This window comes from Pinus tabuliformis, chromosome 8, assembly GCF_031772625.1.
Source record: "Pinus tabuliformis cultivar Carrire ecotype Pingquan chromosome 8, CPIR1, whole genome shotgun sequence".
In the NCBI taxonomy this organism is placed as follows: domain Eukaryota; kingdom Viridiplantae; phylum Streptophyta; class Pinopsida; order Pinales; family Pinaceae; genus Pinus; species Pinus tabuliformis.
In genome coordinates, this window is record NC_142294.1 from 207,960,355 (window position 1) to 208,104,533 (window position 144,179).

The 144,179-nt window shown below is 38.0% G+C and overlaps 1 protein-coding gene across 3 annotated transcripts; it reads right to left on the minus strand.

The window, feature by feature from the left end:
• Positions 1 to 36,183: 36,183 nt before the first annotated feature.
• On the minus strand, positions 36,184 to 119,499 carry LOC149234869 (uncharacterized). Of its 3 annotated transcripts, none has more exons than XM_089371979.1 (3): positions 116,698 to 119,499; positions 36,465 to 36,632; positions 36,184 to 36,356 (listed from the first exon to the last, which is right to left on the minus strand). In XM_089371979.1, the coding sequence occupies exon 1, from the start codon at positions 119,353 to 119,355 to the stop codon at positions 116,833 to 116,835; it is 2,523 nt and encodes an 840-aa protein (XP_089228105.1). In that variant the 5' UTR covers positions 119,356 to 119,499; the 3' UTR covers positions 36,184 to 36,356; positions 36,465 to 36,632; positions 116,698 to 116,832. The 3 variants fall into 3 exon arrangements, with proteins under 3 accessions (XP_089228105.1, XP_089228106.1, XP_089228104.1); XM_089371980.1 differs by having other exon boundaries at positions 36,184 to 36,351; positions 116,693 to 119,499; XM_089371978.1 differs by having other exon boundaries at positions 116,693 to 119,499.
• Between the last annotated feature and the right edge of the window lie 24,680 nt (positions 119,500 to 144,179).

The window sequence follows — 144,179 nt, forward strand, 5'->3', positions numbered from 1 at the left end:
TATGAGAAAAACCCTAGTCATCTAGAAACCCTAAAATTCCCTCACTACTCTTGACTTCTAGGACTTGTAGGTAATATAGGATGTAATGCAATCCCTAGTGTTGATTAAAGGAAATATGATTTGATTTTTTCTAATTTGAGGATTTGAAAACCCTAGGATTCCATCCTCCATTGTTGCATAGAAACTCTTAATTGACAAATTGATACCATGTTTTCAGTATTATATATTTTTGCTTGGTTGTATTTGTCAATAAGGATTGCATATATAAATATCATAGCTAAATTCAAAGGGAGCATTTTAATGAAGATCTTACAAGGTTTTTAAAAAGGAGAAACTCAAGGTATGTCTAAAGATCATAGGATTTTATAGCTAAACTTCTTCATTAAAAGATACAATCATTTTGAAATTTGTTGTGTATTACTAAATTTCTTATGTTTAGGGTCTTGAATCATAAAGATTCTTGTTAAGGTGATTAATCATTAGATTGAATATACCCTCATTATACTATCTCTTGTCATTTATTCAATTTTGTGAAACCCCAACCTTTAGGGTTCACTGTAAAACCCTAGCCTCTTGATGCTAAGGGTATATCAATGCTAGTAATCCTCTTAGGGTTATTGATAAAATCAAGAACTTATAATAAAAACTTTATCCTTTTGATGTCTTGGGTTTTGATATTGTTATGACAAAATCATAGTCTTTTAGGGTTTGCTATTATTGTCCTAGTTATAAACTGAAAACCTAGATCTTTAAGATTTTGATAAATTAGGGTTTGTTGTTAATAAGTAGAAACCCTAGATTTTAGGGTTTATAAGAAAAACCCTTGTTATAGCTAAAATTAAATCCTAGGAATGAAACCCTAGGTATGTATTCTTCTGCATAATCAAAACCCTAGCTTGATTAAAATTGTTGTATATCTAACTTTGATGTATTGATGATTGTGTCTTGGGTTTACCTAGTAGGTATGAATATTAATGCTAGTGCATCCTAGATATGCGAGTATGCTAACATAATTGTTGATACTCATGCTTTCGTTTGTGAAATCTAGGGTTTGTAACAAAACCCTAGTAGAGATTGATATTGTTTTTGTGATTTTGATAGAATCTAGGGTTTGTTACTAACCCTAGTAAAGTTTAACATAAAAGTATATTGTTGAAACCTTAGATGAATAATATTGTTATTTGATTGAATTGTTGATATCTAAGGCTTTGTGTCTCGAAAATGAAGTCTAGGGTTTATGACAAAACCTTAGCAAGAAGTTAAAGTATAGTATGTAAAAGAATGTAGCCTTCATTGATTATAAACCTAACTAGGTTAAGGGATCTAATGTCCAAAGCTTGAATGTTTTGATGCTTCCATTATAATAATATGACTTTGATATAGTTAAACTTCATGCTTGTATTTTGGTTGTACTTGTTATTAAAGGTTTTGCATGTACATGATCTTCAAGATGTTGAAGATGTTTGATAGTAATGATGAGCATGATGAAGGAATTTATAAATGATGATGATCAAGATGACCTTGATTCCATTAGAAAGAATGAAGCATTGAGAGGTTTAATTTTATTCAATGTTATAAAGGAAAAGAAGTTATTGATCTCTCGAAGTTAAGAGGGAGTTGTTGATGGTGTTGGACCCGCCAATATTCAGGGGATCTCCCCGATGTGAAGTCTCAATTAGACCTCACGTCATTTGGTGTAGGAGTCCCAACAGTGGGTGTTAATTATATGCCGAAGCTGTGAATATGCATAGAGTGATGTACGGTGACATTGGTGAGAGCAAGTGTGTGATCCTGCAAAAAGTCAAGTGTGATGCATGGAAGTTCCAACACAAAAAGGGAAAAATAAATGAGCCCTTTAGAAGGTTGTAATAGTACGCAGCTTGAAAGGAACACACAAGCACAATGATATCACAATATAATATGCGAAATAGTACACAAGTTAACAGTGACAAATTAATACAACAACACACATTCAACAATATTCATACAAATGTAAATGAAATAGTTCATAAGCATAAGAGTAATTTAAATAACATACATTGCAAATACAACAAGAGTAGTCCTACTATATTCACAACATATGCATGAAAGCTTGTTAGGCCTCAGCTTTTATTAAAAGTGAAAGTTACAATCATACATACAACATTGACGAACCACTAGCTCCAATAGTGGAACATGATTTCAACAACACTGGCTCCTCCAAAGATGTATACTCCCTCTACGCTATGGAGAAGCCAAGACTCTCACTAAACTCCCAAGATATTTCTAAGCCTAAGCCTAGCTAAAATCTTGGCTCCCAAAAGCCCTTTACATGAGTTATGAGGTTCTATTTATAACAAGAGGGGATGACTCTTCAACTCCCCTTTGTGATTTTTGGACTACCCTCATGACTCTTCAACTTATTTACAAAATAATTCATTACATTACATTGTGACCCTTCACATTCCAATATTGACACTTGGAATTCCACTTACAAATTAATTACAAATAATATTGCAATTTACACAATACCCACATAAGACAAAATAGGGTAGAGCTAACTAAAAATCCTAACAAGACAAAATACTATGATGCTTGAGTTTGGAGAAACTCTAGCTCAACAACTTCCACTTGATGTTTGTTAGTCATGTAGCGGTGCCAAGCTTGGTACTCTGCAATGACATCCCCAAATTGTGTGATAGTATCTAGTTGGAAGCGGACTCTAGCCTCCATGGAATTCAAGTACAACTACTTGGAACCAATTTCAACTTCCTTCTGAAGTGTGATCAACATTGTCCGCACTTGGACAGGACCGCCAATGTAGTTGTGCATGTTTTCTCTATTCACCTCCAAGTCCTCCTTGGTGGCAATCTATCTCAATTGCTCCAAGTATTGCTCTATATCCTTTTTAACCTAGTTCTTGGGTTTGACTTCAGTGAGTGAGCCAACTGATGGTATCATGTGGGTCTTCACCAAGAAATCCATATTGATGTATATCCATGCATACGAGGCCTGAATGTTACCAATGAACAAGGCAAGTTGTTTGTTATTTTGAATCAACATCCACACTCTTTCTTTCTCTAGCTTTGCATGTGGCTTCATTTTCTTACCCAAGTCAAGTGATGCCCTTTTGTATCGCATTGTCCATTCATGCATGACAGCGATTGCAACTTTCACATTTCTGAGAGTTTTGAAAAAGTATTTACATTGTTGTTGCAAGCCATGCATGCAGACAACTACCTTATGCATGGTAACAAGCTCCTCAAAGAGATTATGCATGGTCTCTCCAAGTGTCGATACTTCATTAAGTATCATTGTCCTCATTTCCTCCAGGTGGACTTGTGCGGAACCTGCGTTCTGAGTTGTTGTGCAGAGTTTTTCAACCTCTTACCTGGCACCCTACAAGTTATTTTCCAATTGCTTATTCTTGACCATCAAACAATGAGTGTTCGACTTCGTTGCACCTGTGAAGGCTAATTTGGCAGACGAAATGGCTTCATTATCTTTCCTGGTGTCGGCCCCAATTACCCTTTCTCTCATAAATAGGATATGCGAGATCATCCGAAAAATGCTTCTTACGCATTTGAACAATCTTCTTCTCGAGTTCATTGTACGACAGATTTTACATGTCCATAACTAGATCATCATCAAGAGGAACAAATCCCCCTTTATCGCCTACAGTTGACTCTGCTATTGGAGGTTGTGGAGACTGAATAATGACCTTTTGTGTGCCATGCATCAGGTCGACATCTTGATTATGTGGCTCCAGTTCTGCCTCCGTGTCATCGATCTCTATCAAATTTTCAATCTGCTAAGAAAGCTCCTGATCTTGCATCTTTCCACCCTCCTCCTCTACTGGTTGTTGGTTATGTTCTTGCTCTTCAACTTGTTTTTGCATTGTTTCTTCTGTTATTGCGTGTTTCATTTCGTCTTATTCCTACTTCTTCTTCTCTTCTTGTTCTTTCTTCTGCTTTTCTTCCTCCAGTCTCCTTTGCTTCTCTTCTTTCTTCCTTTGTTCTACTCTCTGCATCCTTTGTCTCCTCCTTGCCTCAATTGTTAAAGCCTCTTTCATAATAGCTGGATCTACTTTCACCTTGCGGCTTCTTTCTCCCCCTGGATTGTAAGCAACATTTCTCTTTCATTTATCCTGCACGGGGTTTCTCCCTTCTATTGGTACTGATTTTGGAGTTGTTTCCTTCTATGGAGTAACCTGTGAAGTTCCTGCAAAACTGATCTGCTCGTGGGTCTTGGAGGCATTATAGCAATTCTTCCATGGATCCTCCTCCTGCAAATGAAATGTCTCACTGAGCCACTAAAAGTGAATTCTCTCACAGTGGTTCTTACAAATACCATGAGGATCATAAGAATTAAAGTGTCGAGTACCAAATGCAAACTTCTCTATCATCTTTCCTTTGGTATTCACGACTTTCAAGTTCTTTATCTCGTATAATCTAATTTGCATAGGAAGATTTGGCCAAAGTGTTTTCTTCTTCCTATGCAACGCCGCTAACAACCCTATGACGAGATGATATGACACTTCTTGCATGATGAGTTTGTCAATGCCATACCTTGGAAAAACATGCAGCGGATTCTCTCCATCGAACACTCTAAGGAAGGTGCCATCCGGTGAGGCAAACCAATATGTGATCTCTGATATGGCCTCCATTGTTGCAGGGGACATACAAGGTGGTTCTTCCTCAAATATCATCTTGTATAGAGGAATGAAGAAGTGGTCAATTAGCTTCTCCATAACCCCTCGATGGTTGCAATCCAAGACGAGCTTGCAGTGGATGTGCATGGCAGGATCTCGAGGTGACCAAGCCTAGTTCATACCAGGGAATGTGTTATGTGCACAAATTGCATCCAATAAATATGTTGACATATAGAATCTCGCTTTCCCGCCCTTGGGAGGATTCAGGGTGTTACCTACATGGATCTTTAACTGTTGAGCCAACAAATCTGACCAGTTTAGTGGTTTCCCATTGTTCACAACCTGATTCAGAAAGATTTCTCACCCTTTCGGAAAGGTATCTGTGCTCTATTGATCGTGGATTCTGCAAGCTAAGATGATTGGTAGCTGATAGGCCCTCCTGAGAGACCTTGTCTTATATGTGTTGGTGGGTGTCTGTCGAAACTTTGATGGCTCCTTCACCCAACTCTTAACAACATCATTCGTGTCCATATAATTGTTGGTGGCATAAAAGAGTGAATCCATGAGTGTTTCTAGCTCAGGAAAATGATACATACATCAATAATCTGCAGCCAAAAAAGTAGAAAGCCTTCGTCTTCTGACACTACTCAAAGTCATGGTCTTCACATCAATATGTGAGACAATCCAGCTGATGACATATGCACATGGAAGGCTAGATATCTACATGCAACCCTGTGTGGCCCTGATCTCTGAACATTAATGTATACATGTCGGTCCTCTAGATATGCTACGAAGTTATTTGCTGAAAGAGCTTCATTCACTTTAGGCCATGTAAGGTCTGAGTCATTTTCTACATACAGTTGAGTATCTGAGTATACTGGCAAGTTTACGGGCATTTGCTCAACTGCTTCCCCGATACTGCTTTCAGTGGTACCTTTTGAAGCAGTGCTCTTGGGTGCCATGGTAATAGTGACTGCTGGAGAGAAGTGTTCAACAACTGTGGTACCTGTGGGATAGAAAAGGAAATTATGGAAAGTAAACATTATCTTTTTGCAAATGTACCTTCATAGCAAGATCAGGTAGCAAATTGGTGCACTAGTGAGAAAAATTGCGCAATTTTTTCGAGCAAGTGAGGGAGACTAACTGTGGGAACTGCGCATTGCATGGTCCTAGAAGCCAAGGGGCGGCCTGAGGCTTGCGACTGTGCAATGTGCAGTCTAGCCTGGGCAGTGACTGGGAGAGACTGCGCATTGCACAATATCAATGGCCAAGGGGAAGACTGAGCCTTGAAACTGCAATGTGCAGTTGGGCCAGCCTGTAATGCGCATTGCGCAGTCTCAGAGACCAAGCCTCAACTTGAGCTTCTGGATTGTGCAATTCCCAACTCGGCAAGGTGAAAACTGGCCAAGGGAAAGTGCAAATATGCCTAGTGGAAGTGTGGGAAATAAGATCTGCAAGATAATGAAAGTAAAAACATGATTTGGTTAAGTGTGGATGGATCAATGTGAATCAAGTGAACTTGGTCGGCTCTGAGATTTTACTAAAAGTGAAAGTTCCAATCATACATACACCATTGACGAACCACTAGCCCCAATAGTGGAACGTAAAGTCAACAACACCTACTCCTCCAAAGAAGTATACTCCCTCTACGCTACAGATAAGCCAAGGCTCTCACAAAACTCCCAATCTCTTTCTAAGCCTAAGCCTAGCCAAAAGCTTGGATCCCAAAAGTTCGTTACATGATTTATGAGTTTCTATTTATAACAAGAGGGGGTGACTCTTCAACTCCCCTTCGTGACTTTTGGACTACCATCATGACTCTTCAAATTCCTTACAAAATAAATCATTACATTATATCATGACTATTCACATTCCAATATTGACACTTGGAATTCCACTTACAAATTAATTACAAATAATATTACAATTTACACACATACCCACAACACAAAATAGGGTAGAGCCAACTATACATCCTAACAAGACAAAATAACATGATGCTTGAGTTTGGGGAAACTCTAGCTCAACAGCTTCCACTTGTTGTTTGTTAGTCACGTAGCGGTGCCAATTTGGGTACTCTCTGATGACTTCCCTAAACTATGTGACAGTGTCTGGTTGGAAGCAAACTCTAACCTCCATGGCATCCGGATACAGTGACTTGGAGCTAGTTTCAACTTCCTTTTGAAGCATGATCAACATTGTCCACACTTTGACAGGGCCACCAATGTAGTTGTGCATGTTTTGTCTATTCACCTCCAAGTCCTCCTTGGTGGAAATTTGTCTCAGCTGCTCCAAGTATTCCTCTATCTCCTTTCTGACCTGGTTCCTAGGTTTGGCTTCAGTGAGTGAGCCAACTGATGGGATCCTGTGGGTCTTCACCAAGAAATCCAGACTGTTGTATATGTTGGAAATAATACTGATAGGGGGGGCGAATCAGTATTAGCAATTTAACAATATTTCATTTCCATAAACAGATTTATATACGCTACTTCTGTTAATGAAACTTGCATGTATACGCAACTGTGTTTAGAGCAACCAGCGTATACCTTGCAAACTTATAATTTAGTTAGTTGATCTTTAATCTGTGTATCAGAACCATATAACCAGTAATCAGATGCAGTAAACAGAATAGGCAATCACACACATGAACACAAGATATAAGGTGGAAACCCAATGTGGGTGAAAACCACCTGCTGCAATCATCTCTATCTTTCTTTAATAAGAAACTTCTTTTTACAAATTTTGTACTGGTGCAACCTTATACCAGTACGCAGGCTTCTACCTGCAGAAGGCTACAACCTTCTCTCATTCTCCAGCTTTTCCTGGAAGGGAGCTACAACCCCCTTAGCTCTTGTACTAGCTGATGTGTTTACTAGTATGTAGGTGCTGACCTACAGAAGGCTACAACCTTCTCTTTTCTTCCAGGGACCATGTTTCATAAATTTTCAGACTGGATCTATCAATAACATCAATCAAACATCAAATATATCTACATCAACTAATCTCCTTTGTACCAACCAAAACTGAATCAAACAATCACTTTTCTGAATGTTGTAACCAGAATACAGTAACAGTAACCAGAACACTGCAACAGCAAACAGAAGTAGCTAAAACATATTTTATGAGACGTACGCTACTTCAATGTGTTGAAACTGCGTTCATACATTGTTATATGAAGACAAACCTGCGTATACATTGTTTTGAAATGCCGAACCAGCATGTATACACGCCTTTGCTATATTGAACCTGCATACGGATCTGTAAAAGATGATTTAACCTTTACAACTATTCAGACATCAGTTATACTCAGATCATCAGATTTATAGATTATTACATGCGCCAATTATAAAAGATCAAAACAACATAAAGATACTTCTCTTCAAGCCTTAAGATCTGGACCCATCAATAGAACTTATCCTTCTTCAAGCGCTCACGTTTCTCCTTGATTTAGATCCAACTATGCACCATAACCCAATGACCAGTATTCTAGATCTTGATCTTCATTAGATATTCAATCCTTGAGTACCCTTGCCTAATGATCTCCTCCTCTTTTTATAGTCTTAGGCCTTACTCAATACCATTGTCCAAAACCACTTTAGAATCGATACCTTGGACCAAATACCTGGGGTCAACACTTCAGACAAGATACCTTGGACCAATACCATGGGTCAAAATACCAAGGACCAAATACCACGGACCAAAACCAAGTTTTCTAACATGTACATGCTTTTCCTTGCGTGAAAGTGTGTGTATACGCATACGTGCCTTTTGGTCTGCGAACCCGCGTGTATACGCGGTTTGGTCAAGGGGAACCTACGTATACCTCTTTTTCCTTCATTATGTGATCCTGAATTATGATCTGTCATCTGAGTGAGTTGCCATCAAGGACAACACCTGTGTCATAATGCCAAGAATCTCCCCCTTTGGACTTGATGGCAACCCCAAGTCATTCTCCCCCTTTGTCATCAAGGGCAAAGAGTTATGCTCCCCCTGAGTACATGCTGAATTCTCTTATATGCTGAAGTGTGTTGTCCATGCTCCCTCTGACTGTAAGCAAGGTCTGCAAAAAGATGTTATACAAGAAGAACATGACCCTATACATAAATGACCTTCCTATCACCAAAGATTCATGCATACATCCATCTCCCAACCAAGTGGGGATATACCAAGATCGACTCATCCACCCAACCAAGTGGGGATATACCAAGATCGACTCATCCACCCAACCAAGTGGGGATATACCAAAAGTTTATACATGATAAAACAAGAACATTACATCATCCATCTCAGGCATAGTGGGGAAACAAAATAGCTCATATACCAAAAGTTTATACATGATAAAACAAAAACATTACATCATCCATCTCAGGCATAGTGGGGAAACAAAATAGGTCATTACATTACCTTGATAATAAAATATATACATGACATAGAGACAAAATATATAAAACAAGACTATGATAGTCATCAACAACTATCATCAGGGGCATCTGTCAATCACCATCCAGACCAGCAACCACGATCTCCCTCTGTACCTGAATCAAAAACAACTATGAAATTGTACCAAGATCTTCTAAGATAATGCCAACAATGCATTTTTAAAAGTATATGCTCCCCCTAAACCTATGCCAGATGATCACTGTTAGACCCATATCAGACTCTTTTCACCCTGAGTCTGGCCCACTGATATTCTTCAAACCAACAATGCATTTTTAAAAGTATATGCTCCCCCTAAACCTATGCCAGATGATCACTGTTAGACCCATATCAAACTCTTTTCACCCTGAGTCTGGCCCACTGATATTCTTCAAACCAACATATACGCGGCTATATCCACAGCGACCGGCGTATGTACGCAGATACGCTTCATAAAACTCGCGTATAACTATTGTTCTCTGAAACAAGTAAGTGTCAATAGCAAAATGATGCATCAACTACTCCCAACTTCTGTTTGAGGTATTCAAATGTCTCTCTCGGTAGTGGTTTGGTGAATATATCAGCAAAATGTTCCTTGGAGGGAACATACTCCAATTTGACCTTTTGTTCAAGCACTTGTTCCCAGAGAAAATGATATTTGATAGGTATGTGCTTGGTCTTGGAATGCATGACTGGATTCTTTCAAATACTAATTGCACTTGTATTGTCACATAGAATGGAGATGGGTGGAGTACATGTGATCTGAATGTCTTGCAATGTTTGCATCATCCAAAGGACTTATGTGCAACAAGATGCAACAGCCACATATTCTGCTTCAGCTGTAGATAATGCAATTGAACTTTGTTTCTTGCTTAACCAAGACACTAATCTGGAACCCATATAGAATGCTCCACCACTAGTGTTTTTTCTGTCATCCACGCTTCCTGCCCAATCTGCATCTGTATATGCATAAAGTGTAAGATCTGTGTCTCTAGGATACCATAAACCAAAGTTTTGTGTTCCTTGAAGATATTTGAAAATCCATTTGACTGCCTGAAGGTGTGATTCCTTTGGATTTGCTTGGAACCTTCCAACTATTCCCACTGCATGCATGATGTCTGGTCGGGTACCTGTTAGATAAAGTAGACTACCAATCATGAATCTGCAGATTGGTTGATGTACAACTATTGATTCATCATTTGAGCTGAGGCTGCATCCTGTTACCATAGGGGTACACACTGGTTTAGAATCTTCCATGCCATATTTCTTCAATATCTACTTGAGGTACTTGGTTTGTGATAGAAAAATACCATCTTTATTTTGTTGAACTTGTAAACCAAGAAAATATGTGAGCTCACCAAGCAGGGACATTTCAAATTCTTTCTGCATTACCAAAGCAAATTTTTGACTCATGGCTTCTTCATTGCTACCAAAAATGATATCACCAACATACACAACAAGAATTAGCAATTTATCGTTGTCAATTTTTATATATAAATTACTATCAGCTGATCCTTTTGAAAAACCTTGTTGATGAAGGTATTTGTCAAGACGATAATACCAGGGCCTTGGAGCTTGTTTTAGACCATAGAGAGCCTTTCTGAGTCTGCATACAAGTTTTGGATCATTTCCAAGGATGAATATGTTTGGTTGCTCAATATATACTTCTTCTAGGTCTCCCTTAAGAAAGGCATATTTCACATCCATTTGATATACTTTGAACTTCTGAAAGCTAGAAAGAGCAAGGAACATTCTTATGGCTTCAAGTCTAGCAACATGTGCAAAGTCTATACCTTCTTGTTGAGCATACCCTTTACAAACAAGTTTGGCCTTGTTTCTAATAACTTCTCCATTTTCATTCAGCTTTTTTTTGAATATCCATTTAGTTCCTATGACATTCTTATCATTAGGTCTAGGAACCAATTCCTAGTGTTATTCTTTTCAATCTGCTCAAGTTCTTCATTCATGTCCTTGACCCAACATTCATCTTTGCATGCTTCATTTATATTTTGTAGTTCGACGAAGGAAAGCAATGCTAGATAGCTTGAAGCTTCTGTAATACTTCTTCTTGTCTGCACACCTACCTCTTTCTGCCCCAAAATTTGAGTCTCTGGATGATTCTTCTGAACATACCTGGATGGAGTCTTTTTTTCTACCCTTATCTATTCTTATGGCACCTCATTGGTTTCTTATTCAGAATTAGTCTGATTTGATGTAGAAGGATATTCCTCATCTTCTTCATAATCTTTGGTTTTTCCCTGCTTTGGATTTTTGCCTGCTTCATCAACCATAACATCAATACTTTCAACAATTTTCCCAAGTCTTTTATTATAACACTTATATCCTTTACTTCGGGAAGAGTAACCAAGGAGAATTCCTTCATCTGCTCTAGGTTCAAACTTGCTAAGTTTTTCATCGGTCCTTTTAATGTAACATTTGCTTCCAAAGACTTTGAAGTATTTTATAGTAGGAGCCTTACCATACCAAAGTTCATGTGGAGTTTGAGTGTTGTTTACCCGAACGTTTGTTTTGTTGAGAATAGTGACGACAGGAAATGCAGCTTCATGCCAGAAGGTTGCAGGAGTTCCAGACTCATCTAGCATAGCACGAGCCATTTGTTGAACAGTTTTGTTCATCCTTTCTACTACTCCATTTTGTTGAGGAGTTCTTGCGGTAGATAATTCCCTTCTTATTCCATGTTCTTCACAGAAGTCGAAGAATTCATCCGAGGTAAATTCCCCTCCTCGATCAGACCTGAGGCATTTGATTTTGCAATCTGATTCATTTTCAACCAAGGCTTTGAAGGCTTTGAATTTTTCAAATGCTTTGTCTTTATGCTTTAGAAGTCCAATCCAACACATTCTTATAAAAATTGTCAATGAACAATATCAAATATTCTTCTCCACGAGGTGACTTTTTCCTTGATGGCCCATATAAGTCAGTATGAACAATTTCAAGAGGCTTACTAGTTGATCCTTCATTTTCAGGGAAATGTGTTATGGTTTTCTTACCAAATTGACATGATTTGCATATTGTATTTTCTGGAATGCGGATATCCGGAAGATCACGAACCGCCTAGTATCTGCATGCTTTTCTTATTTGAGGGAAGCTTAGATGCCCCAGTCTTCTGTGCCATAGCCAGTGTTCATCATTTTTGCTTAGATAACATTGTTGTTGTCCTCCCTTGAGTATGTACAAGTTTGGAGTTCTTACATCTTTGATCATTGTTTCTCCTGTATCTAGCTCATGAACAACACATCCATTTGATCGAAATACTACTTCATTTCCTTGATCACACATTTCACTGACACTTAATAGGTTATGCTTTAGACCATCAACATACATAACATTCCTAGCTTTAACCTTTTCTTTTAAGAGAACAGAGCCTTTACCTTTTATGACTGCAAGAGTGTCATTACCAAATGAGACATTCTTTTCCTTTTCTAAGGCATTATATGGCTGAAGTTTTTCTTTATCACCTGTCATGTGTTTCGAGCATCCACTGTCGATATACCACTGATTTTCTTGTCCTTTTGTATACAAGGCTATTCCACATCTTTCTATTTGCGGTTCTTTCTTTCTCCATGTTTTGGGACCCAATGAAGCTTGCTCCTTTTGAGATGTTTGCTGAAATTTACTCCTGCATTCAAAATCATGACTGAAGTTGTTACAGATAGAGCATTCTATTTCATTTTCAAGAGCAGAAAAGTTATTGTAGGTCCTTTTCATGATCCCAGTCACATTCCTTTGATTTCATGCTTCTCTAGTCATGATGGTCTTGTAAGCAACACATTGAGCAGCTTTGTGTCCAAAGTTATGACATGAAAAACATTGGCCATTAAAGAAATTCCTGTGATTATCAAATCTACTGACCTGATGATTGTAGTTTCCATTGACATTCATTCTTGAAGAAAATTGAGACTGATTTACCTGTGGTTGGTTATAGCTTCTGTTCATCCTTGAAGTAGATTGAACCCGATTTACCTGATGATCTGCGTTATGCCCTTGTTGACAATTGTCAACCTGTTCACTTCTCCTTGCTGCATCAAGATAGATTTTGGAGGTTGATGGCTTTTGTGCTTGAGATGCTTCTTCAGTATATCCAAGACCTGTCTTTATCAGAGGAGAACGCTGCACTTTGATAATTTCATCTAAATTTTCTGATCCTTTCGCAAATCTAAGATTGAGAGCTTTTGTTTTCTCAATATCTTTTCTTAGACCCACAATTTCACATTCTAACTTTTCATTGTGTTTTTCCCTTTCAGCAAGTTGGAATGTCAGAGTATCTATAATCATACTCTTTTCTTATAAACAGATTTTAAGTTTAGAAATTTCTTCATAGAGACCATCTTCATCTAAAGCATCCAAGAAATAATCATCTTCAAAAGCCATCAATAGTTTATAATCATTACCATATTCATCTTCATCACTATTTGGTAAACCATCGCTATCTTCATGCGTATAGTAGCTATTCTTACTTACATTTTGTTTTCTATTCCATTTTTCCGGTTCCTTACCTTTATCAAACTTATCTTTATGAGGACATTTGGTTGCATAATAACCGACTCTTCCACAAGCAAAGCATTTGAAAAGTAGTTTACCTCTGAATCTTCCAAAACCTCATTGAAGGTTTTTGACAAAGTTTGCTTCCTCCTCTCCTTCTGAAATGTGTCCCGATTCATTGAGCTCTTCTCTTCCTAAAGCCTTGAATGCAGCTTCTCTCATATCTGATGGACCTCCTTTTCTCATTTCAACAGCAGTTAGGATTCCGTGCAGCAGTGTCATAGTCATACTCTGAAGATCCTGCATTTCTTCTATGGCAGAAACTTTTGATTCAAACTTATAAGATAAGGATCTTAAAACCTTTTCAACTAAAGTAACTTCTTTTATCTATTCACCCAAGTTTTTCATGCGATTAACAATCTCATCTATACGTAGGAAGTAATGAGCTATACTTTCATCATTGTTCATTTTTAGATTTTCATATTGAATTCTGAGAGATTGTAGTTTTGCACATTTTACCTGATTGTCTCCTTCATAGCTTAGAACGATCTTGTCCCATATTTTTTTGGCAGTTTTGAGCTACATAATCTTGACAAATTCTGATTGTGACAGACTCCCCAATAGTGTATTGACAGCTTTGGCATTTGTTTCATACTTCTTTTTACCTGTCGTATCTGTAGGAATTACTGATGGAAATGTATATCCTCCTTCCACGATTTCCCAAACATCTGTTCCAAGAGATTGAAGATAGGCTATGGTTCTTACCTTCCAATAGACGAAGTTGCTCCCATCAAAGATTGGTGGTCTAATGGATCCCTCTCTTTCGTAGCTGCCCATGATGATAGATCTTCCTTCAGCGATCAAGCTTCTTTTGAAGGACCTGCTCTGATACCAATTGTTGGAAATAATACTAAGAGGGGGGGTGAATCAGTGTTAGCAATTTAACAATATTTCATTTCCATAAACAAATTTATATACGCTACTTCTGTTAATGAAACTTGCGTGTATACGCAATTGTGTTTAGAGCAACCAGCGTATACCTTGCAAACTTATAATTTAGTTAGTTGATCTTTAATCTGTGTATCAGAACCATATAACCAGTAATCAGATGCAGTAAACAGAACAGGAAATCACACACATGAACACAAGATATAAGGTGGAAACCCAATGTGGGTGAAAACCACCTGCTGCAATCATCTCTATTTTTCTTTAATAAGAAACTTCTTTTTACAAATTTTGTACTAGTGCAGCCTTATACCAATACGCAGGCTTCTACCTGCAGAAGGCTACAACCTTCTCTTTTCTTCCAAGGACCACGTTTCATAAATTTTTAGACTAGATCCATCAATAACATCAATCAAACATCAAATATATCTGCATCAACCAATCTCCTTTGTACCTACCAAAACTAAATTAAACAATCACTTTTCTGAATGCTGTAACCAGAATGCAGTAACAGTAACCAGAACCCAAAACACTGCAACAGCAAACAGAAGTAGCTAAAACATATTTTATGAGACGTATGCTACTTCAATGTGTCGAACCTGCGTTCATACGTTGTTATATGAAGGCAAACCTGCGTATACGCTGTTTTGAAATGCCGAACCAGCATGTATACGCGCCTTTGCTATACTGAACCTGCGTACAGATCTGTAAAAGATGATTTAACCTTTACAAATATTCAGACATCAGTTATACCCAAATCATCAGATTTACAGATTACAACATGCGCCAATTATAAAAGATCAAAACCACACAAAGATACTTCTCTTCAAGCCTTAAGATCTTGACCCATCAATAGAACTTATCCTTCTTCAAGCACTCAGGTTCCTCCATGATTCAGATCCAGCTATGCACCATAACACAATGACCAGTATTCTAGATCTTGATCTTCATTAGATATTCAATCCTTGAGTACCCTTGCCTAATGATCTCCTCCTCCTTTTATAGCCTTAGGCCTTACTCAATACCATGGTCCAAAACCACTTTAGAATCAATACCTTAGACCAAATACCTGGGGTCAACACTTTAGACAAGATACCTTGGACCAATTCCATGGGTCAAAATACCAAGGACCAAATACCACGGACCAAAACCAAGTTTTCCAACATGTACGCGCTTTTCCTTGCATGAAAGTGTGTGTATACGCATACGCGCCTTTTGGTCTATGAACCCGTGTGTATATGCAGTTTGGTCAAGCGGAATCTGCGTATACCTCTTTTTCCTTCATTTTGTGATCATAAACTGTGATCTTTCATCTGAGTGAGTTGCCATCAAGGACAACACCTGTGTCATAGCGCCAAACCTGTGTCATACTGCCAACAGTGTATTCATGCACACGAGCCCTGAATGTTACCAATTAACGAGGTGATTTGTTTGATGTTTTGAATCAACATCCACACTCTTTCTTTCGCCAACTCTACCTATGGCTTCATTTTCTTACCCAAGTCAAGCGGTGCCCCTTTGTATCGCATTGTCCATTCATCCACGACAGCAATTGCAGCGTGCACATTTCTGAGAGTTTAGCCAAAGTCTTTACATTGTTGTTGCAAGCCACGCATGCTAACAACTGCTTTATGCAAGATAACAAGCTCTTCATAGAGCTTCTACATCTCTCCAAGTGTAAATACTTCATTAAGTATCGTTGTGCTCAGTTCCTCTGGGTGGACTTGTGTTGAAGATGGGTTCTAAGCTGCTGCGCGGAGCTGTTCAACCTCTTGCTTTGCAGCCTACAAGTTCTTTACCAATTTCTTATTCTCCACCATCATACATTGAGTGTTTGGCTTCGTTGCACCTATGAAGGGCAAGTTAGCTAAGGCAATGGCTTCAGGATCTCTCCTAGTGTCGGCCACAATTACCCTTTCTCTCATAAAAGTAGGAGATGTGAGATCATCTGGAAAATGCTTCTTACATGCTTGTACAATCTTCTTCTGGAGTTCATCATATGACAGATTGTATGTGTCCATAATCAGATCATCGTCAAGAGGAACAACTTCCCCTTCCTCGCCTGGAGTTGACTCTACTACTAGAGGTGGTGGAGACTGAATAGTGACCTGTTGTGTGCTAGGCATTAGGTCAACATCTTGATTTTGTGGCTCCGGTTCCGCCTTTGTGTTATCGATCTCTATCAAATTTTCAATTTGTTGAGCAAGCTCCTGATCCCGCATATGTCCACCCTAGTCTACTGGTTGTTGGTTTTGTTCTTGCTCTTCAACTTGTTTCCACATTGTTTCTTCTGCTATTGTGCATTTTCTTTCTTCTTCTTCCTGCTTCTGCTTCTCTTCTTGTTCTTGCTTCTGCTTTTCTTCCTCCAATCTCCTCTCCTTCTCTTTTCTCTTCCTATGTTCAGCGCTCTACATCCTTTGTTTCCTCCTTGTTGATTTATGGTAGCATCAAATGTGCTCTAAGTCTCAAAATTTGCAGGGAGGCTTAGACATATGCATTCTCCAATACCCAGAAATCGTTTTGGCAAATTCCACCCAGAGACTCTTTTATTAAAATAATTAATTATTTTTAATGGAACCCTAAGTCTAAACTTAGGAAATTAAAATAATTAATGGATATTAATCTAAACTGTGGGTGAAACTTCTAGAAAATGGCGGAGATAAAGTCAATATGATCCTAGCCATTGATTAGAATCTAATATGGGTTGTTGATTGATCAACGAGAGGATTATAAGAGGAGGCTTGATGGGCACTTGGAGAACACACCAGAGGAATATACTCACTTACCTGAGTAAGATCGATTTTCTCAATAGTCGAAGTTCGGTAAGAGAAAATCAAATCAGAGGGAGAGTTGCAGGTGAAAAAGGAATAGAGGGCATCAACAAATTTCGAGAGTGCAAGGCAGCAGGGCGCAGAGCAAGAACAGGGTGACGCAGAAAGAGGCAAATCGATGCCGAGCCTGTCTTGGCAGCTAGACGTTGGGCTAGTGTGAGAAGTTCGACGCAGAGGGATGCAGAAGGATTCCGGGGAAGAGGAGTACTTCACTTGGGTTAAAAATTTGTCAAGAAGCTTTTGTAAAATTTCTCACTCATGTTTTGCTGGTTGTAATTTGTACATGAGAATTTGCTGGAGAATAATAAAGAAACCCTCATCTGCTACACCGTTTTTCCAACATTGGCTTTTTCCAGGGACGATTGTCCAAAAATAACTGTCATTGTGATTTTATTTGTGCTAGTATTTTTCCTGACATTTACTTTCTGCAATATTTTAATTGTGAAGGCTGCATTAGAATATATTTCGATATTTGTTGTAAGAACTATGTGAATAACTTATTTATGAGATAATAAACAGAAGAAATAATATTAATCACTGCAGTATGATTTCTATTTAGAAATTCTCACATGGTATCAGAGTTAAAGGAAAGCATAAGGAAGAAGTCAGAAGACCCAGCATTGAAGAAAGAAAGGAATTCGAAATCCCTGCAGGGGCAGTAATTCAAATCTCCAAGGGGCTTGCGCAGTTCAAAGCAAAGAGGATTAGATTTCATGGCAAAACTCTTTGTGAGTGAGTCAACGAAGAGGTAAGTCTTTCCAATCGAAATTTGTCAGCAGTAGAAGGAGCAACACAGAAGAAGACTCAACGAGAGGGGTTGTCTCAGGTGGGACGCAATTTTTTCCTGCAGCAGTTGCTGGGACAGGTTAGCATCATTTAAGAAATTGGCACAATATGGATACTCAAAGGGTCTTAGATTTATCTACTAGATTAGATGAAGAATTCACATGCCTAGCGAATTCAGTGTCAGCATATGTTTGGTACATTGATAGTGGGGCTTCAAATCATATGACTGGAGTACGAGAACATTTCTCGAGCTATCAAGAAGAACAAATTGACTTCCAAATCACTATGGGAAACAGAACGAAATGTACTCCAGTAGGGAGAGGCACCATAGCATTTCATACAGAAGCAGGGACTAGCATCCGAGCCAACAATGTTTTGCATGTGCCAGGATTAGGAATGAACTTGATTTCAGTGTCTCAATTACAAGACAAGGGATACAATGTATACTTCTTGGGAAAGAAAGTATACGTCAAGCATCCAAGCTAGAAGAAGAAAAAGCAAATCGGGTTTCAAAGTAATAAGTTGAATAGATTGCAGCTTGAGTCACCAATGGCACAGATAGGCAACAACTATAATGGTGAGAAGGAGCATTATGGCACACCATGGAGCACTGAGGATGCTCAGAGAAACTGTTACAGGAGTACCAGTCCTAGTAGTGATCATGATGACTTATACAGAGGATATGTACTAAGGAAATACGCTAAAGCATCTTTTTCCAGAAATAACAATAGAGCAGAATGTGTATTAGGATTGATACACTCAGATATCTATGGTCCTATGTCCACAAGAGCTCTTAGTGGTGGTGAATACTTCGTCACCTTTATCGATGATCACTCTAGAAAAACCTAGATCTATTTCTTAAAGACCAAGGATGAGGTATTTGATCGTTTCCAAGAGTTTAAAGCTTTTGTTGAAAATATGACAGGGTAAAAGATAAAGGTATTGCGTTCAAGTAATGGTGGAGAATATAAGGGCAATGACTTCACAGATTTCTACACAAAGGAGAGCATCAAAAGAGCATGGACATCTCCATATAATCTAGAGCATAATGGAGTAGCAGAACAGAAAAATAGAACTATTGTTGGGGCAACCAAAGCTATGTTGTATGACTAGGATCTACCTAGGTATCTATGGGCAAAAGCTTACAACACAACAGTGTATATCTAGAATATAACTCCTCATAGAGCATTGGGGAAGAAAACGCCTGAAGGGGTCTTCACAGGGAAGAAGTTGGAAGTCAATGATCTAAGGATATTCGGAAGCATGGCTTATTGTCACATTCCATACGAGAAGCGCAGTAAACTGGATCAGACTATAGAAAAATGGTATCTTGTAGGATACAGCGAGACCTCAAAGGCATACAAAATCTACATTCCTAGTAGCAGGAAGATTGTAGTGAGACAGGATACAAAGTTCATGGAGGACAGAGCTTTCAGGAAATCTCATGAGATGCCTGCAAAAGATCAGTCAAGAGATGTTTCATTAGTCCAAGAGCAGCAGGGGCAGCAAGGAGGACAAGGAGGAGGACAGACACCTGGATTGAGTATAGTGACCAGTACTAGTATCTCCTCAGAAGGAAGAAATGCAGATAGTTCTAAGCAGATGGAACGACAAGATCAGGAAGAGGAGTTGGTTGAGCCTCCCACCACCAATGGTGGAACTAGCAAAGAAGTACGACAGACACTGAGGGAAGCAGAGGAGTTTGTTGTAGCTCCTAGAACCAAGAAAAGGCGGCGTAGAAAACTTGACAGATACCAGGCATTGGTAGCTCAGGTTGAAGAACCCTCTAGCTTTCAGGAAGTTGTTCAACACCAAGTATGGGTGGACTCTATGGTAGAAGAATATAACTTTATCATGACAAATGATGTCTGGGAAGTAATACCTAGACCAGAAGATAGATCAATTGTAGGATCACGATGGATCTACAAGATCAAGTATGTTGCAGATGGCAGTATAGAGAAGTACAAGGCAAGGTTCGTGGTAAAGGGGTATGCTCAGAAAGAAGGAATAGACTATATATGAAGAGACCTTCGCCTTAGTTTCTCACTACACCTCTATCAGATCCATTATATCCCTAACAACTCAAATGAGATGGGAGATTCACCAGATGGATGTCAAGACAACATTCTTGAATTGAGTGATAGAAGAGGAGGTGTATAAAGAACAACCTGAAGGCTTCAAAACTCATGAGAAGAGAACTCATGTTTGCTAATTAAAGAAAGCCCTATATGGGCTCAAGAAAGCACCCAAAGCATGGTATGGTTGGATTGATAGTTACTTGTAGCAGTTGGGATTTGTCAAGAGTGATGTTGATCCCAATCTCTACTATTTGATGGTAAAGAATGAGCCACTTATTCTAGTATTATATGTAGATGATATGTTCCTAACTGGGTCATCCAGAGTCATACAAGATTGTAAGAAGAATCTTGAAGCTGAATTCAACATGAAGGACATGGGGTTGATGCATTATTTTCTAGGGTTGAAAGTTTGGCAGAAGAATGGGAAGATCTTCCTTAGACAAGGAAGATATGCTACAGAAATTCTGAAGAGATTCAGAATGCAAGATTGTAGACCCATGGCTACTCCCATGATCACCAAATGGAAGAAAATAGATGCGTCAGGAGACAAGGAAGTAGACCCTACCTTGTACAGGAAACTCATTGGGTCGCTCATGTATATGGTCAACACTAGGCTAGACATTTGCTTTGTTATCAACACTCTTAGTTAGTTCATGGTAGAACAAAAAAGGGTGCATTGGGCAGCAGCTAGGCACATTCTTAGGTATGCGCGCGGAACAGTGGAATATGGGTTGAAATACTCCCAAGGGCAGGACGTCAGATTGAATGGGTTCACAGATGCAAATTGGGCAAGGTAGTTTAGTAGACCGAAAAAGTACCTCAGGGTACTACTTCAGTGTTGGATCAAGGATGATATCATGGTGCAGCAGGAAGCAGAAATCGGTAGCTCTGAGCTCAGCAAAAATAGAATATATGGCAGCGAGCATAACCACGAGTGAAGCTATATGGCTCATAAAATTGCTTGTGAGCTTGTTCAGAAAAAGGATGGAGGCAAACAGGGTTTACTGTGATAATCAGAGTTGTATCAAACTCTCTGAGAATCCAGTATTTCATGATCGGTCGAAACAAATAGATATTCAATGTCACTTTATCAGACACTGTGTTCAGCGTGGGGCAGTACAGCTCCAATATGTCCCCATAGGAGAGAAGGTAGTCAATATACTCACAAAGGCTCTCAGAAGAGCTAAGTTCACTCAGTTCAGAGAGCATGGGGTATGGTAGAAAATTCATTTCAGTAGAAGCAGTAGTTTGCAGTGCAAGGACAATTGGTAGTGGCAGTGCCAACAGCAGCATAGATGCAAAAATTCAGAGGGAGTTGCAATACGGATGCAGTGTTGACGGTGGCAGGTCAATAACAGTACAGATGCAGCATTTGCGCAAAGGTTGGTGGACAACATGACAAACATCAGCAGCGTAGAGAGAGATGTTACAGAACATAGTGAATCTTCAACGGGCTGCATTGTTAGAGCACATTCCTCATTAAAAGGGAGTGTTGATTTAAGTCTCAAATTTTACATGGAGGGTTAAACACATGCATTCTCCAATACCCAAAAATCGTTTTGGGAAATTCCATCTGGAGACAATTTTATTAAAATAATTGATTATTTTTAATGGGACCCTAAGTCTAAACTTAGGAAATTAAAATAATTAATGGGTATTAATCTAAACCGCGGGTGAAACTTTTAGAAGGCAGTGAAGATCAAGTCAATATGATCCTAGCCATTGATTAAAATTTAATCTGGATCGTTGATTGATCAACGAGAGGATTATAAGAGGAGGCTTAATGGGCATTTGGAGAACACACTAGAGGCAGATACTTAGTTACCCAAGTAAGATCGATTTTCTCACTGGTCGAAGTTCGGCAAGAGTATCGAATCAGAGGGAGAGTTGCAGGTGAGAAAGGAAGACAGGGCATCAGCATCTTTCAATAGTGCAAGGCAGCAAGACGCAGAGCAAGAATAGGGTGATGCAGAAAGAGGCAGCGCAAAGGCAGATTGACACAGAGCCTGCATGGGCAGCAGAAGGATTCTGGGGAAGAGGAGTACTTCACCTAGGTCAGAAATTTGTCAAGAAGCCTCTATAAAATTTCTCACTCATGTTTTGTTGGTTGTATTTTGTACATGAGAATTTGTTGAAGAATAATAAAGAAACCATCATCTGCTGCACCAATTTTCCCACATTGGATTTTTCCAGGAATGATTGTCCAAAAATAATTGTCATTGTGATTGTATTTGTGCCAGTGTTTTTGCTTAAATTTACTTTCTGCAATATTTTAATTGTGAAGGCCGCAATAGAATATATTTCGATATTTGTTGTAAGAACATAGTGAATAAATTATTTCTGAGATAATAAGTAGAAAAAATAATATTAATCACTGCAGTAGGATTTCTATTTAGAAATTTTCACACTCCTTGCCTCAATTGCTAAAGTCCCTTTCATAATAGTTGGATCCACTTCCGTCTTGCGGCTTCTTTTTGTGCTTGGACTGTGAGCAACCTTTCTCTTTCCTTTATCCTGCACGAGTTTCTCCCTTTTGTTGGTACTGCTTCTGGAGTTGTTGTCCTCTGTGGAGTCACATGTGAAGTTCCAGCAAAATTGGCTGACTCACGGGTCTCGGAGGCATTATAGCAATTCTTCCATGGATCCTCCTCTTGCCAATGAAATGTATCGTTTAGCCACTGGAAGTGAGTTCTCGCACAGTGGTGCTTGCAAATACCATAGGGATCATACAGATTAACATCTCGAGTATCGAATGCAAACTTCTTTATTGCCTTTCCTTCGCTATCCACGACTTTCAAGTTCTTTATCTCATACAATCCAATTTGCATAGGGCCAAGGTGTTTTTTTCTTCCTATGCAACGTTGCTGACAACCCTGTGGTAAGATGATATGTCACTTCTTGCATGACGAGTTTGTCGATGGCATACCTTGGCAAAACATGCGGCAACTTCTCTCCATCGAACACTCTAAGGAAGGTGTCATCTAGTGAGGCAAACCAATCTGCGATCTTTGATATTGCCTCCATTGTTGTAGGCGACATGCAAGGTGGTTCTTCCTCAAAGATCATCTTGTATAGCGGAATGAGGAAGTGGTCAGTTAGCTTCTCCATAACCCCTCGATGGCTGCAATCTGAGAGCAGCTTGCAGTGGATGTGCATGGCAGGATCTCGAGGTGACCAAGCCTAGTTCATACCAGGGAATGTGTTATGTGCACAGATTGCATCCAGTAAATATGCAGACATATAGAATCTCGCTTTCCCGCCCTTGGGAGGATTCAGGGCATTACCTACATGGATCTTTAACTGTTGAGCCAACAAATCTAACCAGTTTAGAGACTTCCCATTGTTCACAACCTGGTTCAGAAAGATTGTCTGCCCTTCTAGAAAGGTCTATGTGCTCTGTTGGCTGTGGATTCTGCAAACTAAGAAGATCAATAGCTAATAGGTCCTCCTAAGAGACCGCGTCTTATATGTGTTGGTGGGTGTTTGTCGAAACTTTGATGCCTCTTTCAACTAGCTCTTAACAACATATTTCGTAACTATATAATTGTTGGTGGCATAGAAGAGTGAATCCATGAGTGTTTTTGGCTCAGGAAAATGGTACATACATCGATAATCTGTTGCCAGAAAAGTAACAAGCTTCAGTCCACCAGCACTACTCAAAGTCATGGTCTTCACATCAATATGTGAAACAATCCAACGAATGACATCTGCACATGGGAAGGTTGGATATCTGCATGCAACCCTGTGTAGCCCTGATCTCTGGACATTAATGTATACTTGTCAGTCCTCTAGATCTATTGTGAAGTCCTTTGCTGAAAAAATTTCATTTACTTTCTTCCATGTAAGATTCGAATCATTTTCTACATACAATTGAGTGTCCGAGTATATTGATGTTTGCTCAACTGTTTCCCCAGTACTGCTTTCAATGGTATCTTTTGCAACTGTTCTCTTTGGTGCCATGGTAACTGTGACTACTAGAGAGAAGTGCTCAACAACAGTGGTACCTGTGGGACAGAAAAGGCACTTATGGCAAGCAAACATTAGCTTTTTGCAAATCTACCTTCATAGCAAGATCGGGCAGCAAATTGTGCACTAGTGAGCAAAAATGTTTTTCTGGGCACGGGGGGGAGACTGACGTGGGAACTGCGCATTGCACAGTCCTAGCAACCGAGGTGCAACCTGAGGCTTGAGACCGTGCAATGCGCAATCCAGCCTATGCAGTGACTGAGAGAGACTGCCCATTGCGCAGTCTCAGTGGCCAAGGGGCACACTGAGCCCTGGAATTGTGCAATGCGTAGTTGGGCCAACATGTATTGTGCACTACGCAGTCTCAAAGGCCAAGCCTCAGCTTGAGTTTTTGATTGCATAATGCCCAGCTGGGCAAGGTGAAAACTAGCCAAGCTAAAGTGCAAATATGCTCGGTGGAAGTGTGGGAAACAAGCAAATATGAAAGATAGTGAAAGCAAAAACATAGATCTAGCTAAATGTGGATGGATCAATATGAATTAAGAGCATACACTTAACAAACGAAAGGAAAAACAAATGTGTGAGGAGAGTCGTCGAAACGGTGATCGCTAGTGTGAAAAACAAGAAAACCAATACGACATTTATGAAAGGCAAACGACAAACTAAAACAAAACTTCCACAAGCTAATACAAGTTAAAGCGCCAGCAACGACGAAGAGAAACAAGCAAAACAACACTCATAGAAGCGAAACAACAAAAAGCAACAGAAAAATGACAAAAGATGTAAAAGCAAAACTCACCCAGAAAAGCGACAACTCCATTGAAGGTTCCTTGATCTCCTCAGGAATGCTAGAGCTCCAAGATTGAATGTACAAATGAGCTCTAGAGGCGCCTATTAAATAGATTTGGGCAGATCGGGGTTTATGACGCACATGCCTAAAATCAAGGAAAAAATGACACCTGGCGGAAATTTCTAAAAATAGGAACTATGCCACCTTTGGGAAACTAATGATGAATCCCTACTTTCTACGGATTGCTTTAGGTTTTTGCCTTTCTGCTTTTTTACTTTTTCGGGAAACTTGCCATGCATACTACCGGGAAAGTTTGCACAATTCTAAGGGACCTTGGCAACTTTATGGCTCGGTGGATTGCACAGTTTCTAAGCTCAAAGAGTGGATTTGCAGTTTCTGACCTTAGTGTTGGATTGCCATCCATGGTTGCGCAGTTTCCAAGCTCAAGGTTGAGATGCCTATCAGGATTGTGCAATTTCCATCATCAAGGCTAGCTTGCCCTCATGGATTGCGCAATTTCTAGAGGCAAGCCCAGAACAGCGGCAAGTTCAAGTCAGAAGGCTAGCTTGTGACTTAAAAATATCAATTAAGTGTGGAAACAAGCAAACACAAGCATAGATAACTAAAAATAATAATAATAATAATCTTGATCAAATCATGAATACTTGACGACAGTCACAGGGAAGCTCGTGTCAATAGAAAGGAAAGTTCCAAAATCAAAGCATAGGCAAAATTTTGGAGGGTGGTTGTAGCCGCTACAACAGAAGCTTAGATAGAAGAAAAGGTACATCTCCCTAGTTGAGAGGGAGGGCATATTGTGACAATCATAATCTCAAAGTAATAATGAAACTACAAATGAATGTTCGTAAAAAGGACTTGAGAAGTACTAAGGTTGTAGTTGGTGCTGCTAAAGAAGTGAGAGAAGAAGAAAACTTATGTCAAATTGTAGTTGGATAACTTATAAGCAGCATCAGGATGATTGAGGACCTCGAAGGTTTGTGTTTACTTGTATATATATTTGAAAGCCTATTATTGATTGGGGTTGTGTTTGGATAGGTAAATCTCTCCATAAGAAGGTTGAACACTTTGGAAGCATACTTGGACAAATGAATATATTTGATTTAGTTTATTAGGTAGAGATGAAACATCTAATGGAAAGATGCTTGGGAGGACATTTGGCCAGCGTATGTGTTGATGTCTAGATCCCGAAGAGGGAGGGTGGTGTTGGTCATGGAACTTTGTCTTTGGATATGCACCTAGATCACTGGGTTGGTTGTAGAGCTTAAAACCCTGATGGTACCTAGATTGGCTAAAGCTTGAGTCCCCTTAGTCTAACCCAAATAGAATACCCTGGTCAGGTATCTAGTCCGCAACACTGAGTGTGCTAGAACTATTCATAGTTCATATCATTTTGAGATCTTCCATGTACTTGTATATGTGTGTAATGATGAATACCTCCCTAGTTAAGATGGAGTGTTGAAGAATGTAACTAGTGTCAATCTTCATAATTGAATTTGAGTCATGTATCTATCAAAAGAAAGAAAAGAAAATTATTTATAAAAGGAAATTTTTTATTGACTTATTAAAGCATGGGTTTCATGCTTGGGTCAATGGTCAATAGGTCAAAGCACCCATTGAGTGCTCTAGGATTTTTTTGTTAAGTCAAAATTAAAATTATTATGTAAGAAACCCTTCTTGGGTTCATGATGTCAAAAAAGGAAATTTATTATGTGATGTCTAACCCTCCATCTATCAAGTCAGCGTCCCTATTATTCATGTCGGCTCAAAGTACAGTGCCAAACCACTATATACACGACCAAATGGAGCAGAAGTTCTAAAGTTTAGAGAGAATTGCAAGGCAGCGAAGTTAGGAAATTCGGATCATCAACAGGACCGAAATGTTGGGTGACTACAGGATCAAGGCATCATATTATTGCAGGACAAAATTGTTACTGCAGAGTAAAGGTCGAATTGCAGAGAGGATTGTATTCATACTTGGTTAGCTTGATGGATGGAGGGGTAAAAGTCTGAGTCAAAAGTCTTGGTTATCTTACTTTGATATGAGTCTACTAAGGAAGAGTTTGGCTGGGTTTTCCCCTCCATAGGGGTTTTGCCTTGGTTGAGTGCCTACATTTGGTGTCTCCTTGTTTTTATGGTTTTGAAATCTGTTTGATGAACAAAGAAATAATAACTATAAAAAAGGAGAACTTAATTAATAAATCACAAACATCTATCATAAGTAAAGAGAAATCAATATAATAGAAGATTTGATTTCATTGCCTAGATTTCTCAACAAATGGGTGCTTGACCTAAAAATAAATTTCCCTTGAGCATGAAACTCATGCCTCGAAAATAACAAAATAAATTTATTTTTCTCTTTACATCAAATACATAAAATCATGATTACATATGTCATTATGAAGACCAAACCTAGTTCCATATTTCAACACTATTCACACTCAAAATATAAGCTCCCAGTTTGCTCAAGTGAATAAACAGGGATCTTTTTACACCATTACTAAGATATCAAAAAACTTAGGATCATTAACAACATCAAACTAAAATATCAAACTTTGAAAGCTTAATGATAGTTGAAACAACCAAATTCATTCACATGAGAAAGAATAATGGTTGGCATCTAAAAAAAATGCAAAGGCCACCAAGTACTAACCACTATGAGGAATAATGAAGCTCAAGTTGGACAAGGAATTAAAAAAGAGCTTGAATCTCAAGGTTTACCAAGTAGTAACCACTCTATGAGGAATAATGAAGCTCAAGTTGGACAAGGAATTAAAAAAGAGCTTGAATCTTAAGGTTTATAAAACTATCGTTGACCCATATATATATATATACAAATTGCTTGAGCAAACTTAGAAAGTGGACCACCTCATTTACAATATATACCATGGCAGTAGATATATACTAGCAATTGTCCCAAAAGGTACAAATAGAGGCCGATAGGATTATTAAATTGGAATTGTTGAATTTTTTTAGAAGAGATATTGGTTCAATCAGCCTGGTTGCCTACACTACCACAACTCTTCCCGGTAAACCCTGACAACGATTCTGCTTTTGTGAAAAATTAAAATTTGCACCAGTAAACGTCACACATATACCTATACAGCTGGATTGTTGATTGATATCTTTGGACGTTGAATAATTTAAGGTAAATCTATTCGCTATTACGCATTTGTGAAAAAATGAAAATTTGCACCAGTAAGCATCACAAATATATACAGTTGGATTGTTGATTCATACCTTTGGACATGCTCGATTAATGAATAATTTAGGGTATAATATATTACGTAAACAAAGGATCAAAGGGGGAAGGGGTGGGGTTTGTGTACTGGATCAAGCCTCTAGGATTCATGGGAGAAACGAAGGAAGAATCCCCGCCCAAAACCTCCTCTGCAATCATCCACTGTACCCTCTCAGTTGGATGAAATTTGTCCCAGTAAACATATTCCTTGGGATCCTTGCAGATTGAGCACCCTGGATCCAACCCACAGCCTACATGGCCATTGTATGGACCATCTCCACAGAAAACCTGTTGACCCACCCCATACCTCCTAGTCTTCGTCATCCAAAATGAGGTCTAGTCTGCAGCACCCTAGGCCGATGGCCTAGGCTGCCCTAGTTCGAGTCCTCCTGCCGACAGAACCCTCATCGCTCTCTTTTTCACATCCCCCCTCAAGTGAGAAAGGATTCATAACCCTATATAATCTTATTAATGAATATTATTATATATAATATTATATTAATATTAAGGTTTAAGCCTATTCATATTACCAAAAATAATTTAAGATAGTCATAAACTAAGCAATATGGGGATTAACAAAAAAAATTAATTAATTAATCTATAAATAAATAAAAATAATTTTTTAGGAAGAAAGCGCAGGAATCTAGCATCTGTTGATACTCCAGCCATCATCTCTATTTAAATTAACAAGTCTTTTTTTTCAATTTCTAAGGCCTCTCTAAATTTACGATAATGAAAATGGTCAATCCTCGCAATGACCTTAGCCTCTTCAATGGAGATGTGATGATTGGTTTTTTCTGCATGCTCTACCAAAGCGGAGGAGCGAGACCTTCCATGGCTGATGTCGACAGCATGTTCACAAACCCTTTGGTTAATGGATTGACCGTCTCACCAATATAAGGAGCTCGACAAGAACAGGGAATGATATAAACACCCTTTTAATCCTTGGGGTTAATCGGGTCCTTAACAAAATGAAGGGAACTTCATATAGTGTTAAGAGGTCTAAAAGAAGAATAAATTTCATGCTTCCTCAAGATCCTAGCAATTTTATCCGTGGTCCCTTGAATAAAGGGAAGATGAACACCGGAAGACCAATCCTTGGGGTCAATCTTACTCTTAGGACCCTTTTCAGCATTTTGAAAAGCCTTAAGACCTTGAGACCTACTATAACCATTCTTATTAAAAACTTCCAGGAGGTCAGTTTTCTCATCTTCAAGGTGATTTTCGTCATCAACTTGCAACGCCCGCCGAAGTAGCTAAGGTGTTGAGAACACCTATCTTTTGAGCAGGAAAATGATGGGAGCTAGCATGGAATTAAATTGAATTTAATTATTTTAGAGATATGTTACAATGTTTAACATTTTGACTTAGTCAAATTAAAATTAAAATATAAAATATAAAATTTTCCAACCCATGGTTTTTCCTTATCATATTTTTAATCTATGGTTTTTTCCCATGGTATTTTTCTCTAATGTGAGTTATTTAAAGGTTAATATTTAAACTAATCTAAATTCATTTTAACTCTACATCTACCAAATGCCAAAAAAAATCAAATCTCTTTTCACTCTTAAAAAATCAATACCTCAAAAAAAAATCCCCCTTAACACATAATAAACTTACAACTAAAAATAAATCTAAACTAATTTTTAAATTTAAAATTTATATTTCAATTAAATTTTAAAAATAAATTAATAATACATTGCATTTAAAAAATAAAAATCCTCAAAAATCTTTGCTTTTCTGAACTTTTTTCTTTGGATCTTTGATTTTTATGATCTTTTTCATGTTTTCTTGATTTTTTTTGCATAGAATCTTTTTTGAGCTTTTGTGCTTTCTTGACTTTCCGTGCTTTCTTGATTTTCCATTGTTTTGTTTTCTGGTTCAAATCAACGGTTGAAAGTGTTTCATCTGATCTAACGGATCAAAGTAAAAGTGTTGACGAAAAGTTGATGCATAGGAAAGGCCTATCGGCCTAATTATACATAATCATGCATAGTTTTATATAGAGTCATGAATAGTTTGTAAAAGGTTGAACATCAAACACAATCTATGTACAACTTAACATGGACATAGGGGTGTGCACTGTTGATACATATTTTTACCCTTTGGAAAGTGGATGGTTGGGTAGATTTGGGTTAAGAAATATCAATGCAACACGTAGAAAAACCCACCCTTTATGTCACATGCAAACTTTCCTTTTTATTTAGACTGGTGTTTGCCAACCACCAGGGGGTGTCCCTATTCTCGCATGAATAGTTCTTCCTATAAATGCGTAAAACAACAAACGGAAAAAAAAAAAACATGCAAAGGTGGTTTTTGGCCAACAACTTAATGGATAAAGAAATTGTAAAATATTGTGTTTGAAGCGGTGGAATTATCTCCAGTGTTAGCTTTTCAAATGAAAATAAAATAAACATGAAGCACTTTATATGGAAAAATTTTAACCAAAGAAAAGGCTCATAAATTTTCCAATATTGCACAAGAAAAACATTAGAATATCGACAAACTCAAAGAGAGTAGATCAAAATTGAGCTTTATTCTGCAAACTCCAGGAGGTTGGTTGCACCAAGAACATTGTTACAAAACCAGGACGTGGTGTTCCTACGCAATAGAATAGAAGCTAGAAGAGAGGAGAAAGAAAACGAGAGTGAAAAGTAATCAATTGTTGACAAAGAAGACCCCACTTGTCCAAGAGCAACCTCATCCTTTTAATCATCAATGAGGTCAAATTACCGACGCAAGACTCTCCCTAAGCCAATGCAATGTAATGTGAGAAGACAGGTGAATTGTCCATGCGTTTGGGTGATGTGGAGGTTTGCTTGAGTGTGACTACAATGCAAGTGAATAAAGCCTAGTTAACTGGAGGGAAAAGTAGAGTAGATAATCCATGCTCCTTATTGACTAGAGAAAAGGTGGAGTGAAGTGAGGATGAAGTGGAGAGAGAGAAACCAATGCACATTAGTCAACTAAGGATAGAGAGAAGTGAAGTAGAAACGCACTAGAGTTAAATTGTTGAAGAACTAGAGTGAGGTGGAGATGGACTAGCCATGTGCATGGGAGAAGAGGAGATGATTTTAGTCCAACTAAAATCAAACTAGAGAGTAAGAATACGGTTCAAACAAACTAGAGCCCAATAATCAGCTGTGACTACTACTGAACTGAAGATATTGAGGACAGGGACAAACTTCACAAACTAGAGCCCAATAATAATCTTCATAACTACATTTTGACTGTGACTATGCAATATATGTTAATAAACAAACACTAGAAGAATACAGTTCAAAAATAGCTTGACATATTTCTCCTATTCAATTCGTTCCAGGGTTAATCCCATGTGAACCCTCGAGCATGTTATATCCTTGCAGGCCCTTATGCCCATTGTATCGTAATATTTGCCATACCAACTTGTACCCAAATAGATAGACCAACAAATGAAAATACAGAGTTTTCAAAAATATATAACATATATTAAATCTAGCATGATATATAGTACAAATAGGCACAAGTAGGAGACAATCTGGGCCCAGGCATATAATGCTAACATCCTTCATAATAAACAATCCCGAGGCAGAATATCTGCCAAGATCTCAAAAAGCTAGAATCGCAGTCCACTTTAAAAAATGTGCAAGAAGCTTCATTATGCTGGCCAATTTGGCTCACCAGGTACCGTTGCCTTGGTCGTGGGCATAGAAGTCAATAAAACTGGTAGCCATGTTTTAACTGGGGATTTCATAATTCATCTTATCTGGCAATGAAATGCTCCACAATTCTGGCTGAATCAAAATGCTATTGAACTAAAAACAGTATACACTACTATAACCTAGAACCTTGTGCAAGCATTGAATTTAAAATATTTCTCTTGTGCATGAATCATCAATGTCTGCTCATAATAATTCATTTCCTAACAGCTTTAGATACTAGAGAATATTTTGTTCATCGAGTGTTCAAAAGCCATGTCCTAATCTCAGTTCATTTTCCAACGCTGATTAATAGTATTGCCAAAACTGAGGGAAAACAAAATGTGAAAACTTACATATTCATTTGCAAGGTTCTATTTGATTCTGGCAACCACAATTTTTTAATTTATCCAATTAAGAAAAATCTCCTGGAAATAGGATCAAACTTTCATAATGAAATTTTCTGATGGTTGCAAAGCTGCCCAAAGTTAAGATCCATGGTTATGTAAAAAGAAGTGAATTCAAAGCTAAGATTGTTGTGGGCACTGGTCTTAAAGATGTACGCCAAATGTGGTAATGTTAGCATTGCCTACAAATTATTTGAAATGTTGTGTCATGGAATGTAGCCATTGGTCATACCCATGAAATTTTGGCATTCTTTTAGGAAATGCAAGTCCAGGGCATGAAACCTAACGCAATCACCATGGTTAGTTCTATGCCATAGTGGCTCTGGAATATGGTAAGCAGATCCACAGTTATGTAATAATAGTGGATTTGACTCTAAAGCTTTTGTAGGAAACAGGCATATAGACATGTATGCCAAATGTTGGCATATATGCATGCTCAATAACTGTTTGACAAGATGTCAACTCAAAATGTTTCATGGAATGCAATGGTTTTGGGATAACTCAAAGTGATTCCTGAAATGCAATGATTTTGGGATATGGAATTCATAGACAAGGCAAGAATATTCTTGCACCTTTTTTCCAAATGCAACAGACATGCATAGAGGCAGATCATATCACCTTCCCTGATGTTTTGACTGTCTGCTCTCATGCAAGGCTAGTAGACAACGGCTAGCAATACTTTGAGTGCATGACAATGGATTATGGCCTTGGACATGATCTGCATTGTTATGCTTGCTTGGTTTCCCTTCTTGTGCATACTAGGCATCTGGATGAAGCACATGACATATATCAAAACACGCCATTAGAGCACAATGTCATTACCAGAAGATATCACCTTGGAATTGTACAAGCCCTTAACTGTTTGGGTTGTCTTTTTGGTCATTCCTTTTATCAGCTATCAACTGATATCATTCTGTCATTAAACTGATTTTGCCAAATAGACAAATTGGTTGGAGTTTCTTTGATAGTTTATCATTAGTTAAAATCTCAGGTGCCCAGAACTTTTTCTCAATCACAGGTTTTACATTTATGTAGCCTATACCTAATCTGAAAGAATAATGTCTTAAGTTGTGCACCACCACAGTAGCAGCAAAGAGGTTTCTGCTATCAACCATGAACCCTTGTTCCAAGTAATCCTTAGCCTACATTTAAATTTCTTCCTCTGCTATTTTTAATAATTTCTAGTTTTGATATGAATCCAAGATTTGCTTTGCCCATTATGTACGAACTTTCATTCCTAGTGGATATTTTACAATAGCCTTTATATGAGCAACCAAAACACCAAGTTTATACTGATCCAATTCACGGATTTAGTATTTTAGATTTGCCACTAGGAATTGCCTTCATCTAGTGGTCTAAAACAAAAAGGAAAATGATCAGATCTCTGTGGCTGTAGTTATCTGATCTACTACTGCACTCTCAAGTATTAAGTATGCTAACTTATCTGCACAAACAACTATAGAACTGATATGGTTGAAAAGACTCCCTACAAACATTGGAAAAAGAGAAGAAATCTTAGTTGTCTGACAACCGTGGCTGGATCAATGTTATCAGATTCGACTAGACTTGGAGAATTACTCACAAAAACTGTATTTTTCAATGTTCCACCAAGATTCCGGGATGGGAAGACGCGGGTGTGGGGAGACGCACAAGGGGGGCGTGTGAGAATACCGTCAAATTTTATTGAAATTTAGGGGGGCCGGGGGGATGTCGGGGTATATAATTTTTTTTCCTTTTTAATATATATATATATATATATATTTCAAATTCATATTCAATAATGAAAGCATAAATAGAATGATACATACATAATTGAATTAAATAATGAAATACATTGATCTATACTCATCATTCTTTCTAATACATACATGATTCATCAATAAACCACGAGATTCAATAATGAAATACTCTGATCCATATTCATTATTCATTATTCACCATTCTAGAATCTACATTGATTTTAAAATTAAATTCATCATTCTAGATTCTAAATTGATTTAAAATTAAAATTCATCATTTATCATTCTAGAATCTAATTAGTACTAAGAAAAATAGGCTGTAATAGATATTGAAATCTAGAGACTGAAATATTAAATTGATATAACTAAAACTCAAAAACAATGCAGTGATGAGTCTAAAAGTCACTCTAAAGTACACAGAGGGCTTGGTGCTCTTGATTAAAAAGACTAACTCCATACCCTTGTACATGACAATATGCAATGGAAACATTGCAATCCATCAAATCCTGAATTCCCGAAAAATTGTTAAGTCTGCTGCATTTTGAGTGAGATCTAAAATTCTATTTTCTCCATATGAAATCCAATGAGGTCGGAACCCACTCTCAAACACCCTGAGTCATTTCATGGTAATGTTAAAAATTTAAGTAAAAGGATGAAAATGAAAGAAATGAAAGAATTTTCATCCTTTTACTTTAAGAATTTAACATTACGATGAATTGCATAGCATTAGTAGGGAAATATGGTCAAATACTAGGTTTTCCCTGTCATAAATCATTGTTTACAAGCCAATTTAAGGGGGGACGCATAGACCATTTTGAGGGGGGACATCCAGGGGTCCCCCTTTTGGGGAGTTGAGGCCCCCACACTGGGGAAACGTCCCCCCCCCCGGTGTCTCCCCGCGTCTCCCCAAAAGGTGGATGTGGGAAACGTTTCCCCAGACGTCCCCCCATCCCGAGTGCGTGGGGTGCACGCACCCGACCCTGGGGGACGTGTCCCCGTGGAACACTGGTATTTTTCATTAATATGAAAGTTTACAGTGTCTATATAATGCAAATTTTCAATAATAACTCACTTTAAAGTACGTAGATGATATTATGTACTACTAAACAATATGGATTCTAAACAGTTGATATGTCTGTTGCCAGTTGGTTCTGTTGTGAAATCAGCTCAGAAATAAAATGAGTTATTTTTTGTTTTGTTTTCCATGTCTCATAGAGTCTAATTAGCTAGTCAAACTCACCAACTAAATCTTAATTGCATTTGACTTGTAAGTCTGAGTCATATTCATGACTCAGAATTGTGAGTATGATATTACGTACTACTAAAATTATGGATTCCACACAGTTGAAATGTCTGTTGCCAGTTGGTTGTCTGTTGTGGAATCAGCTCAGAGAAAAATGAGTTATAACTTATTTTTTGTTCTTTTTCCATGTCTCATGGAATCTAATTAGCTATTCAAACTTACCAACTAAATCTTAATTACATTTTTCTTGTAAGTATGACTTAGGGCTGAGTTAGAATCCAAGGAGCTGACTTGAGCCAGCCTGAAAAAGCAGTGTAAAACATGGGACTCGACTTCGACATGGAAGAGTCCAGTATCACTGGTTTGCATCACTGTCATTAAAAATGCTGATTATCCCGTGCAAAGCATATAGACATCCGACATCATTTTGTGAAAGAAAAATTGGTCAACAATGACGTAGGTTTTTATTTTGATCTTTAGAGCAAATGATAGCAGAACACAGAACTATGCTAAACTGCACCAAGCAGTGCCTCGTACCAGAATATAAGTTTCAAGGAAGTAGGAATAAAATAAATGGATACAAACTAAGTGGAAGTGTTAGAGGTGTAATCGAGCATCCACTCCAACAGGCCATATACTCATGTAAATAGGACATCCACATAGGTTTTCCCTCCTCCCTTTGCATTGTGTTATTTTTCCCAAGTGCATATAACATGCAGCAACTCCAGCATATTGAAAATAATGTATACATATTATTATGTCCACTGTTATAATCTCCAAGTAGGATACGCTGCTAAAATCCAGAAAACCCCAATTTTCAGCAGCCTAATGTGATACTCCTCATTTGTCACAAAATCCCCGCCAGCTTGTTGCAGTCAGATGCAGTCAAACACAACAGCTGATAATAACCATGTATGTTTCACAATAATAAGCAAAATGAATGCATGCTTCATGGGTACCTAATCACTGTCTATATTCTGAGAAACAAATGCCTTCAAATTTTGTTGTTTACACATTTTGGTTTGTGTAATCTGAAAGTCACACCATATGAGCTTATTCCTCAAACACTTCATTATGGATTCTGCTCTACAAAAGGATCAAACGACTTGCATGAGAACTTGATAGAAACACGAACTAATATAAAAAAATGTCAAATATAGGTAATATGTTTGCACACAGATTAAAGATCCGTACCCGATGTGATGGCAGTAGGCTTATGAATTGACTGGCTGCTGTCACTGCGTATTTAGCTGCAACTTCTGTAAATATGCCAGATTTGCTTTCTTCATGAGAACCTTCTGCACTGGGGTCAGCGACCAATGCTCTTATAGCTACAAAGAGCTTACCCTCGCACAGACAAATCTGTGAAAAATAACCACCCTTACCATATCAGAAGATGTTATGTACCAATTAATCAATTTAGGTTTTAGTGCCCTTTAAAGCAAGACATGAGCTAGTGGTTTAACAGATTAGTTGCATGTCTTGCTTGAGGTCTACTATGAGCCATATTCTCAGCTATTGAAGGCTATTGTAATCAAACCTAGTGGTGCCAAGTGATAAATAAATAATTATTTTACCAAAAAAGTGGAAAGGCCTTAATTACCCTTGCAACTACTGCACTCTCCATGTTAAAAAAAGTAACATTAAATTTTTCATGAAGAAAACTTTTATAAGCAGCATTCACCACAAAAACTTTGACACTGCAACGTCTCTCCACTCTCACAATTCTTGGCTCACCAGAGAGACATGTCGAGGTCACACAAATCTAACTTCCCATTCTCTTGTTTACACCATGCCAATTAAAAATAAAAAACAGTACATTTCTTTTAAGGCTATGTTGCAGGAAACACATGACTCCTACCCCCTTCCCCACCCCAAGTATCAGTCGTGTTTCCATATCAAAACCACGCCAATTAAAAATAAAAAACAGTACATTTCTTTAAAGGCTATGTAACAGGAAACACATGCCTACCCACCCTACCCAAAGTATCGTCGTGTTTCCATATCAAAATGCTGAAACGCACTTGAAATGTGTTTCAGTCCATATGAAACATGTTTCACGTGTTTTGTAAGAGCTGAAATGTGTTTCAAGCACATTTCCAAAAAAAATGTCTAATTTTGTCTTAATTTAATTGTTGGGACCCACAATTTTGGTTTTAATGCCTAATTAGAAGTTAATTATGAATTCATGAGACTTTTAGAAACCTCTGAGACGAAATTTGTCTTTAAAAGAGGGTTTCACTCTCATTTTGCACCAAATATGTTGGCAATTAAAGGTAATGTTAAATTCTTAAAGTAAACATTTACTTCAATTTTTAGCATTGCCATAAATTGTTTCAAGAAGTTTGAGAGCAGTTCCAACTTCATTGGAATTTATATGGAGGAAGTAGAGTTTCATATCCCATTCAAAATTCAATAGACTTAACAACAAATGTCAGGATTGGTAGGATTGCAACATTTTCATCGGATTCTATCACATACGAAGGTATGGGATTGCCATTTAGTCGAGAGCAACAAGCCCTTTATGTACCTTGATGTTGTTGGTATTGATTGTTGAACTCCTCTATCATGGCCTCAGAAAAAATGTATTCTTCACTCAAACCATAATTGTTGATTCAGAGTGTTAAATTTTTTCTACCATATTTTAAAGTTTGGATTAGGCAGTTTCATCCTAAGTTGCTTGGAAGGGGGAGCGGAAGTGGAAGCAAGAGCCGGTAGCAACAATTTCAGAAGCTTCCAAGTCGGGAGCAAATCGGGAGTGAATTTTATATAATCTATATTTTTATATATTTTGATGCATATATGTCAACAAAAGCATGTAGAATGATGAATTAGTTATATAAAACATAAAAATAAAAATTAAACAAAAAAAAAATAGATTAAACCATATAACATCAATCATCTAATATTATAATCTTCATCAACCACAAGTCCACAAATACAAGTTCTCATTTATATAGCAATGAGCAAGTAAGGGTGCACCTAACCAAAATAACATTGAGTGCAATCCATCTTTGAACCGAAAATACATCAACAGACAGGGTCTAGATGGCCTCTAGCATCCAAAAAAATCATGCTACAACAAATACCTACATATCATCAAAATCCTTGCCTATGTTGGGACCTTGTCGTTAATATCACCCTCTAAGCATTCACATTTTTAGTAGGGTCATGATAGAGGAATTTGACAACCAATGTCACTAACATCAAGGCACATATAGGGCTTGGTGCTCTTGATTAAATACGAATTCCATACCCTAGTACATGACAAAGCCAATGGAAACATTGCAATCCCCCTGTTGACCACTGAAGTGTACCCAAAGATTTTTGAGGACTCTATGCCGAAGGATGTATCAAAAGCTTCATGTACCATCAGAGAACATCATATCACCGAAGTTTTTCAACTCTACTTCTTCTTCTCATCTTCTCTTGTTGTACTCAAATTCCACAAGCCTTATGGGGATGATGTGCAGTGATGCTAGTATGATGAGTTTGAGTCATGTAATATGCCTAGATAACTTGGGACCTTGTTATCGAGTGAGTTTACTCTGGGAGGTTTTTTTCACTTAGTTAATTATTATATCGTTACGGGGACTTAATAATTATTTGAAATTTTTCCTCCAAGAATAACCCCAAACTCAGAGTACAGCTTGAAGGTGAGGCCTTGGGTGAGTCCTATTGTCTAAGAGTGATTGTATATTACCCAGTGTGGAAAAATTTGTGATAAAGTCGTGATTAAATCAGCAAAGTCCGATTTTTTGGACTAGCCGATTTAATCGGCCGACTTTTTGGTGATTTTTTTCCAATTGAAAAAATCAGGATTCGATTGAAAAAGTCGTGGAGCCTGCCCAGGGGGTAGATGAGTGAGGGAAAAGGCAAAAAAAACACTCATTTTTCACTCTTCTTTCTGCCATTTGTCCCTATGGAGAGAGGAGGTGTTTGCCATTGCCCAATAGGAGGAGATTTCCTAGTTTTGTGGTTTGGATTTGGAGATTTGTCCACTGCTCAACGTGAGAGATTTAAGGTGCCAATTTGCTACTGCCAGGTATGTATTTTAATTTCTCTCTTAGTCTTTGTTACACAAATGGCTTCTTAAATATTTCTATTAGTTTGTTTTTAGCTTATTTTTGCTTAGAAATTTGAATCAAAACATTGTTTAGAATCTAGATTGAATCAAAACTTCAACTTTCAACTTTCAAGAATCAAATGACAAAAATTCAAACCCTTGTTTAGTGAATCTAAGTGTGTTTCAGTGAGTGAGAAGAGGCATTTAAAATTTAAAATCAACAATTACATTTGTGTTTGCTTCTTATGTGATGGGCAATTTTTTATTTTTTTCAATTTTTTTTTTGTGCCCAAGTTCAAATTCAAATTCAAAGTCTTAAACAAAATGCTAAGGAATTTGGACCCTATGTGGGAATATGGTGAACCTGATAGTATACCCGAATCTGGGTGGGTCAGTAGAATGTATTTGACTTGCAAGTTGTGTGGCAAGCATATGTCAGGGGGTGTCAACAAATTAAAATTCCATTTGGGGCAAATTTCGGGGCAAAATATAGAACTTTTCCCAAATCCAACTCCAAAAATCATCCGGCATGCCATTAAATCATTGATGGATAAAGAGAAGAGCAAAGACACCAGGGCAGCAGTAACAAGCCAACTTGTAGGGGCCTCAAGAGTGTGGGGAAGTGAAAGTGGTTCTTTAGCATCACCTTCCACACCCACATGTCCCAACCCCTTAGCTTTCTCATCTTTGTTCCTAGAACCACCCCTGGTGCACAACCTGGCATCAAATCGACACTTAAAAAAAGGAAAAGGCAAAAGCTGACAGATTGGCCAGTAAGTGTCTTCTATGGAGTGATGTTCCTTTCAACATTGCCAAGACAAACCCATTCTACCAACCTATGTTTGATGTTGTTGTTGTTGTTGGCCCGAGGTACAAAGCCCCTACCTTTGCAGAGTTGAGAGGGCCTCTTCTTCAAGATGAAAAGGTTGATTGCACTGCTAGATTGGAGGAGTTTAGGGCATCATGGGAACACACTAGATGCACAGTGATGTCAGATGGTTGGACTAACCAAAAGGGTAGGACCCTTCTTAACTTCTTGGTTAGTTGTCCCAAGGGGACAATGTTTATGAAATTTGTTGATGCATCTGCACACATTAAAGATGCACGTTTATTATGTGAGTTGTTGGACATCTTCATTCAGGAAGTAGGTCCACAAAATGTTGTCCAAGTCATAACAGACAACGCTGCAAATTATGTTGTTGTTGGCAGGTTGCTTATGGAGAGGTATCCTAACTTGTTTTGGACACCTTGTGCTACTCATTGTATTGACTTGATGTTAGAGGATATAGGTAAGATTCCTCTTGTGAGGGATATTGTTGAATCATCTAGGAGCATAACAAAATTTATATATAATCATGCATCTATGCTTAGCTTGATGAGAAGATTCACCAACAACAAAGTGTTGGTGCATCCTGCCATTACACAATTTGACACTACTTTCATATCTCTTCAGTCTCAGTTGAATTCTATGTGGGATTTGAAGAGCATGTTTCTTTCACAAGATTGGTGTGCTTTATCTATTAGCCGCAAACTAGAGGGAAAGGGCATATGCATACTAGTTTCATATGATCAGAGCTTTTGGGCAGGGGTAGAGGACGTGTGTGCCATTTCAAAACCTTTGGTAAGGGTTCTTCCGTTGGTTGATGGAGACAGGCCCGCAATGGGCTACTTGTATGAGGCCATAGATAGGGCCAAAGAAGCCATTCGTGCTTACTATGAAGATAAGGGAGACGAGGGGTTAGAGAAACAATAGGTCATATGGAGAGTGATAGATGAGCGATGGAACAATACCCTCCATCGCCCCATTCATGCTACAGGTATCTACCTCAACCCCGCATTTTCTTACTCCTGTGGTTTCAGATTTGATGCCGAGGTGATGGATGGATTCCTCACTTGTGTTGAGAGGATGGTGGCATCTGAGCAAGAACGTGAAGATATTTCTAAAGAAATGGAGATATATAGGATGGCAAGTGGCACATTTGGTTTTACCATGGCTATTAAGAATAGGACGACCAAAATGCCAGGTAAGCTTTAGTTTGTTTCAACTTTCAACTTTCAAATTTCATAATTCATAATTCATTGTCTCTTCATAGTTTGCTTCAAGTTTAGAATTTCAATGTTTTAACTTTTTTTTAAGTTTCTCATTTTTCTTTTAACTTGTAGATGCTTGGTGGACAAGTTGTGGTGGCAAAGTACCCCATCTCCAAAATATTTCCATTCAGGTGCTCAGCCAAACATGTAGTTCCTCTAGGTGTGAACGCAACTGGAGTGTGTTTGACAAAATACACAGCAAAAAGCGCAACCAGTAAAAAAAATTCAAATTAAATTTTTGAATTCATTTTATTATTTTTAATATATAAATTTTTTAAATACTAATTTACAATCTATGACCCTAATACAGATTGGAGTCCCAACGCCTCAATGACATGATCTACATCTACTACAATCTTCGATTGTGGGTGAGACAACTTCAGGAAAAACCTGATGTGGAAGCCATCTCATTGGACAATATGGATACCACTGTTGCAAGGAGCGAGACTGAGAGGTCGGCCATGGGCTCGATCCCTGATTGGTTAGAAGTGGATCCAGAGGCACTAGCGACAGAGGAGGTAGCAGTTGCAGGTGAGGGAGAGCAAGAGGTAGAGGAGGAGGAGGAGCAGGGTCATGAGGCAAAGCAGGAGGAGGATGAGGAGGAGCAGGGTCAAGAGCCAGAGTAGGAGGAGGAGGTGACACCATCTAGGATGAGTAGTAGCAGAGGACAAAGGCCACCTATGTTATTAGCTTATAGAGGACAACAGAGTCCTTTTGTAGCCCCAGGGGCAGGGCCTTCTTCCTCTAGAGGAAAAGGAAAAACCATTCCCTATTCCCATAAAAGGGGCTGAGGATCTCAGTGACTAATTACTTTATGACATGTAGATGACTCATGATATACATTTATTATATTTTTTGTTGATTATTTGACTCGTGAAGGTTGAGACTGATACAGGACACAAAATTTAGGACTTGATTCACTATTTTGATATGTGATGTAGCACTAGACTTCATATACATATTATATATTAGCTTTCTTTTCATGTTTATGAGAAAATACATTTATTTGATGTTGTGGATACTTTAGATGCTAAAAAAATAAAATAAATGAATATTTTCGTATTTTTTTAATTTTGCCGACATTTTCGAAAACCTCCCAACTTTAACAACTTTTTCAATTTTTTGACTCGATTTAATCTTGACTTTGACTTTGTCCACATTGTTATTACCATACTAAATCACTCGTAAAATTTCGTGGAATTTGATTAGGTCTAGGGGTCATTTTTTAAATTTTTTAAATTTCCTGCAAAGCGGAAATTTGAATAAATCTTAATGTAATATGTAATAAGTGTTGAAGAATCTTAGGGCAAAGTAGTATAGTGTGATTCTTCGTTACTTGATAACAATTTGAGGAGTATTTTTACTTTTTCTTGTTAGCTTATTCTTCTTCTTATTATTATTAATGTATGTGTGTGTACCTCATCAAACTGCTACCAAAACATAAGAACAAGAACACAAGATGTTGGCTCTCTGCCAGGGCCAAAACCTCTCTTCTCTTGAGAGGAAAACCCTTTCGTGAATTTCTCTTATTGAAGCTTCTATTGATCAATGCCAAACCCTAAACCTGATAAGAATGATCCTCCAAGCACAAGTCAAGTCCTCTACTCTTTTCTTCATTTTGTTCCCCAACACATAGGCTTCCTTCTTCCAACACTTTGCTCCTCAACACTTAGTCTCCCTTCTTTGTTTCTTGACTGAGCCTTCTAGATTAGGTGTTCCCCTTCTATCCCTTGCTCAAGTAGACTTCTTCTTCAAACGAGATCCTTCTTGAGATATGGATGTATGACTGTACTGTTGTTCTGCTACCCTAGTTTCTCGCACGTGTGGGAGGTTTGCTTGGTGTTGTATGCCCTTCTTTCCTTTGCTTGAGTGTCCTTCTTCTACGCTTGGGTGGGAGGCCTTGTAGGCCTAGATTTAGCCCCAGACAAGGATAGTTGGGTGACTGTGATAGTGTTGTTGTAATGACCGCAAGTTGCCCTCCTTTTCTCGCACGTGTGATTGTTATAAGCTTCGGATCAACGCTATTTACTTCGCTCTCCTTCCTTTCTTTTTTGCTTGAGTGGGAGGCTCTTTAGGCCTATGATCTTAACCCATACAATGGAGTTTGTTTGTCTGTGATAGAGGGCTACTATGACAGCAGATAGACCCTCTCCTTCTTCGCATGTGTGATTGTCTTTTAGCCCTAGAACAGTCGTTAAACCTTCAGCGTTTCTTCCTTCCTCTTCGCTATACTTGGAAACCTCTTCCCTTGTCTTTTCGTACCCTTTACTCATCCTCTTTCTCGTTGATTTCAGAGATGATCTTGTTATCTTTTGAGGAGGTCGAATAGCTCCTTATATAGGAGTTTGTCTCTTTCTTTTAGGCCGACTAGAGGCCAACATGAAGACTTAAGGCCGACTTGCTTGACATAATTCAGATTGCTTCTTTTGATGGTGCCATTGCTTGGAGGAGACTTATGACTTTGCTTGGAGGACTTCTTATGACCCTAATACATATTCATACAAGGTGTAACATGCCCTTAAGGTCTTCAACCGTTTCTTTTGACTATTTGACTTACCTATAGCACTTTAACTACTGCTAGACCTATTTCAATGAGCAAGAAACTCATTGACATATATTATAAAATAATATTTCTTTTCTTGAATAAATACAAATATAAAAATGAAGACCAAACCTAGTTACATTTCCTTCAACACTCCCTCTTAACTAGGGAGGTATTCATACAACATTACAAGGTGTTTGGCTATTATCAATCTTTTAAGGATTCACATAAGAGAAACTGGATTTGTAATCATCTGTTATAGCATCATATCCATCAGCATTGTCATAGTGCAAGGCCTTGACTAACAGCTCCATCTCTCTACGAGACCATGAGCTACAATGTTGGCGAGACCAATGATTTATAGACACCTTCATCATTGTCTCTCAAGGTACATACCCACCCGGGTGTTCACTGAGTATGACCTTCTAGGACTATTCTTATCTTGGGTTCCTAGCCCTCAAAGGATATCAATCCTCTTGCCTACTCTTGTCTTGAATGCCCTACACATCCTCAAAGAGTATCAAATGCCAGATGATTACCTAATCCTCCCATTCTTTCTTCCCAAGTGAAGACAATAATGTTGTGTCTATCTTGTGTCTACATTTCCATTCATGGCCTTCATCTAGGCTTACGGTTTTTAGTCTTGGTCTAGTGCATGACCCATGAAATGGAAAAACACAATTGTCACTCCTTTGTAAGCAGGGGTGATCCAAAACTCCCTCTTGATCAGGGACATGTCTGAGCTCCCTCTTAACTAGGGACTCTTTCATTCATCAGCAACTTCTTCTTCGTGGGTCCTTCAGCTACTTGATCTCCTTCCTTTCTTTGATGTCATGAAGTCTTTTTTTTTCGAACTTCTTCTAGGTAGGACACCATTCATCGATCACTTTCCATTTGTCATGTCATTGCTTCCTTCGTGAAAAGTGTCTTACTTACCATGTATCAAGTTTTCTTGTCATCTGGCTACTCCTTTGTCATATGTCCATGCTTTGGAATACTTTTCTCATGGATGCTTCGTTGTACTTGCTAGTTTACATGCTTCGACCCAGTAGCCCATTATGACTTCATCCTGATATTGCTTCAACATTGCTTTTCTTTTGTTGGATGGCTTCTTCATCACGACATCTTTGTAGAGTAGAATCAATTATCTGCATCTTTTATATCTTCAAGGCCTTCATAGGTGTCAAGGGTCCTCCCTTCCTTTGTCAGAGTTGTCCTGCCTTCTTTCAGGAGATATCTTCAAAGTATCTTGTCAAATAGTGATTCTCGGTGATCATGGTGCTCTTCACATGCTTGATCTCTTTCTTCATTTCTCCTTAGATAGATAGATCAACCATCTTATGCTTCTTGTGAGAGAATTTCTTCATTGCTTGCTTCCTGGTCTAGTCAGCATTTCTTCTTGCTTCGTAGTTAGCAATCTTATACTCCTTATGTGAGCATATTCTTTTGTTAACCTTCATTGCATTGTAGTACATGCCTTCAAGCATGTTCTTGGTGAAAGAGATTCTTTCATACTTGATCATGTTATAGAACTATTCCCATGACTCAATAATATACAAATGACTAAAGTTTGATGCATACATACCTCATCTTGATTCTCCTTTGATCATCTTAACTTCATTTGGTTGTCCTTGGTGTGGCCCTTCTTGCTTCATCTTAGCTTGCCTGTATATCATCCTTTTCTTAAATCACATGAATGAGATTCCCAATGAGACATCTACTTTGATTCATGAACCTTCTTTTGAAGATTCCATCATAAGATCTTAAAGACCCTTATCTTGCAAATGTTTCCTTTTTCTTTTGATGATCGAGGTCTTCTAAGATTCTTAATCATGATCAATTTTTCTTTCATCGTGGATGAGGCCCTATACTAGGTATCCTTCTTCTACATGAATATCTTGAGCTATATCCATCATGCTCCTATATTCTAGAAGATATTTCTACCCATGCATTTTTATTCTTATTGTAAATGCTACATCTTCATGAGTATCTAGAACTCTATGTACATCATGCTTCTAGATTTTAGAGGATGTTTCTAGCCATGCAATTTTATTCTATTCCTACATGCTCCTATACTACTCAAAACTTTGAAAGAAAACTTGAAGTAAAGAGTTTGACCTAATCATAGTAGAGATCCGAAGGATCTTCCTTCTTTTGCTTCTTCCCTTCTTCTTTCACCTCTTGAGTTATGTGAGCTTCTTCCCTCTTTCTTTTGTTGTTGTTGTCCTTCTTAAGCTTAGGACAATTCCTTTTGTAATGTCCATATTCTTGGCATCCAAAACATTGGATTTTGGACATTTCTTTGTTGTTTGTTCTTCGTGGACCAAATTTTCCCTTTCTCTTGGCCATGCTAGCAAATGCTTGCTCCTTTGATCCCACACCTTCTTTTGCTTTAAGTTTGGTTTCCTCTGTCCTGCATAGAGACCACATTTCACTGAGAGTAATTGCTTTGTTCTTGGGATATATGCTTGATGTGAAGTTGCCCCAATCCTCAGGTAGAGCATTGAGTACTACAGTTGTCATCTCTTTGTCAGACATGACTTCCCCAAGCTCTTGAAGTTGATCTCTCATTTCAAAGATTTTCATGAAGTAGGGAGCTATTTCTTCCTTTGTTATCTTCATCTTGTACAATTCATTCCTTAGAGATATTACTTCTCCGGTTGTGGATACCGAGAATAGCTCTACTAGCTTATCATAAATTTCTTTTGATGTCTCAAACTTGGAGATATAAGGAATGAGAGAGTCTTTGATTGATTCTATCAGAATCCTTTAAGCTCTTGTCTCATCCTTATTGTACTTAGCTAAGGCTTGAGTTTGTTCCTTAGCAGGGATAGTGATATTCCCTTTGACATGTTCCAGGAGTTCATTCTCCTTGAAAAGTAGATCAATCCTCTTCTTCCATGCAAGAGAGTTATTGGTACCTACCAATTTATTGCTTTCCTTGCAAAAAGACATTGATGTATATTCAGAAGGGGACATGTACTTACTTGATAGATTTGAGATGTAGTGGATTTGTTTCCTCCTTGAAGACTTGATGGCTTGCCTTCCTTGGATCTTGATGTTCTTCAAGTTGCCTTCTCCAAGTGGACTTGCTTGATGATGAGATTTGCTTGATGACTTGTAGCCTGATGTAGGACCTGCTTCAATATGCTCTTCTTGGTAGGTGCCTTTGAGTAAGGCTTTTCTTCTTGCTATGTAGACCTCCTCGATGAATGATGGATTGTAGACCCTTCTTGTCCTTGAAGTGATTGAGACTTCTAGGCTTGGTGCTTCTACCATGTAGATGCTTCTACTTGATGAGTGTTCTTCAGTGGCCCTTTCCTTGATGTGTCAACTTAGCTCTGATACCATATTGAAGAATCTTAGGGCAAAGTAGTGTAGTGTGATTCTTCGTTTCTTGATAACAATTTGTGGAGTATTTTTACTTTTTCTTTTTAGCTTATTCTTCTTCTTCTTATTAGTGTATGTGTGTGTACCTCATCAAACTGCTACCAAAACATAAGAACAAGAACACAAGATGTTGGCTCTCTGCCAGGGCCAAAACCTCTCTTCTCTTAAGAGGAAAAACCTTTCGTGAATTTCTCTTATTGAAGCTTCTATTGATCAATGCCAAACCCTAAACCTGATAAGAATGATCCTCCAAGCACAAGTCAAGTCCTCTACTCTTTTCTTCACTTTGTTTCCCGGCACATAGGCTTCCTTCTTTCGGCACTTTGCTCCTCAACACTTAGTCTCCCTTCTTTGTTTCTTGTCTAGAGATAGACCTTTATTGAGTGAGCCTTCTAGATGAGGTGTTCCTCTTCTATCCCTTGCTCAAGTAGACTTCTTCTTCAAATGAGATCCTTCTTGATATATGGATGTATGACTATATTGTTGTTCTTCTGCCCTAGTTTCTCACACGTGTGGGAGGTTTGCTTGGTGTTGTATGCCCTTCTTTCCTTCGCTTGAGTGTCTTTCTTCTACGCTTGGGTGGGAGGCCTTGTAGCCCTAGATTTAGCCCCAAACAAGGATAAATGAGTGACTGTGATAGTGTTGTTGTAATGACCACAAGTTGCCCTCTTTTCTCACACGTGTGACTATTATAAGCTGCGGATCAGCCCTATTTACTTCACTCTCCTTCCTTTCTTTCTCGCTTGAGTGGGAGGCTCTTTAGGCCTATGATCTTAACCCAAACAATGGAGTTTGTTTGTCTGTGATAGAGGGCTACTATGACAGCAGAGAGACCCTCTCCTTCTTCGCACGTGTGACTGTCTTTTAGCCCTAGAACAATCCTTAAACCTTCAGCATTTCTTCCTTCCTCTTCGCTATACTTGGAGACTTATTCCCTTGTCTCTTCATACCCTTTACTCGTCCTCTTTCTCGCTGATTTCAAAGATAATTTTGTTCTCTTTTGAGGAGGTGGAATGGCTCCTTATATAGGAGTTTGTCTCCTTCTTTTAGGCCGACTAGAGGCCGCCATGAAGACTTAAGGCCGACTTGCTTGACATAATTCGGATTGCTTCTTTTGACGGTGCCATTGCTTCGAGGAGACTTATGACTTTGCTTGGAGGACTTCTTATGACCCTAATACATATTCATGTTGAAGAAAGGGTAACTAGGTTCGGTCTTCATAATGACATGATCTTTGTATTTGATGTAATAAAAGGAAATAAATTATTTTTGTAATCTTGCTACATGGGTTTCATGAGCAAGAAGTGTCTCTAGGTAAAAGACTTCTTGATGTCTTTAGGATTTTTTACTGTTATGTCAAAGAGTCGTGACATATATGGAGAAGCTCTTTAAGAGCCTATGTAAAATGTATTGGTGTCAAATCAGACCTCCAAGACCAAGAAGAATCCTCCAAGAGCAAGCTCACCGAAATCTACAAGCGAAACAACAAAGGAATGTTATGTCAGCTCCAAAATGAATTAATTAAGAAAAATGAAAGTCATGTCGGCTCAAGAAAGGGTCAAGACGGTTCACAAACTCACGTCGGCTTGTATATATGGGGAAACTACTGTAAATACCCATGAAGGGTCAACGAAAAGAAAACAAGGAAATCTCACATTTGTCTCTTTGAATTTTTCGGGTGAAGAAGCTACAGTCAAGGAGGTATAGAGCTTGCTATCAAAGGAAAGGAATCTCGCACTGTCCTCTGAGTTTCTCGCATGAAAGGAGGAGCAAGACCACAGTGAATAAGGGCTTCTGTCTTAGGGCTTAGGAGCAATCAAGCAATACCTCAGATGTATGAGGAACTTCGCATTAATCTAAGATCTGGACAATCTCGGCATACCTGAAGGTGAATCTCTAATTGATGACGAAGTGATCTCACACGAATAGATCTCGGATGGACGAAGAGGACTGTGTATCTATTACAGTCTCGGCTTCATGAAGATTATGTTTGATCTCTGCATACGTATATATATGTATATCACATTCTCGGCATAACAAGGAGCTACAGCATCACTCACAGTCTCAGCGTATATAGAAGGTAAGGATCTCAGGGCAAGAATGTAACTACAACCTCGGTGAACCTGTTCCATGACAGAGGATGTATGTATGTGATGAAAGAACCTCAGATCTTGAATGTCCTCATATAGCCTCAGTCTCACTATCCCAGAACTTTTGTTATAACGTATACTTTTCGCTGTTCACAGTCAACATGATGATATCCCCAGCGAAAATTCAATGATGATTCAAGAATGGTGTAGCAGTAATGAAGCCCTCGGTACATTGATCAAGGGAGAGAATTAAGATCACAATGAAGATCTCAATAGAGACAAGATATCTCTGTAATATGATGAAGAGGCTATGATGAAGATCTCAGTGATACAATAGTGATGACTTCAACAGTGCAACGGTCATGACGATCTCAGCTAGGAAGAGGATAAGATGTCTTGGTCTTGGAGAGGCTAGCTATGTCAAGGGTCATGGTCTTGGTATTCGTCATTGAATCTCTATAAAAAGAATTTTGCATGGGTTTTCCTCTCCAAGAGGGAGAGGTTTTGGCCCTGGGAAAAAGCCAATCATGTGTTCTTGTCTCTTTTTGTTTTTGATAGCAGTTGGATGAAGCTAACATATACGTGTTAATAATGAAGTAAACATCAAGCAAAAAAAAGTTGTCTAAACACTTCACAAATTGTTATCATGTAACAAAGAATCAATGTGACTATGCCTACCCTAGATTCTTCAACATGGTATCAGAGGGATGGTTTCAGCAGTCAAAGTAAGGGTAGAAAAGAGACATTCAAGAATCAAGTTTCTATAAGACATCAAAGCAGTTGAAGATTTACATGGCAGAATCAAACCCTAGATCAGAAATCAGTCTACAACAGCAAGGGTTTCAAATGTCAACAGTCTTCAAGATCTCAGAATATGTAACAACAGTTTTGACAAGTTCATCCACAACTTAGTTTCGATCCTTCTTCATAAAGAACAAAGTCTTAAGATATCAGATCTTAGGGGAACTGGATTCAAAAGTATATATGAGAGTATATGAACAGTACTCAAATCAGAAGCTATTCTATGGACCATGACAAGTAACTTCAATTCAAGATGTATCAGCAGTTTGTTGGAAGGCAAATCTAAGGATCTCATTCAATGAAAGCATCAAAATATCTACTTCAACCTCTGCCAACATGATCAAGGTGAAGACTACATCTTCACAATCAAGTAAGTACCTTTTCATAATCAAATTTTGTTTTATGACTTCATGATTGCAAGAAGACCTACATATTGGATGGGTCATCAAGGGTCTTGCATAGAATAAGGAGGATTATCATTATCCTTAGAGAAGTCAGTACATCAAGGTCTCCTTTGAAGCCATAAGAACTCGTAGGGTTCTATAAAGCAAGAAAGGAGACATAGGAAGAATGCATGAAATACTAGAGGACATACTATCTGAAATGCAGTAAAGAAGAATGAAGAGATATCTTCATGAGATCTCAGTTACAAGATCTGAGAAAAATGATGAGAAAATAATCATCATTGACATTGATAGTGATAAGCAAGGTAACAAATGACCATGAATAAGAAGGTTACCTCGATCAACAGTTTGTGGTCTCTATGTTGAATAGAGAAAGACAAAAGACTCAGATATGTGCAAAGGAAAGGTTGACAAGATAAGTACTATGGAAAGATTACCTAAAGGATGGAGGAAGTTGAAGAAAGGATCAGGGAAAGAGGGAGTAATAGGTCTCCATTATGAATAAGATGGTGTCCCTCTCAAAAGGATCATATCAGAAGTCCTTGCATATATGATCATGGTAAGAAGATGCATCATGGCATCATGAAAAACAAGAGCTCATATGAATCATGGCGGATATAGCTCTTGGGAATCTCATCGTACATTGATAGAAAGGAAGAAGTCATCCAGGTCAAAGGGAATGCTTGCCAGATGGGGATATACTGAATTCTGAAGAGTATCTCAGCGGAGGATCCCCTAGTCCGGGAAGGCAGCAAATGTTTTATCAGCATTTCCAACTTATGGAAATCATGAAAGGACTGATGATATGATGAAGCAGATCAAGGGACTGAAGATCCGTTCACTCAAGGACGCTGCTGAAAGATACCTGAAGGAGAAATGAGGTATGTATGATTGTATTTGTATCTGCATCTGATATTGTAATGTCATGATATATGGTTGCAGATAAAATGGATCAAGCATGAAAGGATCTCCCCCTCTGAAAGGATGCAAAAAGACATAAGTCTAACTGGATGAAATCAACATAATATGTCCTCATATGAAGTATGAGGTAGTTTACTACAATTAAAAGAACTCTGAGAGCTCCTGGGAATGAAAGAAATGAGGATGGAAGAGATCATGAAGTATGCAACCTTGATGAAGGCAATCAAAATCTAGAAGATTAGGAAGACTTGACCAGGAAATCTCCTCAAAAGATGTGAAGGCTCTGATGGAAGTCTGAAAGAATGAGGACCCTTGACAACAAATCTCATTGGGTGATGTGTCAACATGTATGCAGGATGATTGATACCTACAAAAAGGATGTCACTGGAAGAAGGCCATCACCAAGAGGTAATATGAGATTTGTTTTGGTGTTTGACCTCTTGGAATAGTCTGTGTATGCGTGCGGGATCAAGGAAAGGAGAGTTGTGAACGATGTCACAACTATGTACCTTGTGATCCAGAGTAATCGCCATTGAAGGAAAGTAAAGACAGATGAGCTTATGAAGGAAGCCCCAGATGTAAAGCCAAGGAGGATACTTTCTGGGAAAGAAGGAATGACATGACGGAGGAAAGTGATGGATGGTTGAACCCTACATGTGAAGAAATTGATGACATCGAAGTCTTGAATCATCAGTCAACTAGAAGACCCTATAAAGCACTGATGATAGAGTCCCTGGATAAGAGGGAGCTCTAGGAAGTTTCTATGAGCAAAGGAACTCGAGCAAGTTTCTGAGTAAAGAGAAACTTGGAACTCGTCCCTAGTTAAGAGGGAGAGTTAGACACGACATTCTCGTCTTCAGTTTGGAAGAAAGAATGGAGGATTATGTAATCATCTGGCATCCGACACTCTTTGAGGATGTGGTAGGGCATCCAAGAGAAGAGTGGGCAACAAGACAGATATTCTTGAGGTCTAGGAACCCAAGATGAGAACAGTCCTAGTAGGGCATACTCGGAGAACACCCGGGTGGGTATGACCCTAAGAGAGACAATGATGATGTGTGTCTATCAATCATTGGTCTCGCCAATATTATGCTCTGATCTAAGTGAGAGATGGAGTTGTTAGTCAAGGCCTTGCTATATGGAAACAATGTTGATTGAAATGATGCTATAACAGATGGATTGCAAATTTGATTCTTCTTATAAGAAATTCTTCATATTGAGAATGACCAAGTACCATTATGAATACCTCCCTAGTTAAGAGGGAGTGTTGAAGAAAGGGTAACTAGGTTCGGTCTTCATAATGACATGATCTTTGTATTTGATGTAATAAAAGGAAATAAATTATTTTTGTAATCTTACTACATGGGTTTCATGAGCAAGAAGTGTCTCTAGGTAAAAGATTTCTTCTTGATGTCTTTAGGATTTTTATTGTTATGTCAAAGAGTCATGTCATATATGGAGAAGCTCTTTAAGAGCCTATGTAAAATGTAGTGGTGTCAAATCAGCCCTCCAAGACCAAGAAGAATCATCCAAGAGCAAGCTCACCGAAATCTGCAAGCGAAACAACAAAGGAATGTTATGTTGGCTCCAAAATGAATTAATTAAGAAAAATGAAAGTCATCTCAGCTCAAGAAAGGGTCATGACGGTTCACAAACTCACGTCGGCTTGTATATATGGGCAAACTACTATAAATACCCATGAAAGGTCAACGAAAAGAAAACAAAGAAATATCACATTTGTCTCTTTGAATTTTTCGGGTGAAGAAGCCGCAGTCAAGGAGGTATAGAGCTCGCTATCAAAGGAAAGGAATCTCGCACTGTCCTCTGAGTTTCTCGCATGAAAGGAGGAGCAGGACCACAGTGAATAAGGGCTTTTGTCTTAGGGCTTAGGAGCAGTGAAGCAATACCTCAGATGTATGAGGAACTTCGCATTAATCTAAGATTTGGACAATCTCGGCATACCTGAAAGTGAATCTCTAATTGATGACGAAGTGATCTCACACGAGTAGATCTCGAATGAACGAAGAGGACTGTGTATCTATGACAGTCTCGGCTTCATGAAGATTATGTTTGATCTCGACATACGTATATATATGTATATCACATTCTCGGCATAACAAGGAGTTGCAGCATCACTCACAGTCTCGGCTTATATAGAAGGTAAGGATCTCAGGGCAAGAATGTAACTACAACCTCGGTAAACATGTTCCATGACAAAGGATGTATGTATGTGATGGAAAGAACCTCGAATCCTGACTGTCCTCACATAGCCTCAGTCTCACTGTCTCAGAACTTTTGTTATAATGTATACTCTTTGTTGCTCACAGTCAACATGATGATATCTCCAGCTAAGGTTCAATGATGATTCAAGTATGGTGTAACAGCAATGAAGCCCTCGATACATCGATCAAGGGAGACCACAATGGAGATCTCAATGGAGACGAGAGATCTCTGTAATATGATGAAGAGGCTATGATGAAGACCTCAGTGATACAACAGTGATGACTTTAGCAGTGCAACAGTCATGACGATCTCAGCTAAGAAGAGGATAAGATGTCTTGGTCTTGGAGAGGCTAGCTATGTCAAGGGTCATGGTCTTGGTATTCGTCATTGAATCTCTTTAAGAAGAATTTTGGATGGGTTTTCCTCTCCAAGAGGGAGAGGTTTTGGCCTTGGCAAAAAGCCAATCATGTGTGTTCTTGTCTCTTTTTGTTTTTGATAGCAGTTTGATGAAGCTAACATATACATGTTAATAATGAAGTAAACATCAAGCTAAGATAAATTGTCTAAACAATTCACAAATTGTTATCGTGTAATGAAGAATCAATGTGACTATGCCTACCCTAGATTCTTCAACAATTCATACAAGGTGTAACATGCCCTTAAGGTCTTCAACCTTTTCTTTTGACTATTTGACTTACTTATAGCACTTTACTAGTGCTAGACCTATTTCAATGAGCAAGAAACTCATTGACATATATTATAAAAATAATATTTCTTTTCTTGAATAAATACAAATATCAAAAAATACATTTATGAAGACCGAACCTAGTTACATTTCCTTCAACAATAAGTGATGTCTAGAGAAGTTTTATGGGGTATATGTGCTCAAAATTACACCTTTCTACTATGACAAACTTTGAAGGGTAAAAAATACATTATAAATCCTCAAAACCCACTTTTCCTAAGTTTAGTGGGAAATCTGACAATAAATTAAACTAGAAATAAATTAAATTGAGAAAAATAAATAGCTCCATGTGACAAAATGACATGGAACGACTTCGAAATTATCTCAAACCAAAGGAATGAGTCAAGGGACAAGTGGAGGATGATTTGGCACCTTGCATCATAAATACATGGCCCACTCAAGGAAATCAAATTTCTGGCATTAATGAGGAAGTTGCTTACTGGGAATTCGAATTTGTGGAGTTAATGCACATTTGGGGGTATTTGGGAGAATATTTGTCAGATATTCTTGTGGAAATTTGTCCCCACATTGGTTCCCACCCATCTACACTTGTCATTCCATCATGAAACACAAGTTTGCTCAAGGATTGTGTGTGTCTCTCTAGAGGAAATCGAATGGCTACTTGGGAAATTCAAATTTGCATGTAGAGGCATTGGGATTGTCACTAATTGCCTTGGGGTTGACTCCCAAACTTTTAAATAATAGAGCCATGGGCTTTCACTGTGTATCCATTGACAAACGAGTTCTTGTATTTGCGAAAGCTCCGTTCTTATGTACACTCAAGTTCTATTGCAATAAAAGACTTTGGGGTTCACTTATGAGGTGTTGTTTTTCTTGAACATGGTAATATCTTGATCATTGTGCTTCATGTTTCTACTTATGTTATTATGTCCATGATTTCCATATAGATTTTAGAGATTTGTTAATATGTAGCTAGCTCACATTGGCATTTGGTTTTGAGAATTTGCTCTAGATAGAGAAAATTTTAGTTGATTTTCCAATAAATCTCTAAGATTTATTTATCATTGTGTTTCTTTTAACCCATGTGGATCTAATGTGTATTTAAAGTTGTGTAGAGACATATCTTGGATCAAGCCTCAAACATGAGGGGAAATTCTTGGAGAACTCATCCATCTTCGGCAAACTCATTGAAGAAACTCGCCATCATCTCCCAAAGACTCATCTTATGATTTTTTGTTGAAGGGATCCTTGGCCTTTAGCTTGTGTTTCAAAATCCGATTTCCTTTAAAAGCATTTGTCTCAATTTCTTGTGCTAATAAAGATTGTATTTTTCTATTGAAGAGCATGTTGAAAATTAGGCAAGAATTGGATTTTTGCTCCAATTCCTTAGTCTAAATTTTGTAGAATATGTTGGAAATAATACTGAGAGGGGAGGGGGGCGAGGGAAGGGGGGGTGAATCAATATTAGTCAAGTCAATAATCCTTTTCCTTTTCATACTCAAATTCATATATGCTACTTCAATGAAGGTAACCCGCGTGTGCATGCAACTGTGTTTAAGGAAACAAGCATATATCCAGCAAACTAATGATTCAGTTAATTCATCATATGTTGATCTTTAATCTGTGCATCAACACTTTATTAAACATTAAACAGTAACCACATGCAGTTAATAACAGAAAGAACCATCACACATAAGCAACACACATAAACACCAAGATTTAAGGTTGAAACCCAATGTGGGTGAAAACCACATACTGTTGTCGTCTCTGTCTTCTTTTAATAATAAGAAAATCTGTTTACAACATTGTACCGGTGCAGACTCATACCAGTACGCAGGCTTCTACCTGCAGAAGGTTACTACCTTCTCTCGTTCTCCAGCTTCTACTGAAAGGGAGCTACAACCTCCCCTCGCTCTTGTACTAGCCGATATGTTTACTAGTACGTAGGCGCCGACCTACAGAAGGCTACAACCTTCTCTCTTCCTCCAGGCACCACGTTTCATAAATTTTCAGACTAGATACTCCTGGATCACTACACCACAATCTGAAGGCCACGTTTCATCCAATTTTCACACTGGACCCATCAACCACATTAAAGCTCAAAATCATAACAACCATCAAATACATCTGCATCAACTAATCACTGAAACTCAATCATCACTCTCTGAATCAATCAATCACTGACAACCCATGAATCTCTGACACAACTGAATCAAACACTTATTCAACCTCTGACACAACTAAATCAAGCATTCATTCATACTTAATTCAATCAATCAACTGGAACAGACAGATCACTATAACCAGTTCATAGATCTGAACCCAAAACACTACATCAACAACCAGACTAACTGTAACCTCAAAAAGGCATGTCTCAGAATGTATACGCTGCTTTAATGAAGCAAACCTGCGTGTATACGCTATTTCCTTTTGCCCAACCTGCGTATACCTCTAAAGATACTGAATCATAAAACCTTTGAACCACAAACTGTACCAATCAGTGACATTCTGAAGATCTACTGTCATATTACAGAGTTCTAAACAGATAGCAACAAGGATCACCCTTCCTTATCAATCAATCAATCAATCAGACTCAATTTCCTTATACATTCAGTTCTATTTTCAGATCTAAGAAGACATCATTGACAAACAGCAGTAATACAGTAGCAAAACAACAGTATTGATCTGATAGATCAGTCATCCCTGAACATCAAGCTTTTCTTTTGCATACGCTATTTGGAAGGGCCAAATCAGCGTGTATACGCACCTTCGCCAAAGTGAACCAACATATAGGTCTACAAACACTTACTTATAACTTCGCTACAATTTCCGACTTCAGAGATTCCCAGATCATCATATATAAAGGATAAAACTTGCGTTAGCAATCAGATCTAGCCTATCCATTGTTAGATCACATAATGATAAGTCATTATGATCTAGATCCATCATCAACCACTTAGGTGCATCCTTAGTTCAAATCAAGCAAAGCATCAGAAACCCATAACCTACATATTTGATCTAACACTTCATAAGATATTCAATACTTGCACACTTTGGCCTAATGACCTTCTCCTCCTTTTATAGTTTTAGGCCTTTTTCAATACCATGGACCAAAACCACTTAGGACCAATACCTTGGACCAAATAACTAGGATCAATACCTCGGACCAAATACCTTGGACCAATACCATGGATCAAAATACCATGGACCAATTACTTCGGACCAAAAACTTAGTTTTGCAAGGTATACGCATTTTTCCTTCTGTGAAAATGCGTGTGTACATTATACGCTCCTTTTGTTATGTTAACCTGCGTATATACGCATCTTAGTCAAGGTGAACCTGCGTATATCTCTCTTTCTTCATTCTTTGTAGTCTGAACTGTAATTCTATACTGTATTGTGATCTTTCATCTGAGTGAGTTGCCTTCTGAACTGATTCCTTGAAACTGCCCTACATTTCATCACATTTGTAAACACAACTGTCATGCATTCTGTCACATCTGATATCTCTTTTGTAGATTCATCTAGTTACATATACAAGTGATTTGTTCTGCTACAAGTGGGTTGCCATCAAGTACAACACATGCATCATAATGCCAACAGAATATTTGTAGATTATATTTGTTAACATTTATCTCCCCTTTCCACTAAGCTTGAGTGTTGGTTTTGCAGAGAAAATTCAGATTTATTTATGGACTATACTCACCCTTTGTGTTGACAGGATTGAGGAAGCTAAAGCTTGAAACACTAACTATTTGTTGTAGGACCCCAAGAGCACTTGAGCATCAACTTTAGGGAGGTCGTGGGAAATCTTGGACAACAGTAAATTAGCTTGGTCGTGGGCCTTTGGGCACTTGAAATTTTCAGATTTCAAGAGTTGTTCATTGGCCATTGTGGTTGCCACTTCTTGGAAGGAGATCTTGGTTCCTATAGACTCTTATTTTGTAATTTTCCCTTCCATCTTTTGGGTAGCCCATTAAGGGGCATTCTACTCATTGTAAAAAGAGTTCTAAAAGATATTTTTTTCTTGTGGAAGCTTGGGTTTTACCCATGGCATCCCTTCTCTCCATTTACGAAGAGAAACATGTGGGTGGATTAACTTTTGCATTCTCTTGTTTCTATTTTAATTGCATGCTTAAAATTTACACAACCTCACTCATCACATTTTTATTTTGTTTAGATAAGTTTGCTACAATTCAACTTAAGGCTTTGCATTCTCTATTTTATATATTGCTTTGAGCTACAAGCACTTTACTTTGAGCAATCTACTCTTCACATGCAAGCATTTCAATTTCTAGCAAACTTTAATTTTGTTTACTAATTCATTTCCATTTAGTGTAACAAATTGTTTCATGTATACTTGAGTTCATGCTTCATTTCTAAATGCTACATTGTTATCTTGAGTATTGGAGCATTCTATTTTCTACTTGAAACAAATTTGTTTCTCAAACAAATTGATTGCATCATTCTAATTTACTTACAAGCTAATCTCCATTTGAAAGTTATATTTGCACTATATTGTTGAGCACCATTTACTTACTTTGAAGCATTGCAAATTTAATTTTTCATTGGGAAAACTTGCATTTCATTTAAGCTTTTTAGATTAACTTGCATTTCTAATTAACTTCCAAGCATAAGCTTGGTTGATAGACATCATAGGGAAAATACTTTCTTGGAAAATTCTTCCAATTGGTACGCAGTAAGGTAAAGAGTGTGTGACTCTGCAATTATGAAGGTGGTTTGTCCCCTTGTAGGAATGAAGGCACATGTTGGCTAGTAAGACTCAGGGGAAAGATATCGTTAACAACACCATCGTTACAACAACCCCTCTTTCTTACAGTCACCCCAATTTTTACCCTTTGACAAGAGTTCAAGAAGAAGATCTCTCACCTAGAGTAGGCATTTAGCATAAAATTAACCAAGATAATTGCATCTAACCTTAGTTAAGTGCATTTCATGTTAATACACTTTACTTTTCAAGCTATTTTACTTGCAATCTATTTATATATACTTGTCATGATGAAAATGTTTTGAATTGGTTGTTATGTAATATCTCATTTGGGCAAGTACCATCTCTTTCATTTTGTAAGTGAAGTTTTAGCTTATTTTCATTTTGCAAGTTATTTTATATTGCTTCTTTGCATGCTTTAGAATTGTGAATGATTATACTTTGAAAGCATTTCTTTGAGCAATTTTAATCTTGCAAGTGATATTATCTTTTTCTAACATCTATCTATTTTGATTGACAGGATTACTTATGTTTCATTTCATTTAAGAGCAAGTGTTATTTATTTTGAAGCGATATTGAAGGCACTGATTTTATGTGTATCTTTGATTTATGTGTTGATGGTTATTGAAGTATATTTTTATATTGCTCATCATATTTGCTCATAATCTCAAGTAATCCAAATTAACTTTGACATCTCCTAGAAACCTCACATCACCTTTTTAACTTAGTTTTTCATTTAGGGACCACCCCCCTTAGCTTCCCTAGGAGAGAGCTTAAACTGAAAGAGTTGGGAATAGGTGACAGCCCCATCTCTTGATTTGGCCACCAACCACACCTTGTGGGGTTAAGGGCTTTTCTCATTAACTTAGGTGTGTGTGCAAGGCAGAAACAACACCCCCAATCCTAAAATCCTAACAAATTGATAAGTAAACTGGATTTTGAGTGAGATCTAAAATTCTAGTTTCTCCATATGAAATCCAATGAGGTCGGAACCACTTTCAAATATCTTGATTCATTTGATCATAATGTTAACAATTTAAGTAAAAGGATAATTCATCATTTTACTTTATGAATTTAACTTTACCATGAATTATTTATCAATACTAGGGCCATAGGCTTGAATATTAGGTTGCCCCACTCAAAAATTCTTGTTTCTTTAAAAAAAAATTGCAATTGTAACGTTTTTGCGAAATATTTTTGCTAAGAAAAGCTAAGGAGCGAAAAAAATTTGCGGTAGCGTGCTCTCAAATGGAAGCGATTTGAGAGCACGCTCCCAGGGTCGCTCCTTGAGCGCTTCCATCTAGAGCACACTTCGGGAGCAAGGGCAAGGGTGGGAGGTCGCTCCCCGCAACACTGATTACATCAAAATTGTGTGATGTTCACTGATGTCCCTAGAGGATCAAGATAGAGGCAAAGGGTGATACTAATTAGCAGGATCTGTTAATTTTAGTTAACAATGGTATGTTCTATTATTAGCACAATTACTTCAATGTTCCTTTAGCATCCCAATGACAATTTCCAATTTAGTTTTCTAATAGCAATCACATTAACCACAAATCACATTGGCAGTAACTTTAGATAGAACATGAACGATAAAATGCAAAAGACAAGTCAAGACAAGAGGACACCAAATTTGGCAAATGTCAAGGAAAATCCCCAAGATGGGGAAAACCCTTTGATCAATTCTTAGTATTATTGTATCAAATGTTCAACAGAGAGAGTACAATAAAGTCAAAATTGACTTGCCAAAGGATGATCAAAGCAACCCTGTCAAATCTAAATTTTCTGTAGTAGTCAACAACGCTAACCAGAAAGTCTACGCTGGTCAAAGCAATAACAAACTGTCCTCAAAGCAGCTCGGTCATACCTAGTCAAACTCGTCCTTCTTTGTTGGTTAAAGTCAACCCAAAACAGTCATGAAAACAATGGTCAAACTTGGTCAAACTCTATGGTCAACTCTGCGGCCAAGCCTACGATCAACCTTGCGATTGATCTGGTGTCGAAGTCAACATAATGCCTCGATTATTGTGCCAATAAATGTGACATGCAAGAAATGAAATTTTGACCCAAAAATCGCAGTCAAATATGGTCAAAACACCCCTGGGCAACATTGGTCAAACCTGCAAAAGACACTAAAATTTCTACCCTGTAGTTCATCCTTCTACTGCCACACGTGTGAGGAAAATAGATGCCTAATAAGCTATACGAACCAATCAAATGAGGAGGAAGAAGTATGTGTGAGATGAGATGATGCCAAATGAGGATTGAGGTTTCTCATATTTATACATGTCGTTGGGGCTCAAGTGACATGTCCATTGGGCTTCATAAGCCTACATGATGATGTGGCCGACCTTGACAATTTGCACATATGTGGGCATAAATTCAAAAACACATTTCTACTTATACAAATTTAATGATCTTTAGGTCGATTTTGGTCTTCTCGAAAGGAGGAATTCAATGCAATAATCATCTCCATCAAATGAGCTATCCAAAGTGGAATTTGGCCCTAGTTTCCAATTTTAACACTCCCTCTCAACTAAGGAGAATTACACTTGCCAATATATGACCATCGATCATCATGCCATCCTGTCATCATGTACCATCTCTGCATCTCGTCTCAACTCTGTTGAAAACCGATATAGATAATGAAGAAGAATTGATCGAGAGTGAGTCACAAGACCTTGCCACTCTCCACTAGCAAAAGTTAGTCCGCATAACCAGGGGTAGAATCCCAATCGGATTTGATCCCAGATCAAGTGTAAAACACCATGCATCCTAGACATAAGGAGTACGGCAATACACGATGCGTCCATCTGTAATGCTATGGTCCCTATCCACATTTCCCAACTCATTGGCCAGATGCGAGTTACTTCCCATGAGTCCCTGACTACATGGGTAGGATGTATGTTGGGGCATCCGCAAGAGAAGGTGAACCACTCATCATGCTCATATGCCATAGGAGAAGGTGAACCACTCATCCTATCCATATATACATGCCATCAATCATAGCAGAAGATGAACCACTCTCCCTGCACACATGTCAACCATCACGGGGTATCATAGGGGAAGGTGAGCCACTCACTCTGTACACAGCGTACCAATAGGGGAAGGTGACCCACTCACCCTATGGTCACTCATAGCTCCAAGAAGTACCCCAAGCCCCCAAGAGCTCCCAAAGCTCCTTCCACGACTCCAAATCTCTCTCGGAAGGCTAAGAATTTGACCTTCCCCAAGGGCTTCGTGAGAATGTCAGCAACCTGCTCATCAATCTTGATGTGTTGGAAACTTGGAGCCTTACTGCTCCCCATTGTACCTTATCCCGAATAAAGTGGTACCTAATATCAATGTGCTTAGAGCAGTCGTGGAACACGGGATTCTCTAAAAATCAAATCCCACTTTGGTTGTCACAATAGATCATGGTGGTATCTAGCACATGCTCAATTAGCTCACTGAAAAGCTTCCTCAACCAGACAGCTTCACAACAAGCCATACTAGTAGCAATGTATTTGGCTTCGGCGATGCTTAAAGCAACTGATTTCTACTTCCTGCTCATTATGAAATTGAAGCAAACCCCAATGAGAAGCAGCATCCTGACGTGCTCTTTCTATCTACCACATTGCCAACCCAGTCAGCATCAGAATATCCCTATAGCCTCAAATTCCTAGTAGTCTATTTCAGCCCATAATTGATTGTGCCACGAAGATATCTCAAGAGATTCTTAGCAGCAATCCAATGTATTTGATGAGGCTCAACCATAAATTGACTCAAAGTATTTACAGGGAAGCATATGTCCGGACGGAATTTTACCACCAAGGCCCCCACAAGTTGTCGATACTTAGAAGGGTTTGCCAATTCGAGCCCAACAGCACTTCCACATAGCCTCTTGAAGTTGAGTTCCATCGAAGTAGACACAGACTTGCAATCCGCCATCCCACATCTCTCTAGCAACTTCACAATGTATTTTCCTTAAGAAAGGAAAATATCACCCAGCTTTTGCTAGACCTCCAGGCCTAGGAAGTAGTGCATCAGTCCTAGGTCCTTCATCTCGAACTCGGAAGTCAACTCCCTCTTGCATTAATAAATGAGAGGGCCTACACCAGTCAGAAAGAGATCATTAACATAAAGGACCAAAATGAGAGGCATGTCCTTTCAACCTTGAACTATAGGTTTGGATCAGCATTGCTCCTCATAAATCCCAGCTTTATAAGATAACTATCAATTCTCTCATACCAAGCCCTAGGGGCTTGCTTCAACCCATAGAGGGCTTTCTTCAACTTGTATACATGTGTCCTTCAATCTTGTACTTCGAACCCCTAAGGTTGTTCCAAGTAGACTTCCTCCTTAAGCGAGCCATGCAAGAAAGCAGTCTTGACATCCATTTGATGTAGGCTCCATCCTTGATTGGCAACGAGAGCAATGATAGATCGAATAGTGGTATATTGGGCAACTGGTGCAAATATCTCATCATAGTCCACTCCTTCCTTTTGAAAGAAACCACGAGCAACGAACCTGCCCTTACATTTTTCAGCAATTCCATCAGCTCCATGTTTAATTTTGTAAAGCCATTTTGAGGTGACCACAAACTTGTCCTTGATTCTAGGTACCACGTTCCAAACATCATTTTTCATGATAGATTCATATTCCTCATTCATCACATCCTTCCATACATGGTGCTTTACAGCTTCTTCGAACGTGCATGGTTCAGCTTGAACAATAGTACTCATAGCGGCCAAATATCCTTGGTACTTGTTCGGCTTCTTATTTTCACGAAATGTCCCTCTTGGAGAAGTATGTCTTTCAGCATCTTCGAAAGTATCTTGAGCCATAGTGGATGTTTCCTTGAGGTAGAGGTATCACCAAGAGGTGGATCAATAAGATCCATCAAACCGTCAACATCGGCCATAGGCTCATCCACTGGAGGTTCATCTTGTTTTTCTGCAGCATAATCATTGTCCTTCCTTGGAGTAGGGAGATCTCTAGCTTTCCCAAGGGTAGTATCTTCATCAAAGGTGACATCACGACTTACTTCCACATCTCTTTGACCAAGCACATAGATTCTATATGCCTCTAAATTTTCACTGTAGCCAACAAATTGTGTTTCTTCCCAGATGCTTCCAACTTGTTTCTTTTCTTTTTAGGCACATGAATGTACACAGGACAACCAAAAATTCTAAAATGAGAAACATCAAGCTTCTTACCAGTGAAAATTTTCTTGGGTGTCTTGAAATCCAAGGCCTAATGTGGGCTCCTATTTTGAACATACACAACAATGTTGGCAACTTCTCCCCATAAGAACTTCGGTAGACCTTGATCATGGAGCATGGCACGGGTGGCTTCCATGATTGTTCGATTGTTCTTTTCAACAACTCCATTTTGCTCGGGAGTGTATGGAACAGTTGTCTCCCTCTTGATGTCAGGCTCCTTGAAAAAGTCATTGAATTCATTTGAATCATATTCGGTCCCATTGTCGTTCCTCAATATCTTGATCTTATCCCCTGTTTGATTTTCCACCAATGCTTTGAAAGAACATAACCATTTAAACACTTCATCCTTCCTCTTGAAGAAATAGATGCATGTTTTGCGAGAGTATTCATCCACAAAGATTGCATAATATGAGTATCCTTCCAACGATGTTACGGGCAACATACCAGACAAGTCAGAATGGACCAATTGAAGAATATCAAGTTTTGCTTTCAATAGAGGGGAATGGTCCCTTTGTATGTTTCCCAACTGCACAACCCTAACAAACTCCTTCATGGTTCATATTGAACTCGGGCATACCTGTGACTATCTTCCTTACCCCAGGTAAGGCTTTGTAATGTAGGTGGGCGAACCTCCGATGCCATAGCTCAGATTGAAGAGAAGTATCGCTTGCCAAAGTTCCCAAAGGACTTCCTCCAACTTGATAGAGACCATCAACCCTAAATCCAAGAGTAAATGCATCTTTAGGGTTTCTTGCCAAATACGTACCTTTCCATCAATGAATGCTACCTTGAAGCCTTTATCTTCCATCACAGAAATAGACACCAGGTTCTTCTTCAAATCGGGCACATACAATACTTCTTGAAGATGAATTGTTTGACCTTGATTCAAGTGAAGAGTGACAGTATCTATCCCTTTCACGAAGTAGGTGGCATTATCTCCAAGTATGGTCTTCAAATTAGTCTTCCTTTCAACCAAACTAGAGAGGGCCTCCTTGTACTTAGTGAAGTGCCTTGAGGCTCCATTATCAATCAACCAATGATCCAACGTATCCTGAAGGGAGGCAGTAGATAGAGTAGAAATAAGATAAAATTCATCTTGTTTTTCTACAACATTACTTTCATCATACCTAGCATTTCTTGTCCTTTTGGGAGGTTGACCATTTCAATTTTGAGCAGCGGGAGCATTCATCTTTCCTTCGTTGTTGAACCTGTCGTTTCATTGATTTCCATTGCCTTTGAAATTGTTGTGGTTGTTGTTGTCGTCATCCCTTGGAGAATTCTTCTTGTGAGGACACTCTCTAGTATAGTGGCCGAACCTGTTGCAATTGTAGCACCTTCCTTTTCTTCCTTCTTTGAATCCTTGATTTTGTCTCCTAAGACCAGCATTATTTTTTCTCTTTGCATGAGCGGAGAAAGCAGTAGGTTCATTTCCAATTGAGGGCTTGTCTCTCTCCATCATCCTAATCTCCTCTTGAGTGCATCTAGCCAATAACTCATCAAAACCAAGTATCCTATCATTGTTGAGAATAGTGGTGACAAATACATCCCAAGGTCTTGAAAGACCTCCAAGAGCAATGAGAGTGAGCTCCCGATCAGCAATGACTTCTCCAATAGATAGAAGGTCATTCTTGATTTGTGTTATTCTCATGAAGTAGGATTGGATGGACTCCCCTTTGTCCATCTTGATATCCTTGGACTTGTTCTTGAGAAAGAGAATTTGATTTGCATTGTTCACTTTGAACATCCCAACCAACTTATCATACATCTCCTTAAATGTTCCCAAATTAGAAATATAGGCAACCAAATGCTTTTGAATGGAGTCAATGATAATTTTCTTAGCTTTGACCTCACCTTTCTTATACTTTGTCTTAGAAACAGTCGATGCATTTGAAGGAGGCTCCACCACTTTTCCCTGCACATAGTCCATTGCATCATGCTCTTCCAAAGTCAAGTCCAAAGTCATCTTCCATGCATGATAGTCAGATTTGTCATTGAGCTTATCCTTAGTCTTGAAGTAAGATGTAGAAGCCATTGAGACTTGTCCTTGTCCAACAAATCTCTCTTAGTGATTACTTTTCTCTCTCTTGCGTAAATTCAAAAACATGTTTCTGCTTATCCAAATTTAATGATCTTTAAGTCGATTTTGGTCCTCTCAAAAAGAGGAATTCAATGCAATAATCATCTCCATCAACTGAGTTGTCCAAAGTGGAATTTGGCCCTCGTTGCCAATTTTAACAGGATCCCAATATAAGCAATGGTAGAGCATTTTTGCCATCTATGTTTGTCATTTAAATGTTCTTGCTGACTCATTCATAAAGCTTTCTTTCAAAGTTTCGATGTAACTCTCTCTCTCTCTCTCTCTCTCTCTATATATATAAATATATCCTTGTTCCCAAACTTTTGGGGGGTCACATTTCTAGAGTATTCCTGTTTCATAAATGCATACCTATTCCCCCATATCGTGCAACTTAGTTTTAATATCTAACATCAATCCCAATAGTCCACAATGACTGTACCTCTATCTTTTGTGCAAGCAAATAATAGGACTATGAAAAAGAAATCCAAAACACATGTTCTTGGGCCTCTAGAGTTGCATTCAATAGAAAATTTTCATCGTTGAAATTTGGTACCGGAGGACAGGTGGTTCCCTAAGGCTTTGATCTTTGGCCTAGGGAAAAGTGTCCAAAAGAATTTAATTTTTCTCCTAAAGTGACTTTATAATTTTTATAAAGTCAAATCTAATTTAAAAGTGACTTTAAGTGATAAAGTTACTAAAGTCTAATTTTAAAATGACTTTAATAAAGTCAATATAAAAATAGAAAGGAAAAGTGACTTTGGAAATAAATGACTAAATGGGTCTTTATTAAAGTGTGGGGTGAATTAAAAAATAGAAAGTGAGATTTAAATGAGCATTTAATCTCAGCCCTAGATCTCAATCTATTTCAGCCATTGGATTTAGCGATTCCCCAAAAGTCACTTAAGGTTAGATTAAAGGAGGGAAAGGAGGAAAAGGTCATTCATTCTTTTCATGAGCAGATTGAGAGAAGGAGAGCAAGGGAGATTTCTGGATAGTGAGGAGAAGGAGGCAGCAGCTTGGCACACATTCCAAGGCAGAGTTTCAGCAAGTCCGTACAGTTGAGTTAGCACACAGTGAAAGGCAAATATTGGGCACGATTTTCTAGAAATCCGTGCAGTAAGTGCATAGAAATCGAGGAGCAAAAATCCATACAGCAAGTGGCTGTACCTTGGCACGCATTTCTAGGCAGAAATCCGTACAGTCGTACTGTTGTTTTTTTGCACAATATTCGAGGAATCCGTACAGCAGCATTTATGGCAGCTTGCACGCTTTTCTAGGCAGTCCGTACAGCAACATTTAAGGCTGAAATTTGGGCACAAAAATCGAGGAGGTCGTACAACATTTATTGCTGTTCTGTTTTGCTGTTTGCAAATTTTTCCAGTTGGCTGTGAGGCACGGAAAACGAGATAAGTTGTAAAAGTTTGCTTGCTGATTTTTGCTGAATATTTCTCTTACTGTAAAAAGCATTTTCCAGAAATAAGAAGGAGCTTTTAAACTGGTTTTCCCCAAGAGTTGTAGGGGGTTTTTCCAGGGTCACCTTGACCAAAAATTACTGTGTCTAAATGTGTTGAATGGCTGTTTATATGTGCTGATATTTATTTCTGCATTTTCCAGCATTCTGTAATTTTTTCAAAATTTGTGTTTTCAGCAAAATTTATTTTCCAATTGTTGAATGTATGGATATGTGAAAGGGCATTTAACTATTTTGGAGAAATAAGGTGAAACTGAAAACCGGGGTGGGAAATGAGAAATTTCTACATGGTATCAGAGCTCGAGTGCTGAAGTGCAGTTTGGGACAGCGATGAGGAAAATTACAGCTTGCTGATTTTTCACTCAGAAAATTCCAGCAAGCTGATTTTTCACAAACAACAGTTTTATCTTTACTACAGCAGTGTTATTTTTCAGTTTTAGGACAGCAAGATGTCATTGGGATTGAGGGTGGAGGATAGGTTGGATGGGCATACAAATTACAGCGTTTGGAAGGAGAGAATGCAGAGCATCTTTGAGGAGGCAGAAGTCTGGGACATCATGGTGCATACCACACAGAACTTCTTGTTGTGCCTACTGATGCTACTCAGTGGGTTGCTTATAATAGAAAGAACAACAAGGGTAAGAGACTGATTCTAGACGGAGTCAAAGACCATTGCATTCCTCATGTGAGAGGAAAGAGAAATGCCCATGAGATGTGGACAGCATTGTCCAATCTCTACCAGAGTACCAATGAGAACCGGAAAATGGTCCTGAAGGAGAAGCTGAAGACCATTAAGATGGGTAATGATAGTGCAGCTGGATATCTCACAAAGATTACTAATGTGAGAGATGAGTTGGCAACAGTTGGAGAGGCCATTCCACCCACTGAGTTCGTGCGAATTGCAGTGAATGGCCTCCCACATTCATGGATGAACTTTGCTGATGGGGTTTGTGCACGTGAGACCCTTCCCACATGGGAGAGGTTTCGGGATGATTGCATTCAGACAGAGATTAGGAAAGGTTAGCTTGGGGCAGCCAAGCCAGTTGAGCAGGATGAGGATGTAGCACTATCGGCAGGAGGCAAGAAAGGCAAAAGGAAGAAGCAGGCTTCCACAAGCAATGGTGGGGGCAAAGGCAAAGGTAAAGGTAAACAGGGTAACACACAGAAGGACTATTCCAAGGTAAAGTGTTGGAATTGTCAAAAGATGGGACACTATGCAGTTGTGTGTCCGGAGAAGAAGAAGAAAAAGAAGGGGAAGAACCAGAGCGTGGCAGCTTCAGCAGAGGTTGAGGACTTTGCAGTTCGCTTTGACCGGGAGTTTTGGTTCACTGCGTGTGAGTCCTCTAGTGCAGGATTACCTGCCACACAAGTTCAAAGGGAGCATGCTTTTCCCTCGATTAGCGGAGCATCTTCGGGTATCTGGTATGTGGACAGTGGGGCTTCACGTCACATGACAGGAGTCCGTGAGTACTTCTCAGAGCTTTCAGAGAGTGGCACTGATATAGAGGTAGTACTCGGTGATGACAGAGTTGTTAGAGCAGTCGGTGTGGGGACACTGACATTTCAGAGGGAGTCCAAACCTCCCTTGAAGGTGTCAGATGTTCTTTATGTGCCAGGGATGAGGAAGAACCTCATATCCGTCTCAGCTTTGGAGGACAGAGGATATGAGGTACTGTTCAGGGGAGGACAAGTGTTGATGTATCCCAGGGGCACTCCAGCTGATTCAGCTAGAGTGATAGGTGTACGCCATGCAAAGGTGTACAAGTTTGCATTCCAGTCCCTTTTGGCATTGAGCAGTAGTACCGACAGCAGAGCTAGCAGTTCTGAGTTGTGTGAGATTTGGCACCGCAGGATGGGGCATATGTATCATGGAGCCTTGAGGACCTTGCGGGAGATCACTACAGGTGTGCCAGATTTCAGTACTGATCACTTTGATACTTGCAGAGGATGTGCGATGGGCAAGTTTGCCAAATCCCCTTTTCCCAGCAGTGACAGCAAAGCGACTGGGATACTTGATTTGATTCATTCCGATGTGAGCGGTCGGATGTCTCATGTTTCCTTGAGTGGATATGAGTACTATGTTTTATTCATTGATGATCACTCCAGGAGGACCTGGATTTATTTCTTGAAGACCAAGAGTGAGGTCTTCAAGCGGTTTCAGGAGTTTAGAGCTCTTGTGGAGACACAGACAGGTCGGAAGATCAAGTCCCTGAGGTCGGACAATGGGGGAGAGTACACCCTTGGAGAGTTTGTTGACTATTGTGCGGAGGTAGGCATTAGGAGGGAGTTCATTGTTCCTTACAACCCCCAGCAGAACGGGGTTGCGGAGAGGAAGAACAGATCCATTGTAGGGGCTGCCAAAGCCATGTTACATGATCAGGGGTTGCCATTGTTCTTGTGGACAGAGGCCTACAACACAGTTGTTTATTTGCATAACAGGAGTCCGCATCGTGCCTTGGGGCACATGACTCCAGAGGAGGCTTTTTCTGGGAAGAAGCCTGATATTGGTCATCTTCGTATCTTTGGGTGCATTACATACCCAAGGAGAAGAGGACCAAACTAGAGCCCACCGCAGAGAAGGGTATCTTTGTGGGCTACAGTGAGACCTCAAAGGCCTTTCGGATTTACATTCCTGCACAGAGGAAAGTTGTTGTCAAGCGGGATGTGAAGTTCGAGGAGGACAGGGCCTTTAGGAGGTCACGGGAGTTACAGTATCTGGATCAGCCAGACCCTCAGCAGCAGTTGAGCCAGTCGCAGGGATCCAGTGGGCAGGGATCAGGAGGATCCGAAGGTACATCTATGACGATGTCAGGTCCGTCAGTGAGCCAGAGGGGTGGTGCTCCGGGCAGCATGCAGAGCAGTGCACAGAGCAGTTCACTAGGGAGTCCACTGATGGACAGTTCACATGGTACCTTAGCTTCTACAGGTTCAGGTGCAGGCAGGAGGACAGCAAACAGACAATCAAGAGTTCAGGCTCCTGATGATGATGAGGAGGAGGAGTTTCATTCTCCAATGGGAGAAGTACGCTCAGGGAAGAGGAAGCCCAAGTGGCTTCAGGACACCTTCAGAGATGCCACATCTGTTGCTGAGCCTAAGAGGCCAGTCAGAGAGAGTAGACCACTGGAGAGGTTTTGTAGCTATATGGCAATGGCTACCAGCATCCTTGACTCTGAGCCTTCTAGTTATGAAGAGGCAGCTAGCCAGCAAGTCTGGAGAGAGGCCATGCAGGAGGAGTATTCTTCTATCATGAAGAATGATGTTTGAGAGGTGGTGCCAAGGCCTGAGGGCAAATCCGTGGTTACTTCCAGATGGCTTTACAAGGTAAAGCATGTTGCAGATGGCAGCATTGAGAAATTCAAAGCGAGGTTTGTGGCTAGAGGGTTCTCCCAGGTAGAGGGAGTTGATTATGAGGAGACCTTCGCTCCCGTGGCTCGATATACTTCGATCCGCTCCATTATATCGATAGCAGCAGAGATGGATTGGAAGATCCACCAGATGGATGTGAAGATTGCATTTCTCAATGGCTTCATACAGGAGGAGGTGTACATTGAGCAGCCACAGGGCTTTGAGGTGCATGGGAAGGAGTCCCATGTGTGCAAACTGAAGCAGGCCCCTTATGGCCTGAAGCAAGCTCTCAGAGCTTGGTACTCCAGGATAGATACATACTTGCAGGGGATGGGTTTCATAAAGAGTGAGGCAGATCCAAACCTTTACTATATTGTGATAGGTGAGGAGCCTCTCATTCTGGTGTTGTATGTGGATGACTTGGTCATTACAGGTGCAGAGAGACTCATAGAGCACTGCAAGAGAGATCTTGCGGCGGAGTTTGAGATGAAGGACATCGGCTTGATGCATTACTTTTTGGGTTTGGAGGTGTGGCAGGAGGAGGGGCATTTCTTCCTGGGACAGGGGAAGTATATTGTGGACATCCTTGGCAGATTCCACATGGAGGATTGTAAACCCATGTCGACACCGATGATCACCAACTGGAAGAAGCTTCATGCTTCGGATTCCGAGTTGGTGGATCCCACATTGTACAGGCAGCTGATTGGTTCCTTGATGTATTTGGTCAACACTAGACCAGATATTTGTTTTGCAGTCAACACAATGAGTCAGTTTATGTGTGAGCCTAGGAAGGTTCACTGAGTGGCTGCGAAACACATTTTGCGGTACTTGCAGGGGACAGTGGATTATGGTCTGGACTACAAGCAGGGGGATGGAGTGAGATTGGCAGGTTATACTGATTCTGATTGGGCAGGTTGTGCTTCTGATAGGAAGAGCACTTCAGGGTGTTGTTTTGGGTTGGGTTCGGCAATAGTGTCATGGTTCAGCCGGAAGTAGCAGTCAGTAGCATTGAGTTCAACGGAAGCAGAATATATGGCTGCCAGTCTAGCTAGTTGTGAGGCCATCTGGCTTCGCAAGATGTTGTTTGGCTTATTTGGTCAGCCGTTGAGACCTTCAGTGATTTACTGTGATAATCAGAGTTGCATTAAACTCACGGAGAATCAAGTATTTCATGACAGGTCAAACTTTCAAAGCATATCGGGATCAAATATCATTTCATCAGAGACTATGTTCAGAAGAGAGCTGTGAAGCTTGAGTATATTCCCACTGATGAGCAGGTTGCAGATATTCTTACCAAAGCCTTACCACGGGGCAAGCATGTCTACTTCAGAGAAAAGATGGGTGTGGTGAGGAACACCTTCTTCGGTAAGAGGGAGTGTTGAAATTTGGTACCGGAGGACAGGTGGTTCCCTAAGGCTTTGATCTTTGGCCTAGGGAAAAATGTCCAAAAGAATTTAATTTTTCTCCTAAAGTGACTTTATAATTTTTATAAAGTCAAATCTAATTTAAAAGTGACTTTAAGTGATAAAGTTACTAAAGTCTAATTTTAAAGTGACTTTAATAAAGTCAATATAAAATTAGAAAGGAAAAGTGACTTTGGAAATAAATGACTAAGTGGGTCTTTATTAAAGTGGGGTGAATTAAAAAATAGAAAGTGAGATTTAAATGAGCATTTAATCTCAGCCCTAGATCTCAATCTATTTCAGCCATTGGATTTAGCGATTCCCCAAAAGTCACTTAGGGTTAGATTAAAGGAGGGAAAGGAGGAAAAGGTCATTCATTCTTTTCATAAGCAGATTGAAAGAAAGAGAGCAAGAGAGCAAGGGAGATTTCTGGCCAGTGAGGAGAAGGAGGCAGCAACTTGGCACACATTCCAAGGCAGAGTTTCAACAAGTCCGTACCGCTGAGTTAGCACACAGTGAAAGGCAGATATTGGGCATGATTTTCTAGAAATCCGTACAGCAAGTGCACAAAAATTGAGGAGCAAAAATTCATACAACGAGTGGTTGTACCTTGGCACGCATTTCTAGGCAGAAATCCATACAGCCGTACTGTTGTTTTTCTGCACAGAAATCGAGGAATCCGTACAGTAGCATTTATGGCAGCTTGCACGCTTTTCTAAGCAGTCCGTACAGCAGCATTTAAGGTTGAAATTTGGGCACAAAAATCGAGGAGGTCGTACAGCGTTTATTGCTATTCTGTTTTGCTGTTTGCAAATTTTTCCAGTTGGCTATGAGGCACAGAAAACGAGATAAGTTGTAAAAGTTTGCTTGCTAATTTTTGTTGAATATTTCTCTTACTGTAAAAAGCATTTTCCAGAAATAAGGAGCTTTCGAACTAGTTTTCCCCAAGAGTTGTAGGGGGTTTTTCCAGGGTCACCTTGACCAAAAATTACTCTATCTAAATGTGTTGAATGGCTGTTTGTATGTGCTGATATTTATTTCTGCATTTTCCAGCATTCTGTAATTTTTCCAGAATTTGTGTTTTCAGCAAAATTTATTTTCCAGTTGTTGAATGTATGGATATGGGAAAGGGCATTTAACTATTTTGGAGAAATAAGGTGAAACTGAAAACCGGGGTGGGAAATGAGAAATTTCTACACTCATATGGTTGGAACCACCCATTATTCAACAGATTATCAATATCTTCCCCACCATAGTCCTGTAATTGGTGAAATTGAGATACCCAATGTCACGAGTGTAGTCCCCATTCTTTCCCAAAGAGAGCTTAATCTTAGTTCCTTCTCCATATTTCTATTCAATAGCACACTATTTAACTGGCAATTTTATTTCAATTTACAGGGGTAATCTCTCTCTCTCTCTCTCTCAAACTTCTCTCGATATATATATATATATATATATATAATTTTGAAAAACCATGCTCAGAGGAAAATTCAAGCGCTGCCAACTCCAAAGGCCTGTATGAGCCCATTGTCAGGGAATGATAACATCTCCAATATGAAGACTAGAGTTTGCATTACCTGTTGTTCCAAAGTGTGTAGCCCCAAAAGCAGGGAAAAAACCAAGTGACACCCAAGTGGTCACTCCCACATTCATGCGCATTATCTCATATCTTTTAACATGCTATGGAACCTAATTGGTCTATATAACCTCCTTTCTTTGAATCAAAATAAAAAATCCAATTGTCTTAATATAATCACTATGCACATAAACATATACATGCAAAATTGTAATGGGTATTCAAATTTAAAATACAAAATCAAATTTGATCAATAAACTCAAAAAAAAAAATATTCACAGAAAGTTAATGGGTATTTGAAATCAGAATATTAAAAAACAAATTTAAACCGACCATAATCCACATACACAAATATACATACATATTTTAAGGGTATTTGGAATCAAAATTGAAAATCAAAGTTAAACCCAATGTAAACAAGTATTCCTACAAAATTGTGAAGTGTATTTAGATTTAAAATTGAAAATTGAATTGTCTCAGGGGGGCAGCGCAATTGGTGATCGAAGTGATGTGAAGACGTGCAAACTAAGAGATCCAAGGTTCAATCCCCCAATTATGACCTAGTCTATGAAGACGACAAGTCGTAGGCCCCCAGAGGTAAACTGGTCGTGGCTAGAATCGACCCCGCGTCATGCAAGTACAAGTACAAGTTTGAGATCAAATCTCCCTGACGAAGTCAGGAACCTTGAAGTATAATGACAAGTTCAATAACAAGGTTGTACCACTGAAGCAAGGTCTGATGGAACTAAAATTTGTGACCTATCATTACTATGGAAATAAAGTTTGCAAGTTGTGGAAAGGAGAACTTCTAAGCTCCTCAATCATTTGAACTATGGTCATGAATTCTTTAAGGCAATGGGCCGAATCCCTGTGCTATCTCTATGTACCCTCTCTCAGCTTGTTGTGCCCTCCCTGGATTGGATAAGTCAAAATCCCTGAAGCTCATATCCAAAGGCATATCTCTAGAGGATGATGTACAATCTGAGAAGTTTGATTCTCATTTGAGCATATATATATATACAAGTACAGTAAGTCGACCTGAATGATATCACTATGACTATAGTTTTTTTCTTAAGTCAGTTGCAAAAGGTCTCCAAATCTAAAAACCTTGAAGACCAATTGGTTTCTTAATGAAATTATATATATATATATATATTTAGGTATTGGCATGTGTAAACCTAGATTGGATGATGGAATTCATTACATAGACTTATGTTGTTGTTACCATTGTAAATTTCTTGACCTCTGGTCATTGGAATCAAAGGCTAGGATGAGTGGGTTTGATTAGGGTTTTGAAATCAAAACCCTAGGACTAATTCTAATATAAAGTACTTGAATGCTAAACATTGCAAGGATGAGTGTCTTCTAAACTTTTCAGGGTATTGGGAAGATTTGGACTTTGGATTGGCTAGGGTTTGAAAAAAGGGAGCCTAGGGCTTATGGGCCAAACCCTAGGTTTGATAGAGAGAATGTTGAAGTTATAAAACCCTAGACTAAGCTTGAAGAATTTCTAGGGTTCAAAACCTGTATGAATTAATTGCTTCCACTTGAAACACTACCTTCTAGAAAATTTGACATTGTGATGATGAGTATGATTTGCACACTAAATGCAAGAAGGCTAAAGATTAAGAAGGAGTCTTCATGTTCACAATAGATAAGTATCTTGAATTTCTTTCATTACAGATGATGTGGTCAATGATGATGTTAATTTGGACGAGAAAAATAAGATGATGTGGATTTCTTGATGACATGAACTTCTCGATGATGTAGTTTTTCTTGATGATGTGGACTTGTTAATGGACTTCTTGATAATGTGGATTTCCTAATGATGTGGACCTCTTGATAATGAATTGGAATGAGGTCGTTGATGATAATGTAGGCTCCTTGATAATAATATGAACAAGGTCATTTCTTTGATGGTGATATGTGAAACTCCCTAATAATGTGGACTTCTTGATGATGTGAACGAGGTAAATTCCTTGTGATGATGTGAACGAGGTCAAATCCTTGATAATGTGAACCAGGTTATCTCCTTAATGATGTGGATAAAGTTGACCGGATCTAAGAAAGATAAGCTCAAGATAGAGCAAACACACTAGAGATAAGTATCTTCTTGATTGTTTCTATTATCATTTCATTATGAATCTCTTGTCTTTGTTGTATTTGTTTGCAAGGACATGATGAAGACTGCCTATTGTTGAAAATGAATGGAAAAACATATGACTCATGATTGAATGGGCTTTGGACTCAGAGGGAGCAGACTAAAGTGAAGCATGTCAATCACGACTTCCAAGATGACGTTGGCGAGATGTCTTGATGAATGATGTTGAAGAAGAGCCTATGACTTTTCTGTTGTATGTTTTTGACAAGCACTGAGGTCCTTTTTGTCTAGTGTAAGAGGGAGTTTATTGAAATTGAAAGATTGAAAGTATGGCACGAGCCCGGTAAAATTTCTAAGGTTGAGGCATAATGGACTGTGAGTTCATGGACACTTGCCTGATGAAAATTTGAAGATGTTGCGAGACTTTGTTGTTGACCTAGTCGATTCTTTGATTGGCTCGTTCAACCACCTGATGCATGAAACAATTGTCTAGAATTGATGACTTTTGGATGTTGGAGAAGTCGAGAAGTAGTGTGTAAAATATAGAGACCGAGTTTCTCTAGAGGAGCCAAAGTGAGCAGTTCGAGATCAAGCAAGAAGTCGAGAAAGGAAGAGGCAGAGCATCAAGGTTAGTGACAAGGTTCTTGGGAGGATACTAGAGTCAAGGGTCTGTGTCATGGTCTTGGTACTTACCAATTGAAGATCTAGAAGAAGAATTTTGATCGGGTTTTCCTCTCAAGAGGTGAGAGGTTTTGACCCTGGTTGAGAAGCCTACATACTGTGTCACTTGTCTTTTATTGTGCATATTGGTAATTGTCTTGATGAAGAGAACACAATAATAACATAAAAGAAAAGACTATAAGCTAAGAAGTAAAAGTATATCACAAGCAATTATCAAGTAGAGAAATCTTTTAACTCTGAATGCCCTAGATTTCTCAACATGGTATCGGAGCTAAGGTGCTGAAGTCAAGAAGGGGCATTCAAGCAAGTAGACACACAAGGATCAAGCTTCAAAGAAAGATCAAAGCAAGTCAAGGAACACCAAGCAAGAAACCAAGATCTACCAAAACCCTAGATCAAAGAATTATACTCCAGCACGAGTCTTGAAATCATCTTCAAGAAGAAAGCGGGAAGAAAGATCGAAACCCTAGAAGCACTTCAGAGATCATCACTCATACACCACCAAAGGAGTGGAAGCTCTTCAAGTCTAACAAACATTAGATCGAAAAGCAATCTTCTCTTTATTGAAGCAAGGATCTCTGTTGGAAAAAGATCATCCTAAAGAAGGCAGTCTTCTCTCACCAAAGTAAGAACCTTCTTAAAAGGATCATCTGAAGCAACAAGTTCATCATCAAGTTGAAGATTCTATCTTCTCAAGTAAGTACTTTTTATAATCTAATCTAGCAAAAAAATGACTTCATGTTTCAAGGAGAACCATAAGCTGGTTGGGATATCAAACTTCCTTGAATGGAAAATAAGGATAAACATAGTCCTCGAAGTAAATGAAGTCATTGATCATGTCAATGGAAAGGTCTGCAAGCCATCTGAAGGACAAGCATTATTTGAATACATGGAAAGGGATCTAAAGTCTCAAAAGATTCTCAAGGAATCTATCAAAGATCCTCTCCTTTCCAATGTAGCCGAACTAGAGACATCTAAAGAAATATATGATAAGCTGGTAGAACCTTTCTCTAAAAGCTCGATAGAAAAGACCATATCACTTAGATCTAATCTATATAAATTGAAGGTCTCAAAGGATGAAGGGATATCGTCATGTCTTTCAAAAGCATCTCAAATAAAAGGTTAGTTGCAGGATTTGGGAGAGATGGTATCTGAGAAAGAAATGATCTCTATTATTCTAAATGCACTCACTGATGAACAAGGTAACCTATATCTACTAAGGAAGAGGAAACTGTCCCATCATCAAATTATGGTCTCTCTGCAAGGCAGAAGAAGACAAGATGAAGAAAGAAAGTGACAAAAGATCAGATAGAAGGGATCAATTAGTAACAAGAAGAAAAGGGAAATTTGGAAAGTTTGATACTCCAAAGAAAAAGAAGAACATGGCTAAGGAAAAATGCTATGATTGTCAAAAACTTGGGCACTATAGAAGAGATTGTCCTAAACGCAAGAGGGACAGGGAAGAGGCCCATATTTCTAAGGAAGTGAAAGAACCTGAGACAAAGAAGCTTAAGAAGGAAGAAGCAAAAAGATCTCTATTATGACTGAGATGATCTTCTTCACTAGAAGATACCTTTTACTTGTAATTTATAGATAGGAAGCAATGTAAATAAGATAGGATGCATAAAATTAGAAAGTAGAATCATGATAAAAACATTAGATGTAAGAGCTCGTGCTTGGGAAGCAGAAAGAATGTTTGAAATAAATTCTATTGATTACAAAGGATGGGAGCTCTTGAAAACCTCACTGAAATCTCGAGTGATACTTATAGAAAGAAGCAGAGGTCATCATAGATTGGGATCATCATAAAATAATCAATAAGGAAACATATGTTGGGTGAGGATATGAAAAGATCCTCAAGTTTCTCTGATGGAATCCTCATCAAAGGATTCACCGATCTAGAAAGGAAGCAAATGTTTCGTCAAGAATTCCAACTCGTAGGATTCAAGAAATAATGGTATGATGACATAACAGGAAAGCAGGTCTAAAGGATAAAGTCCTTTCGTTCAAATGAAGTTGTTATAGTGTAAGGTACCCAACATAGAAAATTTAATGGAATTGTTATTTAGAAAAAGCCCTAATTTTCTATTAGCATAATTTAACATATTTATTATTCAGATTAAACAGAGAATTCAAAATCTAGTTATTCATTCGATAGTACTTACTTGGAATGTTGTCTAATGGTGTTTCTGGCAGTTGCTCTAGCATTCTATGGCTGAATATTTGCTCTGTTGCGACTCTTGTTCTCGCTGCGTTACCAAAACGACCAAAACCTCCCTGCCAAACTGGGCAAACCTTCAGTACCCAACTCCAAAGTACTTCAAAATCAAGGTACTCTAGCCGTCATGCCCAAAACTTCAAGAACAATTGAGCTTAGAATGCCTTCTATCAATAACACTATGAGAATTCCTACTGTCTCTCTATCAATTACCCAAAATTTCTCCTTCATCTCCCTCTGTATCAAAAAAAAAAATCTCCCTTTCTACAGTGCCTTACCTCCTCTTATACTAGGGAGGTTACTCCACCGCTTTGAATTGGATAACTTCAAAAGTGTGTGGAAGTGGTTGCTGACTCAATAACATTACTTCCCTTCCTCTGTCCTTTTTATTATGTTACGTGGCTTTTGCATATTTTAAGTTATCCATTTTTTTATAATATTATGGCTCTATTTTAACTCATACTTTAATACATAGACATACTTTCTTTATATGTTAATTTCTTTTTATTTTATATATAGTTTCTTTTGTTAGAATATTAATATATATGTAATAATTCTTTTATATTTAGTTTTTTTGGTATTTATTTTACTAGTTAATTCGTTATCCTAATATAGACACATTTTAATGATATTAACCAATATGTATACTAGTACAGTACAGGTGATGCATGCATATGTAGCTATCATATGCATGCCTCTGTTATGAATATAATTCATAACAAGTAAATAAATAAAATAAATGTAAATATTAAATAATCAAATATGGATTAGATTAAATAGTCATTAAGTTAAGTGAAAAGGCATGTCTAAAAGACATGCCCAACCATGAAAGAATACCTGCTGAGGTATAAAAGCAGAGTCCTCATTGTAACATTCATCACTTACACACACACACACATATATATATATATTTCAAAAACCTCTTGTGTATTTTTACATTCAAGTCTACAAGCTATCAGTTTTTATGCTTCAGTGGTATCAGAGCCATCGCACACAATATAATCATGCGGCTCTTTGAACATTGTTCGCTGCACAATGTGCCATTACATTCACATCCTGATTGCGTTGAGCAGTTTAATAAAATTCAAGAAGTATTTCAGCGATTAGAAAAATCATGTGCAGAAGTTAAAGCATGTCTAAAGGAAATCAATAATAAGGAGGATGATAGCGACAGTGAGGAAACCAAACCATCAGTGAAGGCTGAAAGTGACGAGGAACCAAAACGCAAAATGGCAACCAAGGGTGAACAAACAGTAAAGGTTGTTCATGTTAAGTCTAATAAAATGGATACAAGTAGTCTTGAAGAAACAAATAGAAATATGGACAAACGGGAAGGAAAAAAAGACCTTCCCAATTTGAATTTGTTGTCAGTTGAGTTGGATGATACTGTACAGGTTACTAAAAATGTAAAAGCTGAGAATGATTCCCTTGAGGCAGAGCATGGGGGACAGTTTTCTTTTTCAAAACACCTGATTTTGGATAACCTGGAAAAAAATGTATCACCAGCTGATGTAGTAAGTGTTATATCTATCGTGACTCTGGGACTTCTCAAGGTTTTTATTTTTCCATTTTCGAAATTTGAGAAATGTACAAGAGCAATTGTATGGTTCAAAGATCATGAGAGCTTGATGAAGGTTGTAGACACTCAACAATCGGAGTCAGCTATTGCTCAAGTTGATGCCGGTCATTTCAGAAATAGCAACACAATGGCTCTTCCTGACCAATAGGCAGATTGCCCGAGCTTCAAGCTTGTCATTGTTGGCGATGGAGGCACTGGGAAGTCAATTGCAATAAACAGGACCTTGTGCACCCTTCGATTTATTCAAATCATGGCTCCGAGAAAAAGGCACCTGGATAGCGAGAACCATTCTCACAACAATGGACAAAAGCTTATAAAACTGGAGAACGGGAAAATCCAGGAATGGCGCGAGAATTGGGATTCTCAAACCATCATTAACGAAGGCCCACTTCGCGAAATGTTAGCCGAAATCGCTGTGAAAAAAGGCATAGGGAACATAACCGACGACGTTGTTCTCTACATGGCATTGGGTATTGAGAAACGCTTAGAAAACATAGTGACCGACTTGATCAGACTCTCCAAACTGCGAGGTGATTGTTCGAAACCCGCAAGTGACAACATAATTGTTACATCAGATGTAATATCGCAGGTTCGGGAGATTAGAAAAATAGAGGGGGAGGAATGGAAGAAAAAACGGGAACAGGAAGCATGTGAACGAAAAGAGAAAGAACAGACTAGCGCCCATCTCCCCATCTGAGTCCATCTCTGGCCCTTCTTCATTCCTGTCACGCCATTGTTGGAAATCTTTGCCCCAACTTACACATACCACCACCGCAGCCCTTCAAACAGACGTGACCCATTCAAAAGGCTGACAGCAGACCGATACATCGTTCCACCATAGCGTGCCACCAGAAGTCGTGACCCAAGCAGCCGCTCCAAACTTCGATGGCGTAACACGAGTTATTTACGTTGCAAAGGATACGTTGTCAACCGGGAAAAGTCAAGGAACGTATCAGCGTGATAAGTGTTGTGACAGATAAGAAGGATAGGCAGCAGTGCGAACGGGTACATACCGTTTCGTAAGCAAGTTATAAGGATAAGTTAATAATCAAATAGACTAACTTCTAACCTAATCATTTAATTAAAACCTAGAAAAAAAATTATTAAAAAAAAAAACAACAACAACTACATTATTAAAAAATATATATATATTATTATTTTTAAAAAAAGCATTATTATAAAAAAAATGAAATAAAAAACATTATTATTATAAAAAAATAAATGAAGAAAAAAACAAGATTATTATTATTATTTAAAAAAATAGAGTTATTTACACACAAAAAATAGAGTTATAAAAAAATAATAAAAAATAAAAATAAAAAAATCCAAGGGAATATCACTGATGAGCTACATGACGAGAGGATGGCCAGATTATCCAGATTATATACATAGAGGCGACAAACACTAAGTGAAGAAAATCCACAGCGTTAAAGCTTTGAGAACAAAGCTTCTGAAGGGAAGGGCTATGTTATGAATATAATTCATAACAAGTAAATAAATAAAATAAATGTAAATATTAAATAATCAAATATTGATTAGGTTAAATAGTCATTAAGTGAAGTGAAAAGGCATGTCTAAAAGACATGCCCAATCACGAAAGGACACCTGCTGAGGTATAAAAGTAGGGTCCTCATTGTAACATTCATCACTTATACATTTATATATATTAATAAATTACTATTTCAAATACCTCTTGTGTATTTTTACATTCAAGTCTACAAGCTATCAGTTTTTATGCTTCAGCCTCGCATACATGCTAATCTCCCTATGCTTCCTTTAATTCGAGATGGGTTGTTACATATAGGAAGCCTAAATGACCGAAAGAAAAGATGAGGTGTGTATGCTTACATAAGATATTATGAAAGTCATGTCATATGGTTGCAAATACTACGGATCACTATTTCCATCTTGGGAAATATGATCAAAAGAAGAAGGGATCTCCTCCTCCGAAAGATTGCAGAAAAACATAAGTCACACTATCAGCATAATATGTTCTCATATGAAGCATGAAGGAACCGCCTACAATTAAGGAACTCTTTTTGGAAGCTCCCGGGAATGAAGTGTGTGAAAAGAAAGGAAGAGATGGGGAAAAATATGCAACAAAAGTAGAAGGCATTCAACATCCGAGACCAAGAAGAGTTGACTGGAATATCTCCCATAAAGATATGAAGACTCTGATAGGAGTCGGAAAAAGATGGAGACCCTTGACATGGATATCTTTGGGAAATGTGTCAATTTGCATGCAGGATTATGAGGCCTACTGGAAGATGTCATGATGAAAGACCATCACAAAGGTAATATTTGATTTAAGTGTTCATTTATTTTGAACTAATATCTGGATGGGCTTATGTAGGACTGCCAAAGGGAAGATCTATGGATGACTTCCAAGAGGACCATATTGAAGGATGTAAGATCCTTCCGGAAAATATGGCATGAAAGAAGAATGACATAAAGCAAAGCTAGATGAAAAACTGATGGATCACTTTCTGATGATATGAGGACATGACTAACTCATGGATGAAAGTGATGGATGGTCTGTGCCCTATGAAGAAGTCCTTGAAAGATGAAGACTCCATGACAAAAGAAATTTATGACATCAAAGGAAAGAGGAGTTCTTCAGGCAGTTGGTTGTTCCACATGAGGAGTTGTTGTAGGTCCCTAGTTAAGAGGGAGCCTGAAAAGAAGTTTCTTACTTAGAAGAAACTTGGAAATTCCTAAGCCAAGAGGTAGCTTAGGTACATTCCTTTTTGGTAGGAATGAGTGCATTCCTTTATTGGAATATGTCCTCTCGATTTGAGAGGGAGAAATAGACATGTCATTATGGTCTTGACCTAGGTAGATGGAATGGAGGATTGGGTAATCATTTGGCATCCGATGCTCTTTGAGGATGAGATAGGGCATCCAATAGAAAGAGTAGACAGAGAGGACCGATATTCTTTGGGGATTGGGAAGTCCAAGATAAGAATAGTCCTCATGGGACATATCCTGAGTACCTGGGCAGGATATGTTCTGAGAGAGACAATGATGAGTGTATCTATAAATCATTGGTCTCGCCAACATTAAGCTCAGATCTTGTGGAGATAAGCAGTTGTTAATCAAGGCCTTGCTATGTAACAATGTTGGTTGATATGATGCTATACAAATGAGTTACAAATCCGAATTCTTCTTATGAGGAATTCTTCAGATTGAGAAAGTCCAAGTACCATTATGAATAACTCCCTAGTTAAAAGGGAGTGTTGAAAAGTGTAACTAGGTTCGATCTTCATAATGACATGTAATTATGATTTTATGTAATCAAATGTAAAGAAGAAAAATAAAACTATTATATTGACTTGCTTCATGGGTTTCATGAGCAAGGGATTTTGTTTTTGAGTCAAGACTCCCATTGAGAGTCTTTAGGATTTATTTATCTAGTCATGAAATGTTAGAGTCATTATCATGTAATGAAGTCATGTTACAGTTTGTAAAGAGTCAATCTTGTCTATGTAATGTATCCTCCAAGACCTTGTCACTCATCCTCTTCAAGTCGACCTACAACGCTGGAAGAACATGCTAGAAGAAGTCACCCTAATCTCCAGCAATCATGTCGGCCTAAAGGACATATGATGAGGTGTATATATATAGCCACACTCGGCCTCCATTAGAGGCAAGTAACTCGACTTGACTTCGACAAGCAGAAGTGCGAAGTAGAAGGGAAACAGAAGTGCGAAGAAGGGTTCAAGAGAAGTGCGAAGAAGGGAGAAGAGGGTTTCTTCTAGATAGTGCAAAGATAGGTTTCTTCTGGGCAAGTGAAGGAGGACCCTTCTGGGCATAGCAAAGAAAGATTCTTCTGGGCAGCGAAGAAGAGATTCTTCTGGGGCAGCGAAGAGGAGGACTCTTCTGGGGCAGTGAAGAAGAGGTTTCTTCTGAGACAGCGAAGGAGAAGTTTCTTCTGGGGCAGTGAAGGAAGGATTCTTCTAAGAGACCAAGATAGAGATCTAGAGACCGAGATTCTCTAGATGCAGCCAATGAAATCATAGAGACCAAGTTTCTCTAGGAGAAGTCGAGAAGAAGAAGTGTGTAAAGTATAGAGACCACGTTTCTCTAGGAGGAGTTGAAGTGAGCAGTTCGAGATCAAGCAGGAAGTCGAGAAAGGAAAAAGCAGAGAGTATCAAGGTTAGTGACAAGGTTCTTGGGAGGATACTAGAGTCAAGGATCTGTGTCATTGTCTTGGTACTTATCAATTGAAGATCTAGAAGAATAATTTTGATCGAGTTTTCCTCTCAAGAGGTGAGAGGTTTTGTCCCTGGCTGAGAAGCCTACATACTGTGTCACTTGTCTTTTATTGTGCATATTGGTAATTGTCTTGATAAAGAGAACACAATAATAACATAACGAAGAAAAGACTATAAGCTAAGAAGTAAAAGTATATCACAAGCAATTATCAAGCAAAGAAATATTTTAACTCTGAATGCCCTAGATTTCTCAACAGTACTTACACATCTCTCTCATACTAGGTTGTAGAATGAGCCTCTCGGATCAACTAGATTCATTTTCCTTTCACAATGAAAACAATCAGTTAGGGTTTCTATTTCTAGGGTTTCTCCTTGTATTTCATATTTTGCTAGGTTTTACAAACCCTAGATGTCATGACCTGTCACTTACAAAAATTGTAGAGTTCTACAACCACACAAGAAAGTGTTGAAATATGTAACTAGGTTCGGTCTTCATAATGACATGTGTAATCATGATATTATGTAATTGATGTAAAGAAGAAAATAAAATTATTTTGTAATGTTTGAGTTATGGGTTTCATGCTCAAGGAATTTTATTTTATAGTTAAAGCTCCCATTGTACTATTAGGTTTGGTCATTAAAGTTTAGTGAATCAATGTCATGTATTGAAGACCCATTTCGGCATGTTACAATTGTAAAAAGAGAATTTATTTGAGTCATAAGCCCTCCAAGACCTCGTCACAAGCACTCCTTCAATTCGACCTTCAAAAAGGAATGAAGATGATTCAGGAATAGCATGTTGGCCTAGTTACGAGTTCAAGTCGACTTATTTCACCGGCAGATCACTATAGATAGTAAGGACTCGACCTCACTTGAGATATCAATTTAGTCAAGCATCTGAAATAGAGAAGGAAGTGTGAGCACTAAGAAACACTAGAGAAAGGGGTTCAACATCAAGTAAAGAAAGGAAGAACAAAAACCGAAGTAGTTTGGCACTGTGTTGGGTTATTCTCCTCGCACGTGTGACAGAATCTAGGGTTTCTGCAGTAGTATCATATCAATCCTTGAAGGAGTCATCAAGAAGGTCACCAATCCAACTCCCTTGCTAGTTGAGATCACCAAGAGAAGACTTCAAGTCAAGCGAAGAAGGAAAGCATCTCAAAACTTCCTCAATCTGCTCACACATGCAGAATTGCAAAGGTATAGATAGGCCGAGAGTTGCAGGTCTATGGAAGAAGGCCGAAATTTCAGAGTAGCCGAAATTAGCAGTGCTAGAAATCAGTTTGACCAGTGTTGACTTGGACAAGAAGAAGAAGCAGTGAAGAAGGGTCTTGTGACTTGCTCTTGGAGAGGTTGATATGTCAAGGGTCTTGGTCTTGGTCTTGGTATTTGTCACTTGAAGTTTCTATAAGAAGAAGAATTCATTTGTTTTGGCCCTAGTTGATCACCTACATCCTATGTCCCTTGTCTCATTATTGTTTATGGTTTTGTAACTATTTGATGAAGAAGAACACTATAATAATCTACGTCAAAGAAGAACCTAATCTAAAGAAGTAAAAAGTATTCATAAGCAGTTATCATTGCTAGATAAATCACCTTTTTGTTTCTGCCCTAGATTTCTCAACATGGTATCAGAGCTAAGGTGACAAGTTAAGGAAGGGCAGCTCCATAAGAAACACTCAAAGCATCTAACATATCATCTCATCCTCAAGGCATTTTGAAGTCAAGGTCTACATCATCTTCTTGAAGGAAGTGTGAAAACCCTAGAACGATCACAGAAGAAATCTACACTAGAAGCATTCTTAAGATCCTCGCTCATGTCATCATCAAGGAAAGAGACCACAAAACCCTACCTCTACTCAAGTTGAAGAGTCTTGAAGTCTACTCATCCAAGAGAAGCAAGATCAAGAAGGTTGGCATCATCATCAAATGATCTAAGGTGATCTCCCTCTCTTTGGAGTCAAGGATCATTTTTGAAGAAAAACCATCTTCATCAAGAAGTTTTTCTATTACCCATATCATCATCATATTCGAGAAGGCAGCAAGTGAAAGGAGCATCTTCACAAGTAAGTACATTTATGTCTACATTTGAATCTATCAAAATGTCTTTTTGCAAGGAAAGCAACAAGTTGGTTGGGGCTTCAAACTTTCTAGCATGGAAGAAGAGGACAGATCTAAACCTCATAGTGAATGAGGTCATGGAACATGTCAAGGACTCATTCACCAAACCTCCAAAAGAAGATGCTCAAGCACTTGCAAGGTATATGAAAGGGTGTTAATTTTAGGTATGTTAGAGCAATTTATTTAAATTTTCACAGTTAGCTCGATATCTTTTCCAGATTAGCAATCACATCAACATTAAAGTAAACTGCAGATAGAACATAAACATAAATCGCAGAAGACAAGCCAAGACAAGAGGACACAAGATGTGGCGCTAGCCAGGGACAAACCCCAATGTGGAGAAACCCTTGATCAATTCTTCTTATATGTTCTTCAATAGTTCAACAGAGAGAGAGTATGTTTACAACAGAAGTCAACACTTTGAGTTATCTAGATAAGAGCATAGATCATCTCTAAGAAGATGATACATGAGATCAGTTGAAGACATGTTGCTTCAAAAAATTCTCCAAGGTGACTCCTTCACCTATCGTTGTGTTGCATTTTATCATGCTACACCTCACCGCACTGCACCATGCTGCATCTCATCACGCTTCATTAATCATGACTGTACCCATCATTATACTACATTATGTGCCATTGTTGCACCATGTTGCCATCCTGACCTATGTGTTGGTTGCGCCTTGCTTGCTTGTTGTCCCTTGCTTTCTTGTTGTCCCTAGCATGCTTGTTGTCCTTAGCAAGCTTATTGTTGCATGCTAGTTGTCCCTTGCATGCTAGCTATAACATTGCATGCTTGGTGTATTTGCTGCTAAGTACGATACAATTGTCCCAATGTTAGTTAGTTGTCCCTTGCATGCTGCTTTCCTTCGGAGACAGATGCTCCGGCTATTTCGGCAATTCCCGGTAGTTCTGGCAGTTCCGGTTTTTCCCGGCAATTCTGACAGTCCCAGCAGTTCCGACAGTTCCGGCTTTTCCAGCATTTCCGACTTTTCCGGAAGTTCCAACTTTTCCGGCTTTTCTAGCTTTTCCGGCTTTTCCGACTTTTCCGGCAATTCCGGCAGTTCTGGCTTTCTGCCCTCTGGATCAGGGCAACGTTATTCCTTAGGATGTCTCCTCCTACTAAAACCCAAAGACAAGTAGAGAGAGGAAGAGATCCCAAGTGTGTTGAAATGACTTGTAGACCACCTCTATTTATACTAAAACATTGAGCACATGTGGGGTTTATTTGGTTGCTGGCCAACCTTGACGAATTGTCTTATAATACAAATAAATTCATAACTCCATAAATACTTATCGGAATCGGATGATCTTTAGATCAATCCTACACCTCTCGATGAGAGGGATCCAAGAAAAATATCAGCTGCCATAAATAAGATGACCCACATGGAGTTTGGCCTTAGTTTCCAATTTTAACACTCCCTCTCAACTAGGGAGAACTCCATCCGTTGATCCTTATGTCCGACTATACTATCTTTGCCATCAGTGCCCTGCACTGCTCTGCTCTGCTCTGATTCGTTGAGCTCTGCTTTGCGCTGCTGAACCATGAAGAAGAAGAACTGATCGAGAATGTCTCATACCATTCTCTACTGACTCAAAGTCAATTTCATCTGAAGAGAGTGTGTCACATCAATCTTACTGCCCGAAGTCAGTTTTATTGATCCCAGATCAATATCACAAGAGAGTGTCTCAAACCACTCATACTGATCCCAGATCAACGTCACAAGAGAGTGTCTCAAACCACTCATATTGATCCCAGATCAATGGAGGTCATCCTAGCATAGGGAGTGCGGTAGATACAGCGATGCGTCCATCGATAGTACTACTATGGTCCATATCCTCATTTCCCTGCTCATTGATTAGATGAGAGGTACTTCCCATGAGTCCCAGACTACATGGGTAGGATGCCTCGATAGGAGAACTAATCATCCTGTCCACAGGAGAACGAATCATCCTGTCAGTGGATGCCACGGAGAACTAATAATCTTGACCCACAGGAGAACTAATCATCCTATTCCACAGTCGCAACGGAGAACAAATCATCCTGGCCCACAAGAGAACTAATCATCCTGTTCCATAGTCGCCATGGAGAACAAATCATCCTGGCCCACAGGAGAACTAATCATCCTGTTCCACAATTGCCACAGGAGAACTAATCATCCCAGCCCACAGGAGAACTAATCATCTTGTTCCACAGTTGCCACGGGAGAACTAATCATCCCGGCCCACAGAAGAACTAATCATCCTGTTCATAGCGCACCACCAGGGGAGGGTGAGTCGCCCTGTGGTCGTATGTTGCTCCAGTAAGTACCCCAAGCCCCTCAAAGCTCCTAGAGCTCAATGCATGCAACATGCAGGACACTTATAAGAAGGTCTCTCAACGACTCCAAGTCGTTCGGGAAAGTCACAGATTTGACCTTTCCCCAGGGCTTTGACAAAATGTCTACGACCTGTACATCAGTCTCAATGCGATGGAGCCTCCTCTCTCATCGACTTACCATATCGCAGATAAGGCAGTATCTGATGTCGATCTATTGGAGCAATCATCGATTACGGAATTCCTCAATAATCGAATCCCCCCTTTGGTTGTCACAAAGAATCACAGTGGTATTCATCATGTGTACAAACAGCTCACTTAAGAGCTTCTGCAACCATGCAGCTTCACACGAGATCATACTCGTAGTTATGTATTCAGTGTTGGTGGTGCTTATAGCAACCAACTTCTGCGTCCTGCTCATCCATGATATCGAAGCAGAATCCAAAGAGAACCAACACTGAGAAGTGCTCTAGTGATCCTCCACACTGCCTGCCCAATCAGCATTCGAATAATCATGTAGTTTCATATTTCCAGCAGTGTATCTCAATCCATGAGAGATTGTGCCCCAAAGATATCTCAAAAGATTCTTGGCACCAATCCAGTGAGGCTCAACCAAATATGAGCTCACCATGCTAACTGCAAAACATATGTCCGGAGGGAATTTCACCAAGAACATCAACGTGAATGAGTTTATGATACTCAGAGGCATTTCCCAAATCTGGTCCGACATCACTACCATATAACTTCTGAAAGTTAAGATCCTCGAGGTAGTCACAGGCTTGCAGTTTATCATTCCACATCCAGAATCCAACTCCCTCTTACTTCTGCAAATGAGAGGATTTGCACCTGTCAGAAATAGGTCGTCCTCATAAGGTGCTGGTATGAGAGGTCTATCATCCACAACCTTCGGGCAATGGTTTGGATCGGTTTCACTCCTAGTGAATCTCAGCTTCATCAGACAGCTATCAATCCTCTCATACTACGCCTGGGGTGTTTTGCTTCAAGCCATAGAGGGCTTTCTTCCAACTGTATACATGAGATTCCCGATCATGAATCTCAAACTCCTCGGGTTGTTCCAAACCTGTGGACCTACTGCATGAGGGGAACGGTCCCCTTATAAGATTTTCCTTTGGTACATCTCAGACATGTACCTTCATGCTCTACTTGAATTCAGACATCGCTATCACCATCTGACTCACATCGGGTAGGGCCCCATAGGTAGACCTCCGGTGTTATAGATGCAATATTTCAATTGACATGATCCCCAATGGACGATCCTGCAACTTGATACAAATTGCCAAAACCCTGAACCCATGAGAAAAAGCATCTTTTAAAATTCTATTTTTTTTTAACACGTACCTTTCCATCGATGAATGCCACCCTGAAACCTTTGACTTCCATTTCTGAGATGGATACCAGGTTCTTCTTACGATCAGGTACATAAAAGAGATTTTGTAAATGAATCGAGTTACCCTCATTCAATTGAGGGTTAATATTCCCTACACCCTTTATGGGATAGGTGGCATCGGCTCCAAGTATAATCCCAAAATTGTTTCCATGTCTACCAAATTAGAGAGTGCACCCATCTATCCGATGAAGTGCCTTGAAGCACTACAATCTATAAGTCGGATTCCCAAAGAATCTGAAGGAGAGGGCCAATACAAGATAACGCTTCTTTATCTTATCAGAAACAACATTTGATTCTTCATACCTAGGGTTCCTTGCTTTCTTTGAAGAGTAGGCCATTTCCTTGATGACCTACATTACCTGTCATTCCTTTGATCATTGAAGATGTCCCTGGAATGATTGTTATCATCATCAAGTGATGTGTCCCTGCCATTCGTACACTCCTTCGTATAATGGCCGAACTAGTTATCTACCTTTCCTTCCACCCTGAGATCCGGTCTTCCAATGAAGTGATCTTTAGGTAGGCCATATTCCGTTGCGCCATTCTGATAATATTCTCTGCTTCGACTTCACCCTTGGTGAATTTGAAGAGGGATGAGGAATCCATTGATCCTTTTGTCCTTTCCCAACTGTCTTCGGTGATTGCTCTTTCACTCTTGCTAGGGCATTGTTTTCACCTCGGCTCTGATACCATGTTAATTTTAGGTATGTTCTATGCTTAGAGCAATTTATTTCAATTTTCACAATTAGCTCCATATCTTTTCCAGATTAGCAATCACATCAACATTAAAGTAAACTGTAGATAGAACATAAACATAAATCGCAGAAGACAAGCCAAGACAAGAGGACACAAGATGTGGCGCTAGCCACGGACAAACCCCAATGTGGGGAAACCCTTGATCAATTCTTCTTATATGTTCTTCAATAGTTCAGCAAAGCAAGAGAGAGAGATAGTATGTTTACAACAGAAGTCAACACTTTGACTTATCTAGATAAGAGCATAGATCATCTCTAAGAAGATGATACGTGAGATCAGTTGAAAACATGCTACTTCAACTAATTCTCCAAGGTGACTCCTTCACCTATTGTTGTGCTGCATTTCGTCATCATGTTGCACCTCACCGCGCTGCACCATGCTACACCCATCATCACCATGCTGCATCTCATCACGCTTGATTAATCATGACTGTACCCATCACTGTACTACATTATGTGCCATTGTTGCACCATGTTGCCATCCTGACCTATGTGTTGGTTGCACCTTGCTTGCTTGTTGTCCCTAGCTTTCTTGATGTCCCTAGCATGCTTGTTGTCCTTAGCATGCTTGTTGTTGCATGCTAGTTGTCCCTTGCATGCTAGCCATAACATTGCATGCTTGGTGTATTTGTTGCTAAGTACGATACAACTGTCCCAATGTTAGTTAGCTTTCCCTTGCATGTTGCTCTCCTTCGGAGACAGATTCTCCGGCTATTTCGGCAGTTCCCGGCAGTTCCGGCTTTTCCCGGCAGTTCCGGTTGTTCCCAGCTTTTCCGACAGTTCCTGCTTTTCCGGCAGTTCCAGCATTTCCAGCGTTTCCGGCAGTTCTGGCAGTTCTGGCTTTTCTGGCATTTCCGGCTTTTCCAGCAGTTCTAGCTTTTCCAGCAATTCCAGCTTTTCCAACAATTCTGGCTTTTCCGACAATTCTGGTTTTTACTATAGTTCTGGCTTTTCTGGCTTTTCCAACAGTTCCGGTTTTTTCGGCAGTTCCGGCTTCTCCAGCTTTTCCGGCAGTTCCGGCCTTCTTCCCTCTGGATCAAGGCAATGTTATTCCTTAGGATGTCTCCTCCTATTAAACCCAAAGACAGTAGAGAGACAAAGAGATCCCAAGTGTGTTGAAATGACTTGAAGGCCACCTCTATTTATACTAAAACGTTGAGCACATGTGGGGTTTATTTGGTTGTTGGCCGACCTTGACGAATTGTCTTATAACACAAATAAATTCATAACTCCATGACTACTTATCGAAATCGGATGATCTTTAGATCAATCCTACACCTCTCGATGAGAGGGATCCAAGAAAAATATCAGCTGCCATAAATAAGATGACCCACGTGGAGTTTGGCCCTAGTTGCCAATTTTAACAAAAGGGAAGTAAGGGCTCAAAGGATTCCCATAGAATCTATCAAGGATCCCCTCATTCCCTATGTATCTAAACTTGAAACTTCAAAAGAAATATATGACCAACTTGTAGAGTTGTTTTCCGTAAGCATTGCAGGAGAATTTATCTCATTAAGGCAAGAACTCTACAAGCTAAGGATATATAAAGAAGAAGGAATAACCTCATACTTTATGAGGATATCTGAAATAAGGGATCGACTTCAAGATCTAGGAGAGATAATGTCTGACAAAGAGATGACTACCATAGTACTAAATGCACTACCAGAGGAATGGGGTAACTTTACATCAAGCATTTATGGGAAGAAGGAAGCTACTCCATTCAAAGATCTATGGTCACTTTGCAAAATTGAATAAACCAGGTTAAAAGAAAAATCTGATGTAGGATCAAATGAGCAAACTCAAGCATATGCTGCTATGGAAACGAGAAAAGGGAAGTTGGTCCTCAGAAAAGAAACAAGAACATGGCAAAGGTTCAATGTTATGGATGTCAAGAATATGGGCACTACAAGAGAGATTATCCTAGGCTCAAGAAGGGCAACAACAAAAGAGGAAGAGAAGAAGTCCATATCACTGAAGAAGTGGAGGAAGCTGAAAAGAAGAAATCCAAGAAAGAGGAAGTAAAAGATCTCTACTATGATTGAGATAGTCTTCCTCACCTAGTTCTTTTCAAGTTTTATGTTGTATAGTTATCATGGTAGGAATCACTAAGAAGCATGATAGGACGTATCATGGCATCATAGAAGCATATAATTGAAAGCAAGAACTCGTGACATCATCATAGAGAAGCATGAAAGATAGCTGAAATATAAGTCTATGGCAGTCACCTATAGAAGGATGTAGCTCTTGGTAACCTCATTAGAAGCATAAGTATTACTTATGAGAAGAAGAAAGTGATCTAGTGTAAACTCATCATACATCATTCAAGAAGAGCATTTGTTGGATAAGGATGTTCAAGATCCTTTGTTGGAATCTTCATTGAAAGGTTCACCTACTGGAAGAAGCAAGTGTCTCGCCAATAATTCCACCTTTTATGGCATTCATGGGATGGAGGTATGATGTCATAAGAAGCGAAGCAGGTCAAGGTGATTGAAGTTCTTTCAATCAAGGAAGTTGTTGAAGGAAGTCTAGATGACCTAACGGAAGAGATGAGGTATATATGCATATATTTAATTGAGTCATGTCATATGGTTGCAAATATCATGGATGAATGCTCTACCTTGAGAGCATGATCAAAAGAAAGGATCTCCTCCTTTGAAAGGATACATGAAGGCAGATAACATTGGGATAGACTAGAACAATTTACTTCCAAATAACTCCTTCCAATAATCCAAATCATCAAGAAATTGCACATAAGAAAATCTCAACCATTAAGCACAATAGATCAGTAGAGATCACAATGAGATAATGAAACAAGAGACACCAAAATTTTCTTGGGACAAAACCCCAAAAGGGGGAAAACCTAGTAATCCTTACTTATGAAAAATTGTTCAATTAAATCAATTTGTACATCTAATTCTTCCAGTCAAAAATATCATATTATTGACCACATTCAATGCCCAGTGAAATCAAGTCAAAGGAGTGAGAGAGTCAACATTCTGGTCACTGGTCAAGGCTAGTCAAAGGGCCGAATTTTAGCTTGCAGTAGCTAGTCAAAGGGCCAAAATTTGGTCCTGTAATTCCTCAGACAATTTCGGTCAATTCTCTCATTTTGACGTGTTGTCAAAGCACAGTCAACACCTAGAAACATCTTCATAGATTCAATCAATAGTTGGTCAATGATTCAAGGTATATTCAGCGTTTAATCACAAACAAAAATTTGGTCAAACTAGAGCAGAAGAATAAAAGTCAATGCTAGTCAACGCATAGAGCAGAAAGTCAACTTCACTTGGTCAAAACAGTCATCTTCCTCCTTTGCACATGTGAACAAAATCCTTGTAGAACAGGTTTGAATTGAGTGTGAAGTGATGATCAAATGAGGAGAACCTTTTGTCAATATATAGGCATACAATTGGAGGATTTTGATCAAGAATCAAACCCCTTCATGAGGTGGGCTCGACCTGTCAAACTGGGCTAGCAGAAAACCAATGAAAATTTTCCTTCATTTTTTATGATGAAAATACCGATCGCAGCTACAATTTCTCAACACTCCCTCTTAGCTAGGGAGTTACTTTTCATTGACTTCAACAAATGTACAAATTTCATCATAAGGAAAGATTGATAGCATCAAGCTCATCCCACAAGCCAAAACCAATGGCATCAAGGTCAGAGCCCAACTATCCATCGAATCAATCTATATCATTCATGAGGTCAAGCTCTCCAACCATATGGAATGGTTTCTCGGTCAAACACAATGACCCAAGAGAATAATCAAGATCAAACTCTTCAACCATACTAATGGTCTCCCAGTCAAACCCAATGACCTAAGAGAGTACACAGGGTTCATCTCCCCGACCATAAACAAGGTCTCTAAGTCCATGACCCAAGGGAGGAATCCCTATCTCAATATCAAACTCCCCAACTATATAGTCTCTCAGTCAAACATAATGACCTATTGGAGAGAACTCAAAACCAGTGTCCCCGACCAACCCTGTTGGTCTCTCAGTCAAACACAATGACCTAAGGGAGCACTCCAAGCCTCAGAACCAACCTCCCTAACCATAAATCATGGTTTCTCAGCCAAGCCCAAGGAAGACTGCCATTCTCATGATGTTATACAATCAATGCTCTCTCTTTCCAAGAGGAGTTCTCAGCGACTCTATGCTTCTCACAAAAGCAAGCAAACTTCATTCAGGATAGTGCCTTTGTCAGAACATTGGCAACGTGCTTAACAATAAAAATGTATACGAATCTCACAACTCTTCTTTGGACAAGATCCCTAATATGGTGATACTTGATCTCAATGTGCTTCAACCTGTCATGAAAAACCAAATTCTCAAAAAGCTTCACACAGCTTTGATTGTCACAATATATCACAGTCAAATCCAACAGCTAATCAAACAAACCATACTGCTTCACAATAGGTTGAACAAGCAACTATATACTCAACTTCAGTCGTACTAAGAGCAACAGAGGTTTGTTTCTTACTAGTTCATGATATCATAGCAAAACCCATGCTACAGCATAAACCATAAGTGCTCTTTCTATCTTCAGTGCATCTAGCCCAATCAAAAATTGTAAAACCATCCAATTGCATTTCTATATTAGAAACATATCCATAATCAATGGTGCCACATAGATTTCTCAATATATGTTTTGCTCCAACCATATGCACATGTAGAGGCTCAACCAAGAATTGGATCAACGTGTTCACAGCATAGTAGATATTAGGTCTGGTGTTAACCAAATAGTTCAATAAGCCAATCAATTTACGATACATAATAGGATCAATCAACCAAGTCAGAGTCTCACAACTTCTTCAATCTTGTCAATATGTGAGTGTCCAAGGACTTGCAGTCCATTATGCCAAATTTTCTAAAGGATCTTAACAAAGATTTCATCAAATTCAAATTCAAAAATCATCTCCCTTGGACAAAGAGATCCTCAACCCTAGTCAAAAATCAAAATCAAATCAAAATCACGGGCTCATCTTCAACAACAGATCAACATCGCTCTTTGTAGAACCAAATAGCCATTAATGTGAGAGTACCATGCATGAGGTGCTTGACTTCATAGTCTTCTCCCTCTTACTGGGGTAATCCTTCATTGTGATCTTCTAGCCATCTTCATCTTGGAAGTCACAACTGACTACTTTTCAACATAGATCAAAACACGCTTCAATCCAATTGATTTGACTGCTCCCTTTGAGTCCAAAGCTCATCCAATACAATATCTCTCAATATGAGTCTTCTTGTCACAAGTTTTACTTTGTTCTTCCATTATTTTCATCTACTGCCACAGCCATGGCAGTGTTTATCATGTGCCTGCAATCCTTACTAGGAACCCAAGGAAGAACAAATACAACCAAGCAAGATATACAAAGACAAGAGACTAATAATAAAAATAACAACAATAGTAATGATCAAGAAAGAGAGATATAAAATACTTACCTTTTGAGAATATGTCAGTTCCCTCATGATCTAAGCCTTATTGTATCCAACTTGTATATCAACCTTGTCCACATCATCATCATCATGTCATTCCTTCCTTGCAAGAGCTAGGGTTTCTTCTCTCAACTGAAATGTCCAACCCTAGGGTTATAAACCCTAGGTCTTTCTTATCCAAATCTGGTTGCTTGAAGGGTCTTCAAATCTTTGATATTCAATTTCATATTCAAATGTCAAAACCCTAGATTCTTTATGAGATAAAATCCATTATTGTCCATCATTCAATCATCCTTGGTCACATCAAACCAGGTAATTCGGCTTCTTCAAATTATTGTAGCAATGGATTTCATCAAGGAAGATCTCAGTACCCAAGTCCTTAAATCATACATGGCATCAATCATAGATCTTTAGTAATGATAGGGAAATATCAGATCTGTAAGAGCTTTGATCTTCATCCTTGAAGATGAACTCAACCTCTTTTCCACTGTAGGCAGGCTTTCTTCAAAGTTATGAATAGAGATAGTGATACCTTTCTTTCATCTTTCAAAACTGAGCAACCATAGTTTATGAAATAGATACCATTCTTCTAAATATGTAATGCAGAGATACATCTAGCTTCTGAACAACATCATCACACTTGAATCTTTTGATATATGAGTAAGGTCACATATTTTTACATGTGGCTATATTGCTGTGAGCCAATGTCTTTTCTCCTTTAATGCCACACATCAGCAATATCAAAGATTATTCAGTAAAGTGGAGGGGCATCTTCAGTACTTACAGTTGTCCTTAAAGATTCCTCACAGTCCCATGACTGACTACCTCGTTTCAACAAGGTAATAACTTATGGTTCATGTCAACAAATGTTACTGCTTAGCAATCTGCTTCAACAATCTGCCTTTGGCAACATCTTAAAGTGTGCTGACTTTCAAGCTTCTCATCTCTTGTGCATCTCATTACATCTTGAAGAAGAAGGTATTCATAGCTAATTCCTTCAAGACTGATACAGGGCATCAGAAACAATGTTACAGACCCATAATCATTCTAATCCATACACTTCTGATTCATTGTTACTCACATAATACAAGGGTGGCTTACAAGTTGCAAATAATGTCTTTTCATCCTTCAGGGACTACTGAGATTAGTTCTTTCTTTATATTTGACCTTCTTTGAGAAGGCTATCAAAAAAAAACTTTGAACGAAGAAGATAATGATACATACCTCTCATTTTTGCAAACTTTGATGGTCTCCTTGAGGATCAGGCTTTATATTAGTCATAGAACAGATCTACAGTACTTCAGAATGTTACTCCTTTTCAAACTTGACTCAAGTACAGTGCCCTCCATAGTAGATGACATGTTCCGGACTTCACAAGTTCACAGAGCTTAAGTGAACTTCAGCCTTTTATAGAGGGTTGACTCAGAAGCTTAATAGGCCTCTTCCTTCGCACAAAATTTGCTCAGTGGATCCTCTTTAAAGCACAAATTATCCATAGGAATATGGCATACAATTTGATGACAGATCAAGCCATAAATCAAGCTTCTTTTTCATTCTAGATCACAGTGTGAGATTCTCGGATCTCCTGATGTTCTTTCAGCCTCTTCAGTGCATCACAACTTCTGAATACTTGATCCAATTCTCTTGTCATAATTTAAAGGTTCATATTTCACTTTGACAATTTTTTTAAAGGCGTATTAATCTCCACATTAAGAGCTTGTCAAAGAGAAAACATCCTTAAGAATTTCAACAAGGGGTTTTCCTCCAAAACAGGAGTATTATCTTAGACCTTCAATTCAACAATCCTTATAATACTTGACATTATCCCTATAAGATACAACCAGAGATTTCTCATCATAGGATTCAGGCATAGTTTCAAGTATAAAACATAGATAGCTTACGATCAGACTCTTCACAAAACAATAAAGAATTAGTCTCTTCCTTTATGCACAGGATCCTTCACTATCAGTCTTCCTGAGAATTTTTGTACTGAGGTATTTTTCGGCCTTAGATCTTTGAGGCTGAGGGATTTGGCCTTAGACAGGTCCTTCTCTTCCTTCAAACTGAGACTAAATAGATTTTGAGGCCTTCTTTAAATCAGAGACGGGATTAAGCCCTAGAGGCAAACCTGACAACAAGAATGACCTCTTCTTTAAAGCTGATCTTGAATAGATGATCAGTCAAATTGTGATCTCAAAGTTCTTCTCTTCACCTTAGCTCTGATTCCATGTTGATTTTCTAGTAGAAGGATAAACTATTAAAAAAAATCTTCCAAATAACTACTTCCAATGATACATCTTTGATTTCTTAGAGCATTCAAATCATCAAGCGGTTAAACATAAGAAAATTTCAACCATTAAGCACAATAGAGCAATAGAGGTCACAATGAGACAATAAAACAAGAGACACCAAAATTTTCTTGGCACAAAACCCCACAAGGAAGAAAATCCAGTAATCCTTCCTTATGGGAAATTGTTCAATACAATCAATTTGTACATCTGATTCTTCCAGTCAAAAATATCATACCATTGACCATATTCAATGCCCAGTCAAATCAAGTCAAAGGAGAGAGAGAATCAACATTCTGCTCACTGGTCAAGGCTGGTCAAGGCTCCAAATTTCAGCCTACGGTAGTTGGTCAAAGGGCCGAAATTCAGTCCTGTAATTCCTCAGACAAATTTGATCAACTCTCTGATTTTGACCTGTGGTCAAAGCACAGTCAATGCCCAGAAACATCTTCATAGATTCGGTCAACAGCTGTTCAATGATTCAAGGTATAGTCGGCCTTCAACCAGAGAGAGATTTGGTCAAACCACAGTAGAAGAATGAAAGTCAACATTGGTCAATGCAGAGAAGAGAAAGTCAGCTTCACTTGGTCAAAATGGTCATCTTCCTCCTTTGCACATGTTAACAGAATCCTTGTAGAACAGATCCGAATTGAGTGTGATGTGATGATAAAATGGAGAGAAATATAAATGTACAATTGGAGGGGTTTTGACCAAGGGTCAAACACCTTCATGAGATGGGGCTGACCTGTCAAACTGAGCCGACTTGGACAGCACAAAACCAATTAAATTTTTCCTTCATTTTTGATGATGAAAATATCAACCACAGCTGTGTGTATATATATATATATATCCAAGTTAATTTTTGTTGGAAGTTTGGCAGATTCACGCTCTAATACCATTTGTAGTTCGAATAGGGAAATGAGTAAAGAAGGAAAACAATTTAGTTATACATTGACCAAGAAAGCTTATAACTAATTGAAAACTAAATTCAAACACACAAGTAGCAACACAGGATTTACGTGGTAAAACCTTGACAGGGTGTCAAAGAAACATCCACGGGGCAAGGGATTGGAATCTCTATTCAATCAATAATGATTCTCCATTATTACATTTTCTCGGGCATTCACTAGTTTTATACGAGCCTCCTCCGTTACATCACTGTTGTTTCAATATAAAACTAACTAGTAGTAACTAATACAATTATTACTTATATTTACATAATTCGTTGTCAAACTTAAACCAAATATTCTAGGTAAACAAAATTGTCTTCAACAAATATTATTTTTAAAAATATTACCCAGATATTCCACACAGGTTCCTTCACGCGCAGATCTGGCAGCACCTCTAGCCGCAACTATGGCAGCAAACACGCCGAGGGTTTGGCAGCGTCCACACAGGTTTCTTCCTCACAGACAGATGGCTCAGGACGCAGAGATTTCAGTCGTCATGCAGAGGTCTCAGGTCACTTTTATTTTAACATGCAGCAATGGTCCACGCTCAGCCACGCAGCTTCCTCTCTTTCATGCAGGCAGCAAACACAGTGTCTCTTGCACGCAGAGGCAGAGGTATTCAACGCAGGACCAGAGCCACGCATTGACAGCGCTAGCACGCTCCACGCTCAGCCACACAGGCACCACGCATTGACAGCTCTGGCTGAGCGTGGAGCGTGCCAGAGCTGTCAATGCGTGGCGCTAGGCCTGCATTGAATACCTCTGCCTCTGCGTGCAAGAGACACTGTGTTTGCCGCCTGCATGAAAGAGAGGACGCTGCGTGGCTGAGCGTGGACCATTGCTACATGTTAAAATAAAAGTGACCTGACACCTCTGCATGACGACCGAAATCTCTGTGTCCTGAGCCATCTGTCTGTGAGGAAGAAACTTATGTGGACGCTGCCAAACCCTTGGCATGTTTGCTTCCACAGTTGCGGCCAGAAGCGCTGCCAGATCTGCGCGTGAAGGAACCTGTGTGGAAGATGCGAGTAATTTTTTAAAAAATAATCTTTGTTGAAGACAATTTTGTTTACCCAGAATATTTGGTTTGGGCTCAAAAACCAGTGGAAATTTCTTTTAGAAAATTGTCAAAATTGATGAAGAGCAGGGTTTCATTAAGGAAAGAAGAACAAGTTTTATTTTTCAGTAAAATCTGTTGAAGGGTTTCTCTAACAGAATCAAGGAAAAAAAAACACTGAAATAAGTTTTTTTTTAATAAACAGACTAAAAAAAACAAAGGCTCGGAATTGTAGAAAGGAATTTGTTTATTTAAAAAGGGGGGCTCAGTTTTTTTTTTTTTGAAGGGAAACCAAAGTTTTAAACCAAAAATAAAGTTGAAAGATTGAAACCCTAGGAGAAAAAAAATGGCCAAGATGTCGAATGCAAAATTTGAGGTGGAGAAATTCACCGGCAATAGCAATTTTGCTCTTTGGAAACTGAAAGTTAGGGATTTTCTTGTGCAACAAGGGTTGCACAAAGCATTGGATGGGGCAACGAAGAAACCTGCAACCATGATTAATTCGGACTAGGTGGACTTGCATGCTCGAGCTCTCAGTACCATCAAGTTACGCCTGGCGGATGAGGTTCTCTTCAACATTGTTGAAAAGAGCACAGCTTAAGGATTATGGGAAAAATTGGAAAAACTCTATATGACAAAGTCGTTAACCAATAGAAATTATCTGAAAAGACAACTGTACAATCTTCGAATGAAAGAAGGTTCATAAGTTGCAGAACATTTGAATGTTTGTAATACACTTATATGCCAATTAACAGATATGGAAGTTAAAATTCAGGAAGAAGATAAAGCCATAACCTTGCTGTGTTCTCTGCCCAAATCATGGGATCACTTCGTAACTTCAATCAGCTTGAGCAATGCTGATTCTTTGAAGTTTGAATCAGTCGTGGGAGCTCTCTTGTCTGAAGAAGTACGAAGGAAATCCAGTGCTGAAACAGCTGCATCAGAAGCCATGGTAGCTAGAGGACGCTCAAAGGAAAGAGGAGAAAAACCAAGGGGGTCTTCTAGATCTAAATCGAAGATAAAGAAGTGTAAGGCAAAATTTTGGCACTACAATAAAATTGGACACTTGAAGAAATACTGTTGGAAACGAAAAGAATCCGATAACCCGAAGAGGGAAGCGAATTAGGTTGATTCAGGTATGATAGACGAAGTTTTATCTGCTGAAGAATTATGTATGATAGATGAAACTTCACCTAAATGTAATGTCTCTCAGGGTTTAGAAAGTTGGTTGTTAGACTCTGGTGCTTCTCATCACATGTGTCCACACAGAAATTGGTTTACTTCGTATGAAAATGTAAATGGTAGTTATGTGTTTATGGGTAATAATGTGTCATGTCAGACTGTTGGGATGGGAAATATCAAGATTAAGATGTATGATAACACAGTTAGAACATTAACTAGTGTTAGACATGTACCTGATTTGAAGAAAAATTTGATTTCTTTGGGAGTTTTGGATTCAGATGGTTATAAGTTTACAGGTCAGAATGGTGTGCTGAAAGTCTTTAAAGGAGCTCTAGTGGTTATGAAAGTAGAAAAGGTCGGAAATCTTTACAAGTTAAAAGGAAGTACTTAGGTCAGTGAAGCAACGGTTGCATTAGAAAAGGAAGAAGTAGGTACTCGTCTATGGCATCAGCGATTGGGTCACATGAGCGAGAAAGGTCTTTAGATACTGATGAAACGTAAATGTCAGGCCAGGCAATAACTCCATAAGGCAAAAATGATTCGTGTGTTCTATTCCATCAGGTAGGTCTTCATTATATACATGAGGGAGAGACTGTTCAGTTCATCTCCCGATGACTGCTCACATTTCTTATTTATCTATTTACATAAATTCACCCAATCACAAAGATTAGATGTCAACATTCTCCCCCTTAATCTGAAGGGATGTTGGTGAGTCCAAGCATCATTCTGAATCATTCAAGCTTTTCTCTTCCAAGCGCTTTGGTGAAGATGTCTGCAATTTGCTCATTTGTGGAACAATGACGGAGATGGATTGTTTTGGCCTCAACATGATGTCGAATTAGATGATATTTAGTATTGATGTGCTTCGTTCGATCATGGAACTTTGGGTTCTTGGCCAACTTTATTGCAAAGGTATTGTCAATCATGAGTGGAGTTGATTGTACTTGTTTTACCTGCAAATCTTCAAGAATTTTCCTGAGCCACACAATTTCTTTTGTTGCTTCAGCTACTGCCACGTATTCTGCTTCTGTTGTGGAATCTACTGGAACTGATTGTTTGTGTGATCTCCAAGAGACAGCTCCTGATTCAAGATTCATAGCATATCCTGAAGTTGATACCCCAGTTTCTTTGTCTCCATCGAAGTTTGAATCAAAGGATCCAATCAAGCTGAAGTCGTCCACCTGTGTATACTTGATTCCAAAGTCTTGAGTTCCCTTCAAGTACCTTATAACTCTTTTTGCAACAGACCAATGTCCCTCACAAGACTTTTGCATAAACCTAGAGAGGATTCCAACAGCGAACGAAATGTCTGATCTGGTAGTAGTTAGGTAGTTGAGACTTCCTACACGCTGTCTATACTTTGTTGCATCCTCAAATTCTTTTCCTTCAATAGATGTGAGCTTTAAGTTTTGTTCCATTGGAGTAGTAAGAGGATTGCACGCTGTCATGCCAAACCTGTTCAATAGATCTCCAATGTATTTCTTTTGAGACAGAAATATGGACTTCGGATGTTGAGTTACTTCAATGCCAAGATAATAATGAACATAGCCCAAATCAGTCATTTCAAAACTTTTCCCCAATTCCTTCTTTATGGATGCAATGTAGCTTTCATTGTTCCCTGTCATCAAAAGATCATCTACATATACCACAAGATATACAACTGTTTTGCCAACTTTCTTGACAAATAAAGTTGCATCATCAAGATCATAATGTTTGAAATTGAGTTTCAGAAGATGCTCAGTTAGTTTTTCATACCAGACTCGCGATGCTTGTTTGAGGCCATACAAGGACTTCACCAGTTTGCATGCTTTATGTTCATGTCCTTTCACAGCAAATCCTTCAGGCTGGGAAACATTCTCTTTTAGATCTCCATTTAAGAAAGCAGTTTTTACATCCATTTGGTGGACTTTCCAACCGTTCTGAGCTGCTAGTGCAAAGAGTGTTCGGATGGTAGCCCATTTTGCTGTGGGGGCAAAAGTCTCCTCATAATCGACCCCTTCCTTCTGTGCAAAACCTTTTGCCACAAGCCTAGCTTTGTGCTTGTCAAGTGAGCCATTAGCTTTATACTTGTTCTTGTAGACCCACTTGCAGCCAATTGGTTTGGTTCCTAATGGAGGATCAACCAGCTTCCAAGTGTCGTTCTTTATGAGGGCATCATACTCCTTTTGCATTGCTTCTTTCCATTCATCATGAGAAGCAGCTTCTTTGAAGGAAGTTGGTTCAAAATCTGTAGACAAGTTCAATTCACAATCATAAGAAACATCCATATCAACAGGTGAATTAGAGTCATCCACATCACCTCCATTTTGCTGGTTCGAATTTCTAGTTCTTGTCTTTCCAACTTCATCAGGATGAACACTTTCAAGTGTCTTTGTCAGCCACTTTGGGGGACCTTTTTCAGATGGTCCAGGCTGCTCCGTTGATTGAGTTGGTACTGAATCAAGATTGAGTCTCCCAATTCTATCAATCACATCACTTAAAGCATCATCCGTTGTTGGAGTTTCATGCGGGGGAGAGTGTTCTTCAGAAGAAGATTCCACATGTTGATTTAGTATAGGAATCCCCCCTTCAAGATGTGGAATCTGATTATCAAATTCTTGAAATGATTTTGCTTTTGTGAATCTATCCAAGCGATCTAGTTGCCGCTCAACAACATTGTCAGTTTTGGATGATTCAAGAAAAATTACATCTCTAGATACAACAAACTTCTTATTTACTTCATCATAGAGGCAGTATGCTTTGGAGGTGTTTGAATACCCCAGAAAGATACACTTACGACTTCTAACCCCAAGTTTGTTTTTATTTACCTTTGGTATCAAAGGCATAACAGGTGGAACCAAAGACCCTGAGATGCTTTACCGAAGGAACATATCCATACCACATTTCATATGGGGTCTTGTTTCTTATAGCATTAGATGGACATCTATTCTTTATATATGCAGCACATAGAACAGCATCAGCCCAAAACATTATTTTTACATTTTTGAAGAAAAGCATGGATCGTACCATATTTAAGATTGTCCTATTCATTCTTTTAGCTACACCATTCTGTTGGGGATTATAAGGCACAGTGTTTGATGTTTGATCCCATGTTGGCGAAGATAGTTTTCAAATTCATTGATGTGTATTCTTTTCCATTATCAATGCGAATAGACCCAATATGAGATTGTGCATCATTTTCAATCCATTTATGAAAATTCTTGAATGTTTGAAAAGCATCAGATTTGTTCTTCAAGAAATAAACCCAACACATTCTGGTGTAGTCATCAATAAATGTCATAATATATTTATTTCTATTTGCAGAAGGAACAGGCATTGGACCACATAAATCTGAATGAATGAGTTCAAGTTTTCTATGTGCTCTTGAATGTGAATCATGAAAACACTGTTTGCTATGCTTTCCTAGAATGCAAGCATCACATTGCTAAAGTTTCCTAGGAATTGTAGGCAAACCAGCAACACCATTTTTTTTCAACAAGCGGAGATTGTCATAGTTCAAATGTCCAAATCTAGCATGCCATAATAAACTTGATAGAAGTGTACCTTCTTCATGATGAGAATTGTATGAGAAATGCTGTGTATGAGCAGAGGTTCCTTGCAGCTTGAGAAGCCTTTCTTCTTCTATTCCCCTCATGACAAGTGAGTGGTCAGATGCTTTTCTTACCTCAAGCTTGCCATCAAACATACGAATGGAGTGACCTTGCTGGCGGATGTGGACCAAGGACAGCAAGTTTCTCGAGCTGTGGGAGATATAGAACATGATGCAGAAGAAAGTCTGGAAGACCAGGCAGTTTAAGCCTGATTGTGCCAAGCCCTGATGGCTTGATTTTTTATTGGTCTGCAAAGTATACTGCTCCATCAACATTGTCAGTGAAATCTTCAAAAAAATCTTTTCTATGAGTCATGTGGCAAGTTTCTCCTGAATCAAGCAACCAATCATTTTTCCAAGAAGCAAGTGAAGCATTAAATAAATCTTCATTTACTCCAATGTTACATTGTGCCACAACATAGTGAGCGGATTCAGGTGCTTTACCTTTGTCTGTATCATTAGTTTTACCTTTTTGTTGGTTTCTTTTCTGCTCAATTTTGTCCCATGGTAGCTTGCATGTAGAGGCATCATGTGATCCATTTCTTTTGCAACGTATGCAGTGCAAATCTGCCTTTTCTCCTTGAGAATGTCTGCCCCCCCTGCCTCTGAAATATCTTCCTCTTCCTCTTCGACCACCTCTTCCTCTTGTAGAATCTTGAGCAGGATGTTTTTCTTTATGAGTAAGGCACACAGCCTCTTCAGAAAATTCAGGGGCTGTCTTCTTTCCAAAAGCTTTCTCTCTTTCAGCAAACTTTTTCACAAGAGAGTCAAAGGTTATATCTTTGAGATTTCCATTTGCTTGCAATGACTCAAGATAATTGGAGTAAGTAGGATAAAGTGCCTTGAGAAAAGCGATAAGAGGAATATCCAATTCAACATTAGTGGATTTGATATCATGCATTATAGACTTTACTTCATATGCAAGAGCAAGAGGATCATTATTTTGCAGTTCAAGAGTGAAGAGTTTAATCATGAGTTGAACAACTTCAAGTGCAGAATGTGAGTCATAGAGTTCTTTCATCTTTTGTAAGGCTTCAAAGGCAGTTGAATATGACGAAATATGGCAACTCACCTCTTCATTTACAGATACTGCGATTAATGCATAAGCTTTGTTGTTCTTGTTTTCCCAAATGACGAGCTCTTTGTCTGAGGTAGGTTGTACTGGTTCATTGTCTTCGTCTCCGACACACACTCCTTTCCACAACTCATTGAAAATGAGGGTGTGTTTTATCATCCGGGACCATTCAGGATAGTTCTCCTTGCCAGTGAGAACTATTCCCACCATGGATATGATTGAATGCATTCTGTAAAAAAAATATTTTTGCTGATAGAAAAATACTTCTGCCAATATACAGTAAAATTGTACTCAAAAGGGCATTCTCAAAAGATTTCAAATCTCTTCCTTATATACCCATATGGACGCCAATACCATGCAGTCAGCATACCAAAAATAAGGGGCTCAATACAATTCCATGTGTTAAACAGAGTTAAGAGTACACATTTTACATGTCCAAAAGTCTTCAACGTATATACCAAAAAACTTTAAAGTATATGCCAACGATAATGATATCATCTCAAACACAAAAAAACACATGAATTTTATGTGTTTAGATTAGCAAAACCCTGAAATAAAGCTCAGTTCGCTACCCTAAGCAAATGCACTACTTCGCATCTTTAAAAATGAAGGCGAAAAGTGGCTCTCTCACTCACATATATACCATCCAAAAACTTTCGAATATCCTTCTTCTTCACGTGACATTTCTGATTAATCAAGGCAGCAGATTGAGATACAAGTTCAATATCGTTTCCAGGGCAGTCTGTTCACTAAATCATCGCCCGGAAACATTGTGTGTATGGAAAACAGTGTAAACAGAGATTTAAAACTGGAAATCATAATAGTAAAGATATTTTAGACTATATTCATTCTGATCTATGGGGACCGTCTCCTGTTGTATCATATGGAGGTGCTCTATATTTTTTAACTTTTATTGATGATTTCTCCCGTAAAGTTTGGATCTATATGCTAAAAAGGAAAGTTGATGTATTCAATGTCTTTAAACAATTTACAGCAATGGTAGAGAAAAGAACGGGCAAATCTATTAAATGTTTAAGAACAGACAATGGTGGTGAGTTCACTTTAATTGAATTTAAACAATACTGTAAGGATGAGGGAATTATTAGACACAAAACTGTTGTTTATACTCCTCAACAAAACGGTGTTGCTGAACGTATGAATCGGACTCTTATGGAAAGAGCCAAAAGCATGATCAGCAATGCTAACTTGCAAAAGGAGTTGTGGGCAGAAGCAGTGTCTACTGCTTGTTATTTAGTTAACAGATCACCTTCAGTAGCAACTAATTGTAAAATTCCTGAAGAAGTTTGGACAGGTCAGTCTTGTGATTATTCACATTTGAGGATATTTGGCTGTGATGCTTATTCTCTTATTCCTAAAAATCAACGTTCAAAATTAGATCCAAAATCGAAATGTTATGTCTTTGTTGGGTATGACTATGCAGTGAAAGGATACAGGTTGTGGGATCCTACATTGCGAAAGATAGTCATTAGTAGAGATGTAACATTTGATGAATCTTCTCTTTTAAAATCAAATGTTGAAAGAACTGAACAGGAACAGGTATCGCCAAACCAACGAGTTCAGTTGGAGGCTAGACCTTTCGGTGACAGTCAAGAGGAAGGAGAGACTTCTAGAGAAAAAGGTGTTGAAGATACAAAGGAAGTCGTTGAAGCTTCTGAACCAGTTCAAGTTTCTGAACCAGTTCAGCAACCATTCACTCTAAAAAGGTCTACAAGGGAAAGAAAAACTCCCAAAAGTTATGAAGATTCTGCTTCATCTTTTGCTTTGATTACTAAAGATGGGGAACCTTCTTGTTATCAGGAAGTAGTAGATGATACAGACAGCAAAAAATGGAAAACGGCTATGAAAGAAGAAATGGATTCCTTAAACAAGAACAATACCTGGGATCTTGTAGAACTTCCTGAAGGGAGAAGTGTTGTTGGATGCAAGTGGGTCTTCAAACTGAAGCGGAAAGTTGATGGAAGTATCGAAAGGTATAAGGCGACACTGGTAGCAAAAGGGTATTCTCAGGTTGAAGGTATAGACTTTCATGAGAATTTTTTCTCCAATTGTAAAACTTGTTTCTGTCCATACTGTGTTGGAACTAACTGCATTACTTAATCTTGAGTTAGAACAGTTAGATGTTAAAACAGCTTTTCTACATGGTGATTTGGATGAAGAGATATATATGGAACAGCCAGAAGGTTTTGTACAAGGTCGCAGTAGAAGATTAGTTTGCAAGCTCAGGAAATCATTGTATGGTCTGAGGCAATCTCCCAGACAATGGTACAAGAAGTTTGATTCCTTCATGGTGAGCCAGAACTTTATAAGAAGCGAGTATGATCATTGTGTATACTTCAAAAGTTTCAATGGCATATTCATTATCTTAGCTTTGTATGTTGACGATATGCTTATTGCAAGCAAAAGCATGGAAGAGATCAACAGGTTAAAGGCTCAGCTCTCTAGGACGTTTGATATGAAGGATCTTGGAGCAGCAAAACATATCTTAGGCATGGAGATACATAGAGACAGGAAAAATGGTAAGCTTTGGTTATCACAACAGAAGTATGTGGAGAAAGTACTTGAAAAGTTCTGTATGAACAATGTGAAACCTGTTAATGTTCCATTAGCTTCCCATTTTAAGCTTTCTTCGGTTTTGAGTCCTAGAATTGATGAAGAAAAGCAGTATATGTCTCATGTACCATATGCAAATGCTGTAGGCAACTTAATGTATGAGATGGTATCTACAAGACCTGACATTTCACATGCAGTTGGAGTTGTCAACAGGTTCATGGCAAATCCAGGTGAAGAACATAGGCGAGCAGTGAAATGGATGCTTCGATACCTAAGAGGCACAAGTGACCATTGCATCATCTTTAGTGGTAGTGAAGGATCAGTTTGCGGATATGTAGATGCTGATTATGCAGGTGATTTGGACAAAAGAAGATCTACTACAGGTTATGTCTTTACTCTTGCAGGTGGAGCAATTAGTTTGATGTCAAAGCTTCAAGAAACAATTGCATTGTCCACTACCGAAGCAAAATATATAGCTGCTTCAGATGCCAGTAAAGAAGCAATCTGGTTAAAGGGTCTGCTTGATGAGACTGGACGGACACAGGAGAAAGTGAATGTACTTTGTAACAGTCAAAGTGCTATTCACTTGGCTACGAATCCTGCTTATCACAGCAGAACCAAGCACATTGATGTAAGGTATCATTTTCTCAGACATGTGATCGATGGCGGAAAAGTAGCTCTTAAAAAGGTCCATACGCGAGAGAATTGTGCAGACATATTCACAAAGCCAGTTACAGTAGAGCAGTTGCGATGGTGTTTAGCTTCTCTTGGCTTGCAGAAAAGATGATGAATGGGCATGGGCAAGGGATTAGGAAAATTGTTGTCAAGGTGGAGTTTGTTGGAAGTTTGACAACGAATTATGTAAATATAAGTAATAATTGTATTAGTTACTACTAGTTAGTTTTATACCGAAATAGCAGTTATGTAACGGAGGAGGCTCGTATAAAACTAGTGAATGCCCAAGAAAATGTAATAATGGAGAATCATTATTGATTGAATAGAGATTCCAATCCCTTGCCCCGTGGATGTTTCCTTGACACCCTGTAAAGGTTTTACCACGTAAATCCTGTGTTGCTACTTGTGTGTTTGAATTCAATTTTCAATCAGTTATATGCTTCCTTGGTCAATGTATAACTAAATTGTTTTCCTTATTTACGCATTTCCCTATTCGAACTACAATTTAAGGATGCATGCGTAAAGATCTGTGGCACTGGCAACAATATCCTTTTCTACAGGAGTTAGCTTTCACAAGTCCTCCAAGGAGAAAACGTGTAAGATCATGTTATGAAACCAGCTCACAAAAAGATAGAAAAGATAGTTGAACGCCTTAGAATTCAGCCCCTTCGAGGGGGCAACCTCCTTTACATTACACAAATGAACAATTCTTGGATGATACAAATGAAAAGACCTCCTTTCTATATATAGGAGTCTAAGGGGTCATAATATAATTAGAGCCGACATAACAATAATAATGTAAGGGCACAATAATAACAATAGTGGGTTTCTATGGGGCACAATAGTAACAATATAGGCACTACATGGGTACATCAATATAATAAGGGGGTTGTATTAATAACAACAAAGGGTTACACTCGTAGTATAGGGGCCTAACATGCCCCTCTCCTTCAGAAAGTGTTGTCCTCAACGCTTGAGTAGTTTTTGATGCTTTTGTATAAAATTCTTGTCCTCCCATGTGGAATCTTCAGCGGGTAAGTTCTTCCACTTGATGAGATACTCTGAAATTGATCGATTTCGTACCTGTCGGGTTCTTGTTTCTGTGACTGCTCCAGGTTCCAATATCATTTTTCCTTCCTCTTCAATTTCTGGCAATATTGTTTGAATTGGGATCTTTTGCAACTTTTGAATAAGTGGCCATACTTCTTCGTCCTTCTTCCATTCATCCCTTGGATAATAGAAATAGCACAAAACAATGCTTCCACATCCTCATCCTTTCTTGAAAGTGCATCTGCAACAAAATTTTGCTTCCATTTACTATAGATGATGTCAAAGTCATAACCCAACATATTTGTGACACATTTTTTCTGTTCTTCTAAAGATAATAGTTGTTCTAAAAAGTATATAAAACTATCATGATCCATTTTTACCTTGAAGTGTCTTCCCATTCGGTAAGGTCGCCATTTCTTAAGTGCATGTAGTATTGCCAACATTTCCTTCTCATAAATAGCTTGCTTGAGATGTAGCAGTAAAAATACCCAATCACCTACATCAAAACATTTTTCACTATGATGTTGATCTACTTGTTGTTTCATTCGATTTTGCACCAAAGTGGCGTTATCCTTTAAAAGTTGGAGAACTTGTTGTTGATGCTCGATGTGATCTTTCACTGCTTGAACCTTTTTCTTCTTGATATGTCCTTCTATCTTTAGAGTTTGAGGAGTGGTAATTTCTTCCAATCCTTTACAAGATATGGTTGGATTCATTTATTGATGCTCGATGTGATCTTTCACTTCTTGAACATTTTTCTTCTTGATATGTCCTTCTATCTTGATAGTTTGAGGAGTGGTAACTCCGACCAATGAATTACAGGATATGGTTGGATTCATTTCTTCTTTCTCGATGTGATCTTTCACTTCTTGCACCTTTTTCTTCTTGATATGTCCTTCTATCTTGAGAGTTTGAGGAGTAGTAATTCTTGCCAATGCTTTACAAGATATGGTTTGATTCATTTCTTCTTTCTTTGGGGTTGGGTCTTGGCGTATATTCTTTTCTTTTGATGTTTCTTGATCTTTTTCTTCCTCCTCTTCATACTCTATGAAAAATAATTTCTTCTCAGCACACCTATGACCTTTAGTGCATTTGCTATCACAATTGTAACAAAGCCCTTTTTTCTCTTTTTTCTTCCAATTGTTGTGGTGTAACCCTTGTAGGTTGTGGAAGGCTAGGAGAAACAACACTTCCATCTTTACAGTTGTGAGGGGTAGACTTCCTTGTTGCCATAATTTTACTTTTTACTATGTAACAAAGCCCTTTTACTCTTTCCAATTGTTGTGGTGTTGCTCTAAAGAAGGTGTTTCTCTTTGTATCCTCATAATGTGCTATCATTTCTTCCGTGAAAATTGACTTTATACCATAAAAATTGATCCGGTTCTAAATATGAAGATGCAATACATACCTTTTGTAACAGTGGTATACCATGTAGATCAAAATATTGCTCCATCTGAAGTATCCAATTTACCGGATCCTTGCCATCAAACTTCCTCATATCGCCTTTTCTTGATTTTAGGAGCTCGATATTAAAATGATTATAACTCTGTAATTTCGGCTCTTCCAGTTTTGAAATCGCGACCTACAGTAGCCCTTTGCGTCCTCTTTCCAATGCCACCAATCTGATCCAAATTGGATTCTCCAAGGAAGAGTTATGCCAAATCTCCCATGGTGACCTGATTATAGACTAGTTCAGTAGAGCGAACTTGTACGACGTGACACGTGTCACTGTTTCGACCTTTGGATCTAAAAAATGTACACAAGAAACTACAGTCCGTCCTCTTTTTGTAACTTCTTACGAAATTTCAATCCGATGCTCAAAGAGAAAGTTATGACGATTTTCCCCAGGTCACCTATTTGGAATGTAATTCGGGGGTCTGCAAAAACCCTAACTTCCTCAGACTATATCTCCGAAAATATAGCGAGACAGGATCTGAAATTCGGAGCCAAGGTTCAGACTGATTTTGTCTCAAATGGGTTTTTCTCAGCTTTTGAAACTTCATAGCGAAATAGTTATAGCGAAAATCCCATGATGACCTGTTTAGAGCAGCGAAACCCTAGAATCCACAGCTCTGATTCCAAATGCTATGGAATCAACTCATAAAAAGATAGATCAATGCCTTAGAAATAAGCCTCTTCGAGGGGGCAACCTCATTTTACATTACACAAATGAACAATTCTTAGATGATACAAATGACAAGACCCCATTTCTATATATAGGAGTCTAAGGGGTCATAATATAATCAGAGCCGACATAACAATAATAATGTTAGGGCACAATAATAACAATAGTGGGCTTCTATGGGGACTACATGGGTACAACAATATAATAAGGGGGTTGTACTAATAACAATAAGGGGTTACACTAATAGTATAGGGGCCTAACAGATCATTAGTGCACCAACTTTTGCCCTACGATAATAAGTAATACACAAGTAGAATCCAACACTTGCGGCTGAATATTTACAGTTTTTATTTGGTGTCTTGCCCAGAACTCCAACTGTTCTAAACAATGGGAAAATGTATAACTGAAAATTATCAAGGCCCACTTAATTATCTTGAAATGATTAGACAACAACGGCAGCAATATTATAACAAATCTTACAAGTTTTCCGTAGGCCTTTTTTGAGACAAACAATCATTATCTTCAGAAAGAACTAGGAAACTGACATTGAAACGTAGCAGGCCCTTGTGAAGGCTGCACGTAAATATTGCAAGACAATTTCAATAAATAACTATTCAAACTCACATTTGCTCCTTCATGCTTGCACAACATGTAAGATAGATAATACCAGTGATGATAATATTGGCGAGATATCGCCGATAATGAAAAATATCGCGATATTTTCGGCGAGCCGAAACATTGTCAAGAAAATATCGCGATATTTTGGCTCTCGAAAATATCGCGATATTTCCGAGATATCACCGATATCTCGGCAAAATATTGCGAGACGATAGAAGATATTGCCGGGCATGTTATGTCGTGGCTAGAAAAAGGGAAAATCGTTTTTTTCTTCATTTTTGTTTCTGAGTGTTGTAGAAGGAAGGGGAAGAGTTTTGTGGTGGTTTTCAAGGAGGGATTGAGGATCAAACAACGATTATCACCATGAACTAAGATTTTTTTATGAATCAAAGATTGAAGAACAGTGAGACAAACTTCATTTCTTCCATTAACAGGTATGTTCTTAAAAACCCCTATGTTAATGATTTTTTCATAGATTTAGAGTTATGCTTGCTTGCCTCTTTGCCTACCAACATTTTGTTTCTTTGTTTTTTCACCATTTGCTATGATTCTCATGCCCATGAGCCAATGCAAGGGTTTTCTCCATATTTGGACAGCAAGCTTCATTTTTTTTTCAACTTTCTTATGCACCCTCTTATTGCCATTTTTCATTCACATTGCAAAATGCAAATAATGTAGTAATTTTTTTAAATGAAGTGGTTATTACTTCTTCTTTTTTGCGTTGGGGGTTTAATGCCAATTTTTTGTTTTTTTTGTGCCCTAGGTTTGAATTAGTTCACTACAAATGTCAAATATGCCAAAAGCCTTGGACCCATTTTGGGAGTATGGGGAGGCTCTTGGTGGGGCAAATCGGGCATATATATCATGTAAATTGTGTGGGACCAAGATGTCAGGAAGGGTTACGCGATTGAAATACCATCTGGCTAGACTCCCTGCATATGATGCAGATGTAATGTCTTGTAGGGTTTCTAGTGCGGAGGTTATACAAAAAGCTCTTGAAGCAATTGTTGAACAAGACAGAAAGAAAGCTGCTAGGGAGAGGCCACTGGTCTCAGATAAATAGCTGCTAGTTTTATTTGTTTTGCTACATATAAGTTTATAACTCATGATGATGAGATACTTTTAAAGTTTTATATATGTGATGTTATTTTGTTTGAGTCCTTGATTGGACAATTATCAAGGATCAGCAGGATATGTGATGTTATTTTGTTTGAGCCCTTTATTGGACAATTATCAGGGATCAACAAGATTTGGTATCACCTTTGAAGTTTGATGTATCATTTCTATTTGACATCATATATATCAGTGCTTTCTTTATATTTATGTGCCAATGTGTTTAGTTCATGTTGTTATTGCTTTATATGTTTAAAAATCTGAAAAAAAAAATGAAAATATTATGCATTTTTTATGCTTGCCGATATTCGCCGATATTGCCGATAAGATGTTCCCTGGACCCTCGCCGATATTTTGCCGATACCGATATTTTCAACACTGGATAATACAAGATAAATTTTATTAATATGAGACAAAGAACTGCAAACATAGGTCAAGGGGATTAAGAAATGTATATCTAGTGTAGATACAAAGTGGGAATGCAAAGGCAGCTCTATAAAAAGCAGATCTAAGCAGCTAGCTAAAGGAAGAGGTACAAGGTACATAGAAACTGTGTAAAAACTACAAGAAAATATACAGTACAAAATAGAGATTAGGTGACAGGTCAAGGCATGCCGGACATACATGATGAGGTCACGTGAGGGGGCAAAGAAGTAAGCTCTCCAACCAAGTCCTCTGCCACTGTGAAAGGGTAAACGCGTGGTCTGATGATGTCATCTAGAGGAGGTCCGGGACCAAGGGAGCCTGGCTGCAAAGCACTAGGGCACGAGTACCCCCAGGAATTTACCATAAGAATCCATGATCTGGAGACTGATTGGTTGGCAGATATCCCAATTTACGGAAGGCTGGTGAAGGCAGTCTTTGATCTAAAGTTTCTAACATTCAGAAAGAGAGAAAAAATAGATTAAAAAAATAAAAAGACGAAAACAATTTGCTCGAACAGATAGCATGGTAGCCAAGTAAGCAAGGCACACTGCTTTCAGACAGAATGTCGAAAGCACTCGTTGACAGAGGTATCATTTATGCAGATAAAGATGTATGGCAACTCTCGAAACAAATTACTGAACTATGTAAACTTCCCTAAACGATAAAACATCTGAAGTGTCTCTGCTGGAAACCAAAGAGAGAAGCAGAAGCTAATCATGTCCTCCATGGGTAATGCAAATGCATAATCATAAAATGCATAAAAAATGGACTATTTATTAAAAACTAAAACATAAAGAGATGTAGTTGAAGGAATATTCAGATATGGTCATACCTTACCAAATCAATCATAGCGAACCATAATTTGACAGCTTAGTGAAGGCAGTAGAAACGCCATTCATATCTTTGGCCAGTCTATTGTAATGGAAGAATCAGGGAGACTTAAACAACTCCACTGTTTGACGATGCAGCATGCTAAACTCTTGCTTGTGAATTGCTTTTCTCCACATTACCATCAACTAGAGTGTGGTAAGTCACATCATCAGGCATCAGACCCTTGTCAATCATTTCAGCGTGGAGTCTAAATGCTTCTTGCAAATTGCCCTCCCTGAAGTGTCCACCAATCAGGGTATTATAGATCACGACATTAGGATCTAAACCCTTTTCAAGCATTATACTTAGGAACTGGTTGGCCTCTTCCAATTTCCCTGCCTTGCAAAATCCATTGACAAGCACACCATATGTGACAATGTCAGGCACAAGACCCTTGGCTAACATCTTTTCATATAGATCAAAAGCCTGATCAGCGTTGCCCTCTTTCCACAGCCCATCGATAAGAGTAGTGTATGTCACAACGTTTGATGAAACCCCTTTTTCATTCATTTCGGCGTGCAACGCAAAAGCTGCTTGCATATTGCCTTCATCCCTATAACCACCAATCAAGTTATTGTAAATTATTGTATTAGGAGCAACACCATTTGCAATCATTTCTTTAAAAATCTCCTTTGCAGATTGTAAATTCCTTGCCCTGCATAATCCACCAATAAGACTACCATAGACAACAGCATCTGCTAAAAGACCCTTGTTATTCATTTCATGATACAGCTTCAAAGCTATATCAGTGCAGCCTTGCTTACAGTATGCATCAATCAAAATAGTATATGTAACAACATTGGGTGAAATATTTATTTCCATCATTTGTTTGTAAAGTTTCAAGGCTGATACAAAGTCGCCTCCTTTGCAATATCCAAAAATCAAACTGTTATATGTCATGCACATAGGAGCAAAGCCCTTGTCTAAAAACTCATTGAATAGATTGACTGCCTCCTGTGTTCGGCCGTACTTGCAAAGCCCATCTATGAGCGTGTTGTATGTAAAAATAGTGGCCATAATGCCCCTCTTAACCATTTCATTGTGCAGCTCAAAAGCCCTGTCCACATTTCCTCTTTTAAAAAGCCCATCAATGATGTTTGTGTAGGTGTAAACATTGGGCTGAATGCCTTGTTCAACCATTTTCGTGAAAAGCGCAGACGCGGCGTCTATATCTCCATTGTTGCAGTATCCATAGATTAAATTATTGTACGAAACAACATTTGGCTTCACTCCCCTGCTAACCATATCATCCCATAGGTTGCAAGCTTCATTTACCTTGCCATCCTTGCAATGACCAGACATGAGAATATTATAAGTAAACACATTGGCTAAACCCTTCTGCACTGCTTCCGAAACAATTTTTTTTGCTTCCGCGAGCATACCTTCATTCCAAAGCCCCTCTATCACCGCATTGACCGTATAAGCATTTGGAACGAGACCTCTCTTCAGCATTTCCCCGTACAAACCCAAGGCCTCTTTTGTATTTCCTTTTCTAAACCATCCCCGTATGAGAACCGTATAAGTGACCTCATTAGGCTGAATTCCATTATCAACCATCTCCGACACTATCTCCATAGCATCCTCTAAATTCCCCTCAGTGCAGAGACCGTGTATAAGACTAGTATAACTCACCACATTCATTGAGACACCATTGCGCGCCATATCATCTCTCAGCCTCAGAGCCTCCCTTACATTGCCCTGTTTTACATACCCGTCTATGAGTGAAGTGTAAATGATATCATTTGGAACGAGGCCCAAATTCGCCATTTCATTCAACAACCCACGTGCCTTTTGCATATCCCCTGCCCTGCAGAACCCATGAATCAAGGTCCCATAACAGACAACATCAGGCACATAACCATCAGCCAGCATCTCATCAAAAACCACCGCAGCATCTCCAGGTTTTCCATCCTTGAAACAACAAAAAATCATTATATTATAACTATAGCAATCCAAGGCCATCCCTTTGTCCTTCATCTCTCTGTAAATCTCACCAGTCAATGACATCCACTCAGACCTCGCAAGAGCATTCAAAAGCACATTCCTGGAAAAGGTGCCGGTCACAATTCCATGGATAACCATCTGCCTAAAGCTCTGAACACCATCTCTAACCAATCCAGAGCTTCCATAAGTTATTAGCAATAAATCAAACACATCATCAACAGAATTACACAATTTATAAGTCTTCATTACGTTATCAAAAACCACCAGGGCTCCAGGATTTCCCTCGGCGGCGATAACAAATTCCAGCAGAGACCGAGCCTTGGCAAATCTCTTAGCCCTAACAAGAATATGGATAATAACACAATAGGATTCAATACTGTGCGCAAAACCCATTGCACGCTCAACCCAATAGAAGTAGTTAAGGGCGATTTTAGCTTCATTCTGTCTTTTTAACAGTTCTTGGATCACGTTCTCTCTTGTTGGTGATTTTGCAATGGCAGGCTTTTGCTTTACTTCTGATTTGAACACATCATCATTTTTGCATGATACATTTGAGCATAACAACTCCTGTGAACATGCTATTGAAGATGGGTGGAGCATGTAAATACTATTGCTGCGTAAACAAGTGTTTTTTAGGGCATTCACTGCGCCGGATCCAGAAACTCTCGCACACTTTCTCATTTTTGTGATCTGGTCGAGTCTTTGGGCTTGCCAGTGTTAAATGTCATTTGCAGTTCCCAGCTCAGAAGAAATCAAAAAAACCCTAAACCCAGGTTCCCCTACCTCCTTACCCAACATGCACAGATCCAAAGGATTCCAGTACCATATTTCTCATCCTATTATTTTTTAATCTCGTGAAAATATGGTATTATTTTTTATTTTTTTGATATAGTGAAAACATGGCATTATTTTTTTAACACGGTGAAAAGAGCAAAGATCATTATTTTTTTATAAACAAAAAATATTAAAAAAGATTGCAGTCCCATAAATCTTGAAAATTTAAAAATGTTTAATTTTGAAGTTTTTATAAAATAATGTGTGAAAAAATATTATAAATTAGAAGTAACATTAGATGATCTTATTCTGCGTGCTAAATCAGCTCTTGGTTTGCAAGAGCACTTACTATATCTTTTAGCATTTTTGTACAAGTGTGAGGATGCAAGTCAAGCAAAACTAAAGTAGTGGCTTTTTTTAAGAAAATAAAACATAACCAACAGAAGTTCTACTTTGAAGGCAACATTCTCCAAGAAGTTGCCGATTACAAATATCTCGGAATTGACTTCAACAAAAATCTAAGTTGGAATGGTTGTAGAAAGAAAAGAACTTTGGGGGGTTGGAAAGCATTTTATGCTTTTCAAAATAGGTATAGAGAGGCAGATTTATGGGACTGGAAAACCACTCAAACACTTTTTGGGCTTCTAGTGATTCTGGTGATTCTCTATGGTTGTGAACTATGGGCCAGCAGTGCATCTAACATGCAGTGGAGATAAATTGAGAAAATTCAAATGCGTTTGATTACAAACAAATTCAAGATTAAAGTGCAGTTCCTTATGCTATATTGTTGAGTGAAACATGGATTGCTCCTATTAAAGCAATTGCTATGGTGCGAGTCATTGAGGTGTTTCTAGAATAATTTGATCCCTTTTGAGCAATACTGTCAGTATAGTTGTTCGAGCAGTGTGAACAGTGTGGTCAACAGTGAGAGCAGCAAGTAGTGAACAATGAGTAGTGTGAGAGCAGGGAGCTTTTAAGCAGCGAGCAAGGAGCAATGATAACCTGAACAGTAGGGAGCAGTGTGAAGTAATCTTGGCATTTTATAGACCTACGTATTTCTTGAAACAGGTTGGACGATAAATGCATTCAAACATGACAAAGGAACAAGAAATTTCAGAACATGCGGAGACAAATGATTTAGGACAAGTGAAAATTGCCTCATCCGCCAAAGCTGGGAAGTGGGTTTTGGTCAATGCCAAAAAATATCGGGGCATTTTAAAATGAAGAATAACTCATCTAAAATGGGAGCAAACAAGGAAGAAACTGTCTAAAAAGAAAAGTACTCGAGCTCTTCGCAAAAAGCACTCAAACAAGTCTTCTCTACAAGCACGTGGCAACAAGAAGTCCAAAGGAAAAGTCATTGATGATTCTGCCTTATATAGTCCCACATCCACACCTCTCACCTGGTCATCTGATCTTTATGTGAAAGAATTGTTAAATGCAAAACAAAGGTTGGAAGTTTTAGAAGCTAAAGGGTAGGAAAGAGATCATAAAATTCATATAATAACAATTGAGAACAAGGCTTTAGCAGAAAGCAATAAAGTTTTAAAAGAACAAGTGGCATTGCTACAGGAAGCCCTCGTGATAGGGAAGACAAAATGGCAATGCATGAAGGCAGATGTGCAAAATATAAAGAAATCTATAGTGGAAAGTACAGAGGTGGTGAATGTGAAATCATCCCAGGATAAAGGGTAAATGATTGCCCAAATAAACAATCATGAAGAGAACGCAAGAGAATAAACAGAAGGAGATTCCACCAAAGTTTCCAAAACTTGGGCTCAAGTTATTAGCAATTCTGCTAATAAGGAAGGAGAAACAAATATTCAAGTTGACAACATGCAAGATAGTGAAGGCAAGGAAAGACAAAATAGGGCAGCAAACATAATTATTAAAGGGGTGAAAGACTATGGGAAAATTGAATGTACTCTTGACCTTGCAAGAGACTTCTTGAAAGACAAGTTGCTATGGCAAGGACAAATATGCCAAGCATGGAGGGTGGGTAAGTTTAACAGGGAGAGAGTCAGGCCCATAAAAGTCATTATCCCTAGCTTGTGTGATAAATATATCATTATAAGCAAGAAACATCTCTTGAGGGGTTCTCGTTTGAAGAAGATTTAACTGTAAAACAATAGCAAGAAAGAAAGGAGGGAATTTTAAAGGTTGGGGCAGCAAGAGATGAAGGCAAGAGAGCATGGATTTATAAAGGCAAATCTGTGATAGTGCGATTTGGACCTCCTTCCAAAATAGAGCAGCAAGATGGTAATAAAGAAGAGGCAACAAACTCTTCAACAAGAAATCAGAAAGCAAGGTTAATATGGGAAAGCAAGGACAAATACTCAAATGTGAGTCTTGCATGTCAAAATAAATAGCAATCAAGTCATACCCAAGTTTCCTTAAGATTAGTTTGTTAGAACTACAGAGATTACCCATGGAGACGAGGACCTACGTTAGGGCCTATTGCGGAAGATAGAGACATAATTTGCCTCATAGAAACACACGAGCATGAAGGGTGCAAGACACCTCTGTTTGAAGGATACTGGAAGATGGCAGTGTGGAACAAGGCAGCAAGGAATGGCAAAGGGCACGGGGTATCATGGTTTTAGTAAGGGAGAAAGAAGGTCATCTCATTCAGTTAGAAAAAGAAGACTCAAATAAGCAATTCATTTGGTTTAAAATATTAGAAAATGGAAACCACGTCATAATTGCAGCATGTTATTTTGCGCCGCAGGTTTCAAAAATATACAAAGGTAGGGGGCTTGACCACAAAGATCAATTTGCAGCCTTAAAAGCGGATATTGCAACATATTCGCAGCTAGGTGAAGTCCTTATAGTGGGTGATTTCAATGCTAGGACTGCAAGTGAGCAAGCTAGCATTCTTTGTTGTAAAGATGATTGTGACCCTATTTGGCTTACAAAAGAAAGTAATCATCAATGGGAAAGAATTTCAAAGGAAGGGTAGCAATCTCTTTGGTGAACAATTGCTTACTCTATGTGGGGCCTTTGATTTAGTCATTTGTAATGGCTTGACTGGATGGGTAAAGTCTGGTAATTTCACTTGCAATACTTACAATGGAGCAAGTGTGGTAGATTATGTAATTTGCTCGCATGGTTTGTGTGAGAAAATGGAGGAAGTTTTGATTGGAGATCAGCTGTGGGACTTGAAATCAGATCACAACCCAATTTATTTATGTTTCTCTTGGATTGGAAAGAAACAATTAGAGTAAAAAATTTAGCATGTCCAACAAAATCTCCCACAAGGCAGAATTCTTTTGACCCCAAAAAATTGTAATACCTTCAAAATGACCCTAGAGAGGCTCTTCGAGAAGGAGAAAATTACAATTCACAGCCTTCATCATCATGAATTGACACATTTAATTGAATGCGCACTTGAAAAGTGCAAAAGAGCAAAAATTAAAAAGTCTGAAACAATTTTTTTTTTCTGGTTAATGCTTGGTTTGACGAGGAATGCAAAAAGGCAAGGAGAATGTGGAAAGAGCCGAACAAGGATAACATAAAGCTCAAAGCTTACAAGCAGTTATTAAGCAAGAAAAAGGCTGATTTCATGGTTTTAAGGAGGGAAGAACTAATCTTCCTTGGGAAAAATAATCCCAAATTATTTTGGAAGGAGCTCCAACCGAAAAAGATACAAATTGGAAATAATATTACAACTTCTAAATGGTTTGACTATGCAAGACAACTCTATGAGTAGGTTCCCAAGGTTAACCATCCCCCCTGGTCAACACTGATATTGAACTCTTCACGATACAAGAGGTAGAGATGGGTATCAAGAAGTTGGGTGTTGGAAAAGCAAAAGACTTAGCTGAAATCCAAGCAGAATATCTAAAGTGAGGCTTAAAGATTCTTGCACCTCACATTACAAAAATCTTCAACAACATCATACAACAAGGGCTCCCCACAGATTGGACAACTAGTTTCAAAATACCTATTTCAAGAGCGGTGACATCAATAATCCCTCCAATTATAGGACTATCATGATAAACCCTTTGTTTGCAAAGCTATTTGGAAGCATGTAGAAAACAAAATTAGCAAATGGGCATAAGAAAGAGATAAGCGCGCTAAAGGGCAAGCAGGTTTTAGACCTAAACATTCCACAGTTGATCATTGTATAACTTTAAGGCACATCATTGAAAAAGTTTGGGAGAAAAAGGAAGAAGCCTTTTGTTGCTTTATTGATTTCATAAAAGTGTTTGACTCGGTTCCTAGGGATAAGCTTTGGCACAGAATGGAGGAACTTGGGGTTCCTAAACATTTGAGAGCAGTTGTGCATAGGCTGTATGAAGAGGTGAAAGTCAAAATTAGAACTTCAGCAAGAATTTCTGAAAGTTTTAGAAGCGATATTGGGATCAAGCAACGTTGCCCACTATCTCCTACCCTTTTTGGTTTATATATCAACAAGCTTGAGGAGTGGTTAAATTCGTAAGGGGGTGATGGTTTCTATTTGGGCAAATTTGTTATAAGGCTTCTTTTTTATGCAGATGACCTTATTCTGATTGTTAAATCAGCTCTTAGTTTGCAAGAGCACTTACTATCCCTTGAGAATTTTTGTAGAAGTGTGGGAATACAAGTCAATATCAGCTAAACAAAAAGAAAAGAAAACATAACAAGCATAAGCTCTACTTTGAAGGCAACGTTCTGGAAGAAGTTGCAGATTACAAATACCTCTAAATTTACTTCAACAAAAATCTAAGCTCGAATGGTTGTAGAAAGAAAAGAACTTTGGGGGGTTGGAAAGCATTTTATGTTTTTCAAAATAGGTGTAGAGAGGCAGAGTTATGGGACTGGAAAACCACTCAAACTCTTTTTGGGCTTCTAGTGATTCCAGTGATTCTTTATGGTTGTGAACTATGGGCCAGCAGTACATCCAACATGCAGTGGAGACAAATTGAGAAAATTCAGAAGTGTTTGATTACAAACAAATTTAAGATTAAAAGTGTAGTTCCTTATGATATCTTGTTAAGTGAAACAGGGTCTGTTCCTATTGAATTAATTGCTATGGTGCGAGTCATAAGTTATTTAAAAAAAATGAGCAAATGGAAGAGGGTAGATGGCCTAAGGTTGTCTTTAATGATAGATTGTGCAAGAGCAACAAAAACTTGGATGCAGCGAAATAACAATGGTTTGGTAAATGTGGTATTTGCTTGAACGTGTGTCCCATAAGCAACAAAGAGATAAAAGCTTTTGTTATGGATAAGTTCCACAAGCGGACTTGGGATAAGGAGCTAGGAAGAAAGAAAAAGTACTATATTGAAGTGTTTAATCCCACTCATAGTCATCAACCAAAAGCATACATAGAGGCCAATATCTCTTAGAGAGCCAAAATTCTTATTGCTCAGTTAAGGACTAATTCTCATCAACTCAGTTGTGAAACAGGGTGTTGGAAAAGGCCAAAAAAGTGTGGGAGGAAAGAGTATGCATTTTTGTTCTTCCGGAAAAGTGGAAACAAAAAAAAATTAACTTTAGAATGTGAGGCCTTCAAAGATATCGGGGAAAATTATGTAGATATGCTGACAGCTAGCTCTTGGGATAATCGATTTAGCAAGGGGTTTGTCGAGAAGCTGGGAGCATTTATTTTGAAGCTTCACAAAAAAAGGCCGAATACATCAAGCAAATAAAGAAGCACTATGTCCCGTAGGCTATCTTTAGCCTTGTGGACATTAAAATAATTTATTTCTTATTTCTTTCATAGTTATTATTAACACTATTTAAAATAATTAGAACAAGGAGCCACTGTTGTGGCGCTAGTCCCTGCCGGTTAATAGAAGAGTTTGGTGAGTTATTATTATGAGATTTAATATGTGTTTAATTTGCATTATCATCAGAGCTGTTTTGCATTACTAGTGTGTTGTAGGCATGCTTATTTGTATTAAGATTTAGTGAATTGGATAGCGAATTGTTGTATGGACTTTTTGACTTTATGCAAAGAGTGAAATATAATGAACTTTGCGTTTGTTAAGTAAGAATTGTGATAAATGTAAGATTAGTTTTAGATGTAATTTTCCAATGTGTCATGATTTAGAAAATGTTTAGATTAATAATTAAAATGTAATAAAATTGAAGAGTGAATCATGGAAACCTTGACGGGGAAAAACTATAAAAGGTAATAATAATGCATTATAATGTATGAAGAATTAGAGAGTGTTAAAGTAAATTATGTATTTTAATAAGCATGGGGTATAAAATATATATAAATGCATAAAAATGAATTCATGGTGCATAAAAGATAGAATTTTGTTATTTTCTTACATTTGAATATTATGGAAATATTCATAAAATGATAATGAGCAAATAAACATTATTATGAATATAAATTTGTTAATTAAATCCGTGGTGGAGAGTGTTCAATATTTAGATAAATGATTGTCGAAAGTCAAAGAAGAACTTAAGCATTTAAAAATTATGGAGTCTTGAACCCATAATTGAAAGATTAGATATCTAGTAACATGTTTGGACATAAGTGATACCATTCGGGTTAATGTCAATGATTGGGGAATTATTCCATGGTCAAAAGAACAAAAGATATATTTATCTAAAAATATTGTTTATCATAACTTTAGTGTGAACTTTAAATTTCTCCAATTACCAATTAGCAAAGAAAATAAACCCTGCATCTAATTTCTAATTAGTAATTTGTTGCATTTAATTAGTAATTTGTTGTGATGCAAAAGGACATGACTTTTGGTCTTTTTTATAGTTTTGGGTTAGTAAATATAGGATCTAAATACAATGGCAAAGTAATTTTGATAAGTTTATTTTATAAATTAAAAACTAAAATAAACAGATTAAAATTAGAAAAACATTTAAACTCTACAAGTTGAAATGTAAATTGATCATGATCTGCAAGAAAAAATTCATTATCTTTTGGTGTTGTATACTCTTGCTTTCTGCAATATCTGTGTTCCATTTAAGCAAGTTAGTTTTTTTATTGAAATTTTTTCAAAGTGTAATGAAAGCACTTACATCACAGATAAACAGATGGCATTAAACATAGTTGTTTTTCTATTTTGTGATTATCTTAATTAGGGAGTATAGTTTAATATAATTCATTTATTTGGCATAACATAAGCATAGCAGGTATGATGACATATAGAATGATGAAAATTGGGATAATTGAAAATAATAAAAGAATGGAGATTGACTATACCACTTCAAATTACTCAATTTATTAGTTAGAAATAATGTTTTGAGAGCTTGATTTTTTAAAAGTTATTGTGTTATTAAACTTTATACCTGGTGACAAGAAAGGCTTGCCTTGGCATAAGCTAATTATTGCAGGTTAATACAACTGGGAGAAATGATATTACATGTTATAAATTATGAAAGTCATATTCAATTAATACTGTTTTAAATAAAAAATAGATAACAGTTCATTTCAATGTGGGAATCTTTTTATTCAAGGAATTTTATTTCTTTGTGATTTGAAGTGTAATCTTTCCATTATGAATACTGAATAATAAAAATATTATAGGAAATTTATACTTAGTTAAAACTATAAATAATTTAATAGTTATAATTAAATATGAATGGATAAGCAATATTTAATATTATATGGGTAATTTAAATCATAAAATGCATTATTTATTTAAACATGAAACATAGAGTATGATATTACAATTAAATAAAAATAAATAATAATAATATTTTTATATTGGATCAGAGATATTGAAATTTAATTAAACATTAGCATAATGAATCAAGAGCCATAGAGACAAAATAAAAACTGCCAATGCAATTTTTATTAACTAATAATTAATGCATTAAACATTAGCATAATGAATCAAGAGCCATAGAGACAAAATAAAAACTGCCAATGCCAATTTTTATTAACTAATAATTAATGGAACATTCGACTAGATGAATGTTCAGATACAAGATGATCATTTAAGAACATAGGATTTGTGCTGTAACATTTTGCCATTCTGTCAATACAATGTCATTTTGTCAGCAATGACAACACTTCATTCCAAGTCTGCATGTTTCAAAAATTTCAATTGAAGAGGATCCCATGGAATTTGCAGAAATTTATGCTTCTTTATACTAGCTTAACTGCTGAATTTTAACAAGATCATTTCCAGTCTTTCCTAGAATGGCTGCAACTGTGCGTTCAGATGTTAGAGCTTCAACTGTAGTTTTTGTGATAAGCTGACCAGCTGCTGTCACACTGCCAAAGGTGATATACAATGCCAAGGACATTAGTACAGAAATATTGATCAGCAAAACCACTATGATAGTAGCAATTGACAAAATTTTGCAAATGTTGTGTACCTTTCAAATCTGGCAGAAGTCCGTTGACGAAGAATTGGGTCCTCAAACTCAGAGAAATTGCCAATACTGTTTATATTGCGATTTGACTGAATTTTGAAACAAAGCATATAGTTAGTACTGCAGGGGTTTGTGTTTGCAGACAGATTTATGGTTAATTATCTTAAATAGAAATTTAATTGAATCAAGGAATCTGCTTTTGTTCTAAGAAATCAAAATAAAAAAGTAGCAACAGAGGGACAGTAGACGAATTGTTGGCAAATGTTGGAAAATGTCGGAGGGAGATCAAGAACTGCATACAAAATTGGTGCACTTGTTTGCTGTGGATTGCCTGAAATTTCAATCAGTGATTCAGATTTTCCTGGTCTAACTTCAAGAAGATTAACTTTGGCATGAGAAATCTGACCATACAAAGAAAACATGATCAGTAAATAAAGTGTGTTCATAGCAAGGCATCAACAATTGAGCTTGTTATTTGAGCATGCAAGAGTCCATGGTTATTTGAGCATTATAAGTTAATAGCATTGTGGTTGAATACTGAGGGTTTGTCTTAGCTGTGGTCGGCATGCGTTGTGGTGGTCTGATCGGCGGCCAGCTGTTCGTCCTCGAGATGCTGGAAAGTTCGGCTTGGGTTTTACTGTCTTCGTGGCCTTTGGGTTTCACTGTCTTCGCAGCCTTTGGGTTGGTATTGTTACTTGCTTGTTTAGCTGTGCAGTCTGTCTGATTTTTCGTCTGTGGTGGAGTTCCTGGTTGCTCGGGTATTGTTACTTGCTTGTTTAGCTCTGTAGTCTGTGCGATTTTTCATCTGTGGTGGTCTTGTGGGCAGACAACTGTCCCTCGTCGAGATCCTGGAAAGTTACTCGACTTGGGTTTTACCATGTTCGCGCCCTTTGGGTTATTATTGTTAGGTGAATGGCACGTGGCGCGCGTGAGGGGCACGTGGTTGCATGCGGTCTGGTGGTCTGATCGGCGGCCACGTGTCCGTCCTCGAGATGCTGGAATGTTCGGCTTGTGTTTTACTGTCTTCGCGGCATTTGGGTTGGTATTGTTACTTGCTTGTTTAGCTTTGCAGTCTGTGCGATGTTTAGTCTGCGGTAGAGTTCCTACGGTAAATGTCTGCGTGAAGCTATGATTCTTAGTTGTATTGTTTAGAGGTTAAGTTCGGCTACTGCATTATAAGTTAATGGCATTTGGATTATTATTGTGAATACTGAGGGTTTGTCTTCTGGTTGAATACTGAGGTTTTCTCTTACGTGCATGCAATTGTCCATGGTTATTTGAGCATTATAGGTTAATGGCATTCTGGTTAAATACTGAGGGTTTCTCTTACCTGCATGGCTTTTATGAGCGATATAAGCTAAGTCGAACCAAGGTTTTGGGGGTTGGAAAGGTTGGTTTTGGGGGTGGAAAGGTTTTGGGGTGTTATTGGGGGCCTTGCATCGTTCGAGGTGAAGGGCACGTGGTCCGGTGACTCCCAAGCCGTTGTGTAACGTTGGTATGAATCAGACCGTGTTCGCGCCCTTTGGGTTATTATTGTTACTTGGTTGTTTAGCTCTGCAATCTCTGCGATTTTTCGTTTGTATTTGTTGTATTGTCTGCGGTGAAAACACAATGCGATTTCTGCCTACCGTGATGCTGTGGGCTTGTCCTAGCTACATGGGTTTTATGGAAATTTCTGTAAATGTCGGTTTCGACCGGCATTTGGAACGAGACGACCTGAGTGAAGCTATGGCGTGTATTCAAGGTTTTTGGGTTGTATAATTTATGTGTATGTTTACTTTGGTGCATATTGTTTTTTTAAGTTTGTAATTCTATTATGGATGTATGAATATTCGACTTTGATATTACTCCTAGAACGGAAGGTTGCTTTGTTGACTAAAGCTGTATAAGACTAAAACACATGCCTAAGATGGCTTGTTGCAGCTTTGCAATGTTGACGAGATCTGTTTTGATTTGCAAAAACAATTTATTAGAAAGTGAGTATTGTACATACCTGAACCAACTGATCAGTTTCGAAAGCATACCGAGGAAGCTGTTCTGTTTGTAATATTCTAATATTGGCAGCTGTTGTGTGCCTCATATCAGAAGTCAGTACAACACCCCTGCCAATTAGACAACACAATTTCAAAATAAGATCAAGTTGCTGAAATGTACTTTATCATATGCAATCCTATTACTGCTTACAGAACTGTATCTGCGATCAAACTTCATATTCACGCTAACTAGCTAAACATGAGAATGCAGAAAGGAGAGATCAAAAGTGTGAGGCTACAAAGCCATAAACTTTTGGAACAAGGCTTGTAGCACGTGCTTTTCAATGAGGTCTAATAGAAACATTCGCTGAAAATATTGCACAATGCTGAGGATGTAGGCAATTAAATGCAAAGAACCGACTAGAAATTTTAGGCACGGGTTTCATAAAAAGGTTTAAGTCCCCTTGCCGAAGTACTCCAAAGGTAGCTTCTGCATACACAACACTGTGTGTGAAGTGCACTTCAAATGATATAAAAAATGAAATGGGTTGAGGTAAACTTACTGCTTGGACATTCTTTATCATGCTTATTTTAAAAGCTTGCATCATTTTATTTATTATTTCTAAATAACTATGTGTCATGATCTTTCTTTTTTTATTCTCGAGTCAAATGAATGCAATTAAACTAAAACATAATGCACACAGAATCCAGACTAACACGTAGGAAAGTTTTAGAGACATTTATGTAAAACCAAGTGAAGCAGAAAATAAACGTACTTTCACGTTGAACTCTGAGCGGTTCTGTTTTAGAAGATAAAGAATTGCAAAAAAGTCATTTCTATCTATATCCGAATCCAACAGAATTTGATGCGGTGCTCCATGCGATGGAAAAATTTGACAACTTAGGTAAGCTAACAGAAATATTTGGGAAAGAATAAACACATGTAACATCATCATGATGCTGTGTCACGAGTTGCACTTTATATCATCAACTGCACTTGCTCATGCAAATAAACTAGTTGAGTCAAAACAGTAGTCAAATTATGCAAGACTGAAATAACATGGAAGTGTAACCTAAAACATCTCAACTCAATTTTGCATCTAATAATATCTTGATCCATAAATAAAACAAAGATGTCTGGATAAGGTATTTGCAAAAAAGCCTGAAATACTTGCAAACAGAAAGAAGCATCAAATAGTTGCAGATTGTACTTGCCTTATGTGAGCAGGGAACAACACAATTTCAAAATAAGATCAAGCTGCTGAAAGGTGTTTTATCGTATGCAATGCTATTACTGGTTACAGAACTGTATCTGCGATCAAACTTCAGATTCACGCTAATTTGAGCCTCCTTTTACCCTGATTGAAGTTGTTTTTCTTCTGATGCACCACCAAGTAAAACAGAACGTCAACAATGCAGCAGAAGATTCAAACTGAAGTGACAGATAGGAGAAGAAAAAAAATAAAGTAACAGATAGAGGATAATCATAATGCCACAGTACGAAATCCTCGAAAGGATACGCCACTTTGATTTCTACTCAGCTTGCAAATTTGAAGGATAATCGTATTAATTTGTAATGAAATCCTTAACAAGTATAAGGATATGCCACTTTGATTTTACTGAAAGCTTGAGAATTTAGGAGATAATCATATTAGCTTGGAATGAAATACTTTGATTGGCAAAAACAATTTATTAGAAAGTCAGTATTGTATATACCTGAACCAAGCGATCAGTTTCGAAAGCACACCGAGGAAGCTCTCCTCTTTGTAATACCCTAATATTGGTAGTTGTTGCATGCCTCATATCAGAAGTCAGTGCAGCACCCCTGCCAATTAGACAACACAATTTCAAAATAAGATCAAGCTGCTGAAAGGTATTTTATCATATGCAATGCTATTACTGGTTAGAGAACTGTATCTGCCATCAAACTTCATATTCATGTTAACTAGCTAAAGATGAAAATGCAGAACCATATTCATATTACTTTTGCATTTGTTCTGGACATGAAGGCCAGCATGTTCCTGCATTTTGCAATCTGTAGAAGAAACAGTTGGTTAGAATAAAATGATAACATTGTAAATTGAACAGAGGACATATTTGAGAGAAAACATGTTAAGGAGTTATCTGAACTAAGGCTTCTTCTGCAATACTTATGGCTGTATAAGAGTAAAACAGATCTCTAACATGGCTTGTTCCAATTTTCCAATCTTGACGAGATCTGTTTTAATTTGCAAAAACAATTTATTACAAAGTCAGTACTGTATATACCTGAACCAACTGATTAGTTTCGAAAGCACACTGAGCAAGGCGTTCTGTTGGTAATATTCTAATATTGGCAGCTGTTCTGTGCTTCGTTTCAGAAGTCATTCCAACAGTGCTGTTAATTAGGCAACAAAATTTCAAAATAAGATCAAGCTAAACAAGCAGAACATGAACGCCACCAACAACAAATACAAACTTCATATTCATGCTAACTAGTTAAACATGGCAATGCACAAGGAGAGATCAAAACCATGAACCTACAAAGTCATAAACTTCTTAAATAAGGTTTGGACTTCAAATGATATAAAAAATGAGATGGGTTCAGATAAACTTACTGGTTTGAAATTCAGCATTGAGTCCGAGCAAGAATACCAATGGAATGAGTGGAAGCTTCCAGAAATGTATATTAGCCATTGTGTCCTTTGTGCTTTGTAGATTGGAAACCATGTGAGCATTGTTCAGATTGTAAACTGCAAATCATGTCAGCAGTCTCCAGATATATGGCATATTCAGATGGTCTGTGGGATAAATTCTTTCTTGGTAATGTTACCAGATTTTATGCAAAGCAGTTACCCTGTAGCATTTGTTTCCAAAATATAACTCTACGTTTGACTTTGAATCAGATGTATTTAGGAACATGGAAAAAATTTAAGCAAATTGTACAGCTAACAGTAAACAGAAACATAGGTAATATAAAACAAAACCTTTCGAGCCCAAAACTTTCATTTGGATTAAGGTTATAATGCTATTATAATGAAAAATCATGCGGATCAAGCAACGGTCAGCAATTGATCGATTGCATATAGTCCCAGGGAAGGACTAATAATACGAAATGCATTATGTCATAATTGCATTTTCAAACAACATATATTCATTTTAAAGTCCATATAGTTTGATTCTATTTATAAAGTCTAGCTTCAAGCATGTTGTAGAATGCGTTCGATCTCAAATACAAGACAGAAACAGAAACAATACAAATAGACATGTATAAAGACTTTCTAGGCCTGTTTCCTGAATCGTTGGCTACAGTATGCAACAAACAAAAACTAACATAGCATTCAACCATAACATAGGAGGAGACAGAAATGACTAGCCGATTCAATATACAATTTGTCATTTAATCAATCTATGGAATCTTTGATGTTTGCATTCAGCAGTTGTAGATACAAAATTATCGTTGACCTGATGTTGCATTTGCTGTATTCAATGATATAATTTAAACCAAACATGGTACTTTTTAAGATGCGACAAAAATATACATACAAAAGCTGACAAGACAATCTCTCGTTGTCAAGCTTGAAGAATGATGCAGAATGCGTTCCATTTGAGATAGAGAACAGAGACAAAAACAGTACAAACACATATGCATAAAGACTTTCTAGCCTTTTTTCATCAACTGTTGTGTTACATATTCTTTGTAAATGACTCAAAATTGCAAGTCAAATACTTGTATTATCGTGAGAGCATAATATGAAGAAACATGTTCATATTACTTTTGCATTTGTTATGGATGTGAAGGCTGCCATGCTCCTGGATTTTGTAATCTGTATAACAAACAGTTAGTTAGAACAAAATGATAACAGTGTAAATTGAAGAGAGGACATATTTGAGAGAAAACATGTTAAGGCATATGTTGATGTACCTTCCATTTGTTAGTTGACATGTAATAGCTCACTATCTTCATTGAGTGTGAACTTGCTCTGAATTTTGAAGTCACGTAAGATGTAAACAGTGGTAGCTTTCTGTTGCAAATATGTCTCATATGACATTGATTTTAAATCAGGAAGTAACTCATGTAATAAGGGCTCCCTGATAATGCACTGGACAAAGTTATTTGTAATGGATTCTATTACAGCATTTATACAATGCTTGTAAAGGAAAGGGCAATTATCATTGCATTGTGAACAGAAAATTGTTGCATTGGCTATTGCCATGGATGAATTCACTGGGTAGTTACAAATTGCACAAACAGGTTCGAAAGGAGTTGAATATGGATTTGTTGCGGTCAGAATACCTTCGACCTGTTTATAAAACATTCAAACGTTAATTTACATTATTACATGCCAAATGCAAATGCAGCAAAAACATTGTTATTGCTATACTTACAACATAGGTAGATGTAGTTAGTTTTGTGAGATTGTTGAGTGCATCTGTGTTAAGTTCAGTCATGAACGTTGACTTCGATGCTCTGAATATTGTCTCTGTTGTGTTTACCTTTTTTGTTAAATTTTTGAAAAGAATGAGCGGAAAGTGTCCTTTTTGCAATTGTTTTTCCATTGAAAGGAAAAATTGTTCATATGTGTCAAAGAGTTGCAACTGCAGAACAGAAATTGCTATGTATTGAAAAATACAAAAAGTAATATGCAACTACATTGTTCGTATGCATTGAAAATTTGCAATTGCAGAAGACAAATTACAAAAACTATGGACAAATTACAACAACTATGTATTGAAGTGATGCATGTTATGTACTGACAATTAGGAATAACTAACATCTGAATACCTACAGTTGCATTGTCGTTTTCAGAATCTCCATCTTTGATATGGAGTATGTAATGCAATCCAACTCGTTTGGCAAGTGTAACGGCAGCAGCGATTGTGCCAATTGGGTACATTTCTTTTTTGTTTGCAAATTGCCTAATGGTTGTATTGGGAATGAAGCGATATTCTTTGCAAACTTCAGGTATAGTTTCTATGATACTTGATTCATTAAGCAATATTATTTTGTCACAGTCACCGCGATCATAAACACTTTTAGGCAATATCCTGAAGTTTGTAATTGAGATGCTGTTGCCTTGCAAAATTTTGTGTTCATGTCGCTCCACCAAATGTGCAGGTACACTCAACGTTATAGTCATCATTCCTTGAGCATCTGTCAAATCAGCTCGCAATACTTGACGTGATTTGTTTGCTTTGTCAAGGAATGCACTATAGACAACCATTATGTCTCCAACAAATAGCTGCCCAATTTTACGACTATTGAGATCTTCAATTGATACTTTAATTGGCAGTATCTGTTTTTGCCTATTAAAATTGCCTAGTTAGAAATTGCTATAAACATTTGTAAAATACTATGTTTCTCCTAAAGACTGAATAACTAGAAATAGATTAGAGTGTTGTGTTTCATATGCATACCTTTTTGATGTATCATTTTGCACGTTTGTTGAATGAAGTTTGGTTGCGATTGTTTCAGTTGGACTAACACAAGCAAACGGATGGTTCAATATGATGTGGATATTATCACATGTATTTTGTGATAAGCAATCAATAAAGAAATTGTCATATGTAACCTGTACATGTCTTCTTGCTGCATTGTTTGGGGGGACTTAGTACTAGTGCTTTCTTCACTCGTCCAAGATTTTCTAATTTATATACATTTAAATATAGATATGTAAAAAGAGAAGATATATATAGTAAACACTAATCTAACATATATACATTTAAATATAGATATGTAAAAAGAGGAGATATATATAGTAAACGTTAATATTTTAAATAGCAAATAGCATATTTGTATAGTTGCCATACATACCTTTTCAAAGCAAGTGGTTGGTTTGCCTTTCCTAATTGAGTTATGTGGTCTATTTCTTCAGTTGTTTGTTTTCCTTTTTCAGGATTTATGCTATGTTATAGAATAGGAACATATATTTAGTTCAATTTCAAAGAGCATATAGAAGTAAACAGTTAACAAGGAACATTAAAACCATAGAACCATACATATGTAAAGATAGAATGGATATATACTAAACATTAACATTCTAAATACAAATTGGCATATTTGTATAGTTGTCATAGACATACCTTGCTGAACATTATTATTCTAAATACAAATTAGCATATTTGTATAGTTGTCATAGACATACCTTTGCAAAACAAGTGGTTGGCTTGCCCTTTCTAATTGCGTTATGGATTCTATTTCTTCAATTGTTTCGTTTCGTCTCTGAAGATTTAGGCTATGTTATAGAATAGTAACATATATTTAGTGCAAACTAGAAGTAAAAACTGAACAAGAACATTAAAACCATAGAACCATACATATGTAAAAATAAAAATAGAATGCATATATAGTAGACATTAATATTCTAAATACAAATTACCATTTTTCTGTAGTTCTCATAGACATACCTTTGCAAAACAAGTGGTTCGTTTGCGCTTTCTAATTGGCTTATGCATTCTATTTCTTCAATTGTTTCATTTTCTTTTTCAAGATTTATGCCATGTTATAGAATAGTAAGACATATTTAGTACAAGTCAAAAGAACATATAAAAGTAAAACTTGAACAAGAAGACAAGATCCATAGAAAAGGAAAGGCAAAAAGAATATACTCTGTTTGTTTATGTTGCATGTTGTTGTTCTTTTTTCTTGGTCGTTCTGTTCAATTGAAAAGGGTTTTACTAGCAGAATCTGCATGCATAAATAGATGAGGTCATATCTGCAAATTTATGATAGGATAGCTGTGTTGGTTAATTGAAAAGGCTGTCTCTGGCATAAGTTGCATTGATCAATATAGAACGCCATATATGTAAATGTAGAATAGAATGCATAGTATGTATGCTGTTATCACTTCGTTTACCACAAAAAGATATTGTAGTGTGCTTTACTAAAATAGATATGGTAAAAGCAATGAGCTATTGCAAAAATGTCAAAATTTGGAATTTTGTAAACTGTTTCATGTGTATATCATAGGTCAAGGACAAGAGATATTATATCATGGTCAGACCAATATGCATCCAATACGAAAATTCTATACTTTATATTGCCTAGATTTGCGCAAACATGGTCAATCAATGATTTGTGCATGCTATTAGTTTTGTCAACTAGGAAATGAAGAATGTAGTTTTGCATGTAGGTTTCTAGCTGCTTTGTTTTTTGATTGCAATGCACCATATCAATATTGAAGTCCCCTAGTATAACTATGATACTGTTTAGATCTAACTGGTATAAGGCTTTTGCAATGACGTCGAGGATATTGTTTAGGTTTGCATGTGGCGATGCATATATATTGAGTATTGCAATTTGTAATGTGTGAACTTTTATTTTTGCAAACAATGCTTCTACAAAGCAGTCTTCAAAATGGGTATGTTCAAGGATAATGATATTTTCCTTTATCAATATCATTACTCCATGCTTAATGCAACTTGAGATGCAATTGAAAATTTTGAAGTATTCATTTTGCATAGACAGCAACATATGTGTTTCTTGTAAGCACAAGATATCAGATTGCATTGTGTCATAGTCATTGCATATGTCAGTAAGATGCGCATGAAGATTGCGAGTGTTCAATGAAAGAATAAAGATGGATCGCAATGATTGTATTGATGAACAGTCATATTCTAGTTGCCATTTTGTAGTGGTTTGCAAACGTTGCATTTCAGAATTTACCTTTTGCTTGACCTTGAAGTTAATATGTTTAAGAAGATTAAGCAAATACAATGATTCTATGTTTCTGACACGTGATAGTGCTGTGTATACTAGGCCATGCACTTGTACTCCAGTAGGGTCGAATGCAAGCCTATCCAAGGTTAAGCCTTGTGATCTATGTATTGTGCGTGCACATGCAAGTTGAATTGGAAATTGTTTTCGTATTTTCAATGGCGCCATCTTTGATGTCATAGGCATTGGTTTTGATATTCGCAATATTGGTGTCCAATCATGTGCTATCTCTGAAGTGTACAAATGACCTAGTTTTCTAGATTGTCGATGACCAATATTAGGGTCATGGAACTTAATCCATAGAACATCGACCTTATTTGTATGGGTATATGCTTTAACTATTCCATCTGCACCATTCACTAGCCCATCTGGTGCATCATAATTGCAAGCATACATTTCAACTAACATGTTAAACTTTATCAAAAGTTGTGGAGGCAAAATAGCCGTATGTTGATGAGCTGCGAAATTGTCACTATTCTCCTCATTTTCGTCAATTGCATTAATCAAAATTTCTTTGCCAGGCATTAGCATCAACATTTTCTTGTTATGCATTGCAACATCTTTGTTTTTGTAAAATAAGTAGGGAAATGTTGGATCATTTGGTACAGGGCGCATGCAACTTGTATTCATGTATGTTATAACGTCAGATGTTTGACAATTTGTTCGCATTCTATTTAACACTGATATGAATCTCTTATTTGTTTGTCGCATTGTCATATGCAATTGGAAGCACTTGACATTATCCTTCCAGAAATCATGTGTTATTGTTTGATTGTTGATTGTTGGTTGTTCAAAAATAAGAGAGTCTTGAATAGGTTGTGCTTGATAGAAATCACCACAAAATATGATGTCAATGTTCCCAAAGTATTTTGTTTGGACATGTTTTATGTTTCTGAGTCTATTGTCAATAGAATATAAGAACCGACTTCCAATCATCGAGATCTCATCTATGAAAGCTACTTGCAATTCTTGATATAGCTTTGATAAGTTGTCCAATACTTCTTTGCTCAGTGAGAACAGTTGAGACTTGTTAAAAGGCATTAGCAATGCAGAATGGATTGTTGTTCCACCTGCATTATATGCAGCTTTTCCTGTGTATGCTAATATTAGACCTTATGGTTTCATAGGATCAGTTGTGTTTTGTGAATCATAAATTCGTATAAGCATTTGGAAAATCGCTTTTTTTGTGAGCGTTTTACCTACACCTGCTCCACCTGTAATAAAAAGGTAAATTGGTTCCTTGGGGTTTTTCTTTTTTTTTAACTGCAATGTCTTTTATAATTGCTTGTTGTTCTTTGTTCAAGATTCTTCTAAGTTTGTAATATTCATTGTTCTCCATTAAAAATGGATGGGCAGTAATTTGAAATCCAAGATTGATTTTTTTCTTCATTTCAAATTGTTTTGGAAATTGCAAGTCCGATTGCAAATCATATTCCTCATAATGGGAATTGTTCTCTTGGTCTTGCATATTCATTTCGTTAGTATTCAAAGAACTAATTTGCTCATTTGTTGCAATCTCTAAATCACCCCATGTTGGATTAATGTTATATGTAAATTTGGCTTCATTAACTTGAATTGTTTTTTCATGTAATGTATATGCAGAGAGCCATGTAGACAATTCTTGTTTCAATGTATCTTCACAATTTTCAAATGGCATATATAACAATAATTTCTCTCGACAAAAGTTTTCAATATCATTGTGTTTGTTATATTTGACAAATCATATAACATTTGGTTTTTTCCTTTTAGATATGGGTTTGCCATTTTTCTTGTAATTTGATACAAATTCTGCAAGGCAGATTTTGCTAATGGAACTTGGTCGTCCAATGTAGTAGTCAACAATGGAATGGCACATAACATCTTCTGAATCATCAGGTTCTTGTTTCAAAAGAATAGGTGGTTTAAGCATAAACGTCCGTTCATCAACTGGAGACGTGTTCACAAATATACATTCCCTTGAACTAGAATTCAATGGCAATGAAAGTGCTATATGCACTGCTTGTTGAGTTGACATTTGTTGTAGATTGAGTAATGTATTTCCAAGTTTATGAATCATTTGCATAGCGTCAATTTCATCTTTCTGATGCTCTTTCTGTATTCTTCTAAATGCATTTGTCATAGACTTGTCAATTTTGGTCATATATGAACTACAATACGATGCTGCAGCATATGCATTTAGCACAAATTGTGCATCTGTATTTGCATTCCATAAAGCAGGGATACCGTTTGCAAAACTGTTATTCCAAATGTGAGAAGGTTTTCGTTTCAGGAAAATTGTTGGTTGCTTTACTGTATGTTGCAATAGTTCTATGTACTCATTTTGTAGCAGCCCTATTTCTAGCAGGAAATCGTCATGTGTTGTTGAATCATTGTAGTTTGTTTGCTCCAAGAATGCAAAAAACGATATTGATTTCTCTATAATTTTTGTATTTTCTGCATTGGTTGGTTCAATGATCATTGTTGATTTCATTGGTGGCATGGGGAAGTTGTATCTGCAATTTGAATTTTTTCGCTTCTTACAACTTTTTGTATGGTGATGTTTATGCAATTTAGCAACATCTGGCTCCAAATGATCTGTATTACAAGTGATGTAATTGTCAAGAAACTTCTCAATTTCTGAGTTGCTTTCTTTTCCATATATTGGAGCATTCTCTATCCATAACAGTCCATGTTCATGTTCAGTTCTTCTATTTTGGAATTCTGTTACAAAATAGTAATCAGATATTTTTCCAAAGAATGTAGTATCTTGACATATCAATCGCTTTATAGCATTAATTCTATGTCTATAGTATTGGCTAGATGTGACTGGATATTTTCTTATAAGGTAGTCAATGTCATCATCTTCTAATATATCAATAGCATTTTTATTTGCTTTATTTCTAAACAATCTGACAAGTGTATCTACTAATGGTTTCCATCAATGTTCTGCACTTGTGAATGTCACAAAGAAAGTTGGAGGGCCCAGTTGTCGTATCATTGCAAATATGTTTTTCCTAATTTGTTCCAAATGGTCAGAAGATATGCGAAAGTTTTTGAAATCTATGTATCCAATGTCAGACTTCAATAACTTTTCCAAATTTGCTCGATACTTGACATCTTTTGCTAATATTTTCCTGCCTTTTAGTTGTCCCTTTCTTATTCGCACCCATATGCAAGAAAGCACTTTATCAATTATTATTCGCATTGTCTTGAAAAACAAATTTGTTGTATGATATTGGAAGTCACCACTTGCTTGTAACAATTCCCATTGTACAATTTTTTGGTAACTAAACCTATTTGTGATGTCATGATCACGTGCATCGCCATAAAATAATGTGGGAAAGTTCATTTCTTCTGCATATTTGTCCTTGAAGATTCCTAATGGTCGTTGTCCTTCAGCAAGGGCCACTTCAATAATCTTGTCTTGCAGATCGTAGATGCGTTGTGATTCTATTAATCCATGCACCAATGTTTCAGTAGGTGTTTCATTATTTGCATCACTATCTGTATCACTTTCATTGTCACTGTTTGAATTTTGTACAATGTATTCATTATCCTCTTGTAAAACATGGGCCCAATTCTCATTTATACAAATGTTGCTAGCTTTATAAAGACTTCTAGAACATAGTTCGTTCAATGCCTTCATGACAATAATCGGACGTACTTTACCTGTTTGGTATGCATTTTTGTATTGCAATCTTCTTTTCAATGCAACTGCAATTGTCATTGTATCATTTAGATATTGTGGCAATGCTTTTTGCACAATGTCCATATGAACTGGTACATTGATAATTGATCCTGTTAAGCCAATTTGTGACCGTCTATGTCCCCATTGTCTGATTTGTGCAAATGCAATTCTCAATGACACAAGTCTTTCTTCTAGGTCTGAAAGTATATTTACAGTTGGCAATGAAATGTTACGTCTTATTTGTTCGGGTGATGCAAATTGTGGTAGCTTTCCATTCTCGAGTGCTTTCTTGCAAGAAACACATATGTTTTTATTGGTAAAGGTCCTATTGTTCAACGTCAAATCCATATGCTTTTCTTGCAAATTTGTAGTGAAGAACCTAATATTTTTTGCAAAATGCAATTTGTTGCAAACTGCACATGTATACCTAGGCGTGTCTTCGACTTTTTCCATATAAATTTGTATTGCATTTTTCTTTCTTGACTTCTTATTAGAAAATGGTTTTTTGCATTTGTCATTGCATTTGCGTTTTGCACGTATGAATTGCTTTAGCTTGTGATAATTCAGCCTACAATCCTTAGTTGGTTGCATTTGCTCTAAATGACATGCTATCTCAAATGCAATATTATTGCTAAAATGTACTTGAGATATACATTGCTCTTTTTCTAGTACATGCTCATGACGCAATTGATTACAAACATCATTTGCTTCCATGGACAACTGTTCAGAATTGTGAACATATTCTTGTAGCATTGCATGATAGTGAATATGTGATGTATTTGTCATGAATGACAAGATGTTAACAATATCATTGCATCTCGAATAAGCGCAACTGTAGTTGACAAAGCTATTAGTAACAGAGGACCATACTTGGATATTGACTTTGAATATGACAGATATCCATTGTAGGCAAAATGGTCCACCTTCCACTTGTCCTTTTTCATATGGCATTGCCATATTTATCAGATATTGTTGCCAATTGCTATTCATTGTATACTGTATCGCATCAACTACTAGGTATTGCTCTAAACAATGCAATGCCTCTTGATTCTTATGCATAACTGCATTGCAAAAAGATTGCACAATGTAAAGTCTCAAAGACTCTGCATTGAATTCTGTCGCTACTAAATAGCAAATTGCATTAAAGAGACTGTCACCACAATTAGATGTCACTTGCTTTGCAATTGTTAGTCCATTTAAGAGCATATTATTTGCAATGTGCATCCAATTGCTTTCAATATCTTTGCAAATAGGCGATAGGTAGATATTAGACTGGTTGCAAATGCAAATTGGAAACTTTTGGTAAACCAATGGTTCATAATGACCACTAACAGGATTTGCATCGTGAAAGAGAATGCAATATGGAATTGCATTTTCATGTTGATTAAAGAGCAAATATCTCGTTTTTCTTGTCAATGACCAAACTGCAATTGATATATCTAGCCATTTAGCTAACCAACGTATGCAAAAGGTATCACCCCATAAACCTCGTTCAGACTCCTTTATATTTGTAGATGCAGAATAATGCATTTTATGAAGATATGTACCAATATCATTAACACCATGTAACTCGTATAGGAACTCAGGTGCTAGTTCATATTGATATGACTGTATTGCTTCAACGTCATTGTTCTTTAAGCAAAAAAGAAAGTGGTCTATTAACCCATTTCGCAATTCATTTGAAGTATAACGAAAATGTAGAAGCATTTCGAACGAGTCAAATAGACAATCTCCTACAGTATATGAAAATGCATTTAGTCCAAAAAGACCATTTCTTTTTAATACAATATCAATGTTCTCAGGCAAAATGCATTGCAATCTGAATTTGTAATTGTCAACATCTATTATTTCTTCCATCATTTGCAATTGCTTACCAGAGTTGGCTTTTGCAATTGTCTTGTACAGCTTTGCAAAAAATATTAATGAAGTTAGCAAAAACTGAACATGACTGTTTTGAACAAAATGTATGTATATTAAAAAAATAGGCTATTGCATTATCTTGGTAAACAAATATCAAATTTCTAGCAACAAGCCATATTTGTAAATAACAAAGAAATTGGAAATGGAAACAATGCAAAGACATAATGAAAAAAATGGAGCATAATTCTAAGAATATTTGTGCAAGTTAACAAAACGGAACAATCGAAACACAAAATGAAGTTAACAAAAGGAAGCAATGGAAAGACAAAATGAACAAATGCAACAGAAATTTAAGAATATTTCTGAAAGTTAACATCATTGTCAATTGCATTTGTCAAATAAATTGACCATGAGGCTATTTATGAGTTTTACATAAGTGGTGCACCAATTCAACTGACAAAATATAAAAAGTATTGTCTCTGATTTGTGCTAGGTTGCAACTCCAACATATTCCAAGGTAAAAAGTTTCCTGCTATTCGTTATCAGCCTATGGTTATACTATATGGATCTAAACAGAATTCAAGGATCAAGGAACCCAAACAAGGCATTGAGAACCAGATATGAGTAGTGCATAAGCATACTTCCATAACGCTTCTCAAGAAGATCCATCATTATGGGACACTGCAGGTATGATCCATATAAATGATGAACATGTAATATATTCAAAGGTCAGCTTTGGCAAACACAGCAACAATCTCCCTAAGCAAATTGTCCCAAGACTGTTGGCAATTGTGGCATGTGAAAGAAGATGCCCAAAAATTACAGATCTTTGATGATTCACAAATTGTGGTGAATTGGATGAATGGAACAAATTGATTGGCTAATTATAAACTTCAACCTATATTTCAGGAGATTCGACTTGCTTAAACAGAGTATTTAACACATTATGTTTGAACATGTTTACAAAGACACGAACATGGAAACTGATGGACTGTCAAAAGCAAGATTACACTTGGTAGCATGAGCTTGGCTCATTCAACAGAGAGTGGAAGGAGAGCTGATGGAATGTCTTTTAAATGTCAATATCTATATGTATAATTTTTTATGGCACTGTTTATGAACATATCTAGGACCTAATTCTTTATGAGACAAAACTGGTTTCAAACCTGTGATGTATGTCAGAATGACCATGACAGGGCTGTCATATTGACATTTTTGAAAACTGGTTATGAAGCAACATATCTTCTCAGCCATA

Bases quoted from the DNA above. Each gene is read 5' to 3' on its own strand.
- LOC149234869 (XM_089371979.1), bottom strand. From the start codon at position 119,355: ATGAGAAAGTGTGCGAGAGTTTCTGGATCCGGCGCAGTGAATGCCCTA.